Source organism: Vulpes lagopus, chromosome 8 (assembly GCF_018345385.1).
Source record: "Vulpes lagopus strain Blue_001 chromosome 8, ASM1834538v1, whole genome shotgun sequence".
Classification (NCBI taxonomy): domain Eukaryota; kingdom Metazoa; phylum Chordata; class Mammalia; order Carnivora; family Canidae; genus Vulpes; species Vulpes lagopus.
The window spans coordinates 75,283,357-75,427,535 of NC_054831.1; positions in this window are offsets into that span (position 1 = coordinate 75,283,357).

The window sequence follows — 144,179 nt, forward strand, 5'->3', positions numbered from 1 at the left end:
ACCTGCTCTCTATTTGAGTGCTGCTTCAGAAGTCAGCCCAGTGGCTTACGCTTATGTACTTGAGTATCTTTACAGCACAGAGAATTTCCTTTTTTCTTTTATCATACTTCAGATTCCCTCCATGTATAGGTAAACAAGCTTGAAGAAAATAATTGAATGCAAAGACCTGAAGTCAATGTCGGCACGTCTTCTAATGAGCTATACCCATAGCGAGCTGCTATCCCGATGAGACCACCTGCTCCAGGCAGACAGATGGTGGCCCTATGGGGGTCATGGCTCCCCTTGTAAAGAAAGCTGGAGTCACATACGTGCACAATTTTGGCAGGAAGAAAAAGACTGAGACGTTGACACTTCCCAGAAGAGAGTAGTGACTTTGTTAAAGAAATGTCAGCACTCTCAGCTCCCTTGGTTCCCTACCATGTTGCTGGGTTGGGCAGCCTCGTCCCTCCTGAAGCTCACTCCACTAAGAATAGAGTGAGAAATTAGCATTCTCAGAGGCTCGGCAATCATGCAGATGGAATAAAGCTGAATGTGTTGAGTAACAAAAATAAAACACAGGGCAGAGCTTCTATTTGGATTCACACTCTCCTAATCGCAACCATACAGCACTGTTAGATTTTGGATGATTGAAGATGCCATTGAGAGGGGGCACAAACGAGTGATACCGAGAGGGGTTGGATATGGACGAGAGGGGCATATGGGAGAGGAATTCTATTTTTAGAATGGTGTGTGTATGAGCTATACCATGAGGAGATCCTTAGGGAGATGAACTTAAGGAAGAAAATTTGTCATTTTAGTTGATTAAAAGTACGCTCTGTCTTCTAGTAAACAAATTAACAAAATTCACATGAAAATGTGACTACAGAAGGCAAAAAAATTAGATCATCTCTTTGTTCTTTAGAAAATATAGCCTTATTTTTATTTTTTTAATGTTTTAAATTTTATCTTTTGAAACATGGCTTTGTTTTTACGTTGATGTTTGAGTGTTAAAGACTTTAAAATCCCTTTTCGTTTGTTCTGGAAGCCATGTTTTCCATTGTTAGAAAAAACTTTCATTGCATTTATTACGTAAACAATAGATGGATAAATTCATTCATTCACTCATTCAATCAGTCATCTCTCCAGTGTGGAGCACTATCTTGAAGGCCATTAATTCTTGGTTCCCACCAACTAAATGCCTTGAGCATTCCCTAGTCATTGTGACAACCAAAAAAAAAAAAAAAGACCCCCCAAAAAACAAAAACCCCAAAACAAAAACTACTCTACATACTACAGGAGGAAGAATAACCACTGCCACCCCACCACCCCCAGCTTGAGAAGTCTTCAAAAGAGGCTATAGATATAAAACAAAAAACATGGTTCCTAACTCCAAAAAATGAACAGTCTGGTGGGAAAAGAAGTATGCCAAGTGTAATCATTTATTGATGTATCGCCACTCAGTCTTGTCATTTAGAGTGTGATAATCAGCTTAGCGCACAGCTCTTCTCTTTCCTGAGCTCTGCCTGGAGCTGTGCTCCCAGAGCCGTGGTGTGACAAGGGGGGTATGTGGCAGAGAACTGGGTGACAGAGGGCCCCCTACGTAATTGACTATGCTAGTGTGGCGAGTTCTATCTGGGACTGACGGCCTCTGCTGGAGGAACTATCTCCAGGTAGGTGCTATGTGTCTGATTTTGCTGCTCACCCTCAGGGTACACCTCCATTGCTGATGAATCCCTCCTCCGAGAAGCACCATTAACTCCCTTTGGCCCTGCAGCAGCTCATATTCCTGGTCTGCTGTCCAAGTTGGGTTCTCCATCTTTAGACAGAGCAGTCATCTGAGCATCCCCTTAGCTCATGCTCATCTGTGCCTCTGGGCTCCCCTGTGTGGAGCCATAGGAACAAATGAGGACCTCCTGTTCACTCCTAGAGGATCAGAGAGTACTAGAATGGAGTGAGGAGCATTGCCATACCCTTCCCAGATCCAGAATATCACAGTTCCTTCAAGCATGTCATGGAATCTCCTTCATTCAGTAGATCTCCTTCATTCAGAAGTCTGTGGGTCAGGAAGGGGGCACCCTGTACGTACAAGCATACTACCCAACTTCAGGAAACACAGGTCAAGCACTGAAGAGGGACAAAAGGGACTGAACAAGTCAACTGGACATATTTTTGGACTCCTTGGACTCTCTCCAATGAATCCCTGCTCAGGAAACAGTACCAAGGGGAGTCTGATGGTTCTACAGCTCCACAAACATTCATCTGGGGGAAAAGCTCTCCATCTCTATATTGACCTATAATAAGGAGAAAACCCCAGTGATGATGATGCTAACATTCACTGTTTGCTTACCTAACAGGATGTCCAAGGGACTCAATATACCATCCAGCAATATATCATTTTTTTTCTTATAAATTTTACTTGTGTATTTATGACTATTACTTGAATTGCAAGATTCAGGATGAGACCTTGCATTCATACACGATAGTGTCCATTTTAAACAGTCTACAAGAGAAGGGGACCAAAGTATCTTCTTGCATGCAATATTCACTTTTGTAAGGGAGCTCCCTAGTCCCCCAGAGTCACAGAACTAAGTCACATGACCACACCTAGACTAATTACTGGGAAAGGGAAAAGAAATGATAACCCTGCCTAGAATCATTACGATTCATACTCAGGGGATGAGCACATTACCACACAAACTTAAGGAAAGCCAGGAAAGGATACTTTTAGACAAGAAAAAAGGGGGAGTGTGTTGGGAAAGCCCCAGAAGAGAAATCAGCCACATCTTCTTTTAGGTATGCCTGAACACTGTAAGGGATCCCTTGAACTTACCTTTAGGAGGATAAAGGGAATATCCAGAGGGAAAGGAAAGGAAACATATTTATGTGCTCTAATAATTCTAGTTATTTCCCTTCTCTTTGCTGAGTGTTTCTTCTGTTGGCTGGGAAGCTGGGTAGTTTGGTTATGGAGATGTCTTCACAACTTATAGCAACAACTGTAGGAAAATGCCTGATCCTGAGTGATAACAAATCCTAGGAGGTCCTCTGAATTAAAAATGTAGGAACCTTGATCCACTTAGTATCTTAGCAGAAATTTTCTACACAGTGGAAAATTCTGACAATATCCTGTTAGACTTGAAAATGCTGTGAAAATGTTAATTGCTCTGTGGAAACACTTAAAAGTTGAGTGTAGCACAAACAAATACTACACGTGAGTGCTGAGATGGAATGCTACAAATTGGGAGCAAATAGTTCAAGGACTAAACTTCATTTCCCAATAAAAAAAAAACCCGACACTTCTTGGAGAAGAGGATGATTCTAGGGCTAAGGTAGGAAATACACAAGATGAGCCTGGAATATCTTGTCAGACCAGAAAATCCAAAGAATTTTTCTGTCTGTGAAAGGGATAGCTTCGCCAGCCAAAAAGAGCTCCAAATGGCCAAAATGGAACAATTCAAACAACAAAACAAATTACATATTATTAGATTATAACCTAAAGTATGAAACAAATATGTGTGATTTCATACTAATATAAATGAAGAATTCTAAATAGTATTTGTAGATATTTCCGCCTCTAGAAGATAGAGTTTAATAAACTTCCTTTCCAGCCTCTTTGAGGATGGTAGGTTCACTTCCAAAGAGAGTATGGAAAGGAAAAAGTAGTAACTTCCAGGAAGAAAGGTTTCTAACACTACCTTGACTGAGTCACCAAGGTCAATGAAGTCATTTGGATACCACATACTCCCAAAAATGTATGATGTGACGAGAGAGGGACTTCATCTCTGTAATGCTTTCCCCCAAACCTACAACTCCAGTGTAATAATCACCAGGGAAAGATCAGATAAACCCAAGTTAAGGGACATTCTACAAGACACCTGACAAGCACTCAAAAACTATCAAGGTCAAGACAAACAAGTAAAGACTGAGAAACTGTCACAGGCCAGAAATGACTAGAAAGATAGAATGGTGTAGGGTAATGTAGTATCCTGGAGTGAATCTGGTAATAGAAACTGACATTATGTGGTGAAAATCTGGAGTTTAGTTGAGAGTCTGAATAAAATCTGGAGTTTAGTTGAGTCGTGTACCAACATTGGTTTCCTGGTTCTCTTAACTATACCATGGTAACATGAGATGTTTACCTGGAATGAGGTAGGGCAAATTGGGTGAGGGCATCTATGAGAACTTATACCATCATCGCAACTTTTAGTAAAATCTAAAATTATTCCAAAATAAGAGTCTCTTTAAAAACATGAAGGAGAGATTGTAACAAAGTTTTCCTCAACAGCAAAGTAATGGCCTCGTCAGAAAAGATTTTATATGTCATCTATGAGATACTGGAAGAATTTTGATTGGAGAGGAGAAACACAGTCAGGTTTTCATTCTAGAGATTAAATTGGAAGCAGTGGGGAGAAAAGGAGAGACAAAGGATGGAGAGCAAAAGGCAAGAAGGGTGGTGTGATGAGCTGAACTACAGAATTTCAGCCAAAAGGCTGTGCTACAGCCTGTGTGCCTGCGTGAGAGTGTGTGAATGTGTGTATACCTGATGGCAGACAGCCTCAGAAAAAAGATATTTCTTATCAAATGCTGAAAAGGGAAATATATACATTTTATAATAAAAATGAAACATAGATCACTGTCTCTGTTTGGGTGCATTAGCTCTACTAACACTCCTTTCAGTTGTTTTAATGCTATTTAAAGAAATAGACAAAATAAGAGCATTGTCTGATTTGAAAATAACGCTGGGGATTTGATATGAAAAAAAAAAAAACTAGGAACTAGATTCTGGTGCTTTATCAGCTCTTAGCTATGTAATCTTGGTCTAATCACTTCAATAGGACCATTTCTAAGTGGTTTTTCCAATTCTAAAAACAAGAAGATTGAAATAGAATGCCTTTGATTTCCAAGATACCTATCAGAGATGTTGTGATGAAATTACTACTTCTGGAAAATTATTGGATTAGAAGATGATTAATCAGTTTCATCTAGGCCCAAGGAGAGAATTAATATTTGTTGAGTGCTTACTAGTCTAAAAATATTTTTTATTATTAATATATATTTTTTTATCCTGTGCAGGTAACATTGGCCTAACCCCCATAAAATTACTTGATTAACAAGAATTCACTTCAAACTTTGCCATCACATAAAACTTCCATGATTTTCAACATGAAGATCCATGACTTCAGCATTTCCAAGCAACAAAACTTATTTTGTAGCTATGGAAGTGTGTGCAGTTTTAAAATTGTTCATAAAAATAATTTCTATGCTTAAAGACTTCTGAAAAAGAAATCAACCATGAACACGTTAGACAGCCTGTTCCACAGTGGGTGTTCACTGATCAAAAACAGCTAAAATGTTGAAATTTTATAGCCTGCATTAATTTTTTTTTTTTTGGTGAACTATTACTAACACAAGTAAGACATTTATTCTGATAAGGTGGAAGTGAACAATTTAGCACTTTTAAGAAAATTTCCAAGCTGAGAAATTTGACATGATTCCACCGAGACAGGACACCAAGTAAATAAAACTTATTCATCATTTAATTACATGCATTTATTTTTCTCCTGAGGAAGGCTGAAGCAAAAATATTAATCATAGCATTTACACTTCTGTGACACATCTATTTCCTATGGCTTCCAGTTCCTAAGTTATTTCAGATTAGAGTTTCTCTGACATTAAAAAACTCACCTATTTTGGAATTTAAAAATAGACTGAGCCACACAGTTTACCTTTTAAAATATATAGTGTTGTACTGAGGAAGCTCTTATTATTGGCAGTTTCTATCATATTTACATGATAGAATTCTTCCTCACAAAGTATAACATGTAAAACCACATCAGAAAACTTTCTGTGGATCCTTTAAAATAAAGACTCATGACTAGCCTAGGACAGGTAAATATACATGACTGCAACCGAGTTTAATTATATTTTAGGGCCATAAAGGAGGCCTTCAGAAGCAACAGAAAGAAAATCTTTGCAAGATGGTTCTGTAAATAATTTTCACTCTCTGAAGAAACTTTTGGGGAGAAGGAGTGCCTTATATTGGCCTTGCCTTATAAATTAGGGTAGTAAATCTAACTCTGATCTGTCAGAAACCGCTGAAGCTCATTTCCACTCAGCATTTATTTGGCTCTGTTTCAATTTATGCCATTACTGAATAGCTTCCTCACTTTTAATTTCATGAAATTTAGAATGTTGAAAGCCCACATCAGGCATGAAAGAGGAAAAAAAAAAGATGTATGATTACAGATATAACTCAGCAGAACACACTAAAATTTACATGTCCTCTGAAAAGGGAACCTGATACTGGAATGACTTTATTCTGACAGTTTTAGAGAAATAGAGGAGGAAATAGACATCTTAATTGGGGCACACCCTCATGCCCCATTTTAAATGAGCATTACATCAATATCCTCACGGTTTGGATTTTGCAATAACACACTGTTTTTACTCAGCTTTCTGACCCTTCATGCTTAATTGCATCCCATTCCTTCTATTAAACCAATACTCACTTTTCAACTATTTTGAGATTCTTCCAGGTGTTAATCAAACAAGAAGGAAGCGGCTGTCTCTGCAAGATCCATCTCTACATGTTCCTATGGTGTCTCTTAGTCATTGGGACAGCCTTGACTTTTACTTTTGTATCCATGACCCATATGATAAATGCCACCTGAACAGTAACAAGAAAGGAAAGAATAAATGGAACACAATATTAAAGAAGCATTTTAAAGGCATCTAAAAAGCCCAAGCAACACTTTTTCTTTTTCTTTTTTTTCCTAACACCAGAACTCACAGTCCTTGATCTTCCAGCCTGTTATTTCAGACCACTGAGCCATGTTGCCTCTCTGAATAAATGGACAAAGACTTAGAAATGCCTTTGCAGTGTGGAATGACTTTGGAAAATACATTGCATCTAGAACAAAGAAGCAATGGTGCTTTTCTAATTGATCTTGTTACCACTGCTCCTTAAATCTGAGGTCCACTGCTTTCATATCATTGAAAGACTACGTAAAGATCCACTTCTGATACTGGCAGAGCACAGAGCTACAGCCAGTTTCAAAAATAAAACATAAAATTCCTGATCCGATTTATACACATAGACTGAGTGTATAAGAACATTTCATTTCAAAATTAATGCATGAGTGATTCAGAAGATTTTCAAATGATTGAGAATGAATGTCACTTGTAAATATGAAAAAAGAAGAAATCGACATAAAAGCAATAGCACTGGCATATAATTATTTTTAATATATTAAAAGATATTTGGCAAATATGACCAAATGCTCAAGCCTTTCCTCTTTCTGGAAAAACTGTTTTCTTAAATAGAATGGAGAATAAAGAATATTAACAATCAATCATTGCATCTTTCCTGAGTTTGAAATCAGGAATCAGATCCTTGGAGTCTGTGTTTTCCAAAAGGTAAAGCAACTGGCCTTCCATATATATGAATTTTAAGTAAATTAAAGCATCACTCCTTAGTTTCAATTCTCTTACCTGAGGTAGATATAATTTTCTATTACCCTCAAGACATTCCTTATCACACATGTGACACTAAAAAAAGTGTTTACATAAGATTTTGTGGGAAAGGGGGATCATACTCACTCTATAGATGCTTTGATACTTTTCTTTTTTAAAGATTTTATTTATTTATTCATGAGAGACAAAGAGAGAGGCAGAGACATGGGCACAGGGAGGAGCAGGCTCCCTGCGGGGAGCCCACTGCAGGTCTTGATCCCAGGACCTTGGGATCATGCCCTGAGCTGAAGGCAGATGCTCAACTGCTGAGCCACCCAGGCATCCCAAGGCTTTGATACTTCTTATAAACAAACATATGCCTCCATTGACTTGATTTCATATTTATTTTCAAAGTCTATGATGGTATACACTCTAAGGTTAAGCAGTCAGATGAAAGCAGTGTTACTACTTCAAATGTACACATTGTTAAATACAAGCCTGTGATTCACTTTCTTCTGCTTTCTTTATGATAATGATATTTTAAGTAATAAAATGTGTATCCTCCATATAAGAAACATTTACGGTAAAATAGATTTCTGTTCTCTAAAGTTGACCTCTAAAAGTTCTGGCAACATTTTGGAAAGTTTGAGATTTCTGTTTTTCTCTATTACTGCCCTCAAAATAGAATATCCAGAAATCAGAACATGCTTTGGTAGTTATTGATGTTTAATGACAGTGCAGACTGAAAAAAAGATTATGAAGACATTTTCCTATTAGCAGAATGAAGTGAAAATCCAGTATACTTTCTATGTGTTCCATTTCATACATGCTATCTGCTACTTTGACTCAGAATTGAGTAAAAGTAATTCTGTCCAAAAGTCATTGCTAGATGAGGGGGATCCTGGGTGGCTCAGGTGGTTGAGAATCCGACTCTTGATTTCAGCTCAGGTCATGACCTTGAGGTCCTGGGATGGAGTTCCACATCTAGCTCCACACTCAGTGAGGAATCGGCTTGAGAATTTCTCTCCCTCTCCCTCTGTCACACCCCTGCTTTCCCTCTCTAAAATAAATGAATCTTTAAAAAAGCATCACTAGATGCTAGATAAACAAAGCATCACTTCAACTGAAATCATACTTAGAGAATAAAATAAAGTGCTAAATACTACACAGATAACAGGCCTATCTAATCCCACATTTCCTGTTCTACTAGTCTGGGATGACATTGAAGATGCAAGACTGGTCATCATGGTAGTCCTTACTGAGAGTCAGCAATTCTACTGGCTTTTCTCTGTGGGCACTCACAACTGTGATTTCCTAAAACCCTGAAGGTAAGTGACTGTGTAATTTGTTTTCACAATGAGATGTGGGCACTGATGATAATTCTCCATCTTTCTCTACTCCTGGGTCAAACATAGTACATATTCACATGTTAATAGGGAGGAATGAGAAGGAGTCCTTAAGTGATAGGCAGACAGGGAGAGAGACAGAGGCTCTCTGTCCTGGAGACCAGGTATGAGATAGGAGAGCAAGAATAAGAAATAAATTAAAAAAAAAAAAAAAGAAAGAAATTTTTACTGTTTTAAGCCACTGAGATTTTGAGGTTGTTTCTTAATACAACATACCTAGCTATTCTGCTAGATAAATACCCTTTTCCTTAAAAATAGGTTTGGAATTTTTCTATTATGCAGAACAAGCAAATCCCTACGATGCCAACCTATAAAGTTAATTCTCAAGGGGAAATGGCACATCTTTCCCTCTTCTAGAATATTACCCAAAATTATTCATAAGAATCCTGATCACAACCCAAAGAAATAGGTTCTTTTGGGCTACAGAGTCCATAAAACAAAGAATTGTTATATGTAATTTACCTAAGACTTCTCAAAATCATCATTATGATAATTTCTGTATTTTCTCTCTTCCTCTCTCTTCCTTCTTTCCTTCCTTCCTTTTTTTTTTTAAAGATTTTATTTATTTATTCATGAGAGACACAGAGAGAGCAGAGACACAGGCAGAGGGAGAAGCAGGCTCCTCGCAGAGAATCCGATGTGGGCCGCAATTCCCGGACTGGGATCACGCCCTGAGCTGTAAGCAGATGCTCAACCACTGAGCCACCCAGACGTCCCTCTTTTTCTCCCGTTCAATCAATCTTCTTCTCTCCAGAGTTTGACTGGATAAGCCTAAAAACATATTGAGCTATGTCTACGTAACTTTTAAGTAATATATAGATATAATATAGGTATATAGTATATACACTACATATACTATATAATATGGATACGTAGTATATAATATAGTAAATATAATATGGTAATATGTATGATATATAGATATAGATATATAGATATATAACATAATATCTATATACACATATTATACATGTATATAATATATAATATTAATATATACTCACATATTATATGTCATTTAAATACACATATACGTATGCACATATATATTCATATATATATATGTATGTATATGGCTCAAATACCCTCTGGAGAGTCATTTGAAAAAGATAAACACAAGGATAACTTTGGTCTGTGATAATAAAGATCTACATAGATAAATACAATTTTAGAACTAGAGGAAAGGCTTTTCATTGGCAAATAAAAGCTTACAAAAATCCTATAAAATAACATACAGGATATATTTCACTTCTTTTAAAGCACTGCCTCTCTTGTATTTAATAAACCACGGGATCCTATAAATCTTTCTTGCATTTTTGCAGATGATGAGACTATGGAAGAGTTTTTCTAACTCATTCAGACTGATAATAAACAGTGGAGCTGGACTTTAAACTCAAGGCTGGCCCCAAACCTCTAAGTTACATAAATAGAAGTGGTCTTCTTAATCTCTACTCCCTGCCCGCAGAATATGGCTACAGCATGGGGTTAATGGAACCCCTGAGGCTTTCTAAATAACTTTTGAAAATTAATGAGCTTATAGAAACTCATATTTCAATAATTAACATACAATTTTAGAGCTCATTCAACTACGCCTCATGAATGAAATTTTAGGTTAATGAACCTAAATAGACTATTATCCATGGGTCAGACAGTTTCATAAATGGCTCAGTGAGAAAAACTATCAAGTGACTGTCATTTTCCATATTGTTTATAACATTAAAAGTGGAATTCTTATCTATAGTCAGAAAAAAGTCATTTTGTGATGCATCACCATTTAAAATAAGCGGGAGTGTGTTGTAATAGCCAGCTCCACTCCCACAAAGTGCCTTTTTGTGCAGAGAGGGGGCTTGACACTGATTTGTAGATATATCAACTGCTGCACTCTTTGTGCTGGACCCACTAAAATCAGGTAAAGAAACAATAAATACGGCCCCAAGAAGCTCTTGAGAATGTAGATGTAATTTAATCCTTTCATTACTAATTCCAATTTTTTTCTTCCTAACTTCAGTGATGATCTGAACAACCATTCCCATTTCTTCCCAAAATCTAACTCAAAACCAAAATTAATTCCTCCAAAGACTTTCCCTTAACATAGATGAACCAGGCACAGTACTGAATATATTTTCTACCTTTCCGGTGGAACCATAACTGATCTATCTATCTACACACACACACACACACACACACACACACACACACACTACATATACATACTTAATATGTAATGTATAACATATAAACAGATATAAACACATATAATACAATACATATATTTATAAATGAAGGAGGAAGAGAAACAGACAGATACCTATATGCACACATATTTATTATAAGAAATCTGCTTACAGAATAACTGGGAGGGTCTGAAGTCTCTAGGCTAGGCCACCAGGAAAGAGATAAGGGAATATCATGGGCAGACTCAAATTCACATACATGGGTAAGCTACTGTTTACAGACTGAATTTCCTTTTCTTGGGGAAGCTTCAGCTTTTCTTTTAAGGCATTTTAACTGATTGAATCATGCCCATACAGATTATCCAGGATCATCTTACTTACTTAAAGTCAATTGGTTAAATTTTAATTATATTTGCAGTAATACCTCGATTAGTGTTTGATTGAATAACTGGATACTGTAACCTACACAAGTTGACACATCAAAAAAATCATCATAATGGAGCTTTGCCCACTTCAACACTCTGCTTTATTTAGAGTTTCCTTTTTTATCAGTCTGGCCATAATCATTACTTGGCTATGCCAATGTTTAAAATGTAAGGAGATCCAAATGTCAAGGTAATACACACTGCAGCATCCTCTGAACAATCTCACCCGCAACTTTTCTTCCATTTTGGTTAAACATCACCTCTTTACTTTTTGTGATGGCAAACATACCTGAGTTTTTCTCCTTATTGTGTCTATTGCTTCTTAAGAGTTTAAGGACCTATACATATTCATTAACCTTATAATATTAAGTTGCTAACTTTAACTTGCCTTTATATTTTTGTATATATTTTCTCATGTAGGAGAAAGTAAACTACTTGTGTTCAAAATTATACTGCCATCTAACTACAGGTAAAAGACGGACCTGCAAAGTCATCAGGTTGAAATGAAGAAGATGGAAAGGTATGCTGAAGATTTGGAAGGAAATAAGTCAATAATGTAACAAAGATCTACATGGATAGTAGTTATTAACATGACTGATTAATCGAAATATCAAATCAGAATGTACAGGAAAACACTGATTGAGAAGCAATGGTCATGAAAGACAAAACAAGAAGAATCAATATACAAAGATTTTGTATTTGTTAAAAGATATAACAACAAAAATTTGAGAGGATGGAGTAATCAAAAATCCAATCAAAAAAATATTGCCTAACTCAAAGAAATATTTCTGTATGAAGATAGATAGGATTTATCATCTACCAGGAAAAATCAATAAATTGGCATGTAGCCACATATCTTTACAAAAATATTTAAAGAGTCAAAGAAAGAATCCTCTCAATGCTAGGTAGCAAAAACAGGTTATATTCAAGGAAAAAATTAGGCAGGCCTCTCAGACTTTTATACATCATTAAATCTGAAAAGAAAATATGAAGAGAGGGCACCTGGGTGGCTCAGTGGTTGAGTGTCTGCCTTTGGGTCAGGTCATGGTCCCGGGGTCCTGGGATAGAGTCCCATATCAGGGTTGCTGCAGGGAGCCTGCCTTTCCCTCTGCTTATGTCTCTGTCTCTCTGTGTCTCTCATGAGTAAATAAAATCTTAAAAAAAAAAATATGAAGAGAAAATATCTACAGTCTTTTGAATAAAATGAATTGGAAATCAAATTTTATACCCATTGAATTCTATTTTCTACAGATGCATGGAAAATAACACTGTTGTTATCATACTGTCAACCTTTTATAAAAAAGAAATAATCAAAATAATAATTGGAGATTTCTTATGGAATATGGTTAGAGACAAACCAGACTGCAAAATCTGTTTTTTTCAAACTGATAAATTTATAAAAACAAGTAAGCCTGCAAAAATGTGCACCAGCAGTAACAGAGCAAATGAAGATTAAAATCCAATGCACATTTCTGCAACCCAACCTGATAGAATAATTTCTCTTAGTCTGGACAAAATACACAAAGTAACTATTTTCCTGCAAAGCAAGAAAGCAAGACTAATTCTGAGAGGGAGGATAACATATCAGGTATGTTTCATATCTAACCTGGCTTTGTGCCTGGGGTGTCTTCCCAACCATACCAAAGGACAGTGGAGCCCATTCTGGAGAACATGATGATCTCACTAAACCAAGAAGGCAGTGATCAGGGATCCCTGGGTGGCTCAGGGATTTAGCACCACCTTCCGCCCAGGGCATAATCCTGGAGACCCGGGATTGAGTCCCATGTCGGGGTCCCTGCATGGAGCCTGCTTCTCCCTCTGCCTGTCTTTCTGCCTCTCTCTCCCTCTCTCTCATAAATAAATAAATGATCTTAAAAAAAAAAAAGAAGGCAGTGATCAGAGTACAGAATTTAGGCTGTTGAAACAATTAGAATTTTTTGTGGGGCAGGACCCTGGCAGGAGGCACTGCACAAAGGAGGGAATATAGAATTCTTAGTGTTGATTTCCTATTGGTGTTCTGGGGCATATGAATGGTGACTTTTGGAGGCCTAGTAAAAATAAGCTGCAGCAGAACTGGGAGGTGAACAGAGATACAAGAGCCATGTGGTAGGACTAACAACAAAACCAAGATCTGGCTTCAGAGAAATACAAATCAAAACCACAATGAGATACCATCGCACAACAGTCAGAATGGCTAAAATTAACAGGTCAGGAAACAACAGACGTTGGTGAGGATGTGGAGAAAGGGAGGAACCCTCTTTTTATAAGATTATTTATTTATTCATGAGAGACACACACACAGATAGAGAGAGAGAGAGAGAGAGAGAGAGAGGCAGAGACACAGGCAGAGGGAGAAGCAGGCTCCCAACAGGGAGCCTGATGTGGGGCTCCATCCAGGATCACAGCCTGAGCCAAAGGCAGACACTCCACCACTGAGACACCCAGGTGTCCCAGGGAGGAACCTTCTTACACTGTTGGTGGGAATGCAAACTAATGCAGCCACTATGGAAAGCAGTATGGAAGGTTCCTCAAAAAATTGAAAATAGAACTATCCTACCATCCAGCAAATGCACTACTAGGGATTTATCCCAAAGATACAAATGCAGGGATACGAAGGGGCATTTGCAACCCAATGTTTATAGCAGCAATGTCCACAATAGCCAAACTATGGAAAGAGCCCATATGTCCATCAACAAATGAATGGATGATGAAGAAGTGGTGTGTGTGTGTGTGTGTGTGTGTGTGTGTGTGTGTGCGTGTATAATGAATGTTACTCAGCCATCAAAAAAATGAAACCTTGCCATTTGTGATGATATGCATGGAACTAGTACACATTATGCCAAGTGAAATAAGTCAATCAGAGAAAGACAATTATCATATGATCTCACTCATATGTAGAATTTAAGAAATAAAACAGAGAGTCATAGGGGAAGAGAGGAAAAAAATAAAACAAGACAAAATCAGAGAGGGAGACAAGCCAGAAGAGACTCTTAATCATAGGAAACAAACTGAGGGCTCCTAGAGGGGGTGGTATTGGAAGATAGGGTAACTGGGTGATGGGCATTAAGGAGGACACATGATGTAATGAGCTCTGGGTGTTACATAAGACTGGTGAATCACTGAACTCTACCTCTGAAATAATAATACATTATTTATTAATTAACTATATTAATTACTAATTATATAAATTTAAATTTAAAAATATACAAATGAGACAAAACAAAACAAAAAACCAAAATAGATCTTACCTAAAAATACATATATGAAAGACTCACAGGATTAAAAAAATAATTAACTATAAGTGTAAAACTCAGCATCCTTTATGGAAGACAACATAGTTCTGACAAACTCACTTTCTAACTATAATGTTCAAGTTAGATCAAAAGATATTAGAAGACAGTGAAACAGCAAGCATAGAATTGTCCTATTATCAAGAAAGGACAAGAGGAAATATGGAGGGAAGGAAGGAAGGAAGGAAGAAAGGAAGGAAGGAAGGAAGGAAGGAAGAAACCTGGCAAAATAACCCTAATGTAAGATGGAATTAGTAAGTGAGGATTTTAAGAAAGTAATTATAAATATGTTCAATGATGCAGAGAAAAATATGTGGTGAAAAATTAGACTGGGAATTACAGCAGAGAAAGGCAAACAATAAAAAAAAGATGTAATGGAAATCTAGAATTAAAATGTAAATAACTGAAATAAAAAACAAACTAGGGAAACCTAAGAACAGATGAAAACTGTGGAGGAAAGGATCAATAAACTTGAAACAAATAAATAGAAATTACACAATCAGAAATGAGAAAGTTGGGATCCCTGGGTGGCGCAGTGGTTTAGCGCCTGCCTTTGGCCCAGGGCGCGATCCTGGAGACCTGGGATTGAATCCCACATCGGGCTCCCAGTGCATGGAGCCTGCTTCTCCCTCTGCCTGTGTGTCTCTGCCTCTCACTCTCTGTGACTATCATAAATAAATAAAAATTTTAAAAAAAAATTAAAAAAAAAAAGAAATGAGAAAGTTAAAAAGGTGGGGGGAGATACATGAACACAGCCCCAGGAATCTATATCTCAACATTACAGGATCTAGTTGGGGAAAAACAAGAACAGCACAGCAAAAGGATAGGAGAGAGATAATAGGACTAATATATAAAAATACCACTTTACATATTTCAGAATTTCAGCCAATCTCAAGAAGTATCAACAGATAAAAACCAAAAGCATACATTTTACAGGGAAACAGTAAAATGAAACAAATGGTGACTTTTACTATGAAAAAAAGTGGACACTATAGGGTATTGCAATGAGATTACAAAAGCATTTAACAGGAAAAATAAAACCAGTCATTCTAGAATTTTGTATCCAGCAAAATGTCTTTAAATATGAGTGTGAAATAAATAAGTTGTTAGGCAAACAAAAGCTGAAATACTGTCACTTGCAGATGTTCACTATGAGAAGTTCCAAAGGATGTTATTCTGGTTAAAAGAAAGTGATAACAGAGGAAACTCTGATAAACATGATGGAATGAGAAACACCTAAAATGGCAAATAGGTGGGTAAATATTAAAACCTGACTTCTTGACTTTTTAAAAGACAAGGAACTGTTAAACATAGCACACATCACATTATGGGTTTATTACACATCCAGTGGTAAAGTAGGACAAAAATAGCACAAAGGTCTGGGGGTAACTGAAATCATACTGTTGTATATTTTAGGTGAAGTGGTATCATATCAATTCTGAGCATATGCTAATAATTTAAGGATATATTTTCAATCCCTAGAGCACCCAGTAAAAATAAAACCAAATAGCCAATAGAGGAAATAAAGAATACTTCAAAAAATATCAGTTGACAACCAAAAAGGCAGAAAGGAAGAAAGAGGAATACAAAAAAAATCTGTCATAGAACAAATAGAAAACATAAGGTATAATGGTAGGCATGAACTCAACCATGCTGATCATTACATAAACAATTCAATTAAAAAGCAGTATTTCTGGGCAGCCCTGGTGGCTCAGCAGTTTAGCATTGTCTTCAGCCCAGGGTGTGGTCCTGGGGACCAAGAATCGAGTCCCACGTCAGGCTCCCTGCATGGAATGGAGCCTGCTTCTCCCTCTGCCTGTGTCTGTGCTTCTCTCTGTGTCTCTCATGAATTAATAAATAAAATCTTTTTTTTTTTGGGACAGTATTTCTCAGACTGGAACAGCTAGCAAATCCCAACTATATTTCCTTTTTGTGAAGTACCTTTTTTAGAAATTAGTCAGTGAATGTTAGAGCCTCTCAGTTTGTCTGAAAATAACTTTTTTCTTCTGACTGTTGAATAGGGATTCATCTAGTATACAATTCTAGCTAACAAGTTCCCCCTCTCCCCAATATCTGGAGGAAACAATGGAACAGTGTAGTGAAGAGGTAACAGAGAGAAGATTTAAAATCCACTGAATAATTCCAAGTAAATGACACAAAGAGGGACCTAACCAGGAGAGAAGGAAAGAGAAGAACCAAGATAGTGTGATCCTTAGTTTGTGCTACTTGTTAACCTTGGAAAGAGTGGGCAGGTGCTGATGGGCCACAGTGAATTACAGAGTTTTCGGGATACGAAAGAAAGATGAGAGCAAATGTAGAGAGTTTATGTGTGATGTGTAGATGTGAGGCATAAGAAAGGAAAGATAGTAGCTGAACAAAGAATGGGGATTCCAGGAGGGATATTAATTGTAATGCTGTAGGGATTGAAACATGTATAATGATAGGAGGATACAGAGAGGGGGTGTTTGATAATAAATAACAGAAAGGGCTTCACCAGTAATATACATACACCAGATTGTAGAAGGTGAAATCCAAGGAGGCAAACTACATTTCTTACTAAAAATGTGAGAATGTGGCATTTTCTACAGAGGGAAGTAAAAGAACCAGAGTGCCTAATAAACAGAGGATGTGTAAGGGGGGGCAGTAAATAAGATGGTGAAGCCCTTTAATTCTTCCCCATGGGAAGGCAGTGGAGGCATCAATGCACATTATTCTAAGTGTAAATGAGATATATCAAAAGACAGATGATTGTTGGAGAATGGAATGCATCATTTTATAATTTCGGAGATGACAAGGCTCAGAGTTTTGCTTTGGGAAGGAGTCTCTTAAATAAAGTAGGGGAAAGTGTCTTTGGAATTGAGGGAATTGATGGAGATGAGAAGCCACCATGCCGAGGCACTGAAGTCTCCTGCTAGGAGAGCTGGGCTTCAGTGGAGAGGAAGGATGTGATTCAAAGTCTTCAGTGTCTGAAGAGATGCTAGACAGATGATCAAGCTGGAAAGGAAAAGAAGTTTTGAGCCTTAAAGAAGCAAAGAATCATATAAGATGTAAGGGAGTAATTGCTGGGATGCAACATTTCCATTGGAAATTGAGATACTGGACCCTATGGAAGAAGACCAACCTCTCCTAGAGTGGGTTATGGAGGGATGGATGTGGAAAGGAGAACTGAGTTTCAAGCCAGTTAGATAGATAATCCAGTTAGGCTGGAAGACCTAGGAAGTCTGTTTACCAAAAAATTGGTGGAACAATCTGGAAATCATAGAGGCATGGAGATATTGTATAGTATATATCATTTCTGCTTACCTAGTAGAAATGATGGCTTGGGAAAGTATGATTGACCTGCAGGGGCTTGGGTGGGGGGGTCCTCCCTTTTTCATGCTGAGTGGATTCATGATAAAAGTCATGGTCAGAATTAGCTGACCTCATGGTTGTGGGGAAAAAAAAATCCTAGACTAGTGGCTCCCAAATGGTGGTCAGCAGCACCGTACCAACTACTAACTTGTTAGAAATGCACATTGTTGGGTCTTAGCCCAGATCTACTGGAACAGAAACTCTGAGGTTGGGGCCCAGAAATTCACTTTTTAACAAACCCTCCAGGTGATTGTGATACATGCTCATGTCTGAGAACCCCTGACCTCTGCAATTGCAGGATGGTTGTAAAGGACAAACTGAGATCTTTTTATTTTTATTTTTTTATTTTATTTATTTATTTTTTTTTGTGGTTTGGAAAGGGACTCTGAGGAAATGGTAGCTGCAGGCAGCAGGTCAGGAGACAAGGCAGTGGATTTCTTCATGATATTAAAGCAGAACATGTTAAAATGCATTATAAAATATCATCAATGTTAAAAAGCTTTTTGACATCCACAATTTTGTTCATCAGTATATCGACATACTCATCTAATTAAAATATTACTGTCACAGAAAGACAGGCTGATAGCTGTGACATACAAAATACCTAAGGTAAAAAAAAACAAAACAAAACAAAACAAAAAACAAAATACCTAAGGTTGACACAGAATATTCATTCATTTATTCAAAATATATTTGAACACCTAATACTGCTGGATATTATGGGGAGTGAGCTCTGGAAATTTAACAATATGTCAATAATAATAATAATAATAATAATAATAATAAATAGTAAAATTCCTTATGTTCTAGAGGAGAAATAGTGTCCTTCACAAATTATTAAAATGCAAAGCAGGGTGAACTGTTAATTTTTAAAGAAGACTGCATTGTCCGTACTGGAGAGAGAGGAATGTAAGGTGTCTCATGGAGTCATACAAGTTTTTTAATACAATACATTACCACCAAGTTGTATCTTAATTAGCAAAAGATTTGCAAGTAGAATAGCAAAGGAAAATCAGGTACTACTATATATGCAAAACCCAAGTGTTATTATAAGATATGTGGTATGGGTGGGAGAGTAGGATATGTGTGTGTGTGGCAAGGTTTAAAAAAGGAAATTGGGCCATTACCTATGCCTAACACATGCTTCAGTGTTATTAAAACCATCTTTTTTAAATATATACCTCTGAATACTTTAATTGTATTTTCTACAAACAAGGGTATTTTCCTGAAAATACAACCAGAACAATCAGGAAATTAACATTAACACATTGCTACCATCTAATCTTCACTTTCCATCCAAATCTTGTCAATGTCCTTTACAGCAAACAGACCATGTCCAGGATCGTGTACCACATTTTATTGTCATTTCTCTTTAGATTCCTTCAGTTTGGAGTAGGTCTCTGTCTTTTCATCTCATTTCCTTGAATTTAGCACTTTTGAAGAGTATGGGCCAGTTACTGCATAGAATGTTTCTTATCTAGGTCCTCCCTGATGTTTCTTTATGACTACTTTCAGGGTATGCATCTTTGACAGGGATTTTACTTAAGTTATATGGCTCTTCTCATTGTGTTGTATAAAGGGGCATGCATGAGTCTGATCTGTCCCCAGACTGCCAATCTTGTTTGATTATTCCATCTAGATGGTATCTGCTAGGCTTTTCTACCATAAAGTGTCTTCCTTCATTCCTATGTAAATAACTAATATTTTGTAGGAAGGGGTATTTGTAGACATGTGCATTTCCCATTCCTTATCAAGTTTTAATTTCTTCCCCGGATTCCTAGTTTATTCAGTGGGTTACAACTTCTTATTACTTATTTTGATGCTCAGGCTGTCCTCAGTGGGAGCTCCTACCAGCTGGCCTCTGTGTCCTTTTACTTGTGCCTGCCACTCTTTGAGCACACACCTCCTTAGTTTCAGAAACAAGATATTCTGAGATCCTATAATTTCTCTTCCCGAGTGAACCCCGAGGCCCCCAACGATGGAAACAGCTTGTTTATTACTGGGCCTCAAAAAGCATGTGGTACCAAGCACTTGTATTTCTGTTTCTTTTGTTTCGCGGGAAGGAAGCCAAACACAGAGGAAGGCTCCGTGCACATCCCTGAGGTCTCCCACCCAAACCTGAAGCCAGGGAGAAGGCTAACGGGGTTTACCTAGACTCCATAAATTTCCACTATGACTTAAATATTATCTCTCCAGAGCCATATTCTTTCATTCTCGAAATTCCCTCCTTTCCTAGGTGCCTCTAGGCTTCAGTGCTTCTTCCTCCTTGTTTTTTTAAATAAACTTTTGCTTCTGGTAATGAGAGGGAGGAGAGTGAGGAAGCAGTTTGAATTATCCTGTTCTTACACTTAACTACTTCCATAGGGTGCTAAAGTCGAACACATTTCTCCTTTTTGAGTAAAATAGGCCATATATAATTGTGCAGCATACCCCCCCAACATCAACAAGGTACATTTAGGAGAGAAACATCTGAAAGACAGTGAAGTAGTATGGGTTTTTTTTATTCTTGATTTTACTATTAAGATTTAACCAAGGCAGTGTTTCGTGTATGTTACATAATAAAGTTTTGTGTGACTTTTATTAAACCAGTTGGCAAAAAAAAAAAAAAAAAAAAAAAACTGAAATTACCTGAAATTACCTACATTCTTCTCAGGGAAGAATGAGCGTTATTAAATCAGGATCCAAGCACTAGGTTGGGTCATTGCTGTTGAAGTGCGGCTGTTCCCTGATGGTCTCAGTGGGCAGAGCCAGAAGATGTGTGTGGATGTGTCTGTGTACATACAGGCACACCTGCATACACACACTTGCTCACATTTACATCTGTATTCTGGACCTCCTCATTTAGGTTAAGTGCACACCAGCCTCTCTGATGCCAAATTGGCTCCTTCTGTTTGTTTTTCTTCTTTCCTCTTTCTCTATTTGTAGTTCTATTCTCTGAGAGTGATAACCATGACTGTCATCTTTAATTACTTAATTATTCTTACTATATATACACCAATCTCCTTTTGTTATACAATTGATCCAACCCTACCAGTACTCTCTTTTACTCTACTCTGCCTCCAGCACCATGTGCTGTCATCACCCCCCACAGGTGCGAGGTCTCCCTTACCCTGCCCAGGCTCAGAAACAGCTGGCTGGGCCCTGTTAAGGAAACTCTCATCACCCTTTCCGGGTTCCAAATCTCTATGGTGGGCAACCTTCACCAGAATCACCTTCCACACCTTGTTCCAAATTCTGATAAAAGGATCTCCTCTGACTCCCAGCCCAGCCTGGCACAGATTCCCTCCTCACCTTGCCCTGCTTTACACATCTCTAGCCTGGCCAGCCTCCCCACACCTTCCACGAATGCCTTTCTCGTCCTGCTAGGCTCTGACATGGGTAGTGGGATGCCCCATAGCACCAGGAAGACCCTAACAGCTCAGCGCCAACACCCCGTGGGGGGCCTGGGTGCCACAGTTCCAACCACTGCCTTCAGCAACCCTCCTCCCTGGAGCATCCTCTCCTCACTGGGTTCCACCTAATGGCCTTAGGAGTGAATTTCCAAGAAGGGAAACACAAGTAAATGGGAAGGGGAAGAAGAGGAAAAGGGAGAGACAGAATTATCAATATTCAAAAGTGGAAGAAATGATGTGTTGGATTTGAACTTTAGAGAGATGTATTTGGAAACAATTGCCAGGCTGAAGCCATAAGGCTAGTGAGGTCAGTTATGAGAAACTCACATTACGTACGTAGTAGGTCAGATGCTCATACAAGTCTGAAAATTGAACGAGACTGTGGGGTATTTTTAAAAGGAAAAAAAAAAAACACCTCTGAGGCAGAAAGAAATTGACAATAAACTAGGTAATCTGGAGGTAAAGAAGTGAAAGGGTCACACCAACACTGAGCTTTAACTCCAGTGTTAGAATGGGCAGGCGGTGACATTCAATCGTTTTGGAATCCTTTGTCTAAATGATTTTTTCTTTCTCTTTCTTTGATGCTTAGTCTGGCTTCTGACCTTGCTAGGTATTCTTTTAGATCTGTCTCTCTTTTTTTAAGGCTCACACCTATCCCGTGTACCTATAAACTTTTATTATGTCCTTTAAATTTCTAGCTAGAGAACTGTCCGATCAGTAAATATTCCTCAGATAGCTATCTTCTCAAATGATATAATCTTACAAAACTAGCCAAATCTTTCATTTTGTTCTTAGGATCTTATCTTTTGTCATATTTTTTTTCTTCGGTATCATAGCCAGCAATGAAACATATATAGTAACAATCTCGATAAACTACTGTCTACCTGACTTTACACTACTATCAGAAATATGAATCATCAGTAGGTCATAATATCAATTCAAAGCAGGGAAAGTAACATCACTTAAGAGTTATTTAAATTGCAGCAAAGTCAGCAAGCATAAACTTGAAGGTTATTCAATCTCCTAAACTAAGCATTTCTCTACAAGAAAATGGCTTCTATCCAATTTTTTTTTTTTTAAATGGCTGGAGTGAACATCAAAGAATAAAATAGAAAACAAAAAAAAATGGAGCCTGTTTTGTAATCAAAGTTTTAAAACATGCAAGGGAAGACAACTTTGTTCAATTTCTGGAAGTTGAAGTCTATATCGCCAATTTCTTTTTCATTTCTTGTTCCTGCTCCAATATCCATAGGTTATTATCAGCAGAGGCACAGCCAAAACCTCTCAGTCATGGATGACTCCTCCATGCTGGAAGTAATAAGACACAATTCCTTCCCCTGAGATGATGCCTTAAAAAAAATCAGTTAATACATTTTGGGCAGGGGAATCTAGAGAATCTAGAAAAGGTTGGGAGAAAAGAAATTGAGTATTTGAAACTTCCTGGGCTGTATTTGGCCTGCAGTGTCAAAAACATCTTTTCCTATTGTCTCATCTTCCCTTGTTTCATTTTTAATTTTTTTCTGTTTAATTTTTATTTCCTAGGTTGCATTACAGCATCGGACATATATGAACTGCTCCTTAAGTGTTTACTGCTTAAGCAAATTTGGCATCGTTTTAGCTATTTCTATAATTGTCACAATGGCAAAATAAAATTTTGTTAATATCAAGATAGGCAGACCCCTCCTTATGGAGTTATTTATTCATTAAATGACTTATTGAGCACCTGCTATCTTCAAAGCGCTGGACATAAATTTGGACATGAATAAAATGATTGATTGTTAATAGCTGTATCCTAAAAGACTATTTAATATAGCAGTGATGAGACATGGAAATCAGCCTGTATTAGAATTATGTATTAGAACTATGTAAATGCTAGAAATTTCTGTTCAAATGTAGAGAAGGAGGAAGGAAAGCAGTGTAAGTTAAGCTGACATGAAAAGAATCATTAGAGAGTGATAATTGCTTTAAAATACCCATATTTGCTGACTTGAATTTCTGAAAGAAGATATAATAGCCTCACATAATACATACACTCCACATATTATTCTTCCTTAGACATAGTTATGTTATAAAATTTTTTCAGGCAACCTTGCTAACATTAAATAATGATTTTAGTCAATAATGTTATATGGGTAGAATCTATGTGATGCAACAGAAACAGAACTATCACTAAAAATATATATATATTTAAACTTGGCATTCAATGCCTTTAATTATTTCAATCCATTTTCCTTTCTACTTCTATCATCCATTATTCCCTGTGGCATAGATGACACTATGTGTTCAAAATACCCTATGCTTTTATTATTAGATATGCAGGAAGATGTCATTTTCCATATCTCCTGTCACCTAGGAGGTACCACTGGTAAAGTTTTGATCAATGGAGTGTGGTCAGAAATGACACACTGTGCATCCAGACCTGATGTCTAAAACTTTATCAGTATTACTGTTTTTATTTTACTCTCTTTCATTGTGAGATAACAGAATTCTTTGCAGAGATTCTGGAAGAGAGTATCTTATCAAAATGGAGTCATCATGCATACCGCTGCCTTCCAAAACAATTTCTAGAATTGTGAATTTCTAGAAATGAAGTTTAGTGTGTTAGGCCACTGAGATTTGGAATCGCCTGCAAAAATTAACATTAATTACCTTAGTACATTCTCTCCATGCACTGGACTCCAGTCTGTTAATATGGCATCTCTCATGTATGTCTATACACCCACCTACTCCTGTGATGTTTACCTGGGTCACATTCCTCAACATGTCCACTTCCAAAAATACTGTACATACTTCAAGACCAAGTTAAATGTTATCTTCCCATAGATTCTTTTCCCCTCATTTCCAACTAGATGACATCTCATACTCCAGTGAACTTTTATAATGTTTCTTCTAGTACTTATAGTAATATTTGCCATATGCTACTTTTATACACATCACCCCAGCTTCTAAATCTGTTTAATGATGTACATTCAGTGTTATACTATTTATTCTCTATTTTCCTTTTCTATTACTGTGAATAGGTTCTATAAAACAAATATTTGTTGAATTAGCACACAATCATTTTTTACTTCAAAATATGATAAAATGTATAGCTTAGGGTTTTGGCCATAGTAAACAAAGTTATGTAGGATACTGCACAATTGTATTTCTTGTTGTACAAATTATTAGAATCATTTCCTTTTAAAAAAATATTTATTTATTTATTTCAAAGAGAGAGAGCAGGTGCCTGCACCTGTATGCATGCAAGCACAAGTGGGAGGAGGGGAAGGAAGAGAGGGAGAAAATCTCAAGCAGGCTCCCTGCTGAGCACAGAGCCCAATTCACAGCTCCATCTCTTGACCCTGAAATCATGACCTGAGCTGAAACCAAGAGTCAGACACTTAGACAACCAAGCCATCCAGGTGCCCCTAGAATCATTTCTAAAGAATCTCCCTATAGCAATCAGATTGAAAGAAGACTAGATCTAACTGGGTGCTTGAAGGTAAAATGAGGGATATGAAAACTATTATCATAATCAGAGGACTACCATCATAAAGTTTATAAAGAAATCTTAAAACTCAGAGGCATGCAAAATGAGGAAGCAATAGTGAGTAATCAAAGCACTAGCACTATAGGTGGGGAGCAGTAGTCTTTAATACTGGGAAGACAGGATTTTTAAATAATTTTTCTAAAGGAGAGAGACTGTTCTTTTTTTGTGTGTGGGTGGTTTTTTTTTTTTTTGAGATTTTATTTATCTGTTCATGAGAGACAGAGAGAGAGAGAGAGAGAGGCAGAGACACAGGTGGAGGGAGAAGCAGGCTCCATGCAGGGAGCCCGATGGGACTCAATCCCGGGACCCCAGGATCACGCCCTGGGCCAAAGGCATGCACCAAACTGCTGAGCTACCCAAGTGTCCCTGTTCTTTAAAAAAAAAAAAAAAAGTTCTAAGTAATCTCTATGCCCAGTGTGGGGATCAAACTCAAAAACCTTGAAATTTCAAGGGTCACATATGAAAGAGGCTATTCTATTTTCAGATATAAAAAATTGAATATGCCACTTTTAGAAAACACTTTCCTTTAGGTAAATTCTTGGTGCTTCCCTGAGATTTTTACCTTAATGTGCTTTACCTTCCATGCAGATCCTGATTTCTGTTTTATGGCCAAGCTTTAACTAAATCCATATACATTTCTGGCCTATGCCCATAAGAACACTCCTTGTTTAGCATCTAATATTCAATAAATTTTCTTTATAATCTCACTTAGATTTTTTTCTCCTGTATAATTTGTCCATGATTAATCCAATTCTATCTCTGCTAAATTCATCTGATAGAAGAGATGATTTTCTGAGAGATCTCTCAACTGAGAAACAGATACTTAAATAACTTGGATGTATTGGCTTTTTGCAAGAGGAGTTATTCAGTCTCTTATAACTACAGCGATGGGTTGAGGACCCTGCATCCTTCTCTCCTCCCCAACAGATCCAAATATAAGATAAGAAAGCCATGTGGGATTCTGAATACTTGGGATTTATCGCTGCTTCCCACTTGCTATCAGCTACTTATAACTTAGAATACAAATACAATTGAGCAAAGAAGCACATTCCTTTAAATAAACATTTTCCAAAAATAGTAACATGAAAAAAATTAGGCTTTTAAAAAGAATTTCAGATAACAGTGAGAAGAGAAAGAAAATGTATAGACAAAAAAGAGCCCCTCTTGGAACACTTGCTATTAGAAAACAGGAAGTTATCAATATTTCAGACTCTCTAGAACAAAATTAAAAGAACACATTGATAATAATACAATAACACTAGAGTACTTCAACACCCCACTCACAGCAATGGGCAGATCATCTAACCAGAACATCGACAAGGAAATAAGAGCTTTGAATGATACACTGGGCCAGATGGACTTCACAGATACATTCAGAGCTTTCCATCCTAAAGCAATAGAATACACATTCTTCCCCAGTGCACATGGAACAATATCTAGAATAGATCACGTACTGGATCATGAATCAGGTCTCAACTGGTACCAAAAGATTGGGATTATTCCCTGCATATTTTCAGACCACAATGTTTCAATACCAGAAATCTCAATCACAAGAGAAAATTTGGAAGGAACTCAAATACTTGGAGGCTAAAAAGCACCCTCCTAAAGAATGAATGGGTCAACCAGGAAATTAAAGAAGAATTAAAAAAAGAAAACTCATGGAAACAAATGAAAATAACACACTGTTCAAAACCTTTGGGATGAAACAAAGGCCACCCTAAGAGGGAAGTATATAGCAATATAGGCCTTTCTCAAGAAACTAGAAAAGTCTCAAATACATAAGATAATCTTACATGTAAAGGATTTGGAGAAGGAACAGCAAATACAGCCTATGCCAAGAAGAACACGAGAAATAATAAAGATTAGATTAGAAATCAATGAAAGAGAAAACAAAAGAATAGTAGAACATATCAGTGAAACTAGAAATTGGCTATTTGAGGCAGCCCCGGTGGCTTAGCAGTTTAAGTGCTGCCTTCAGCCCAGGGTATGATCCTGGAGATCCGGGATTGAGTCCCACGTCAGGCTCCTTGCATGGAGCGTGCTTCTCCCTCTGCCTGTGTCTTTGCCTCTCTCTCTCTCTGTGCATCTCTCATGAATAAATAAACAAAATCTTAAAAAAAATAAGTTGGCTATTTGAAATAATTAATAAGATCAATGAATCCATATCCAGACTTATAAAAAAGGAAAGAGAAAGGACCCAGATTAATAAAATCATGAAAGAAAGAGGAGAGATTACCATGGACATCAAGGAAATACAAACAAACTTAAGAACATATTATGAACAACTATATGCCAACAGGTTAAACAATCTGAAATAAATGGATGCATCCCTAGAAACTTATAACCTTTCAAAACTGAAACAGGCAGAAATAGAAAACCTGGACAGACCCATCACCAACAAGGAAATTGAAGCAATGATCAAAAATCTCCCAAAACAAGAGTCCAGGGCTGGATGGCTTCCCAAGGGAATTCTATCAAACATTTAAAGGAGAACTAATATCCATTCTTCTGAAGCTGTTTCAGAAAATAGAAATGGAAGAAAAACTTCCAAACTCATTCTATGAGGCCAGCATTACCTTGATCCCCAAACCAGACAAAGACCCCACCAAAAAGGAGAATTACAGACCAATATCCTGATGAACATGGATGCTAAAATTCTCACCAACATACTGGCTAATAAGATCCCATAGTACACTAAAAGGATTATTCACCACAACCAAGGGGGTTTTATTCCTGGGATGTAAGGGTGGCTCAACATTCACAAATCAATCAACATGATGCATCACATTAACCAAAGAAAAGACAAGAACCATATGATTCTTTCAATAGATGCAGAAATAGGTTTTTGAGAAAGTACAGCATCTTTTCTTGATTAAAACTCTTCACATGTAGGGATAGAGAGAACATATTCAATATCATAAGGGCCATATATGAAAAGCCCACAGCAAAAATCATTCTCAATGGGGAAAAAACTGAGAGGTTTTACTCTAAGGTCAGAAACATGACAGGGATGTCCACTCTCACCACTGTTGTTCAACATTGTACTAGAAGTCATAGCCTCAGCAATCAGACAACAAAAAGAAATAAAAGGCACCTGAATTGGCAAAGAATTCAAACTCTCACTCTTCGCATGTGACATGCTACTCTATATGGAAAATCCAAAAGACTCCACCTCAGAGTTGCTAGAACAAATTTAGAAATTCAGCAAAGTGGCAGGATATAAAATCAATGCCCAGAAATCAGTTGCATTTCTATACACTAACAATTAAACAGAAGAAAGAGAAATTAAGGACTCAATCCCATTTACAATTGCACCAGAAACTGTAAGATAACTAGAAATCAAAACAAAGAGGCAAAGGATCTGTACTCTAAGAACTATAGAACACTCATGAAATAAATTGAGAGAGACACAAAGAAATGGAAAAACATTCTATGACCATGGACTGGAAGAATAAATATTGTTAAAATGTCTATGCTACCCAGAGAAATCTACACATTCAATGCAATTCCTATCAAAAGACCATCAAAACATTTTTCACAGAACTGGAACAAATAATCCTAAAATTTGTATGGAACCAGAAAAGACCATGAATAGCCAAAGGAATGCTGAAAAAGAAAACCAAAGCTTGGGGCATTATAGTGCTGGAATTCAAGCTATATTACAAAGCTGTAATCATTAAGACTGTATGGTACTGGCACAAAAAGAGACACAGATAAACAGAACAGAATAGAGAACCCAGAAATAGATCCTCAACTCTATAGTCAGCTGACCTTGACAAAGCAGGAGAGAAGATCCAATGGAAAAAAAGACAATCTCTTCAACAAATGGTGTTGTGGAAATTGGACAATCATATGTAGAAAAATGAAATTGGACCATTTTCTTACATCATACACACAGATAAACTCAAAGTAGATGAAAGTCCTAAATGTGAAACAGGAATCCATCAAAATGATAGAGAAGAACACAGGCAGCAAGTTCTTGCTAGACATGTCTCCAAAGGCAAGGGAAAGAAAAGTAAAAATGAACTTTTGGGACTTCATCAAGATTAAAAGCTTCTGCACAGCAAAGGAAACAGTCAACAAAACTAAAAGGCAACCTATGGAATGGGAGAAGATACTTGCAAATGACATATCAGATAAAGGGCTAGTATCCAAGATCTATAAAGAACTTATCAAACTAAATACCCAAAGAACAAATGATCCAATCAAGAAATGGGCAGAAGACATGAAGAGATGTTTCTCTAAAGAAGACATACAAATAGCCAACAGACACATTAAAAAAATGCTCAACATCACTCGGTATCAGGGAAATACAGGTCAAAACTACAATGAGATACCACCTCACACCAGTCATAATGGCTAAAATTAACAAGTCAGGAAACAACAAATGGAGAAAGAGGAAAACCTCTTACATTTTCAGAATGCAAACTGGTACATCCACTCTGGAAAATAGTATGAAGGTTGCTTGAGAAGTTAAAAATAAGCTACTCTATGACCCAGCAATTGTACCACTAGGGATTTAATCCAAAAATACAAATGTATCTGATATATGATATGAAGGGGTACCTGCACCCTGATGGTTAGAGCAGCAATGTCCACAATAGCCAAACTATGGAAAGAGCCGAGATGTATATCAATTGGTGAATGGATAAAGAAGAGGTGGTATGTATATATTTTGGAATATTACTCGGTCATCAGGATTAATTCCTACCATTTACATCAACGTGGATGGAACTGGAGGCTTCCATGCTGAGCAAAATAAGTCAAACAGTGAAAAACAGTTATCAAATGGTTTCACTCATATATCAAATATAAGAAGCACTGAAGAGGATCATAGAACTGTGGGAAAATTGAACGAGAAGAAATCAGAGGGACACAAACCAAGAGACTTTTAACTATGGGAAACTACCTGAGGGTTGCTGGAGGGGAGGTGGGTGGAGACAGGGTAATTGGCTGATGGGCATTAAGGAGGGTGCGTGATGTAATGAGCAATATGTATTATGCAACTGATGAATTACTGATCTCTAAATCTGAAACTAATAATGTGCTATATGTTGGCTAATTGAAATTAAATAAAAAAATAATAAAATTTCAGACTCTTTATTAATGCATATATTTGTTTCTAAAGTATTACTTAATATGTTTATATATTCTATAAAGGAAGTAGCACTTCATATTAATAGTAAAGGAAATGACAATGTACATGAGCCTTTGAAATAGCATACTTGTATTAATTTTAGGTGTTATATTTTTACTCTGAGTTTGGAAAAAATATTACCTAATCTGTATTCTCACATTCACAAAATAACTTCAGTGGGTTTCACTGCTACCAGAAGAGATACACAAAACCCTTTAAATTATAAAGTCTCTAAATATTTACAATGAAGGTTATAACATAAAATATATTTTTCTTTAAAAAGGCTGAGAATAAGCAGCTTTGGATTGATCTAAGTAACTCCATATGCCTTACAATAGCATTAAATTCTACAAACTTCATCTTAAATAATTCCAAGATGTTAGATTAAAAAGCCCATTTCTATTTGGGATGAAAAGAAGAGTAGAAAATCACATTAATCTCTGATTATGGGGAAATGTTGAAATCAACACAACATTGTTAGTAAAGAACTAACTGTATAATCTTAGCTCAGAGTCATGAAAGATAAACATGACTACAGTACCAAGATGGATTCTTAACATAGATATTTTACTGCCTTCTCTTTCTTGGTGCCAGTACCCCAAAGCCTTGGTTTGGTTACAAGAGACCTACTTTACTCCTACCTAGAATTTTATACCAAGACAAAAATCTTAAGGAAATATAGCTTAGTGATAAAAAATCCAGATTCTGCAGTAAGGGCAGGGCTGAAAGTGAGACTTGTCTGTTTTCTATATAACCTTGATCAAGTTACTGTGTGTCCTTTGGTAAACTGATTTATCTAAGGATATGTTCTCAGCCATAAATGTTAAAAAAAAAAAGAGAGAAGCAGTATTTTTCCTTTTAAATTATAATCAGAATTAAAAGCATAAGAGAACATTTACTTCTGGCCAGGTTGTAGAATTTTGCAGTAGAACAACACTCTCATTAGAAACAACTTGAAAAGTCAGACAAAATACAACAATCTTCGTGTAAAGTTATCACAGAACTGTGGAAATAATGAGGACTAGAGGGACCAACTTCTAGTGAGGGGAGAACTTCTGAAAGTCAAGTTGAGAGGATAGAGCTGATTTTCTCCTAGAAGCATTTCTTGATTCTTCATGTGAACTAGGGTCTGAAAATCTGCATTTCTTTGTACACAATGTTCAATATTTAAAAATCACAAAGAATTCCAAATGTTCCAGTTATTGCTGCTTAAAAAAATATCCTAGGGCCCATTAATCTACAATATGAGCAGAGTGTAACAGAAATGGCTTATCTCTATATTAAACAGCATCACGTTGGCTAGCTGAACGTGGCCTGGAGGATCCACTCCCAAGATGGCTCTCCCATATGTATGACAAATAGCACTGGCTCTAGCTGGGAACTCAGACCACAGTTTGTTAGAAGTCTTGATTCTTTACACATGGACTTTTGGGATTACACATAACATGGCTGTTAGCTTAACACAGTATTAGAAGAGGTCTAAGAAGCTGAAATATTTCTTATGATCTAATCTTTGAAGGTCCTAGAGTATCACTATCATCAACTTCTATTGGCTAAGCAAATCAGTAAAGCCAGTTTAAATTCAGGAAGAAGGGAATTGGATTCCAACTCTCCAAGGAATAAACAGGGTGAAAAAAGTGTGATCATCTTTGATCTACTACATCAAGAAACAAGACTATATGACTGAAAATCAAGAGAAAAAAACAGAATGGGAACAGGCCAATAGATGACAGAGATATTGGTGTAAAGAGACAAAAATATTAAAATAAATATTAATATGTTGAAGACAATAGAGCAAAAGACAGAAGTAGAACAAAGCATTTCATGACTTATCCATAAAAATTTGAATATAAAAAATATCAAATATAAAAAATATCAAACAACAGAAATTAAGAAAATAATGGATAGATTTAACCTAACATCACACATATCAGAACACAAAACTGGTGAACAAGGAAAGAAAAAATAGAAGATACAGAAATTAAGTGCACAATAGCTAGAAAGAATGGGCAACCACACTGAGGTATATTTTAATAAAACTAATGAGAAGCAAAAACCAAGTTAAAATCTTAAAAAATAGCCAGAGAGAGAAGTCACCTCAAAAAGAATTGCTTCTGACTTCCTTAACAGAAATTATGGGAAGCCAGAAGATAATGCATAGCTGTCTTTTAAACAGTAAAAGAAAATAACTGAAAATTCAGACTTCTATACTGAAGAAAACTATTCCTCAGAAATGAAGGTGAAATAAGGATGTTTTCAGGAAAATAAACACTCTGAGACTTCAGTACCAGTACTCATGCACTGAAAAAAAAAAAAAAAAGCCACGAGTGAAAGTTATTTAGACTGAAACATAGAAATGAGAGATAAAAGAGAGCGTTATAGAAAAAGCAAATATACAACAAATATAAGTGAATTTTGATGCCACAAAACAACACTTAAGTCATATGACATTATAATGATGTGAGATTTGTATAACTATAGTACAAATAAACTATAGTACAAGAAACAGGAGAGCGTAAATGGCGTTAATACTTTCTAAAGTTCTACTATTATTAGAAAAATGTAAACATTTTCTTTAGAATATAATATATCAAGGACACACATTATAATCTCGAAATACACACTAAAATAATCATTCAAAAATAATGAATGAAGAGAAAATAAAATAATTTAAACATTTTTTATTAGCTCAATAAAAGTAATGAAAGATAAAATGTAAAGATGATGGGTCAAATTAAAAAAAGTAAACTGATAGATATTAATTCAACTATGTCAGTAATTACATTATATTAAATAGAATAAATTTTTCAAGAAAAACACCAATATTTTCAAACTAGATTTAAAAGCAAAATTGAATTATATGCTGCTCACAATATATCAATATCACATATAATAAAACACAGAAATGTTAAAAATAAAGAAATAGAAATAGAGATGTGGTATAAACACTAACCAAAAGAAAGCTGACATATATTTATAATAACATAAAACATAGTAGATGTTAGGCTTAAAAAATACTGGAAACAAACATCTTTCAAAATGATAAAGAAGTCATTTGACAGGGAATATTTCACAATTGAAAATCATCATTCAACAATAACTGTTTGAAAACATATCAAACAAAAGTTTGTTGAATTAAGTGGAGAAATAGACAAACTCACAAACAAATCTCCAAATCACGGAGATTTGAATATATCTCCTTCAAAAGGCTAACAGAAAAAAAAAAAAAGATGAGAAAAAATAGAAATCTAAAAAATTACATTTCAAAGTGTTTACTTAATTGGCACCTATGGAACCTTACACCCAACAAATAGACAATTTGATTCTTCTTAGCCTATGGAATATTCATTCAAAGTGACTATATGCTAGGTTATGAAGCAAACCTCAACAAATGTTAAAAGACATGAAAAGCTCAGATTACATTCTCTGACTTTAGCGGAACTGAACTAGGAATTATTAACAACAGCAACAAAAAAAGAATGAATGAATGGATTTACACAACTCCCAATTGGTTGGAAATTAAGCAACACACAGATTAAGAGAGAAATGATCTTTCAAATAACACAGATTAAGAGAGAAGTTACCAAGAAAATTTAGAAATACTTTGAATAAATATTTAAATAATGATAAAGAAAAATACAGCAGTTCTCAGAGAGGAATTTATATCCTTATACTCCTAAGTCAGAAACAATGACTGTCTGCAAAACTAATGGTCTAAGTTTCTAACTCATGAAGAGCAGCAAAATCAACACCAAGGAAATATGAGGAGAAATTAATGAAACAGAAAATAAATGTATAATAGAGAAAACCAATGAAGCCAAAAGTTAGCTGTTGGAAAGTGTCGAGAAAAATCAATAACCCCTCAGAAAAACCGACCATGTAGTGGCAGTAGGGCAGGGTAGGGAGGGGGTGACAGATTAGTGATGGCAGATGAGAAAAAGAGAAGGGTGTGAAAAATTAGGCATCACTCCACCAGATATTAAATAGATAATAAAATAACACTATAAACAATTTTATGCCAGTTAACTTAAAATTTTAGATAAAAATTGGGAACTGTCTTAACAAATATAATTTTCCATAGCTGAAACAAGAAGAAATAGAAATTCTATATACTACAGAATTGACTAGAGGAATGGAATCTGTTACTTTCAATCTCTCTGTAATGAGAATCCCTAGCCTAGCTGACTTCTCCTGTCATTTATTCCCCATATTTAAAGTAGAGGTAAGTCCAAGCTTATACCCTAGCTCTTCCAGAGAATAGACTTGTCAGTCTGGGTCCCATAAAAAGCAGTTTGGGGATGATGGCTTGTCCTATGACTGACAGATCTAAGAAGAGTTGTGGTTTTAAGGGGTTATTTTAAGCTTTTTTTCTTGTGAGGAGTGATAACTTCCAAGCTCCTTTGTGTCAGAATAGAAACTATAAGTTGCACTTTTGTTAAAACTGTATAAGCACACACATAATACACGTTACACAAAATGTAAAATGTATATATAATAAAACAAAGACCTCTTTTAAGAATTTTGAACCACTACAATTATACACAGGCATAAGTGAATTTTAGCACCTTTTTAAAAATTTGGGACATATAAACTCAAATTATGCCATTTTTTTAAAAAAGTAGGCTCCTCACCCAGCATGGAGTCCAATATGGGGCTTGAATTCACAACCCTGAGCTCAAGATCTGAGCTGACATCAAGAGTCAGATGATCAACCAACAGAACCACTGAGGTGTCCCAAATTGTACCACTTTTTAGAGTAATGTTTGTGTAATGAGTATTTTCTCTTAACTCACACTAAATATCTCTCCACATTCATAATCAAACTTACAAGGATAATTATACATAAATATGATTTTATGCACTTTGCCCTTCCGAAGCCCATTATTCTCTCCCTGAATCTACTAAGCTTCTTAGTGCATTAGCTTGCTAAGCTTCCTGTCCACAAAATAGCTTGATACCTACCTTGCTGGACCAAGCCCTCTCCAATAAAAGTCAAATAGCTTCCTTCCAAGATATTCTCTACCAATTCTGAAATCCCCGGTGTCTAGTAGAAACTCCAACTCCTCCCATTCATATCAAGACCCTTATAATTTCTAGGAAGTGTCAAAGGGTTGTCACTTCCCTCTGATTATAATCCAAAACTGTAAAGAAGTATACCCTCTCTGGCTCCTTGACCCTAGCAAAATGTTGTTCCTTTAAATGCCTAAATCAATTTTATTTGTTTTGTTGTTTTCATTAAATAAAATACCTTGTGGTGCTATTTGTCATTCTAAATCCATACATATTCAGATATTTTTGTGTTGTGTGGCTGCAGTGGTGGTATGATTTACACTAATTACATTGAGAAGCCTCTGATCAGAAAAATTAGACAGTCGTCTCAACTAACTGATAGGACTGAACCTAAATACACGAATCAGTGTGGAAGCTGACCCAAGTAACCTCATTCCCTCAATATGAGGTGATATCAATGTGTTTTGGTATTAATAAGCCTTAGGAAGAAGTACGTTTTCTATATTTTTCTTGTACCACGGGATGCTCTTAGGTCTGTTCTCTATATTCTCTGAAATATGAGTGTCTTAAACTTTGCAGCTGTAGAAAACACCAAATCTGATATTTAGCTAGCCTATGGGTTATTATGAGAAACTGTTGGTAAATGGAATTCTACTGCTCCAACCAAGGGAAACAGTTGTGTTTGGGAGGTTGATTTTAGCAGATGTGTAGATATTTTGAGCAGATGTATAGTTTTCAGATCTTTTTGCAAGAAAGGTCAGAGATGTGACATGATTCTCATGAGATCTATGTTTCACTGTATGTACTTTATTTACTTCAATCTAGATCCTTCTCACACTGAACAATTTCAATTATCACAACTTTCAAAAAGAAAAACAAAGTTTATTTTTATTTACTGGGAAAAACTAGAACTAGAATAGTTTTTTTCTTATTATCACCTTAATGTTTTTAAATTCAAAATAGAAATAAGGTCAGAATACAGGAAGAATAAAGGGGTGGAAAATACTTTTTTAATTTGTCAAATTTCATATAGACTTTGAGATCTTCAAAGACAGGGTTATGTTTTATTCATCTTTGGAATCCTCACCCAGTCCAGTTAGAGCAGATAAAAGTTTTTCAGTGTATGTTTGTTAACTTAATCACCGCATTTATATGTTTTCTCTGATCTTATTGAGGGCAAACATTGTAGCCCATTTATGTTCTAGTCACACATAGCAGCTAGATGAAATTTTATGTAAAAGTTTAAAGTTTTCATGGCCAGGATTAAACCCATCCTCTTTCCTCTATAGCCTTTCTATATCTGCACTTGCTTCTGGTTGGGGGTCAGTGATGATGGCACTGAAAGTGGAGTTCAGGATAAGATTGACTGGGAACAAGGCCTACCTCTGGTACATCTGGGACAAGCCCTAGCTCATCTCTTGCTAGGATACATTGATTGCTATTTCTGTGATTTTATTTCCTCATGTGTAAAATGGAAATTATAATAATAGTGGTTATTGTAAAAATAATATAAATTTTTGCATGTCAATCACGTAGCACTATTTCTAGCACACAAAAATAATCAATGAGAATTAAGTAGTATAAATTCAAATTATGTTAAAATGATATGTCTCCCAGTTAACCAAGAACCACATATTAACCATTCATTAGCAAATTATCAAAGTGTCAATTATATAACAGAAATTCTGTTATGCACTGAATTAACTAAAAAAGAAACTAAGCAACAAAGTGTGGAGAATTTTATGATAAGGAAAATAATAGGAAGCTCTGAAATCAGAAAGTAGAGGTACCTAACCTTCTATAAGGTTAGTGAACTATGTTCACTATGTTTATCATTAATAAATGCTAAATTTTGTCAAGTTACTTTTCTGTACTTATTAAGGTGATCATATTGTTATTTGGCTTTTGGTATGAATTATATTAATTGATTTTCAATACTGAGCTACTATGAGGCATGAGTTCCCCATTTAGTCATTTCATACTATCCTTCATATATATATATATATGGCTTGATTTGCTAGAATTTTAAGAAAATCATAAAGGAGTTTGGCCTGTTGATTTTTCTTTTTTTAAAAATATTTTATTTCTTTCTTTCTGAGAGAGAGCGAGAGAGAGAACGAGCAATGGGGAAGAGTAGAGGAAGAGGGAGAAGCAGACTCCCCACTGAACAGAGAGCCTGATGTAGGACTCAGTCTCAGGACCCTGGGATCATGACCTGAGCTGAAGGCAGACTCTTAACAGACTGAGCCACCCCAGCACCCTGCTGTTTTCTTTTAATGTTTCCATGTGATTTCAGTATCAAAGTGATACTGGCCTTGCAGGATAAGGTGGGAAGTATTCTTTCCTTTTCAATTTTCATGAAGAGCTGGTGCAGAATTGCTATTAATTTTTCCTTCAGTATTTCGTTGAATCCACAGATGAAGCCATCTATCCACAGAGTCTGTCTTGTGGGAAGATTTTAAACTATAGATTCCATTTACTTAATAGATATATGGTTTTTCAAGTTACATATTACCATTTGCATGAGCTTTGGTAGGTTGGATCTTCTAAAGAATTTCTCTGGGGGCATCTGGCTGGCTCAGTCGATTGAGCATTCAACTCTTGCTTTTGACTCAGGTCATGATCTCAGGGTCATGGGCCTGAGCTCCACACTAGGCTCCACACTACCCGGTATGGAGATTCTCTCTCTCTCTCCTTCACTCTCTGCCCCCTACTCATGCTAGCTCACTCTCTCGCAAAAAATTAAATTAAATTCAAGAATTTCTCCATTGCATCTAAGTTGTTGAATTTATTGACATTAAGTTACCGATTACATTCTCTTACTAATTAAAAGGAAAACCATATTTCCCCTGTTTACAACACTTCTGACATGAATTTTGTGCGATTTTTTTTTCCACACCAGCCAATTCTCTAACTCTCTGGACACCAACTGAATGACCTATAATTCAATTATGACACTAACTGCCCAGAGTTAGCAAAACCCCACCATTTAAGGACTCAGTCTCACGAGGACTCAAACTCCACTTCAAATGTCAGTACCTACCCCACCCCCCAAAAAAAAAACCAAAAACAAAAAAACAAATGTCAGTCCCAAGCACCAGGTTGTCTCATATTTCTGGCAGTATACTGGGGGTTCCAACATCCCATTACTCAGGTTTGGAAATTTGCTATAGTTTCTCAAAACTTAAAAAAATACCAGTTTGTTATAAAGAACAGGATAAAGGATTCAGATAAACAACCAGATGAAGAGATATGTAGGGAGAGACCCAGAAGGGGCCTGAGCACAGGAGTTTCTATTCCTATGGAGTTGGAGTGTGCCACTCACTCAGCATGTAGATGTTTTCACCAACCCAGAAAAAGTCCAAATCCCAATAGTTTAGGGACTTTTTCAGAAACTTTATCACACATGAATGATTATATTATTAATAACCAGCCCCTCTCCCCTCCCTGGATGATGGGGATTGGATTACAAGTTCTAAACTTCTAATCATGGCTTGGTCTTTCTGATGACTAGCTCCCACTGTGAAGCTATCTAGAGGCCCCCACCCACCAGGCATCTCATTAGTATACAAAAAACACTACTATCTCTCCAAAGAGTCAGAGAGTCTTCATGTTCACTCCTAACTCTGGGAAACGAACTAGGGGTGGTGGAAGGGTAGGAGAGTGGTGGGTGGGGGTGAATGGGTGATGGGCACTGAGGGGGGCACTTGACGGGATGAGCACTGGGTGTTATTCTGTATGTTGGCAAATTGAACACAAATAAAAAATAAATTTATTATTAAAAAAAAGAGTCAGAGAGTCTTAAGTGTTTTTATGTCAGGAACCACAATCAAAAAGTCAAATATTAGAACAAAACATGGTCCTAGCACCCCATTACTAAAGAAATTATAAGGGTTGTAGGAGCTCTGTGCCAGGAACTGAGGACAAGAGCTAATATATTTCTTATTACTCTACACTAATATTTATCGAATGAGTTCCTACTCAATGGTATTCCTATACCATTTTTCTCATTCCTGGTACTGGTAATTCGTGTCTTTTTCCTTTGGTCTTGATGAATTTCACTATATATTTGCAATTTTATTGCTCTCAAGGAAAAATAAATTGTTTTATTTACTTCTCTATTAATTTTCTAATTTCTACTCAGTTTATTTTTCCCTATATGTGCTATATCCTTTTATTCCATTTAAATAAATAAGGTTTAATTTGATGTTTTTTTCTAGTTCATAATTTAGAAGTTTAGGTCATTAATTTGCCCTATAGTTTTTACTTTAATGTCTTTATCTGGGTATGGTATTAGGACATTGTTAATCTCATACAATGATTTCAAACACATTTCCTCAGCCTCTATTTTCTGTAACAGATTGTAAATAATTGGTATAATTTCCTCCTTACATGTCTGGTGAATTCATCAGGGAACCCATCTAAGTGCTTTCTGTTTTGGAAGGTTATTAATTATTGATTAACTTCTTTAATAGATAAAGGTCTATTCAGATGGTCTTTTCCTTCCAGTGTGTGGTCATACACTATATGCTTTCAAGGAATGGTCCACTTTATCTAGATTATCAGTTGATCACCACAGAGTTGTTTGTAGTATTATTATCATTTGAATGTCCATAGGGTCAGTAACAATGTCTCCTTTTTTTCATTTCTGATATTAGTAATTTGTATCTTCTTTTCCTATGCCTTAGTTACCACGGCTAGAAGTATATTAATTTTATTGCCCTTCTTTAAAAAAAAAAAAACAACAGCTTTTGAATTTATTGATTTTCCCTGTTGCTTGTTTTCAATTTCAATGTTTTTTTTTTTAAGATTTTTTATTTACTTATTTGACACACACAGGGAGTATGCACACACAAGCAAGGGGGAGCAGCAGGCAGAGGGAGAGGGAGAAGGAGAAGTAGGGAGCCGGATGCGGGGCTCAATCCCAGGATCCCGGGATCGTGACCTGAGCCAAAGGCAGATGCTTAATTGACGAAGCCACCCAGGTACCCAATTTCATTGGGTTTTACTTTAATTTTATTTCATTTCTTCTGTTTATTTTTAGATTTAATGTGCTCTTCTTTTTCTAGTTTCCCAAGAAACAAGTTTAGAAGATCATTGATTTTAAATCTTTCCTCTTTTCTAATATATACATTCACCAGTATAAATTTCCCTCTACGTATCTCTTTTGCAGCATTGCACAAATTTGATTAAGTTTTATTTCATTCCCATTTAGTCCAAAATGTTTTTAAATTTCTCTTAAAACCTCTATGACCCATGTATAAATTAGGAGTGAGTTGTTTAATCTCCAGATAATTTGAAATTTCTAGCTATCTTTCTGCTATTGATTTCTTGCTTAATTCCATTGTGGTATGAGCATATACTTCTATGTTTTCTATTATCTTACACTTTTTAAGATATGTTTTATACCGCAGTTAGTTCGTCTTGATGAATAGTCCATGTGGGCTTGAGAAGAATTTGTTTTCTGTTGTTGGATGTAATATTTAAGAGATGTCTATTATACCCAGTTTATTGATGTTGTTCAACTATATCCTTATTGATTTGCTGTCTGCTGGATTGGTCCATTATTGATAGAGGGGAGCTAAAGTCTCCCAATATAACAGTAGATTCTTGTATTTTTCCTTGCAGTCCTACCAATTTTTGCCTCACAGTTTTTGATGCTCTATTATTAGGCATATACACATTAGGTATTTAAGTTTTTGGAGAATTAGTTTTAATATCACTATATAATACCCCTCTTTTTCCTGATAATTTTCCTTGCTGAAGTTGCCTTTGTCTGCAATTTATAATATAGCTATTCCACCTATTTCTTGATTAGTGTTATCAGTATATCATCCTCTCTCCCTTTATTTTAAATCTGTGTCTTTTTATTTAAAGAGAGTTCTTATAGACAACATATAGTTGGTCTTTTTCAATCCTCTATGATGTCTGATAATATCTTCTTTTGATTGGTATAGTTAGACTACTCATGTTTACAGTGATTATTGATATAATTGGATTTATTTTATCATTATTTGTTACTGTTTCCTGTTACATGCCCTTCTTCCCTTTGTTTGTTTTTACTTAGGGGGAGGGGGATCTTTCTACTCTTTTTCTACCTTTTCTGGTTTTAGTGGATCATTTTATATGCTTCTATTTTATCTCTTCTCTTAGGATATCATTCATACTTCTTTAAAAATTGTTTTTAGTGATTGCTTTAGAGTTTGCAGTACACATTTGTAACTAATCTAACTCCACTTTCAGATAACACAATACCATTTTATTGTTAGTACAAGTAACTTAGAGTATTTTAAATTTCTCTCTTCTATCTGTTAAAACATTGCTGTCATCCATTTCACTTATCCATAAGTTATAATTACTGAGTATACTGTTGTTGTTATTACTTTGAACAAACTTTTATCCGTTAGATCAATAGGTGTAAAAAAAAAGTAAAATTTTATTTTACATTCATTTATTCCTTTTCTAATGCTCTATTTTATTTATATAGATCTGAATTTCTGACATACATCATTTTCTTCTCTCTGAAGAATTTTTTTTACCATTTCTTGCAAAGTAGGTCTACTAGTGACATCTTTCAAATTTTTGTTTGAGAAAGTCTTAATTTCTTTTACATTTTTGAAGGATAATTTCACTGGATATAGAATTCTAGCTTCAACAGTGGTTATCTTCTTCAACACTAAATATTTCACTTCACTTTTGCTTGCATGATCTCTGAAGATAAGTCTAATATGACTTTTTTCCTTTCTTTTCTGTAGATACCAGGTTGCTCCCCATACACCTAACTTCCTTGAAACTTTTCTCTTTATTTTTGAATTTATGAAGTTTAATCATGGTATGCCTAAATGTATTTTTTGTACTTATCCTACTTGATGTTCTGTGGGCATGATGGGTCTGCATTTTGATGTTTGCCATTAATATCAGAAAATTCTTGGGATGCCTGGGTGGCTCAGTGGTTGAGCTTCTGCCTTTGGGTTCAGGCATGATCCCGGGGTCCAGGAATCAAGTCCAATATTGGGCTTCTTGCAGGGAGCCTGCTTCTCCCCCTGCCTATGTCTCTGCCTCTCTCTGTGTCCTCATGAATAAATAAATATAATCTTAAAAAAAAGGAAGATTCTTAGCCATTGTTCTTCAAATATTTCTTCTGTTCCCTTCTTTCCTCTCCTTCTGATATTCTCATTTGACATACATTTCACCATTTGTAATTGCCTCACAGTTCTTGAATATTGTTATATCTATTTAAAAATTAACTTCATTGAGGAATAATTGATATATATATAAAGTATATATGTGATATATATAAAGTATATGTGATGATTTGCTATACAAAGATATTGTAGAACAATTGCCAAAATCAAGATAGTTAACATATCCATCACGTCTCATAGTCAATATTAGCTAACGTGTGTGTGTGTGTGTGTAAATGTTGATAATCTACTCTCAGCAGCTTTCAATAACAATACCATATTGCAAACTATAACCTCCATGCTATATGCTACATCTTCAGAATTCATTCCTTTTCTAACTGAAAAACTATCCTCTTTGAACTATATTACCCCATTTCCCCCTCCTCCCCAGCTCTGGCAACCACCATCCTATTTTATTCTATTCTCTGTTTCTATGAAATTAGATTAATTCCACAAATAAATGATATGATACAATATTTGTGTTTCTCTGTCTTACCTGACCTGTCATAATGCCACCCAGATTAATCTATGTTGTCACTAATGGCAAAATTTTCTTCTTTTTTTACGAATCTATTTAATTTTTGTCTTTGTTTGCATTTCAGTTTTGGAAGTTTCTGTTGACCCCTCTTCAAGTTCACAGATTCCTCAGTTGTAGTTTGTTGCTGTGCCTATCCAAAGCATTCCTGGTTTCCATTACTGTGTTGATTCATTGAGTTTTGATCTCTCTGCTTGCATTGCTCATCTCTTCTTTTATGTTGTCTACTTTTTTTATTAGATGCCTTAGTACATTAATCATAGTTATTTTTCTGAGGCACTTGGGTGGCTCAGTTGATTGAGTGTCTGACTCTTGATTTTAGCTCAGAGTTGTGGGATCAAGCCCTGTGTCAGGCTCCACACTGGGCATGGTGCCTGCTTAAGAGTCTCTCTCTCTCTCTCCCCCTTTGTTCTTTCCCCTCCTTTCCCACTCTAAAAAATAAAATATATAAATAAAATAAAATAAAACATAGTTATTTTAAAATCTTGGTCTGATAATTCCTAGATCTCTGCCATATATTAATCTGGTTTTGATGCTTGCTCTGTTGCTTTAAATGGCATTTTGTCTTTAGTATCTCTTTTAAGTTTTGTAGAAAGCTAAACAGGTTATCCTGGGTAAAAGGAGTCTCTTACTGGCTCGAGTGGTGGGCTTTGGTTTCTGTACTTGTGCTTGAGCAAGCTGTAATTCTTTGTATTCACCTGTCTCTTGAATTTGAAGGCAGATATTTGCCCAATGACTCCTTTCTGTAGTGAATATAATACTTGTTGATTTTTATCTTTTTTAGCTCGTTTTGAGGATTGAAGTGTTCCAAGCTCATTATGTATGGGACCAGAAAAAGTCTAGTTTTGTTTTGATTGATTGATTTTTATGTTCATTATGCATCATATTATTTTGCTTTTCATTGCTTGTTACTTTTTCAATATATGGCAGACATTGTGAATTTTTAATTACTGGCTCCTGGATAATTTTGTATTAAAAATATTATTAGATATTCATAATTACTTGGAAGCAGCTTGATCTTTTTGCTGTTTTCTTTTAAGCTTTATTAGATGAAATCAGAGAAGATATTAGTCCAAGGCTAATTTTGTCCCCTCCTCCACAATGAGTCACTACTTTAGTACACTACCTGTTACCCTGTGTATTATATGTTTTTTTAAGATTTATTTATTTATTTATTCATGATAGACACACGCACACACATACAGAGAAAGAGAGAGAGAGAGGCAGAGACACAGGAGGAGGGAGAAGCAGGCTCCATGCCAGGAGCCCGATGCGGGACTTGATCCAGGACTCCAGGATCATGCCATGGGCCAAAGGCAGGCGCTAAACCACAGAGCCACCCAGGGATCCCCTGTTTTTTAAGTTTTTTATTGCAATCCAGTGTAAAATCCCTTGTGAAACTTACTCCTTTCTGATTCTTATATTACTCTAATACAGCTTCCTTACAAACATACACTAACCACTACTATCTGAACACTTGAGATTGATCCAGTACAGATCTCTGGGGTTCTTTTTCCCTCTCTGTGACAATGCCTTCCAAGCTCTAACTGCCTTGGCCAACCTTAACTCCCATTTTTATGTCTTCAGCTCAGGGAGCATACTGAGATCCGTTTCACTTCCCCTTCCCTGTGCTGATTCCTGGAAACTCTCAAGGCAGTAAACTCATCTCTTTTCTTCCCTTCTCTTAGTAATTATTAAACCCAATAATTTTCCTAGTGTTCCTCTTTAGGGAACTTGATACTTTGCTTCTGCCCTCTTAATCTGTCATCTTTCTAATGATTTTTCTTGTCTTATAGTATTAACTGGATTTTTCTCCAGCACAATGTTGAAAAGCAATGGTGATGGTAGGTATCTTTTTATTATCCAGTTTTTAAAAAGAATGTATCTAATGCTTCACTGTTAAACATGATGTTTGTTGTAAATTTTTCATATTGATTGTTACTAATTTAAGTAATTCCTTTTCCATTCTGTATATGCTAAGAAATCTTAACACAGGGATCCCTGGGTGGCGCAGCGGTTTGGCGCCTGCCTTTGGCCCAGGATGCAATCCTGGAGACCCGGGATCGAATCCCACATCGGGCTCCCGGTGCATGGAGCCTGCTTCTCCCTCTGCCTGTGTCTCTGCCTCTCTCTCTCTCTCTCTATGCGACTATCATAAATAAATAAAAATTAAAAATATATAAATAAAATTAAAAAAAAAAGAAATCTTAACACATATGAGCTTTTATATACATGTTTGCATTACTAGAATTATATAGCTCTATGCTTCAGTCTCTTAATATTACACTCTTCCAATATTCCTTTTGATAGAATCTACCTAGTAATAATATAGTATTATTACTATTTATAATACTGACTGTAGGCAAGGATTTCATCACTGTTATCTCTTCATACCCCATATACCCATGAGAATGCCTTGCAAACAATGGATTCCAAAGGAATTTAGTGAATTAAATCTATTTGAATTCAAGTTATTTTAAATCTCTGAAGTAGTCCATAAAATTAAAAACAATTGTTCAATCTTCTAATTCCTGTTCTCTAACTTACTCAATTACAATCTAGAGTATCTACCATATGTCAAATAGGGAAAAAGAAACTTTTGAATGAAGGAAGCGTACGAAAGGTAAATATGGTTCATAGAATCACTGAAGTGTATACAAGATGGCATCCCAGCTGCTAAGTTTTGGTTCAACAAATGTAATTTTCATGGGTCAGTAGGTTGGGCCTAACTAGAAACTACCGCAACTATGAAGCATTTTATCAGTTTCATTGGCATGCATGTAGGTGACTGCATGATGAGGCTTTTAGCACTTAACTTTTATACAGTAACATGATTGCTTTCACAAGAGTTCAAACAAATATATATAACCAAGGTTTTCAAACACAAGTAAATCACTGTGATGCCTTATCTTTTGCATAAATTTTGAAAGCAACATGTGTGCTTTTTTTGTCTCTTTCTGCCTTATTTTCCTTTGTTGATTTCCATCCTAGATGGATTCTTCTTCAATTGGCACCACATTGTTCCTGAATGATAAAATCTCCCTACATTCTTGACTAATAGAGATATTAGGTGAGGTGGTGTGGGAGATGTGATGGAAAATTGAGGGGGAGAAGGTTTGCAAGAAATGAAACAGATTACTAAAGAAACCAGTCCATTATATTTTTATGAGACCTCGTCTCTAAGCTTGATCTAAATTCAGGAAGTCATAAAGAAAAAACAGTTGGACTGTACCATATTTAATAATTAACATATTGTTTAATATTCAAATAAAACTCTCCTTACAAGTTAGAAGCACTATTTACAAAAAGCCATAATGTACAGAAGTTATTGAAGGCTTGCTTCTGGACAAGTTCTGTGCACTACCCAAGTTACCTCACCAAAATCTTCAAGAATTATGATTGATAGGAAGCACTACTTGTATTTTACCAGCACAGACAATGAAAATAGGGAAGTTTAAGTAACTTGTCTATGATCACAAAGATAGAAAGTGATTGAACAGTGATTGAAATAAAGACCAGTCTTATTCTAATATTAATGTCAACATATAATTGCTAAAACAAATTCTTAAATACACTCATGACAATATAGAAACTGTAAAAATTATATTGGATAGATATGTTCTTTGGTCCTCAGAAGGCTTGAAAAATTTTCTCAGTGGAAATGCCTATAATTTTAGCTTTTTAAATCACTCATAGGATTTTGTTTAGCTAGTGCTACAATTCTCACTTTAAAGCTGTTTTTGCACAATAGTGGCTTAAATCCATGGCTCTTAGAATAACTTCGCCTCCCTTTGTGCTGATTGTGATGCACTGTTGGCATTTCCTATTTGTCCTTCAATCTACAAAGGTCAACATACTGAGATGACTGCTCAAGATCCAAGGCCCACCCTTCATTCTGCAATGAATCATTCTCTATGTGTGATCGTTCACATTTTTTATTAAGGGAACTTTACTTTTTTGTAGCTGAATATGATTTTTTTTCTTTTTTCATTTCTTAAAATGCTTTACTGTAAAATAACACATTTCTCCCACTCAATTCATATAATTTTTCTCTAATTCATGCCACTAGCGCCCACCTGTCACATATAATTCAAGCTTCTTAAGCTTAGCCTTAGCAATTTACTTCACTTATTAATTTATTTCTATAAACTTTTCCCCCCATTATTGCATCCAGCTTGTCATATTAGTGCTTCCTTACTATTTTTTTTTCCCTTTCAGATTTTCCTTCATGCCCCTTTCCTTATGTTTTCTGGTCATTCACACAATATTCTCTAAATTCCCATCATAAAAATCATTAGCTAGTCCTGATTAGCCTAAAACCTAAAATAATACAAAACAAAACAAAAAAACTTTTCTCCCTCTATTTTCCTGCTCAGTGTAAAACATTTAAAAAATGCAAAACTAGTTGCACCAAAATGTCTGTTGTTGTATTTGAACAGGTTCAGTTTAACACAGTTTATGTTTTCATTTTGTTTCTTTTAAAATATGTGTCTATAACCCAAAAGCTAAGTGATATTGTATATAATATAATAAGTCCTGTTTATGTTAAATCAATGGGTTCTTTTTTGATAAATAGGAGGAAGACAGATATAGATACAGTGAATTCTATAGGAATCAAGGAAACAGATAACTAGCTTAGTCTATGTTATAAGATGCTTTTAGTTTAACACAAAATAAAACGGGACTATAAAAAGAATCACAATACTGGGATGTGTGTAAGTGCAATGAGGAGTGCACAAACTGATAAAAGCATTCAAGTGAGGAAAGAATCCCAAACAGTAGTGGGCATTAGGGAAGGCTACATGTTGGTGGTTACATCTGGGTTGTACCTGAAATGATGGTGGGAGAGTCTGACTCTCAGAAAAATCATGGAATATATAGGCATGATAAATGTAGGGGGTCTGCAATGTATGGGTTCATTTGGAGGGCAGCAACTGGAGCCATATTTAACTGACATATATATTGAAGTATAGGAGGTAAGTTTGAAAGGCTAAGACAAAATCATAAGGGGTCCTGAGTGAGAGGCCAAACTTTTCCTTTTAATTGGTAAGTAGCCGATGCAGATTTCTAAATTGTTTGAACATTTGAATGATTTGTTGTATCTTGTTTAATCTTTTCTATTTCTGGCATTTAAATTTTTTAAAAGGAGGACTTTATTTTATTTTTTAGATTTATTTATTTATTTATTTATTTATTTATTTATTTATTTATAGAGCATGAGCAGGAGGAGGGGCAGAGGGAAAGGGAGAAGCAGAATCCCCATTGAGCAGGAAACCTGATGTGGGACTTAATCCCAGGACTCTGGGATCATGATCTGAGCCAAAGGCAGACACTTAACCAACTGAGCCACTCAGGTGCCCCCAGAAGAGAGATTTATTTATTTATTTATTTATTTATTTATTTATTTATTTATTTTTCCAGAAGAGAGTTTTAATAAGAATCCAGGAACTATTCGTAATTTTAAACTGAGAGGAAAAATGGAGGCTAATATTTTGATATATTTGGTTCTCTGTGAGAGCTTTACAAGACAAAATGATACAAAGATGAATTGTGTGCCTCAGGAGGCCAGGAAAGAGAATATACACAAAATTGAGTTTTAAGAATAGAAGAGTCTTGCTTCCAACCTGAGTTTAGGATCCTTGTGTACTTCCAGAATTTAGAACAGAAATTAGCTAGAAAAGAATCTGAAAATTATATGTGTATATGTTTGCGTAATATTGCTACACATTGAAGTATGTTTGTGATTTACCATCTGGAATTGCTAGAACTATGCACCACTGTGACTTTGTCACCACCTGGTGACAGGTTGATAAAATTTTAGATTTGTTTATTGCACATTCATTTAAAAATTGTGTGTAAAACTATAAAACAGCATCACATGCATGACAATGGAATCTAAAATCCATGAACCAGGCATTTCTGCTACCAATGGAAAGGGAAGAGGGAGCATAATTTATCATGACATCCTTTCTGTGTTCTTATTCCATTTTCCATTGTTCAAATCCCTTCTATTGTTAAAAATTTGCAAGGCAAAAATTGGGGTTACAGGGAAGCAGAAGGTATTATTTCTTCTTGTACTTAATTAATCATCAATTGTAAAGATAGAGTCTATACATAACAGATAAAATAATACAGAACAGAGTGATATTAAAAATGATTAAAAATTATTGAAAAGAGGAATCACTACGATTGGCTCACTTAAGAAAAATGACACAGAAACAGTGAATCTTGAGTTGACACTTGAAAGAGTGCAGCTTAGGGAGGTGTAGGCCATGTCAAGGGAACATGGATGAGAAACTCACAAATGTAGAGGTGGACATTTGTCACAGGACTGGCATGAGATAACCTAACAAGTTGAGTAAGCATGGCTGTTTTCCATGATGGAGAGAAAAGAGCTCACATAAATAGCCACCCAATAAATGCCTTCCTAAATCTTGTTTAAATTTTATTTAATCACACCCTGTGTCCTATTTCAGCTACATGCATATGTACTTTCCTCATCATAAGAGTACACATTTTTATAGAACAGATTCTTTTTATGTTTGTTTTTATGTATCTCTAATGTCAAATACAGTGTTTTATATCTATTAGCTAATTGACCAATCTTTGTTAAATTCAAGAAGGAAGGCGGCAAGGAGAAGAATGAAGAAGAATAAATGAGATCAGTCATATTTTGGAGGGTCTGGAACAGCAAAATGAGAAATATTAACTCACCTATCCTCACCTTGTCAAGGATGGAAAATCTTACTTTTGGTAATAAAGAAATGGTGTAAGTGATAGTTATGCCTCTATTCAGATTTTTAGTAGCTATTTCAGCACTGATGAGATAATGTCATTTGGTAGCTAAAATGGCCCTTACAATTCTACACTATTTATATGTTCATTAATATATGTGATTGTGTCAACAACAGTATGCAATAACATCTTACAAATTCCCCACTCATGATCTGCAACTCACATGATTCAAAGCCTACAAGGCAAAAGTCATCTCTAAAGAGGAGAAACTTCAAAAAGCATAGTGGGTTTGGATGGATATTTTGTGATCAAGGGTGAATGAGACCAAGTTTCCACTCAAAAGTCCTCTAAGTCAGAATGAAAGTAGTTTCTCCCTTCCTCTCTTCTTAATCATTCTTGTTGTCATAATGTATGCTGGGTGAGGCTGGGGAAAGCTTAAAAGGACCTTGTGTGCATTATAAACCCTCATTCTAAGGCTACACGTAGTTATGTCTTACTTCCATAGTCTAAATTTTATTAAATAGTACTTATGAAGGAGGGCACTCAAGCATGATTCCTTCATGAGTAGGGTATTGTTTTTTAAATATTTTATTTATTTATTCATGAAAGACACACAGAGAGAGGCAATGACACAGGAAGAGGGAGAAGCAGGCTCCCTAGGGGGAGCCGGGTGCAGGTCTAGATCCTAGGACCCTGGGATCATGCCCTGAGCCAAAGGCAGACATCCAACCACTGAGCCACCCAGGTGCCCCGTGAGTAAGGCATTTTATCAGTTTTGGTTAGGACCAAAGGTTACTACATGTTAGAGCAGTTGGTCTGACCAGTCAGCCTTAAACCCCATCTGAGACAGATCTACCAGAAAGATCTAATTACACTGGATCTTGATGGCCTCTCTACCCTCTCAGGGGAGGAGAAGGTGGAGAGGTAACGCACATGTTTTATATAAACTATATATGGGCATGCAACATTCTTGAGGAGGAAAAATATGCTAGTCAGTCTCCAGGTTTCTAGAACACTAAGCTTCCAACATAATTCAAACCACGAAGAAAAGTCTGTTGTTTCAAAACAAATTTGCCCTTCAAAAGAATGTTTCTGCACACCCATTTCTTGAACATTGAGGATCTGAAAGTCTTTATTAAGCTTAATTCACTGTGACTCAAACCATTCGCTCGAAGCACAGTTGCTTATTTTAAAGCCCAAAGGCAAGTCTAATCCTTATTCTTTTACAAGTTTTCTTCCACAGTGATATAAAGTAGAGGAAGGAGGTCTTTCAACTTGCCAAGTTGGGTTCTTAAAGTTTTTTTTTGTGCATTATGCTTCAAATTGGCACAAATTTCCTTATAAAATATATTTTTCCATAGAAAATAATTAGAAAGAAATACAATTGTCTACAATTATTATCTTAAGAGTAAAACAAATAATAGACACCAAAACTAAGTGGAAAAACCATTTGGGCCATTTTCTTTGGCATTTTTCACACATCTATCATTTCTACTCAATGTGAAAAGCAATCAAGATTTGGTACTATATATTGGGTGTGTCACACTAGAAGTCACATATCATAAATATGTCATTTTTTTAAGTTTAAACTTTCTTTGCATGAGTCACAGAGTCATAGGACAGTAATATTTTGAAAGGACAGCTAAAGGTAGCTGAGAACCTAGCAGATAGTAGTTGTTGGACACCTTAATTGTACAGACCAAGTCAAAAAGATAATTTAGGGATTTCCATTCCCAAGTTTTTCCCATAACATAGATTTGCCTCTCCTATCAAGAAACACTTAATAAATTGAGGCTTTGATTGGGCACCTGGTTGCCTTAGTCAGTTAAGCATTCAATTTTGATTTGGCTTAGGGTATGATCACAGGGTCATGATCTCAGAGTCCTAAGACTCAGCCCCATTTGGGGCTTCACGCTCAGCAAGGAGTCTGCTCTCTCTTCCTCTCCCTCTGCCCTGCACCCCTCACCCCTAATCCATCATTCATTCTTTCTCTCTCTAAAATAAATAAATCTTTTTTAAAAATGAGGCTTTGTCTAATAATATAAATGACAATAATCCTTCCGATTATTATTAATAGAATTCACAGGCTAATTTCAGCTCATAATTAATGGGGAAAGACAAACACTGTAACAGTGGTTTATCCATATAAAAAGACTTCTGTTTCCTATTGAGAACAACACACTGAGTACATGACACAGAGATGAGGTTTTTTGTTTTTTTTTTTTAAAGACTTTATTTATTTGAGAAAGAGAGAGAGCACAAGCAGGGGCAGTGACAAAGGGAGAGTGAGAGGCAGGCTCTCTGTTGAGCAGGGAGCCTGATGTGGGGCTCAATCCCAGGACCCTGGGATCATGACCTGAGCTGAAGACAGACACTTAACCCACTGTGCCACCCAGGTGCCCCTGAAACCATGTTTCTTTTAAAATAAATGTAGAGTTGATGGCTTCATTTGTTTTCAAATTGATTGCTAATTGTTTACTTACATCTGTGGGATAGAAGACTTTCTAGAAGCTTCAGACATAACTTTTCAAATTGAGGTTCCATTATGCAACTTTGGCTGCCTATATACATTTAAAACAATTACAAGAAACAAAGATAATTATAGAAGAATCTTGAAAAGTATAAATTGCTCAATACAATGGAAAGATAGTAGGAGTTTTTATAACATTAATGTATAAAGTATAAAACCAGTGTCTAAAAATAGGCACTAATTAAAAACTTGAGGAATTGTTAATGGAAGTACATTCCATTTATTAAGACTCTATTATCTAATAATCCTAACTATATTTTTCTTTAACATATAAGAGCGAGCTATAGCCATTATCAAAACCATATTTCACCCTATAAACAAATTCATCTACAGCTCTGCTTTGGCACAATTATCATGCTAATAGATTAATAAAAATTTCCTCTTCTAACAGTATGTGAAAGAAACTGAATGAACTGATCATAATATTAAAAGCACATATATTACAGTGTTTATGATTACACAACACAAGCAAGCAAACTCTATTGATTCAGTGTGTTTTCTAATTCCCTGAGTCCTTCCAATGTATTCAACTATATCAATATATACCTGCCTTTGTCCCTCCTTCTTTCCCTATTGATTGACACTCACCTAAAGATTCAGATTTATCTCAGTTTTTGGAAGGAATTTGACCCCCTGACAAAGGGAATATAAAGATTTTTAACCTTACAGTGGAGATCATCCATTACAATTTTTAGATCAGTTCTTGGCCAGATTGACTGCAGTCAATGGTATTTTGGCCTTTACTTAATATTGCTTTGATCCCCTTGCAAGAGATAACCATAACCTAGAAGTGATGGGACTGCTTCTTACCTTTCCTCCAGCATTTTCAAAGTCTGAAAACTGAGTTGGATCTCTACTACATGATGCTAATTCTCTGATTGGCTTTGCTTGAACAATGAGAAGACAGACTATTATTGTCCGTGTTATTAAATCTGAACAGATGTGCCCACTGAGCTTCCACCTGTTATTGCTCACACACCATTCTCTTCCCTCCTCTCTGCTACTAATATAGTGGTTACAGCAGGGTATGTTCTGTGAATCTCCGTGGGCCCTTTCTGTCCCTTAATCTCAGTCATCCTTAATTTGGCACATTTACATCTGATAAAATAGCTTTGCTAATGGTGAGTATGTTCTCAAAATATGGCCAGAAACCAAAAACACTATGATAGTCTCTGAATAGATTCTTTGACCAATTTGGTTTTCACAGCAATTACAAAGAATAGCCCATTCCATAGTACTTAGGCCATCAGGATCTCAATATTCAACATGTTCTTAACTTTTCTTTCAGCAGTAATATACTTAGCATTAATAATTTGGGTGGCATTTCTAAAAAAATGTCAAAAGACATATTGAATCATTACACAGAAGTTGTTATAAATGTACTTTTCTGAATTTCAGATGAAGAAAATAAAAGACTTTAAACCAGACAGCATACAAATTTCCAGTAATCCAAATGTAACATGTTAATGAAGAAACTCGATTTTCATATTTTATTAATGCTGTGCTCCTTTTGTTATGTCTGTGGATGAAGCAATCACATCCACAGATGCCACATTTTTTAATGCACTCGAGTTTTACTACAGATAAAAAGGAAAAAAAAATCTCTACCATTGAATACTAGTGTACATATTTCCTGGAGCCAGAAAGGGTGATATTTTAAAAACTGAGATGACTAATAGAGACATTAAGCTATTAAAAGCTAAATATGTAAAAATAATATTAGAATATTCTTAATAAATGATATATTTTTACTTATGATGACGTGTTATACTGGAAGACTTTAATTACAAAGCAAAGAGAAAATATAAATAAATATAACAAACATTAAGATGCATATTTAAGCTCCCACAAAATTAAGGGAAAACTACTGGGGTAAAAAACTGAAAGAGTAGCAAAATGAGTTGAGAAAGAGATTTCTTGGAAGATTCCAGGTCTTGATAAACAATGAGAGTTTTAAAGGCCATCAGGAACAGAAGAGTACTTGAACCTAGGTAAGATAAGTTGACATTTAGAACTCCCACATAAAACCAGGATTTTGATGGCTTCATCTTCATTGAAAAGACAGACTAGAAAATCTATCCACAAATCCAGCAGATATAGATAAGAGGAAATCTTGATTATATTGGCCCACATTTTTTGGTGGGAGTAATATAGTCTGTCTCGAGAATTCATGGTCTTGGAGCTATCATCGGAAAGTTTGTAGTTCCAATGTGTGCTGCCTGCAACATAAAGACTTTATCCTTACAGCTGGGAATTATCCATCAAAATTAATAGTAAAAAGTGGTCCCAGCATGCAATATCTCTGAATTAATTGGTAAAAACAAATAATTTTTTAAGACTTTATTTATTCATGAGAGACAGAAAGAGGGAGAGGCAGAGACATAGGCAGAGGGAGAAGCAGGAACCATGCAGGAAGCCCGACGTGGGACTCGATCCCGGAACTGTGGAATCACGTTGGAGGGAAAGGCAGATGCTCAACTGCTGAGCTACCCAGGCGTCCCACAAATAATTTTTTATAAGGGAAATACTTTCAATAAAAATCTCATAGTTAGCTAAAATTGATCTCACATAGGAAAGAGCATGATTATACTCTAAGAACCTTACATATGCAACCACTAAATAAAGATTATAAATAAATGTATTAAATGGCAAAGATGTAAACAATATAAAGAATATAAAGAAAAATAAGCCATATAGCAAAAGACCAAAATTATTTAAGAACAGACATTAAGAAATGAAAAATAGATCTGATGAAATTAGAATACATACACTAACAAAATTCTAGTACACAGAGGGAAAAATGTAGTATTTATTGAAGGAATAAGAATTCATCTATTCATTGGGATGCTTGGGTGGCTCAGTAGGTTAAGTGACTGCCTTTGGCTCAGGTCATGATGTCAGGGTCCTGAGATTGAGTCCCGTGTGCAGGTCCCTGCTCAGTGGGGAGTCTACTTGTTCTCCCTCTGCCCCTCCCCCCTGTTCATGTTTTCTCTCTCTCAAATAAATAAATGTTTTTAAAAAAGAATCCTTCTATTCATCAAGATTATTGACTATCTAGTGGCATCATCATACACTTATCTATAAGTTCAGATATTCCCAGATCTAGTGCTATGCAATAAGTTTTTCAGTATAAGATGCCAAACACTAAGAGTATAAAATCTAAAACTATGTGACAATGACATTTATTCCTGAAATGAGGTTTAACCTTGGGAGATACCTACTTAATATAATCATCAATTATCACTCCAATTATACATAACAAATTCTAGACAGGCATAAGAGGTGAGAAAAAAAAATGTACGAGATGGGAAAAACCATTTTTTAGGAACTTGGTGTCATTCTACAATATAAGACATAACTTGCAAGGCCTCTGTGTCTAAATATCTATCCACGAATATACAATTTAGCAAACAGTCCTGTTAGTCTACCTTAATATAAATGCCATTTAACTTTTTTAACCAACAAAAAGAGTAAATATATATGTTCTTATTTATCATAATGGCAGTAATGCTGAAGTAGCAAATCTCACATTGGTGCTTTAATTTCTTTATTTTAAAAGGAAGAAAATGAACCTACAAAAACAAAACCATTATTCTTTACCTCACAACATAAATTACAAATTTCCCAGAGGGAAAGCCTCACAGCCTTACAGGATAAAAGAGGATATAAGTCATTTGTTATGAATCTGTGATAAATATGTTCTCTCCTGGCCCAGTTATTCACTGAGATATATATTGGTATACATTCCTTTAACCTATTCCATTAGAATAGATATTTCCCAAAAATAATGAACAAAGTCTAATCTTTTTCTTGGTACAATCATCTCTTTCATGTCAAAATTTAAAATAAGTCTAGTTTCCAAGGAAGCTTTTAATTTCAAGGAAATACCTTTGACTCTCCTCACCCTCTATGATCTAGCCAAAGAAATGCCATTGTCTCAGATTTACTCAATTAAATTGTAACACATTTAAAGTGTTAGATGTGATGATTTGATGTATGTATACATTGTGAAGAGATTTCCCACATTGAGTTCAATGATCCAACACCTCCTGTTTACCTTTGTGTGCGCACACACACACACGTGTGTGTGTGTGTGTGTGTGTGTGTATGTGAGAGAACATTTGAGTTCTACTCTCCCAGTAGGTTTTAATTACACAATACAGTAGTACAAACTATGGTTACCATGTTATACCTTAGATTCTCAGACCTTATTTATCACATAACTGAAATTCTGTATCATTTTACCAGGCTCTCCCTATCTTCCCAGCTCCCTAGGCCCTAGAAACCACTATTCCATGATCTGTTTATATATATATATATATATGATTATATAACACCACAGAGAATTTTTCTTTCTGCTTGCCTTATTTATCTTAGCATAATATTCTACAGGCTCATCCATGTTGTTGTAAATGACAGAAGTTCTTTCTTTTTAAAGACTGAGTAATATTCAGTGGTACTGCATTTTAATCATATGCAAAGGACTGAAACAGATGCTTTTCTAGAGACTTATAAATGACCAACAAGAACATGAGAAGATGCTCAACATCACTCATCATCAGAGAAATGCAAATCAAAACCACAATGAAATCAAAACCATCTCACACCTGTTAGATCATGTAATATCAAAACGACAAGAGATGACACATGTTGGCGAGGATGTAGAGAAAGGGGAACCCTCATGTAGTGTTGGTGGGAATGCAGACTGGTGCAGCCACTGTTATGGAGGTTCCTCAAGAATTTAGAAAGAGAACTACCTTATGATCCCACAATTCCACTTCTGGACACATATTCAAAGGAAATGAAATCTTAAGCTCAAAGAGATATTTGCACTCTCATGCTCACAGCAACATTTTTCACAATAGCCAAGGTCCAGAAACAACCAAAGTGTCTGTCAAGGAACAAATGAATAAAGAGAACTGTCCACAGTTTTGATAGAGTTACTCTATTTCAGGCATTCAGAGAAATGAATCAGTGATGGTATTATGATGAACTTTGTGAATTATGTATAGTATTCTATAAGTGAAAAGGCTAGTAGGGAAATATTACACGTCCTGCTTCATAAGGCTCCTCCCAATAAATATGATACAGTAAAATTACTAATATATGGTGCTAGAAGCCTAAACTGTGTCCATCAAAACTGAACTCTGATTTCTTGGTTTCTTCTCCTCCCTTACTAGTTATGTTGCTTGGGCTTAAATGCTATAGAATTTTTTTTTTAAGTTTCTTTATATATAATAAAGTGTTTGGGGGGCAGGTAATGACATGTTGGACAGGCCTGGGAAGGGATGATTTCAGGAAGACAGAAGAGTGAGTGGAGTATAGGAAGAGAGACTTTGGGTTGCTTGTTCTAGGTTGCATAGTATCTTCTGAGTGTTTGGAAAACATAATTAAGGTGTTTACAGAATTGCATCAAATCTGAGTGGCCTCTGATTAAAAGATATAATAATATATATCATGAAGAAAAGTAAATACTGCTCTCTAAACTATGACACACTATTAATTGATTTCGAGAGATGCATGAGTGTGAGGAAATGTATGTCTTAGAGTAAATAAAATTCATTAAGTTAACTGGAAATTGTTTTTGCCTGTCATATTGTGTTTCTTTTTTAAGAACATCATTTTAAAAGTTGGTCACTCAGGAAGTGGTTTCATTTTCTATAATCCACAACCTTTGAGAAATATCTCCTCTTCAGAAAATGCAGAATTGTGATGTGGTGGAGTGAGAAGTGAATTAAAGATGTCCAGAAGGAATTCTCAAAAGAAAACCAAAGATGCACAAAGGGGAATACTCCTTATGGAGGAGTCACAGTCAAGACTCTGGAAAAGCATGGTAAGCAGACAGCATTTTTACCTAAAGGCAGATGTAAATTAAGCGGTGTTAAATGGGAAAGACTACTTTGAGGTTTTGGTGAGTCAGAGGTCCATGGAGTGTGGGGGTAAGGCAGGAACAGATCAGAGAAAAAATGCTAAGCGTTAGGACTTGGAACCCCTTAATATTATTCAGGAAAAAACATGAACTGTGGAATCCTTTTAAATTATTTGAATGTGTTTTGAACTGTGCTTTTTAAAATGTAGATGTAAGTTTTCATTTCAAAATCATGTTATCAAAACAAAGAACCTATTGCTTCCACCAACAATATTAATTATTTTAACCACAGAAATGGGTAAAGTCAAAGAAAAACAAATTAAAAAATCTAGAAATTAAGAAGAATTTGCAGAGTAATTTACATTGTTTAGTTCCTTTTCAATTTTAATGCCCTCTTTGTCAACTTGCCTATTCCAAAGTAGGCTTTTGGGGAAATGGCCATGTTTGCAACACAACCCTACTGGTTTCAGGTTCAGTTACACCATCATATTTTGGAGATGCGATGGTTTTGTTGTTGTTTTATCTTCCCACATGTTTTGTTTCTTTTATTTCCTGTGCATGGCTGGAGCTGGGCTCCCCACCCAGGATCAGAAGGGAGCAGATTGGTGGGGAAATCCCTCGCCACCAACACCAGAGAGGAAAGACTGGTTTTACACAAGATCAGGGACTGATTAACTCAAATCTCAGGACTATGAAAGCCTTGTCCTCAAACAGCTCTCCCACACAGTTGGTCCTTCATTTGTTTTTCTTTCCAACCCACCCTCATCCTCCTCCTAACCTTCTTACTCCTTCCCTGCTTCCTCTTCCTTTTCAGATATTGAGATATGATTGACAGAGATATAATTATATTGAGATATAATTGATAGAAAGTAAAATTCACCCTTTTTTAGTGTAAAGTTTACAAACTTTGACATACAATCATATAACCACTACCACTACCACAATCAGAATGTAGAGCACTCCCATCTCCCCAGAAAGTTCCCGTGTCCCTCTGTATTCACTGTCTTCATCAGGCCCAGCCCCAGTAAATTACTAATCTGTTTTCCATTCCTTGAGTTTTTGCTTTTGTCAGATTGTCATATAAACAAAATCATACTGAATTTATACAACCTTTTGAATTTGGCTTCTTTATCCTACCAGTATGCATTTAAGTTTTATCTCTGTGACTGAATGCCATTTTTATTGCTAAGTAGTATTTCATTATATAGATAAACCATTTGCCAGCTCATAAATTTGAGTTGCTCCTAGTTTTGGGCAATTACAAATAAGTCCACTCTCAATGTTTGCATGTGTGTTTTTGTACAGCCATGTTTTTGTCTATTGCCAGGTGATAGGTGGGTATCTGTTTAACTTTATAAGAAATTGTCAAAATGTTTTCCAGAGTGGCTATACCATTTTACATTCCTACCAGCAATCTAGAAGAATTTTCCTCCATCACATCTCCAGCATTTAGTATTCTCAATGTTCTTTTTAGCGATTCTGGTGATTCTATTAGGTATGCAATGTCAACTGGTTTTTGAAGATTATATCTTGAAGAGAATTGCAGGAAAGCAAAATCTTATCAATAAATATGTGCTATGATGAGGCCTCTGCTATTAGTTTCCTTTATTTTATAATCATTGCAAAATATTACAAAGAAGTAGCAATGAGATGTGGCAAATAGGTTCTAATTGGAAGATAGAACCAAAAAATGGATGTTTCCACAAAAAGAAAAGAAAAAAAATGGAGATTGTTTCTATTCCATTAAAGCTAGAAGATATTTTTTTGTTCTATCATGAACTTGGTTGCACTCTTAAATAACACTGACTTTAAAAATAATAAGAAGAGTAGTTAGGGACGCCTGGGTGGCTCAGTGTTTGAGTGTCTGTCTTTGGCTCAGGGCATGATCCTGGGGTTCCAAGATTGAGTCTTGCATCGGGCCTGCTTCTCCCTCTGCCTATGTCTCTACCTCTCTCTGTGTGTGTCTCTCATGAATAAATAAATAAAATCTTTTAAAAAAAAGGAATAGTTAGTTCTCTTGAAACTTTTACTTGAACTCATTTTCTGGATTATTAAGGTGATAATAATAGTAGTAATAACATACCTAAGAGAGTATTTTTCCAGAAAAAGGTACATATTAAAATTGACTAGTACATACTGGCAAAGGTGCCAAATAAAATAATTTACATGCCCCTCTCTGTTTTGCATCTATTAACTAAATTTAGAGCTCCTATACATATACCTTTCTTAGGATGGTATTTATGCCAAAATTCTCAGTTTTTCATAGTATTTATTTCCAACAACTTACTAAAATTATGTTCAGGAACTATAGATACAAATAAGGTGAAATGTTTAATTCCCTATTTGAGCCTGAATCCTATAATAGAATAAAATTCCACTTACGTACCACAAAACCTTTAGTGAATGGTCACAGAATATACTCTTAATTCCAGCTAGTCATCTTACAAATTTGCAAATATTGTGCCATCTGGGGATAAAAAAAGAACCAAAAAGTCACCTTGGATTAATTAGCATTGGGGTCAGATTCATCACAGTTAAGAATTAAAATATAATAATACTTTTTAAAAGATTTATGTATTCATTTATAGAGAAAAAGAAAGAGAACATGAGCAGAGGGGAGGGTCAGAGGCGGAGAATCTCAAGCAGACTCCCTGCTGAGTGGGGCCTGTCATGGCCTTATCCAATGGCCCTGAGATCATGACCTGAGCCAAAATCAAGAGTTGGTCACTCAATTGACTAAGCCACCCAGGCACCTCCTAGAAATGATAATATTTAAAGGCAAATATGGGGATGGATTTGGGAACAGAAACATTAGACAAAGTGAGATAAGAAATATGGATTGCCAGGAAAAAAAAAGAATATAGATTGCCAGAATTATGTTTTTAAGCCCCTGTCAAAATGGCAGAGCAAAGAAGTACAAGAATGATAAGCCTCATGGACACATAGGCTCCACAGTCAGAAAGGCAAAGTGCGAGGAAAATAACACTTGAGGATACAAGTCTGACTATGATGCACCTGGGAATCCAGACAAGAACATGGAGTTTGAAAGAGGATGGATCCAAGTTCTAATTCTGGCTTTATCACTTATCAGCTCTGTGACATTAAGCAAGGTATGAAAATATTCCTTGCCTCAATGTCCCATTTCAGTAATAGGATAATGCTGGTGGCAAAGAATGGGTTAGAAGTATTCCCTTTGGGACTCCTGGGTGGCTCAGTGGTTTAGTGCCTGCCTTTAGCCCAAGGTGTGTTCCTGGAGTCCCCGGATCGAGTCCGAGGATCGAGTCCCACATTGGGCTCCCTGCATAAAGTCTGCTTGTCTCTCTGCCTGTGTCTCTGCCTTACTTTCTGTGTCTCTCGTGAACAAATAAAATGTTTAAAAAACAAAACAAAACAAGTATTCCCTTTGATTCTATCTTTTAGAACAGATTATAGAGAATTAATATAACTGCTTCCCTACATGTTTGAGAGAATTCACCAGGGAACCCATCTGGGCCTAGTGTTTTCTGTTCTAGGAGGTTATTATCAACTCAATTTCTCTAATAGTTATGAGCCTATTCAGATTGTCTCTTTCTTCTTGTGTGATTTTTAGTAGATTGTTTCTTTCAAGGAATCAGTTCATTTCATCTAGTGTTTCCAAATTTGTGGGCACAGAGTTGTTTTACAATACTGTCTTTTATCCTTTCTATGTCCATGGGATATGTAATGATGTCTTTTCCTTCCTTTCTGATGTAAGTAATTTGTGTCTTTTCACCTTTTTCTTAGTTTGCCAAGCTTACTGATTTTATCTTTTCATAGAACCAGCTTTTGGTGTTCATGATTTTCTCTACTGATTTCATTGGTTTTGACTCCAATTTTTATTGTTTCTTTCTTCTGTTTCCTTTTTCTAGTGTCCTAAGATGGAGGCTCAGATGATTAATTTTAGATCTTTCCTCTTTTTTATCTTATTCATTCAGGGCTATCTATTTCCCTCTAAGTACTGCTTTTTCTGCATCACATACATGGTGATGTTTTATTTTCAATTTCATTTAGTTCAAACTATTTCTTAAATTTCTCATTGACTGATGTGTTATTCAGAACTGTGCTGATTAATCCATAAGTATTTGGGGATTTTCCAACTATCTTGCTGTGACTGATTTCTACTTTAATTCCACTTGCTCTGAGAGCAAACACAGTATAATTTCCATCCTTCTAAATTTGTGAAGGTGTGTTTTATGGTCCAAAACATGGCCTTTCTTGGTGAATGTTCCATATGAGCATGAGAAAAATGTATATTCTGCTGTTGTTGGATGAAATGTTGACATAAGCCCATTACATCAGTTGATTTATGGCACTTCAAGTTCTACTTTCTTCTGCCTGCTATATCTGTCCACATCTTATATAAGGGTATTGAAATCTCCAATTATAAGAGTGGATTCAGGGCAGCCCAAGTGGCTCAGCAGTTTAGCACTGCCTTCAGCCCAGGGCCTGATTCTGCAGATTTAGGATGGAGTCCCACATCGGGCTCCCTGCATGGAGCCTGCGTCTCCCTCTGCCTGTGTCTCTGCCTCTCTCTCTCTCTCTCTCTGTGTCACAAATGAATGAATACAATATATATATATATATATATATATATATATATATATATGAGGGGATTCACCTATTTCTCTTTCTGACACTGTTTTTAGATAGGTAACACATAAAGGATAATTGTGTCTTCTTGGAGATTTGACCCCTTAATCATTATATAATTCCCCTTTGGACTTTCCTTACTATGAAGCCTAAAGCAGATTCTCCTGCTTTCTTTCTTTTTTTTTTCTCCTGCTTCCTTTTAATTAGCAGTAGCATGGGATATCTTTTTCCATCTCTTCACTTTTGAATTATACGTATCTTTATATTTAAAGTGGGTCTCGGAGGAGGGGCAAGTTGGCGGAAGAGTAGGGTCCCCAAATCACCTGCCCTCAACAAATTACCTAGATAACCTTCAAATCATCCTGAAAATCTACGAATTCGGCCTGAGATTTAAAGAGAGACCAGCTGGAAGGCTACAGCGAGAAGAGTTCGCGCTTCTATCAAGGTAGGAAGACGGAGAAAAAGAAATAAAGACACAAAAGGCCTCCAAGGGGGAGGAGCCCCGGGAGGACCCGGGCTGAGGCCGGGACGAGTGTGCCCAGGACAGGAGAGCCCCGTCCCGGAGGAGCAGGAGCTGCACCGACCTTCCCGGGTGGAAAGGGGCTCCCCGGGAATTGGAGCAGGATCCCCAGAAGGGCGGGGACGCCCTCGAGCTCCCTGGGACAGTAACAGAGGAACTGCGCCCCGGGAGATGCGCTGAGCGCCCTAAGGGCTGCAGCGCTCGGCGGGACCCGGAGCAGCTCGGAGGGGCTCGGGGGCGGCTCCGCGGAGGGGGCTGCGGGGCAGGAGCACGAATCCAACAGCGCAGGCCCCGGAGCACAGGGCGCCGGGACACAGCCCAGGATCCGGCCTCCCCCGGGACAGGCAGAGGCCGGGAGGGCCCAGGACAGCGAGGACGCTCCTGCCTGGAACTGAGCAGATCAGCGGCCCCGCCCCGGAGCCCCCAGGCCCTGCAGACGGAGAGCCCCGGAGCTACTGCGGGGCTGACTCCAGGGTCCCAGAGCTGCCCCCGCCACTGTGGCTTCCTCCCGGGGCCTCACGGGGTGAAGAACCCCCACTGAGCCCTGCACCAGGCAGGGGCAGAGCAGCTCCCCCAAGTGCTAACACCTGAAAATCAGCACAGCAGGCCCCTCCCCCAGAAGACCAGCAAGATGGACCAGGTCCAGGGGAAGTCAAGGGACTTAAAGTATACAGAATCGGAAGATACTCCCCGTGTTTTTTTTTTTTTTTTAATTTCTGATTGCTTCCCCCACCCTTTTTTTTCACCTTTCTTTCTTCTTCTTTCTCTTTTTCTTCTTTTTTTCCTTTTTTCTTCCTTTTTTCTTTTTTCTATTTTTCTTTTCTTTCCTTCTCTCTCTCTTTTTCTCCTTTTCCCAATACAACTTGTTTTGGCCACTCTGCACTGAGCAAAATGACTAGAAGGAAAACCTCACCTCAAAAGAAAGAATCAGAAACAGTCCTCTCTCCCACAGAGTTACAAAATCTGGATTACAATTCAATGTCAGAAAGCCAATTCAGAAGCACTATTATACAGCTACTGGTGGCTCTAGAAAAAAGCATAAAGGACTCAAGAGACACCATGACTGCAGAATTTAGATCCAATCAGGCAGAAATTAAAAATCAATTGAATGAGATGCAATCCAAGCTAGAAGTCCTAACGACGAGGCTTAACGAGGTGGAAGAACGAGTGACTGACACAGAAGACAAGTTGATGGCAAAGAGGGAAACTGAGGAAAAAAGAGACAGACAATTAAAAGACCATGAAAACAGATAAAGGGAAATAAACGACAGCCTGAGGAAGAAAAACCTACATTTAATTGGGGTTCCCAAGGGCGCCAAAAGGGACAGAGGGCCAGAATATGTATTTGAACAAATCCTAGCTGAAAACTTTCCTAATCTGGAAAGGGAAACAGGCATTCAGATCCAGGAAATAGAGAGATCCCCCTAAAATCAATAAAAACCGTTCAACACCTCGACATTTAATTGTGAAGCTTGCAAATTCCAAAGAAAAAGAGAAGATCCTTAAAGCAGCAAGAGACAAGAAATCCCTGACTTTTATGGGGAAGAATACTAGGGTAACAGCAGACCTCTCCACAGAGACCTGGCAGGCCAGAAAGGGCTGGCAGGATATATTCAGGGTCCTAAATGAGAAGAACATGCAACCAAGAATACTCTATCCAGCAAGGCTCTCATTCAAAATGGAAGGAGAGATAAAGAGCTTCCAAGAAAGGCAGGAACTGAAAGAATTTGTGACCTCCAAACCAGCTCTGCAAGAAATTTTAAGGGGGACTCTTAAAATTCCCCTTTAAGAAGAAGTTCAGTGGAACAATCCACAAAAACAAGGACTGAATAGATATCATGATGACACTAAACTCATATCTGTCAATAGTAACTCTGAACGTGAACGGGCTTAATGACCCCATCAAAAGGTGCAGGGTTTCAGACTGGATAAAAAAGCAGGACCCATCTATTTGCTGTCTACAAGAGACTCATTTTAGGCAGAAGGACACCTACAACCTGAAAATAAAAGGTTGGAGAACCATTTACCATTCAATGGTCCTCAAAAGAAAGCACGGGGTTGCCATCCTTATATCAGATAAACTAAAATTTACCCCGAAGACTGTAGTGAGAGATGAAGAGGGACACTATCTCATACTTAAAGGATCTATCCAACAAGAGGAATTAACAATCCTCAATATATATGCCCCGAATGTGGGAGCTGCCAAATATTTAAACCAATTAATAACCAAAGTGAAGAAATACTTAGATAATAATACACTTATACTTCATGACTTCAATCTAGCTCTTTCTACCCTCGATAGGTCTTCTAAGCACAACATCTCCAAAGAAACAAGAGCTTTAAATGTAACAATGGACCAGATGGATTTCACAGATATCTACAGAACTTTACATCCAAATTCAACTGAATACACATTCTTCTCAAGTGGACATGGAACTTTCTCTAGACTAGACCACATACTGGGTCACAAATCGGGTCTGAACCGATACCAAAAGATTGGGATTGTCCCCTGCATATTCTCAGACCACAATGCCTTGAAATTAGAACTAAATCACAACAAGAAGTTTGGAAGGACCTCAAACACGTGGAGGTTAAGGACCATCCTGCTAAAAGATGAAAGGGTTAAGCAGGAAATTAAGGAAGAATTAAAAAGATTCATGGAAACTAATGAGAATGAAGATACAACCGTTCAAAATCTTTGGGATGCAGCAAAAGCAGTCCTGAGGGGGAAATACATTGCAATACAAGCATCCATTCAAAACCTGGAAATAACTCAAATACAAAAGCTAACCTTACACATAAAGGAGCTAGAGAAAAAACAGCAGATGGACCCTACGCCCAGCAGAAGAGAGTTAATTAAAATTCGAGCAGAACTCAACAAAATCGAGACCAGAAGAACTGTGGAACAGATCAACAGAACCAGGAGTTGGTTCTTTGAAAGAATTAATAAGATAGATAAACCATTAGCCAACCTTATTAAAAAGAAGAGAGAGAAGACTCAAATTAATAAAATCATGAATGAGAAAGGAGAGATCACTACCAACACCAAGGAAATACAAATGATTTTTAAAACATATTATGAACAGCTATACGCCAATAAATTAGGCAATCTAGAAGAAATGGACGCATTCCTGGAAAGCCACAAACTACCAAAACTGGAACAGGAAGAAATAGAAAACCTGAACAGGCCAATAACTAGGGAGGAAATTGAAGCAGTCATCAAAAACCTCCCAAGACACAAGAGTCCAGGGCCAGATGGCTTCCCAGGGGAATTCTATCAAATGGTTAAAGAAGAAATCATACCTATTCTACTAAAGCTGTTTGGAAAGATAGAAAGAGATGGAGTACTTCCAAATTTGTTCTATGAGGCCAGCATCACCTTAATTCCAAAACCAGACAAAGATCCCACCAAAAAGGAGAATTACAGACCAATATCCCTGATGAACATGGATGCAAAAATTCTCAACAAGATACTAGCCAATAGGATCCAACAACACATTAAGAAAATTATTCACCATGACCAAGTAGGATTTATCTCCGGGACACAAGGCTGGTTCAACACTCGTAAAACCATCAATGTGATTCATCATATCAGCAAGAGAAAAACCAAGAACCATATGATCCTCTCATTAGATGCAGAGAAAGCATTTGACAAAATACAGCATCCATTCCTGATCAAAACCCTTCCGAGTGTTGGGATAGAGGGAACTTTCCTCGACATCTTAAAAGCCATTTAGGAAAAGCCCACAGCAAATATCATTCTCAATGGGGAAGCACTGGGAGCCTTTTCCCTAAGATCAGGAACAAGACAGGGATGTCCACTCTCACCACTGCTGTTCAACATAGTTCTGGAAGTCCTCGCCTCAGCAAACAGACAACAAAAAGACATTAAAGGCATTCAAATTGGCAAAGAAGAAGTCAAACTCTCCCTCTTCGCCGATGACATGATACTCTACATAGAAAACCCAAAAGCCTCCACCCCAAGATTGCTAGAACACATAGCAATTTGGTAGCGTGGCAGGATACAAAATCAATGCCCAGAAATCAATGGCATTTCTATACACTAACAATGAGACTGAAGAAAGAGAAATTAAGGAGTCAATCCCATTTACAATTGCACCCAAAAGCATAAGATACCTAGGAATAAACCTAACCAAAGAGGTGAAGGATCTATACCCTAAAAACTATAGAACACTTCTGAAAGAAATTGAGGAAGACACAAAGAGATGGAAAAATATTCCATGCTCATGGATTGGCAGAATTAATATTGTGAAAATGTCAATGTTACCCAGGGCAACTTACACGTTTAATGCAATCCCTATCAAAATACCATGGACTTTCTTCAGAGAGTTAGAACAAATTATTTTAAGATTTGTGTGGAATCAGAAAAGACCCCAAATAGCCAGGGGAATTTTAAAAAAGAAAATCATATCTGGGGGCATCACAATGCCAGATTTCAGGTTGTACTACAAAGCTGTGGTCATCAAGACAGTGTGGTACTGGCACAAAAACAGACACATAGATCAATGGAACAGAATAGAGAACCCAGAAGTGGACCCTGAACTTTATGGTGAACTAATATTCGATAAAGGAAGAAAGACTATCCATTGGAAGAAAGACAGTCTCTTCAATAAATGGTGCTGGGAAAATTGGACATCCACATGCCGAAGAATGAAACTAGACCACTGTCTTGCACCATACACAAAGATAAACTCAAAATGGATGAAAGATCCAAATGTGAGACAAGAGTCCATCAAAATCCTAGAGGAGAACACAGGCAACACCCTTTTTGAACTTGGCCACAGTAACTTCTTGCAAGATACATCCACAAAGGCAAAAGAAACAAAAGCAAAAATGAACTATTGGGACTTCATCAAGATAAGAAGCTTTTGCACAGCAAAGGATACAGTCAACAAAACTAAAAGACAACCTACAGAATGGGAGAAGATATTTGCAAATGACATATCAGATAAAGGGCTAGTTTCCAAAATCTATAAAGAACTTATTAAACTCAACACCAAAGAAACAAACAATCCAATCATGAAATGGGCAAAAGACATGAAGAGAAATCTCACAGAGGAAGACATGGACATGGCCAACACGCACATGAGAAAATGCTCTGCATCACTTGCCATCAGGGAAATACAAATCAAAACCACAATGAGATACCACCTCACACCAGTGAGAATGGGGAAAATTAACAAGGCAGGAAACAACAAATGTTGGAGAGGATGCGGAGAAAAGGGAACCCTCTTACACTGTTGGTGGGAATGTGAACTGGTGCAGCCACTCTGGAAAACTGTGTGGAGGTTCCTCAAAGAGTTAAAAATAGACCTGCCCTACGACCCAGCAGTTGCACTGTTGGGGATTTACCCCAAAGATTCAGATGCAATGAAACGCCGGGACACCTGCACCCCGATGTTTCTAGCAGCAATGTCCACAATAGCCAAACTGTGGAAGGAGCCTCGGTGTCCATCGAAAGATGATGGATAAAGAAGATGTGGTCTATGTATACAATGGAATATTCCTCAGCCATTAGAAATGACAAATACACACCATTTGCTTCAACGTGGATGGAACTGGAGGGTATTATGCTGAGTGAAGTAAGTCAATCAGAGAATGACAAACAGTGTATGTTCTCATTCATTTGGGGAATATAAATAATAGTGAAAGGGAATATAAAGGAAGGGAGAAGAAATGTGTGGGAAATATCAGAAAGGGAGACAGAACATAAAGACTCCTAACTCTGGGAAACAAACTAGGGGTGGTGGAAGGGGAGGAGGGCAGGGGGTGGGGGTGAGTGGGTGACAGGCACTGAGGGGGACACTTGACGGGATGAGCACTGGGTGTTATTCTGTATGTTGGTAAATTGAACACCAATAAAAAATCGATTTATTTAAAAAAATAAAAATAAATAAAAAATAAAATAAAGTGGGTCTCTTGTAGACGTATGTTGTTGGGTCTTCTTTTTTGGGCCACTCTGATAATCTCTGTCTTTTAATTGATAAATTCAGGCCACTGACATTCAAAGTAATTACTGATACAGTTGAATCAATATCTACCATATTTATTACTGTTTTCTATTTTTGGTCCTTGTTCTTTTTATTTTTGTCTTTCACATGTTTTCTGCACTGGTGATCTTTTTTTTAAAAATTTTATTTATTTATTCATGAGAGACACAGGCAGAGGGGGAAACAGGCTCCCCATAGGGAGCACGATGTGGGACTCAATCTCAGGACCCTGGAATCACGACCTGAGCGAAACGCAGATGCTCAACCACTGAGCCACCCAGGCATCCTGGCATTTGTGGTCTTAAGTAAACATTTTGTATGATTCTATTTTCTGTCTCTCTCTCTCTCTTTTTTTTTTTTTTTGACTTTTTAGAGGTTGTGCTAGAATTTGAAATATACACTTACAACTAATTTAAGTCTATTTTCAAATAATACTATACTGCCTCACAGACAGTACAAATACCTTATAATAATATTTCTAATTCTTCATTCATATCCCTCATAACACTGCTGTCATTCATTCCACTTATACATAGGTATTCATAACCATATGTGTATGCTTTACACACACACAAGCATACATAATTGAATATGTTATTGCTATTATTTTAAACAAATTGTTTCCTGTTAGATCAATTAAAAATATGAAAACATAGTAAGTTTCCTTGCACCCTCACTTATTCCTTCTCCAATGCTTTATACAGATCTGAGTTTCAGATCTACATCACCTTCCTTCTCTATTAGCAATATAGTTTCCCAGTTTTTGTTTGTTTAAGAAAGTCTTTATTTCTTCACTTTTGAAGGATAATTTTGGAGGATACAACATTTAGGTTGGTGGCTTTTTCCTCCCAACATTTCAAATATTTCATGCCAGTCTCTTCTTGCTTGCATGCTTTCTGAGGAACAGTCAGATGAAACTCATATCTTTGCTCCTCATAGGTGAAGTGATTTTGTTCTTCTGGCTTCTTTCAGGATTTTTTTCTTTATCTTTGATTTTCTCCAGTTTGAATGCTATATGCTGAGGTATAGTTTTTATCAGAAGTTATACTGGTTGGTTTTCTCTGAGCATCTTAGATCTGTGATACGGTGTCTGATTTAAGGGAGATTCGCAATCATTATTGCTTCAAATCCTTTTTTTTTCCCATTCCCTTTTTTGTTCTCTTCTGGTATTCCCATGACACATATGTTATACCTTTTGAAGCTGCCTCACAGTTCTTGGATATTCTGCTTCTTTTTTTTTTTCTTTCTTTCAGTGTTTTTTTTCCTTTTTGTCTTTCCATTTTGGAAGTTTGTGTTCACATATCTTTAAGTTTAGATATTTTTTCCCCTTAGCCATTCTCAGTCTACTAATTAATCTATCAGAGACATTTTTCATTTCTGTTACAGTTTTTGATCTCTAGTATTTCCTTTTGATAATTTCTCAGAATTGTCATCTCTTTGTTTACACTGTTTATCTGTTTTTATATGCTGTGTACCTTATTGAATAGAGTTCTGAAGATATTAATCATAGTTGTTTTAAATTCCTGGTCTGTTGGTTCCATATTCCTGTTATTTCTGAATCTGGTTCTGTTATTTGCTGTCTTTTCAAAGTGTGTGTGTGTGTGTGTGTGTGTATGTGTGTGTGTGCATGTTTTGCCTCCAGTCTGCTTTGTGATTTTTTTTTTTTCTTGACAGCCAGACTTGATGCACTGGTTGAAGGGAATTGCTGTAAACAGGCCTTTGGTAAAGTGAAGTGAAGGAAGGGGAAGCAGAAGCATTTCAATGTCCTGAGATCAGCTCTCTGACTTCAAGTGAGTCTGTGCATTGAAGACACATCACAAGTGTTTCTCAGTCCCTAGCCCCCTTCATGTAGGACTGGATGGCTAGAAGGGGCTAGAGTTAGGTATTTACCTCCTCCACATCATTTAAGCTCTGATAAAACCTCAATGGCTTAGGTTCTGCTAAGAAAGTTTTTCTTGAGGGCAGGCCTTGTTAAGAACAGAATATTCTTATGTATTACAAAATTGTTCTTTTTCCCCATCCTTTGCTATAAGCAGATGTTTTTCTCATATATATTATGAGAAGCTAGTCAAGCTGCTGGAGGTAAAACTCACAATAGTGTGGGGGCCCGCAGTGACTGAGCTCCCCTGGAGTCTTTAACCTTCAGACTTGCCCACTGTGTCTCCAGAAATTTGTCAAATATACCTCTGGTTTTCCTACCTTAAGAATGGTTCCCTTGGAGGTTTCTGCTCCAGTAAACTGATTCTCTGAATTCACCTGTCTCCGAATTGAGGGTGGTGGCTTGTCATGACTCATTTCCTTGATGGGGTTAAGAAGAGTTCTTGATTTTTCAATTTGTTCAGATTTTTACTTTTTTCTAGGAGGCAGTGGCAACTTCTATGCTTCTTTCATGCTGAACCAGAAACTGGAAGTTTCCAGTATCTTTATCCATGAAGTAGGCATAGTTTTTATATCACTAGAGTGTATAAATATTGTTCAACAGAAAAACTAGTGAAGTACATAGATATGAGAAACAATGTCTGTGCAACACTTCATTTTCTAGGCTCTCAACTGCTGTTGATGAATGGAGAATATTTGTGATGAATAAAATCTCAACATTTTATGCAATATTCACTTAAAATCTGTGTTGAGGGGCCCCTTGGAGGCTCAGTCAGTTTAAGCATCTACCTTTGGCTCAGGTAATGATCCCACGACCCAGAACCATGATCAAGCCCCACATTGAGCTGCCTTCTGGGCAGGAAGTCTGCTCCTCCCTCTCCCTCTCACCCCGCTCAAGCTCTCTTTTTATTTCTCTCAAATAAATAAAAAAAAACAAAAAATAAAATAATAAAATAAAATAATAAAATAAAATGTCTGTGTTGAGAAGCACTCTGTTTAAGGCACTGAAGTGGACACCCACAATTACTTACTTTTCCTCATAAAATACCATTAAGATGGCAGAAACACGGGAGAAAGAGTTTACGTCAATCCTAGAATGGGAAGGAAAATTAACTGTTAGAATTTGTGAAGGAAAAATGACAGTGAATTTTATGGGAAAATGAAGTTGAAGGATAAATTAAGGCAAAAGGTATAACAGCCAAGAAAGGGGAGGGGAGAAACCTACAACCCATTGTTCCTTCAGGAAGAGTTTCAGAGTCTCCAGGCTCAGAATCAATAGGTTTGGAAAGCAGGCTGAGTAAATAATTCAATCAATGAACCACCTTAACAACTGGTATAAACTTACTATGCTATGTCCTATCTTCACGTGTACAGTCACTGGAAGAGATGTGACCATGTTTGGCCCACTGAAAGCTGAAAAGATGATCTACTCATCAGAGAACACTATCTTTAAGAGATTTAAATACCCCTTATTTCGGCAGTGAGTAGGGGGATGTGCCCATGTATCATATCCTGACATTCCTTCCCACATTCACAAAGCTCAAGTTATCTCTCCTGGTGAAAGAAGATATTAGTTTCTGTTGAATTAAGGGATTATTATCAACATAAAAAATCTGAAATATTAGCAAATAAAATTCAGTAGAACATTTTAAAGAGAAATAGTCCAAAATGGGGTGGGCTTCAGGTGAAAATGCAAGGAGAGATTGATACTGGGAAATACAGTAAGATCCTATTAACAGGCCATAAGAGAAAAACATATCAATCTATCTACTTTCAGTTCTTAAAAGAAAAAAAAAATCTCCTGAGAGAAATAAACACAATGTTAATATGATAAATGTATATATAAAAGTGAAAATCAGTATTATGCTTAAAAACATTCTGACTGAACCCAACAGTGGGAAGGACATTCACTGATATCACTACTATTAGCATTATTCTCTAAGTATAATCTGTGCAATGATATAAAAAATAATAAGGTGTAACAGATATAATAAGATAATAGATAAATGGGGCATTGAAAATAAAATACTTTCTCTATTAATTGGTTGCAGGACTATATAAATATATATATTTTTTGCCATATCAAGTTCATTAATTTTCCAGTTCAGATTTTTGATGCCTCTAAAATTTTTTGTGTGTGCTTGATTTTTCAATTTCTGATAGAGGAGTATTTAAAAATCTTCTAAAAATCCTGTTGTAGGTCTGGCCACTTCATGGTACATTTCTATCGGTTTTGCTTTAAAAATTCCCTTTATGTTAAGTTTATACAAGTATATAGTTCTCCTGGAAGTGACTTCAGGTTACGCAGTTTCTTTAGCATTAAGAATGTGTGTTTCAACTTAAATTTTTTTTTTACTGATAGTTATATGCCCCTCTCCCACCAGCCATCTTTCTTTTAATATTTTTCTACCTTTTCTATTTAATGCTTGATTTTGGTTTTGTGTTAGGAATATATTATGAGCATTTATATTTTTGTAATTATGATTTTACCTAGATTCATTTTCAACTTACTACTTTTACTTCTCAGCTTATTTTCTTCTCTCATATTTTGTAGGATTGATAAAGTTTCTTTCATACTTCAAACTTTTTTCTCTGCTAAGTAGCTGTTTATTTCATTTATCTTCTCTTAAGTTATAATCAATTTCCAAATACATAGATAACTGATATTTTAAAATAAATCTAAGATTTTTTTTAAAGATTTTATTTATTTATTCATAAGACACACAGAGAGAGAGAGAGAGGCAGAGACACAGGCAGAGGGAGAAGCAGGCTCCATGCAGGGAGCCCGATGTGGGACTCGACCCCAGGTCTCCAGGATCACACCCTGGGCTGAAGGTGACACTAAACCGTTGAGCCACCTGGGCTGCCCAAATCTAAGATTTATTTAAGATTCCTGTCTGTTTTCGAATATAAAAAAACCTTTTTGAGATGTAAATGGTCCTTGGCTCATGCTGATAATGTTGTCTAGAGTATTTGTCTCTAATAGTTTTTAAGCACACATAAAATTTGTCGTCTTTAATATTTACACCTAATATTTAAATTAACCTCCATTTTGGGGGGGTGCTTGGGTGCCTCATGGGTTAAGTACCCAAATCGTGCTTTCAGCTCAGGTCATGATCCAGAGTCAGGAGACCGAGCCCCCTGTCAGGCTCCATGCTCAGAGGGGTGTCTGCTTAAGGATTATGATTCTCCCTTTTCTTCTCCCTCTGCCCCTCCCCACACTTGTGCGCATGCAGCGCACATTTATGCTCTCTCTCTAAGATAAATGAAAAGATTTTAAATAATAATAAATAAAATAACCTACATTTTTAACTAACTTCCTTATCATTGATTCTTAAGACCCATGCCTTCTAATTTGTTAACTCTTTCTCAGATAATTGTTTAATAATGCTTTTAGGGAGGGATTGCTGTTTGATAAACTCTCTTACAAATTTTTAAAAATATCTTTGTCTAGTTAGGCTGAGTTTAAAAATTCTTTGTTTCAGGTATTTTCCTCACTGGACTTTATATCTATCGCTCCATTGTTTTCTGGCCTCTGTTATTGCTGATAATTAAATCTCCTGCTGGTTCTCCAATTGCTATTTTTATGAGGTGACCTCAATTCTCACCTTGATTGCTTGCTTGCTTTCTTCCCTCCCTCCCTTCCTTCCAATCTCTTTTTCTTCTTTTTTTCTCACGATTACTATTTTGTAGTTTCAATAAATATGCTTGGATTTTTTGTATGTATCCTACTCCGTTTTGGAATCCACTTTTCTTTAATCTGAGGACTCTGTTCAGTCCTGAAAAAATGCTATATGTAGGCTTTTTAAATATTAGTTTCACTCCATTTTCTCCATTCTGCTTCCAGAGAAGCACACCAATAGCATATATCCAGAGAGAGAGGGATATTTGTTTTAGGGAATTGGCTCATGTAATTGAGGGGGCTGGCAAGTGAGAAATTTATAGGCCAGGGATGGCAAGATGGGAATTCAGTTAAGAGTTGACATTGTAATCCTGAGTCTGAAATCCATAGAGTAGGCCAGCAGTCTGGAAACTCAGGTAGAATTTCCTTATCTGGGCAGCCCAGGTGGCTCAGTGGTTTAGCACCACCTTCAGCCCAGAGTGTGATCCTGGGGACCCAGGACTGAGTCCCGTGTCAGGCTCCCTGCATGGAGCCTGCTCCTCCCTCTGCCTGTGTCTCTGCCGTTCTCTCTTTCTCTCTCTCCTCCCCTCCATGTCTCTCATGGATAAATAAATAAAACCTAAAAAAAAAAAAAAAAAAAAAAGAATTTTCTTATCTTGAAGAATTCCTTCTTTCCTGGAAAACTGCTCTTAACCGTCTTTAACTGATTGGATGAGGCCCACCTATGTTATGGAGGTAATTTGCTTTACTTAAATTCAGATGATTATGATCATTAATCACATCTACAAAATACTTTCACAGCAGCATTTAAACTGGTGTTTGACCAAACACTAGGCACTACAGCCTAGATAGTTGATGCAAAGAATTAACCATCATATCCTTTCTGCAAATCCAATAAAAAAATATGCTAGAATATGTCAGTCTATTCTTGAAATTGATTACTCTTTTATTTTTTTACTCTTTGATATTTCTAATGTCATTTTATTTCTGCTAGATTTTGGGTGAATCTTCTAATTCATGAATCCTTGGCAGATTATTTTTTTTTATTTTCCAATATATATATAGATTTAATTTCAAAGACTATGCTCTTCATTTCTAACACATGCAATAGGTTTTTAAAATATATCTTTCTGTTTTTATGTCATTTCTGCTTTTGCTTCATAATCTTTATTTTTAAGAAAGAAAAACATTATTTGATGCATAATTATGTCTTTTAAGGAATTATCATTTTGAGCATTAATATCTGATTTAATTTAAAGGTTCTTTTTCAAATTCTGTAAATAAATACTGTATCTGAAATTAAATCTGTATCTATGTTTCTTTTGTAGTGTTCTATTCTTTTCATACTTTTGAAATTTTGGCTTAACTCATTTTAAGCAGAAAAATTTATGTTTTTAATTTTGTTTGTCTTTTTTTTTCCCCACTCTCCCTTTGTTATCTAAAAATCTGGATATTGCCTCCATCTGATTGTTTATAGCTCCCAGGCAAAAACTAGGTTTGCGATTCTTCTCTGCAATGATATTAGGATATTTACTCATTTATTCACAAAATAGATGCGGTTTTTTTCACTTTCTTGTCATCAGAATTCATCTGCCTTCTGGCCTACCTGGACCCAGATTTCCCTATGCAGTCATTAACCCAGGCAGTGGCAGTAATCCCAGGCTCTCCTGCATATCGTTAAAGACCACCCTAAATCCCTGGTTTTAAGTGTGGGTCTCTATCTTGTTAGGTTACCTTGTACGAAATACTCAGACTTCATTTCCTGGCAGGAACCAAGTTTCTGGCTGCCACTGCCTGCCATTTTTAAAGCTCTCAGCTTTCTGTACTCTTTGCATATGCAGAAATGTCTATCCGTGTTTATGAGCCCAGAGATAGCCTACTGATCATCTCATTTAGATTGTGTTTTTTATTGTTTTACATTTGTGTCATTTGGGAGAGAGAGTATGCCAAAGCATTAATTTATTGTGCCATATTTTTAAGAAATATTTCTTGATGATTCATTAGTCTCACAATACTATCTAACCTCTCAAAATTTCGTAAGCTGATAAATTGATTTTAAATTCGGTTGCCACAAATTCACACATTTTCCTCTTTATGGTTACCTAACACCCATGAGTCTTTCAGAAAGTATATATTATCAATAATAAAATTATAATTGAAAATAAAATGAAATAAAATAAAATTATAATTGCTAGACTAGATGGCAACAACTTTTCCCTCCCCTTGCGAAAATATTATTTAGGGGAAAGGAAAAAGAAAGAAAATGAAAAAAGAAAAGGAAAAGAAGAAAAAGCCCCAATTCTTAAAAGTAGCAATTTTGAAAAACCATCCAGCTTGTTAAAATGGAATCATAGCAATGATATTCATTTTCCAGACTTGTAGCTTTTATTGTCATCATCCTCATTAAATAGCATATAATTGAGTGTTCCTTTGGTATTTGGCACTGTTCTAGGTGTTTTAGTATTTAGCTAAGGAATTAATGAACAGTGGAAGCAAATCAGTACATGAGGTTTTTATCTCTCCAACAAATAGCCAAAATACACCCAGGGCAGCTTTTTGGAATGCAGACAGCCTAATACAATATAAAATGTTGTTAACTCTATCACCTCTGTGGTGATTGTTGCAGCCCTACAACAGTGCATGTTCCAATGTTCATGATCATTTATTGAATAATTAATTCAACAAATGCTTAGTGAGCACCTACTTCGGGATAAGCACTCCACCAGATGGAGAGGCAAATAATTCCATGTCAGTATCTCTGGCATGTGTCTCTTTACAATCTCTCTCATTATAATGCCTAGCTTATATTAAGCACTCAGTGAATAATTGTGGAAATTAATGAGTGAATGGATCAATCAATAAACACTTAGAGAAGAAAAAAGCAATATAATTGTAATACGTAGCTTTGTTCTTCTGATACAGAATATCAACCTTCTAAATTTTTAGCACAAAGTCAACACATAGAATAAATTAATTTATCCATTAATTGTCCCATAGGCTCTAGCCTATTTACTGATCACCAAACTCACTTTCTAATTTTCTAGGACTCAGAAGGCAACCACAACCCCAGACCTCCCTTACCCTTAGGGAGTTCCAACCCAAGCAATATGAGCAGAAATGATTCAGTGTGTAGAAGTGCAAGTTTGCTTACATTCTTTTTTTCTCCAACTAGCTAGAATAGTGAAAAAGTACCTGGGAGCCATATGATGAAAAAGATGAAGGTACAGGATAGACAGAGGGATCACCAAATCCATACTTAGAGGAGAACTACTGAAGTGGAAAGGCTCATGCATCCTGTTAAGTCCACTAGAAACAGTCTTTCATTGTGCTAAGCAACTGAGGTTTTAGACTCGATCTGTTACAGCTGTTAGTGACACCTTAATAAATCAACTCTTCTCCCAAGGACAAGTTTCCATGACAGTATAAAAACTGAACCATATGATTTCTTCATTATTATATGCAGATATTGTATCATTGCATAGGTTAGCAAATAAGGATTAATTTTTTATATATATTTTCTTATCTTCTTATAACATACACCCACTAGAGGTTAAATTCCACAAAGAATTAAGAAGAAAAATGCAAAAAAAAAAAAAAAAAAAAAAAGAGAGAGACTGACCATTTTGTCAGGTTATATGAGGGGATCATTTTGTGTTTTATCTTTCTTTAAAAAAAAAACTAACTAAAATGAAGCATTACTAGTAGCCCTGTCATAGGGAAGATGGCAGTATTATAAAAAATGTTTACCACCAAATCAAATCTGAGGGCATATTAGTCTATCAAATTGCCATTCATCTCTATAAAGTCTGGTCATTGGCTAAAAGGAGTTCGGCAGTAGCAAACTGCTTGTAGGTATTAAACCTAGCAGAGTGTTCCTTGTCTCCCTGCTTTCACTGTACCATTTCTTCTTTCTGAATTGACCTTGCCTGTTTCTTCACTGAGTTACCTACTCATCATTTTGCCTCAGGCGTTGCCTTCTCAAAGGCTGCCCACCTCCAAGGTTGGACTGTGTTCTTTATACACCAGAATTATCTTTTCCTGTCTGTTTCACACATCAGTAAGCCCATCGATGGCATGGACTATGTCCTACTCATCATTCAATTCCTGATACCCAGCACAGCACTTGTTACATATACCCAGGCTTTAGTGAAATTTGTGCATGGCCAAAAGAGCTACAGGATAGGAAGGCTCACTTTTGGCTCTAGAAGGATAAGAGAGAGAGAGAGAGAGAAAAAAAAAAAGAAGGATAAGAGAATATGAGTATGGACATACAGCACATCATTTGCTTTTAAGAAAAACAGGTTGTCTTTCCACAGTGCTGTGGAGAAGCAAAGTACCCCAGAAGAAGCAGTGCTACACTTAAAGGTATTAAGGAGTTATATAAATATTTAGGAGATTCCCAAGAAATACTATGTGAACTAGATAAAATGCATATGTATAATATTGGGCACAGTGAAGTCTGGGAAAGTAGATTGTGAACAGATTATGAAGGACCTTGAATTATTTGCCATGTTATATCACTTGATCTTCAATGATTAGAAATAAAAGATAATGTTTTAAAGATTTATTTATTTAATTTATTGAGAGCACAAGTAGGGGGAGGGGCTGGGAGAGAGAGAGAGAGAGAGAGAGAGGCAGACTCTCTGCTGAGTGCAGGGCCTGGATGCCACAACCCTGAGGTCATGACCTGAGGGGAAATCAAGCATCAGGGACTGAACCTACTGAGCCACCCAAGCGCCCTAGAAATAAAAGATCATTTAAAAAAGTTTGAAGAGGAAAGTGCCATCTATCATATCTTCTAGGAATTACATAATGAGGGATTGCATTATGATGCAAGAATGACATTGAAAAGATAGGAGTGCACAGAACAGATAACAAAGTAGATTAAGTCGCAGGGTCCAGTAATGAATTTTACTTTTTGGTAAAAAGGAAGCAGTCAACGATGGCACCAAGTCTCCAAATTTGGACACCCAGGGAATAACTGCTTCAATTTATCAATTGATCACATTCAGCTGCACCTAGCAGCAATCCTAATTTACAGCAGCCAACACAGCTAGCAGATTACTTTTGCATGTTACAAGAGGTCTGAAGCTGAATGACAGTTGACATGGTTTCAGTAGCTCAACAAAGAGACAGACACATTTATGTGATTCTCTTGGCCTGTCCTTCCTAGGCACAAGCTGAAGCCTGAAGTATTAGCAACACATCTTCATTGGAGAGAAAAATAAGTGGGGGAGGGGAAGTTTCAGTCCTTTTTTGCTAGAAAAATAAAAATTTGTATAAAACTTATATCTCGGCAGGCTTCAGCTCTTTTTCCTTGGCTCAAGCTGTATTATTTGGGCATATCAAGCTACGTGAGGAGACTTAAGAAAGCTTTTAAAATCTGTAGCCTTCAAAGTGGCAAGCTTCAAAGAAGAAGAGAGTCGAGAACGATAGTCTGTAGTGTCTACCACAGTTAGCAATGGCAGTAAGGTGATTCAACTTTGAGTTATTTTCATGAGATGGAAATAATTTAAGCAGAATTGACCAAGAGATTTTCAAGGACTCTTACAGATTAGTTAGAAATGCTGGCAGGATCTCCAGGTTTACACTAAAATAACACTAGATATTTTTCCGTAAACTATCCTAGGTGTTCCAATCAATCAGCTAGGAAGAGTATTAGTGGACAGAGCAGAATACTGCTGCATTTTCAGGCTCCCTAAAACCTTCCTGTCCAATATAAATATAATGTGAGCCACATAGGCAATTTTTATATTTTTGTGGAGCTTTACTTTTTAAAAAAGCTAAAATAGGGGGGCACCTGGGTGGCTCAGTGGTTGAGCATCTGCCTTCAGCTCAGGCCATGATCCCGGGGTCCTGGGATCAAGTCCTGCATCTGGCTCCCTGCAGAGAGCCTGCTTCTCCTTCTGCCTGTGTCTCTGCCTCTCTCTTTCTGTGTCTCTCATGAATAAATAAATAAATAAATAAGTAATATAAAAAATAAGAAGAAAAACTAAAAAAGCTAAAGTAGGAAAATTAATTTTAATAATACATTTTATCATATAAACATATACCAAATATAGTAATTTCAACATGTAATCAATATAAAACAATATATTTTCATTAGTTTTTTTTTAAAGATTTTATTTATTTATTCATGAGAGTCACACAGAGAGAGGCAGAGACACAGGTAGAGGGAGAAACAGGCTTGCAGGGGAGCCCCATATGGGACTCAATCCTGGAACCCTTGGATCATGACCTGAGCCAAAGGCAGATGTTCAACCATTGAACCACCCAGGCATCCCTCATTACTTTTTGTATTTAGTCTTCAACATCTTGTGTGTATTTTACACTTATAACAAATCTCAATTTGGACCAGCTATATTTCAAGGGCTCATTAGCCACTTGTGGCTAGTGGCTACTGTATTAGACCGTGCAGTTTTAATCATTGCAAAAGATCACTAGAAATCTTAGAACCCCTGGGTGGCTCAGTCAGTTAAGCATCCAACCCTTGATTTTGGCTCAGGTCATGATTTCTGGGCTGTGAGACTGAGCCCCGTGTTGGGCTCCATACTCAGCACTAAGTCTGCTCGAGACTCTCTCTCTCTCTCTCTCTCTCTCCTTCTACCTCTTCCCTGCTTGTGTATTTGTGCTCTAAATAAATAAATAAACAAATGAAATCTTTTACAACATCACTAGAAAAAAAATCACTAGAAATCTCAATCAAAATACCAGAAAATTATTTTATGGATATCAACAAACTAATTCTGTTTGAGACTCAACAGACAGAATTGCCAACACATTACTGAAGAGAAAATTTGGAAGACTGACACTACCTGACTTCGAGATGTACAATAAAGCCACAATAATCAAGATATTGTAGTGTTGGTGAAAGAACAGACAAATACATCAATGGACCAGAATTCAGAGTCTAGAAATAGGCCCCCATAAATTTAGGCAACTGATCTTTGACAAAGAACAAAGGCAATACAATAGAGCCAAGATGCTCTCTTTAACAAATGGCTCTGGAACACCTGGACATCCATGTGCCAAAAAAATGAATCTAGTTACAGACCTTATCCTTCATGAAAATTAACTCAAAGTGGATCACAGACATAAATGTAAAACACAAAACTGTAAAACTCTTAGAAGATAGCATTGGAGAGAATCCGCATGATCTTGGATATGGTGATGCCTTTTTAGACACAACACCAAAGACATGATCCATGAAAGTAATAATAGATAATCTGGACTTCATTAAAATAAAAAAAAAGCTCCTGTTTTGCAAAAGACAACATCAAGAGGATGAGAATAGGACAGCCTGGGTGGCTCAGCAGTTTAGCACCGCCTTCAGCCTAGAGCCTGATCCTGGAGACCGGGATCAAGCCCCACATTGGGCTCCCTGCATGGAGCCTGCTTCTCCCTCTGCCTGTGTCTCTGCTTCTCTCTCTCTCTTTCTCTCTCTCTGTGTCTCTCATGAATAAATAAAATCTTAAAAAAAAAAGAGGATGAGAATAAAAGCCACCGATTGAGAAAATATTTCAAAAAAAAAGAAGAAAGAAAAAAAAAAAAAACCCTGAATCCCAAAAATATAAAATAAAGGCCTGTTATCTAAAATATATGAAGAACTCTTAAAAATCAACAATAAGAAAACAAACAACTCTTGGGGTGCCTACGCGGCTCAGTCAGTTAAGTGTCTGCCTGCTGCTCAGGTCATGATCTCAGGGTCCTGGGATGGAGCCATGTATGGGGCTCTGTGCTGGTTATGGAGCCTGCTTAAGATTCTCTCTCTTTCTCCTTCTTCCAGACTCTCCCTGCTTGTACTCTTTCTTTCTCTCTTTTTGCCTTTCTGTTGCCTTTACAGTTTTCATGATTAGTCTCCAGTTTAATTAGACAACCACTAAGTACAAATGTAAAGTTGGTGACAAACAAAATTCAAAACATAAATTTTTCTGCTTGAAATGAGTTGTTAATTAGGGCACGTGGGTGGCTCAGCCATTTGGGTCTCTGACTCTTGATTTTGGCTCAGTCTTGATCTCAGGGCTCTGGGATCCATGAGCCCCATATCCAGCTCCCTGTACAGTGGGGAGTCTGCTTGTCCTTCTCCTTCCTCCTCTGTACTTCCCCTTTCTCATACCATCTCTCTCTCAATCAATAAATAAAATAAAGCAAATAACCCAATTAAAAATTGGGCTAAAGATCTTAACAGATACCTCATCAAAGAGGATACAGATAGCATATAAGATAGCAAATAAGCATACTAAAAGATGCTCCACATCCTATGTCATCAAGGAAATGCAAATTAGAACATTAGATATCACCATATATCAATTATGATGGTCAAAATTCAGAATACTGACAAAACAAAATTCTGATAAGAATGTGGATCAACAGGAACTCTCATTCACTGCTGGTGTGAATGCAGAATGGTGCAGCCACTTTGGAAGATTAGTTTTGTGGTTGCTTAGAAAACTAAATATATGTTTGCCATCCAAAACAGCAATAATGTTCCTTAGTATTTACCCAAATGAGTTGAAAAAATGTCTACACAAATACCTGTACGTGGTTGCTTACAGCAACTTTATTCATAATTGCCAAAACCTGGAAATGGCCAAGATGCCCTTTACTAAGAGGATGGATAAAAATTGTGTACATCTAGACCCTGGAATATTTTTCACCACTAAAAAGAAGTGATCTATCTGGGGTGAAAAGACATGGAGCATAAGTGCACATTAGTAAGTGAAAGAAACCAATCTGAAAAGGCTACACACTGTGTGAATCCAACTATGTGACATTATACAAAAGGCATAACTATAGAGATGGTAAAATGATCGGTGGTTGCCAAGTGTTGTGGGGGAGTAGAAGATGAACAGGTAAAGCAAAGAGGATTTTTAGGGCAGTGAAACTATTCTGTGATTATATAATGATGAGTAGAAGTCGTTATCCATTTATCCAAACCCAGAGAACACCAAGTGCGAGCCCTAAGGTAAACTATGGACGTTGAGTGATTTTGATGGGTCAATTTAGGTTTGTCTCTGGTAGAAAATGTGCCACTCCCATGAGGGATGTTGATAACGGGGGAAGCTACACATGTGTGGGGGCAGGGGCTATGTGAGAAATCTCTGTGCATTCCCCTCAATTGTGTTGTAAACATACAACTATTCTAAAATAATAACTTCCCAAAAAAAGTCACAGAAGAATAAGAGAAAAGATAGAGTTAGATGCTCTCCTTGTTGAAGCATTTCCATATGAACAACACAGTCAGAGAGTGGATTAAATGAATCTGTTATAAAGAAATCCGAGCTTAGACTGTCTTATGCAATGACATCTCATAAAAACAGAAAGTGGGGAGGGTAACAACTTTGTTGATGTTTTAAAAAACAGTTCCAAAATGATCTTACTTTGTTCCTGCCTGTTGGAGAAGGCAGAGTGGAATGCAGCTTTGGGAAACACAAAGGGCCGGACATCACAGGTGATGTAGGAACAAATTAGGGGCAGACGGGGCTAGGCAGGGAAAGATAAGGGAAAGGCCCCAGACTCAGGCTCCTACTCATCCCAAGAAAACAGAGATATGGGATCCCTGGGTGGCGCAGCGGTTTGGCGCCTGCCTTTGGCCCAGGGTGCGATCCTGGAGACCTGGGATCGAATCCCACGTCGGGCTCCCGGTGCATGGAGCCTGCTTCTCCCTCTGCTTGTGTCTCTGCCTCTCTCTCTCTCTCTCTCTCTCTCTGTGTGTGTGTGTGTGTGTGTGTGACTATCATAAATAAATTAAAAAATTTTAAAAAAAGGAAACAGAAATATGACAGTAAAAACAGAAAACATTAAACCTGGCTCCCTAGTTCCAAAATGCTAGGGAGTATCCCCCTTTAATGGCTACCAAGTAAGCACAGAAGTATGTCATTAAGGCGTTATCGATAGTCTCTGCTCAAACCAAGGAGGTACAAGAATCTCAAGGCCATGGGCTACCTGACTAGGCTCACAGAAATCCCAGATGTCAAGAAATATTATGGAGGAGCTATTAACCAGAGAGAAGGGAGCACCTTGTTTGGGCTCATGATATTTACAAAAACATCTTGTTTGTTATCATGATAGCTCCAAGTCCACCAGGTTTGTTCTAAATATCCACCCTGATGTTGACAAGAAATTTACCAAGTTCCCTGGTCAGTTTCCTATAAAAGACAAACCATAAAAGCCCTCAGTGGCAACCCTGTCAGGACCCCTCTCACCTTTGAGAGCTTTCTCTGTATCTCTACTTAATAAGATTCTATCGCTTTGCTCACTCTCTGTTGTCCATGAGATTCATTCTTCAAGCCCATGAGACAAGACCCAAGCTCTCCCATATCACAGGGACACATATTGCTTAACTTTACCAGGCATCAGGGCTGACTGCCAACAGTATTCTCTTGCATGATTCGGTGAATTCACATACTTTAGGCTGATGATAAATACCAAAGGGCTCTCACTGACACTAAGTGGATGATGAAACCAAATACTTGGTACAAAGCATGAGATGGGGCTACTGTAATGAACGTGGCTGCTGCCGTCAGTGACAGGGCTCTGCCCAGTGCATTCGTGGAGGCTTCAGAACACCATGACTAGGGCAGTTGGAGAGCAGGATTGAGGGGGGGCGGGGGGAGGGAGACTTTGTCTGGGACACAATTCCAACATTCCCAGACGGAACAGTCATTATTCTGAAGAGAATCAACTAGTCATGGGAGGAAATATAGCTAGAAGTCACCAAACATGTCCTCCCAGAATTCCTAGATTCTTCTAGAGAAATTCACCTTTGTTTTCAAAGGCTGCCCCAAAATACTGCCTCCTCTGTGAAGCCATCCCTGATTTCTCCAAGAAAAACCCTTTACTCTCTTCTCTCTCTCCTACACCACCACGGCTACAGAAAATAACTGTTATATCACATGGATTTTAATAAGATATCCACTTATATTCTATATACCTAACTAGATAGACAAAATTCCTAAGAACATAAACTTAAGAATAGGCTCTTCAGCTACTGTCTTTCGACTGGTGACTACGTCTGACCAGTTGTAGGCACTCAATAAATATGAACACAGGTAAAATTTTCTTTTTTTTAAATTTTTATTTATTTATTTATATATATTTTTGGGGGGTAGAATTTTCTTACTTGTATCTAACTTCAGAGCTTACAGTTAGGAATATCAAGCTTTTCATTGGCAACACGGGGCAAAATGATCTTTCCTACAACCTTGTGGTACAAATGGAGCGAAATGTGATACAAATGTCGTGAAATGTGCACTCATGACAGACATTATATAAAATATTAATCCAAAAGTCACTCCGTCTTTAAGAATCACTAACTTATGCAAAGAGTTGCTCTATGACATAACAGTGACAGCCAACACTTCTGCAGTGCTTACCCCGTGCCAGGCTCTGTTCTCAGCACTTTCCTGTTTTGACCCACTTGATCCAAACCGCAGCTTGGAGATAGTTTCGATCATTATCACATCCATTGTGGACTTTAGAAAATTGCATCACAAAGAGTTCAAGTCACCTGCCTAAACTGGTGGAATTAGGCAGCACAGTTAGTCTCAAACCAGGCCTCCAGGGTTGGAGGCTTACCTGCCACAACGTGCCATCTTTCCATGAGCCTAACAGGATGGCAGGCAGGTGGCCTTGCTTCCCAGCAGTAACGCTAACAAAGCTGCCAGCCCTTCATCTCATCACCACAAAACGGGGGTCCTGAGGGACCATCCAAATCCAATGGACCTACACTGCCCTCCCCAGAGAAGCATGCTTTCTAACAGCACCTGAAGGACCATTCAGAGAAATACCAGAACACACAGGTGAGAAAGGAGACCGTCACAGGCTTGCAGGGCCGGGGTGGCCTCAACTGAACACGGTGAGCCACAGGGAGTAAAAACTCAAAGCAGAGTCACTTGAGTCAGTGTCTCCTCGAAGAATCTATTGTGCCTGTGGGTGACACCCAGAAGGCTGAGCTCTGTTTGTGTTTCCGCAACAAGTTGAATAGATTTTTTTCAATTGCGGTTTGTTTTGTGGAAAAGATGCATAATCACAGAATACTAATGCTGGCAATGACCTTAGCTTTGAGTTGAACAGCTTCATCATAGAGTCCATGCCTGGAAGGACAATGTATCTTTTTATGTTTGTTTAGGTTTTTGTTTTTACAATAACAGCATGTGGTAGAAATGTAAGCTATCTCTGGGATTCACCATTTTGAAAACTTGGAGGCATGGAAATGAACTGCAGCGATACTTTATATGCGCCCCCTCTCCCCCACCCCCCTGCCTGCTAAAATGCTCCTGTGCTTTATGTTCAGGGAATTTGACAGTTTTAATTAAATAATTAGAAATGCTGGGAGCAGATACAGGGGATCACAGGTTACAGATCCCAGTGAAGTGAATAGTGAATAGGGGTTAAGGTAGGAAGAGATACAAGGGAGATTTGGCTTCAGAGGGACTAATTTTTACTCTGGATATATTGCTGTGTTTCTATCTTGATGGTTTCCCTTTGAGATAATGTGGGATTTAGGGATAAAAATACCCTATGCCATATGTGAGAGACATGCTGTACTTTAGAAATCTCAAATGATATAGGTTTGCCTGTCAGATGAATGATATAAGGACTTCTAATTGGCACAAGAAAGCAGTCTTTCCCTTAAATCTTCTCCTCTGGCTTGAGCACATATGCTCAGAACTAGTCACATGTGTCTTATGCCTTTCTCTGCCTTAGCAATTTTTGAGACTCTGAGTTTTCTGCTTGGATGGTGCACAGTTCTCTGTTCCTTATCAACTTGGCAGCTGAGCTCAGCTGCCTTCCCCTTAAAGCAAAACCAGAGCTGCTCTCCCTCATCCCTCTCCTTGTGGAAGCTAATCAACTAAAGCTGATCAGGAGCTTCTTACAGTGACATCAGGGGCTTACGTCGTAATCACTGATAAAGCAAAGTAATAAAAATGGAGATGATTTTCTGCAGAGCTAACAAAAAGAGAAGGAATTTCTAAAGATGATGGCAAGTCTCCCCTGTGTCGAAGCTAAATGAGACAGTGATCAGAAGGGGATTTCAAAAGTCATTGCTTGAGTTCATAATGTTGGCTACCTATACATGGACGAAGACAGTCATAGAATGGAAATCTAAAATATTTACCTGGTTGTAGCTAATAGACAATACTTCTTTGAAGGGGAAGCCTCTAGAAAGAGATTGCCTTTATAATCCACAGGAAAGGAAATTGATGTTTTAAAAAGAGCTTTTGGACATGATGTGTTCAAAAATCAAACCAAGTTTCATTTCAGAATCATGAAGAAGTTCCCACCAACGTCACCACACATGCAGCGTAGAGGTCATTTCTTGGTGTTCATAGAGCAGAATTATTAGTACCATGTGACCTTAGAGATTATTTTATTCAATATTCTATAGTTCATTATGGTAAAGTAACTTGCCCACAGTCATAATTTAGGTAATGACAAAATAAGAAGAGTCCCGTTTCATGACTGCAGTCCTGAGTGTTTGACCAATATACTTCTGCCTCTTGATCAAACTGAGAATCCAAAGTCAAGATATAATTTTTTCAAAGAAATTATGATTTACTCAGTGAATGTGTATAAACTATATTTTGTGCCATTTTAGAAGCAGGATGTGAGAAGTGTCCTCTCCAGATACCCGTGGGTATTTTATCTAGTGTCCTAGAATCACTGGGACTTACCCTTTGGATGTTTTCATGTTTTCTGACCCTTTCAGAGACACCAGGACATGAATTTAATTCCCCAAGGTGAATGGTAAAAAACCCAGACATCGACATTTATAGCATTGCCCAGTGCATGTCAAAAGCACATACCATAGAGGCATGCAGAGTTCATCATTTCAACAGAAAAAATTGCCATAAATCAGTATAACTTAAATGGCGATTTACTCGGTAGGACCTCTACATCACACAGAATGTGTACTTTGATTGGCCAGAAAGTGGAGCCTGCAGAACAATTCACATGCATTGAGAATAAGACCTAGAATTGATGTGGTCTTTTATATTTTCAAAGTCTCTCACAATCATTCATTATTTAGATTCAGGCTGAGCTTGGGAGCTGACACCCCATGCTGAGCACTCTTGGGGAAGAATGAAAGCCAATAATAATACACACCAGAGTTATGGGAGGTCCTGGCATCCCAGCTTCATCCAGACCTCAGATTGCACAGGAGTTTTTGCCTACTCCAGACTGGGATCTTGATTAATTAATTTATTTCCCGAATACCATTTGAACTCTGCTGTGTGGCAACGACTATTCTTGATGTTGGAGATTCAGTGATGGAAGCAGAACAAATAAGGTCACAGACAAGGTCTTTGACTTCATGATGCTTATGTTCTAGATGAGAAGGGCAGGTAATAAGCACTTAAACACCTACGTGAGATCACTTCAGAGAGTGAGAAGGGATGCAAACAAGAAATCTGAGTAAATGGGTAGAATGAGATTGATGGAAATAGGTGAGAACAGCCACTTTCTTCTAGACAGGGTAGCCAAGGAAAGCCAGTTTGGGATGACATTTAATGTAGAACCTGTGTGATGAGAACCTGTGTGATGTGAACCTTCCAGCCAGAGGAAGGATTAGGAAAGAGAGTCCCCAGTGGATCTCTTAGGAAGAGAAGCGGCTTGGAATGTTCCTGGATAGGAAGAAGGTGACCACTGTGACTGGTGCAGGGAATGAGGGTACAATAAACATTTGCTGGTTTCCGCAGTCCTTTTCCCAATGATTAGACAATTTCTTACCGAAGACATTCCACTGGGAAGCAGAATTTCCTTCCTGTATGGAAACCAAGTACCTGATTTTCTTTCTTCTGCAGCGTTTCTATGCCAATACTAAAGAAGGCAGTAAAGGCCGCAAGCATGTGTCTCAGGTCAGACCAATTGGCCATACCTTATACTTGGAGCTAGAAATGTATGATAGAAATGTATGATGAGATCTAGTAGTGACAAAGGTACCAGCAGAGGCCTCTAACATCTAAGATGGCGCCCACAGAGCAAGTTCCGATATCTGTGCTCACGGAAGGCAACAGCTATGTCCCATGAGAATGGATCTGGATGTTACTGTCTTAAGAGTCACTCTGCTCTTCCCAGTTTTCACTGCTTGGTTCTCTAGAGTTCCCAGTAAATCTATGAACATCCTAGTAGCCTTCCACAAGTTTTATTTTATGCTTGAATCACTGAGTTGGTTTGGTTACTAGTAACTAAAACCCTTTTCAGATTGACACAAAAATTGGCTCCAGGAGCCAGGAGTGGCTGCATATAATATCCTGGAGGAGAGTGGGAATTTCTGCCTTGGTTAGAGTGGAAGGCAATAAAAATCAGCTAGTATTAGGGAATCTGACCTTAGCACTTCAGGGCAAGCAGTGGTGAATAAATTAATCTAATTATCACCTGTAGCCATGTGAAATGAAGTGACATCAAAAGCAGAACTTTGGGGAACTGAGTGGACTCTTCCAAGAAGGGGTGGCTGACTTGAAAGATTAATATGAGTGGTTGTTTCCCCTCCTCCTCCTCATTTCTTTTTTGAGAGAGATAAGGGCACATGCATGGTGAGAGGAACAGAGGGAGATGGAGAGAAAGAATTTTAAGCAGGCTCCACATCCAGCACCTAGCTCAATGCAGAGCTCCATCTTATGACCCTGAGGTCATGACCTGAATGGAAATCAAGAGTTGGATGCTTCACTGACTGACCCAATGAAGTGCTCCATGAGGGGTTGTTTCTAACAATGCTGGGAAGCTAAAGAAAAAGGACCAAGAATCTGAAGCTCCTACATCTTTCAAACAAGTGATAGACTGATTCTCTGTGTCTATGCTAAAAGGGATTTTTATGACTGCATTAAGGAGACTCTCTCATTTCTTGCCACGTCAAGGCTGAAATATCTTTTTTCATATTGCACCAGAAACCTGATCTAATAGGCTCCACGATTATAAGCTCCTTTAAATTTACCGTCTCACAAGGCCTCCTATGAGAATTTTAGGACATTTACTAGGAAAGTATATATGACCTTGAGTATTGGAAAAATATCTTAAGGAAAGCTTAAGAAGATTTAGAGTTCTCTGCACTATTCCTTTCCCCACCTTTGGCAGCATCCAAACCCTCATTAGTGCTCTTTGTGAAATGAGCAGCCTTTCTCTTATCGGGAGTGATTTACCTATCCTTCCAAAGACATTATGCAAAGTGACCTGCAAAGGGAAGCCAACTGTCCTCATGTCCTAGTGGCAACCAATTCTCATTGTTTCAAGACTACTGATTAGATCCAAATCCCAGTGTGCCCCAGGAATGGTGCAAATGCAAACTTCACCTGGGGAGGACAAAGCTCACAATTCCCCCAAACTATTAAAACTTTTATTTATTTATTTTTCATTTTAAAAATACCTGTGCAATATGCATGAAATAGACACCCAGGGCAAAGAGGGTAGATTATTTTGGATGAGGGTGAATTTACCAGTAGAGATTCATTGATCAAGGATTTTTGGCTGAGGGTGCTAACTGGGATAGACAAAGCTGATTCTACATTTTCACAGGGTTAGTTAATTGAATCCTAGATGTAATAGTGACTGTATTTCTGAAGGGCCCCGAATACACAGTACCAGGTTCCTTGTCTAACTGAAGAATGATCTTAGAAAGGAAGCAAAGGGTAAAGATGGAGGCAAATTATCACCTACTTAGATAGGTGGCCTACTTACTGATAGAGACCCCTGGGAAGCCAGGTATGCTTACTAACAGCAACCCCCAGACTTGACAAACTACTTCATGGAATCACAAGAGTGCTGAATCAGGAAAAACCTCCACAAATTTCCTTCCATCCACACTCCTCCATAGGCCAGTAATTAACCATTTAAAACTATGTGTCTACTCATTTTCGTATGGTGTGCACAATCTAGCAACATAAACTAATGTAAGTATAGCAAATATTTTTTCTCATTCCTAATGCTTAAAAGGCTTATAAAGGTTTACGAAATTTCCCTATAGTGTGGGGCTCATGCCTAACCACTGACATACCAAGAGCAGGCTAATGGGGTCTGTCCGCTTGGTTTCAAACAATAAGAAGACGCTTTAAGACAATTAAGAACTATAACAATACTTACTAAAAGTTGGTCTGATTTTTATTACCATTCATCAGTAATTCTAAAATGTCAGTGATAAAATACTCCTTTCTGATAAAATATTTTGTTGGTTTAAGTTTGAAACAATTGCTACCATTAAATTTTAACAATGTATGAGTTTTACATTTACACACTTTTATCTATCCTTTATTTTTACCTAGAAAGTGATTTTGAGCACCCCTACAGAAAGGCAGGCCTGACACAGGAAGATTCCTCTATATACATTTGTTTCAAAAGCCACTGTATAAGTGTTTAGAATTGTTCAAGTTTGTTTCAAGGGCAACTTGTATCCCCAAGCTCTGCTGTACTACATATCCCTGCATTTAAACCATAGATTCAAATAAACAGGATGGCACAAGTGATTGAAAAGGCAAAGAAACTAACTTTAGTCTCTTTGATTCTACATGTGCAAACACTGAAGTTTTCATTTGTGTTTAATGTTTGCAAGAAGGAAACAGAATACCAACTGCGAGATGTAGTACTTTTGTGTAGTTGATCTAAATTTCAGTTCAGACTTAAAGCATTTGGTGGACTTCAATAATATCTTTAAAATACAATTTTTTTCTTCCTTTTGGCTTACTTATTTTATGCAAAAATAATTATTATACTGATTATTATTACATAGTTATTATGAGAAATAATTTTATCATACAGAGGAGGGGTTATTAGTAAAAAATTCACTCTTGGGGCACATGGATGGCTTAGGCAGTTAAGCATCTGACCCTTGATTTTGGCTCAGGTCATGATCTCAGAGTTATTAGATGAGTCCTGTGTCAGGCTCTGCATTCAGCAAAAAGTCAGCTGGAGAGTCTCTCTCCTTCTCCCTCTGCCCCTACCCCTTCTGACATACTCTCCATTTCTCTGTTTAAAATAAATAAAGAAGTCTAAAAATTCTCTTTGGGTACCAAATACCTATTAGCCATAATCATATCTCCTTAAAAAAAACTAAGGTAGAAACCTGAGGCAGACTTCCAATTTTAAGTCCCAACACTGAAAAAAAGGGTACAAATCTGCTAACAATGCATGTGGCTTGCCTTTCTTGCTAGCCGGCATATTTTAACTAAAGCCTTGCAAGACCACCTTGTGCTTTATTCCCTTTTTGACTTATGACACCAGCCTTTTGGCTCTAATCTATGACCTGTGCTTTGTAGAGGCCCAAGAGCCTTTGCTTGATTCTTTCCTTGTGCAGGAATAAGCACTGGGGTGCCTATGGCTTGGTTGGTTATGCATCTGCCTTCAACTCAGGTCATGATCTCAGAGTCCTAGGATTGACCCCTGTTTCAGGCTCTCCACTCAGCAGGGAGTCTGCTTCTTCATCTTGCTCTGATCCTCCCCTCTGCTCATGCTCTCTCTCTCTCTCTCTCTCTCTCTCTCTCTCTCTTTCTCAAATGAATAAATAAAAAATCTTTAAAAAAAAAAGAAAGAAAGAAAAGAAAAGAAAAGAAAAGAAAAGAAAAGAAAAGAAAAGAAAAGAAAAGAAAGAAGCACTTACTTGTAAAGTGTGTAAAGTGCAGTCAGACCCTGAGGTCAAAATATCCATGGGTGATTTAAAGCCTCTTACTCAAACTACAACAATATATTTTTTTTAACATTTTATTTATTTGACAGGGAGAGTCAGAGAACACAGCAGGCAGAAGAAGAGGGACAAGTAGACTGCACACTGAGCAAAAGCCCTATAAGGGGCAGGGTCCTGAGATTATGACCTGAGTGAAAAGCAGACACTGAACTGACCGTGCCACCCAGGGGCCCCCAAACTATAAGAATTTAAAGCCAATTGTACAACTATAAGAAGTTGTCCAGATCAATCAACACAACCTCATTAAAGTATCCTGCTTACACTCAAAGCAAAGGAAGGCCCAACGTCACACAACCTGCCTCCATCAAAACTAGCCCATCTGTATTTTGTGAACCCAAATTCCATTCTCTTAAAAAATGTCTCAGTCAGGACACCTGGGTGGATCAGCAGTTGAGTGTCTGCCTTTGCTCAGGGCATGATCCTGGGTTCTGGGATCAAGTCCCACATTGGGCTTCCTGCAAGGAGCCTGCTTCTCCCTCTGCCTATGTCTCTGCCTCTGTGTGTCTCTTGTGAATAAATAAATCTTAAAAAAAAAAAAAAGTCTCGGTGAAGGCACTGTGCCAGAAATCTTTTGTAGTATGATATAATAAATAATCAAAAAAAAAAAAAAAACCACAAAGAGAAGAGTGCTAGAATGGATTTATGGTAGCCTATTCAACACACCCCTGAAACCAATCTATGGCCCTGAAAGAACCCCAGAAGACAGAATCCTCCCAAGTCTTGAGAAATACTTGTGGGAATTGAAGGTAGAGAGCCAGGTCTTTGGGAAAAATTTAAGGACTGTTTTGGTAGCTCAGAGCTGCTGCTGAGATGGGCCCCCTGACTTTCAGAAGAGACTAGAGGATCCTGGGGTGGTAGAGGCTGAAAAAAGGCACTATCCTGGCAGAAGCAAGGGGGTGGCGGTGACCATGAGAGGCAGAAGCCCAGCATTCCCCACCTATGAATGCCTGCTCATGGAATCACGGATCAGATAGATGTAGAACTTTCCATAGAAAGTTTCACCACAACACTTGTCCTAATGGGAAAATTAGAGGCTGGCCAAAGAATAGCCTGGTTTAAGAGACCTCACATTGGAGTTACAACTCTTCACTTAATTCTCTGAAGTGGTGAGTCACTTTATAAACCCAGAATCAAAAATAAATAAATAAATAAATAAATAAATAAATAAATAAATAAATAAAAATAATAAACCCAGAATCAAGAGGGTGTGGCAACTTTGAGTAAGGGCTGCATAACATCTGATTGACGTCCAGGATAAGGGAAAGATCTGGGCAGAGCTTTCAGTGTGCCTTGGGGCCCTGACTGCTATTACCATCTATAGACCAGAGTGAGACTCAAAGGAGGAATTTGATCAATAGTTTGCAGTTGAGTCAACCTCACAAGAGGTTTCAGGGTACCTCAAAAACTTCCCATATTTCCTGAGTTCCTAAATGTGATTGCAAGGATTATCATTGCCAATAGCTTTTTGATCTCTTCAGCAAGGAGTTCTGATAGGAAGAGACAGATAAATACAAAACAATCCCTGTTGATGAGGGTTCTGTCCTCATCAAGGTCTTGATAGAGGTGGGAGAGCTAACACGATCCCAGCTGCATTTTTTTGGTATGTGAGAGGCAGAGGGAGAGAGAGACTCTTAAGCAGGCTCCATGCCCAGCACGGAGCCCAACACAGGGCTTGACCTGAGCTCATAATCCTGAGCTCATAACCTGAGCTGAAATCAAGAGTTGGGCACTTGAACCAACTGAGCTACCCAGGTGTCCCTCAACTGCATTTGACTCTGGTCTGATTAGTACATATAATAAAATGACATAGAATTATGGCTCATTTATCTGGGTCATTATTCTAATCCTAGGTGCTTTTCCAGGTATGTCTCTTTGTTATAATAAATCAAAAAGAACCTTGGAATTTAGTATGCAGTCCTCCTGTCAGTTCAGGTCAGTCTTTGCTGCCAAATTGGCTACTAAAACTTACTTTTCAATTTTTTTTTTTAATTTCGTGATTCCAGACAAAAACTCCCTTCTATTATACTCAGTTAACAGGTTATGTTTTCTCATCCTGTTCAAAGGCATTACCCCTCCTGCCTATGTCCTAAGTGCTGTCATTTTCCAGCACTGAATTCTAAATCTACTTCTCTTCTAACTCAATGAACTCCCTTTGGGTATCTTTATCTATTACTCTGGACTTAATTTCTATCCAACTTTCATAATCCCAAGTCTGTAACTCCTGTCCAAGTATCTCCCGTGAACACTAGTTTCCATATACCTGATGGAATGCCATTTAACTCCACTACAGACAGACCAACCCCATCATATTCAAAATGAAACCTGTAATCTTCTATTTAAATTTCTTTATCTCACCAAACAGTAGCCATATTCACACCAGAACAATCCCTTAGGCCAGAATACCAAAACTGATGGCTTGACCCTATAAATTTCAGCATAAGATTTTGTGCAAATCATTAACATTCTTGAGCCTAAACTCTATCACTTATAAAATGGGATATATTTAATTGGAAGACCTGGGTTTCAGACCTGGTATTACCACTTACTAAATGTGAGACTTTGATCAGGAAGGCTTTGATTGTGATTGACAACTCAGAGCTGGTGGCCACTCAGGCTGGAAGGACAGCATCCTTGGGTCTCAACTTGCTCAGCCCCACAGAGAAGCTTTGTTTGGACCAGGTTTAATTCAGCACCAGTGCCCTGGAAAATGATCAGAGGCATTTTTGAAAGTTAAATGTGCAAGGGGAGAGCTTCCTGAGCAGGGTAACCCCTTCATCTACTTCCTTCCTTTTAAAGGCTTTCAAAGAGTGTGGCGTTTTAGAAATTCCTTTTTTTTTTTTTTTTAACTTAAAGTCTTTTCAGTTCCAGCACGTCTAACTCTTGTCTCATTATAATTTCACATATTTCTATGAAAGAAACCTGACAGTGACAGAACATTTGAGGGAAGAATGGAAGGAGGGTGGGCATGTGGGGGAGTGAAGAAGCAGAAAAAGGAGAGGAAAAGAGATGTGCCTATGGCTAAGAGTCTTCAGTGGGCTCCTCTGGGTGCTGCTTTCAGAGAGGCCAGCATCTCTGCCATATGGCAACACAGTCTCTTGGCATTATCTTCAGAAGACATCCAGAACATTAATAGAAAATGGGATGAAATCATCTCAGCTTAAATAGCAGAGAAGTAGCCCAATTTCACCCTAAATCGACAAAATACTTAGCTCCTTTACAGGGAGTTTTAACTGATGCTGAACATATGTATCTCCACCTATGTTCATCACTGCAATCCATGATGTATTTTCTTTATAGAGGCACCAAGTTCTTACTAATTCATTCATTCATTTATTTCTGACTTCATTCCAAAGAGTAAATTGAAAGGTGCTATAAATAGACTGTGTGTCTGTGTCTCCCTCCAACCCCAATCATATGTTGAAACCTAACCCCCAGAATGATGGCATTTGGAGGTCTGGCCTCTGCAAGGTGATTAGGTTATGGGTGGAGCCCTCACTAATGGGACTAGTGTCTTTATAAGAGCTGGCCAGAGAGCTAGTGCTTTCTCTTTTCATAGTGTGAGGATACAATAAGACATCAGCAGTCTATAAGGGGAAGAGGGCTCTCACCAGATCCTCACTGTGCTGGTATCTTGATCACAGACTTCCAGCCTCCAGAACTGTGAGAAAGTTCTGTTGTTCATAAGCCATCTGGACTATGGTACTTTGTTATAGCAGGCACATGAGAAAATGCTCTGCATTACTTGCCATCAGGGAAATACAAATCAAAACCACAATGAGATACCACCTCACACCAGTGAGAATGGGGAAAATTAACCAGGCAGGAAACCACAAATGTTGGAGAGGATGCGGAGAAAAGGGAACCCTCTTACACTGTTGGTGGGAATGTGAACTGGTGCAGCCACTCTGGAAAACTGTGTGGAGGTTCCTCAAAGAGTTAAAAATAGACCTGCCCTACGACCCAGCAATTGCACTGTTGGGGATTTACCCCAAAGATTCAGATGCAATGAAACGACGGGACACCTGCACCCCGATGTTTCTAGCAGCAATGTCCACAACAGCCAAACTGTGGAAGGAGCCTCGGTGTCCATAGAAAGATGAATGGATAAAGAAGATGTGGTCTATGTATACAATGGGATATTACTCAGCCATTAGGAAGGACGAATACCCACCATTTGCTTCAACATGGATGGAACTAGAGGGTATTATGCTGAGTGAAATAAGTCAATCGGAGAAGGACAAACATTATATGTTCTCATTCATTTGGGGAATATAAATAATAGTGAAAGGGAATATAAGGGAAGGGAGGAGAAGTGTGTGGGAAATATCAGAAAGGGAGACAGAACATGAGAGACTCCTAACTCTGGGAAACGAACTAGGGGTGGTGGAAGGGGAGGAGGGCGGGGGGGGGGGGTGAATGGGTGACAGGCACTGAGAGGGGCACTTGACGGGATGAGCACTGGGTGTTATTCTGTATGTTGGCAAATTGAACACCAATAAAAAATAAATTTATTATTTAAAAAGTAAAAATAAATAAATAAAATCTTGAAAGAAAAAATAGGAAACTTGTTAAATAAAATATTCTACATTCAATTAAAAAAAAAATAGCAGCCTGAATGGACTAAGACGAAGGGATATGCATTTCACTGCTTTCAACATAACCTATTCTCCCTAATGAAGAGTTTTTAGCATGGCAGTTTCATCAAACCATCTGAATAAAATTAGCTGTTTTTTCTATGGAAATAAAGAGTTTAGGACAAAAAGAATAATTCAGTCCTGATAATATATTCCATTGTTTTCCACAAGCATCCAATCTTCATATTCTCTGTAATTCTATCTACCATTTAGAGTATAATATTGATTAATGAATCTTTTTGCAGGCTTAGCATATTTAAATTAAACCCAACCCCATTTTGATCATTGGAACCAACCTAAAATATGAAGTACAATTTTGAAATAAAAAGTGTTATGTACTGATTTATCAAATTTGGGGAGATTAAAAGTATAATCTAGATGTTTTTCCTTCTGTTATTATTACTAATGTAGACAAGTTTCCTGTGTTTAAATATTAAGGAAGGGAGAAGAAGTGTGTGGGAAATATCAGAAAGGGAGACAGAACATAAAGACTCCTAACTCTGGGAAATGACCTAGGGGTGGTGGAAGGGGAGGAGGTGGGGGGTGGGGGTGAATGGGTGACAGGCACTGAGGGGGGCACTTGACGGGATGAGCACTGGGTGTTATTCTGTAAGTTGGCAAATTGAACACCAATAAAAAAATACATTTATTATAAAAAAAAAAGTTCCCCGTGTTTAAAGTAAAACAGAAAGAAACATGTTTTTGTGCCTTTGTGGATAAAAGCATTTACCCATGCCTCATAATTTCTCTGTAACTTTTACTAGCTTCCATAAAGTTATGTAAAGATAAACTCTCTTGAAGGAACAATATATTTCCTTCTATAACTTTCATTTCCTTAGAGTTGCTGCTGACTTTTTTTGGATACATTATGGAGTGGGAAGAAGATAGGGTTTGACAGCTAGCTACAAACAAGAAGCTGGCAGTGGTCCTCAGGAGTGGGAATATGGTATGAAGATGCAACCAATGGCTCTCCCACATCTGATAGATTTAAAAGGGGTAATTTGATTCTTTCATACTTTTTTAATTGTTATTCCTTCCAAAAGGAAAAGTCTACACAGGTTCAGGTTTCTAATATTTGAAATCACTCTTTTTTTTTTTTTTCCCGATCTTGTCTTTGTGAGTCTTATCTGTACTCTTGTCTCAGTTCTTAAAGAATCATAATTGGTGTGATTATCGCTGCTATGAGAATAATTAGCCATAGCTTTTTGACACTCTAAATTGGGAATACAGAATCTTCAAACAGCAGGGACTGAACAGCTAAACCTTTCCACTTTGAAACTGAAATGGGTACTGCCAATTGGATTCAGGTGCAATGATTCTGAGTCTTTTGCAGTTTTTACTTAATAAGGTAGAGGGAAGAAATAAAGCAGTTCACATTTCCACATGAAAAACTGAACAGAAATCTCCTTAATGGGCTAATTGCCTGTTATGACCAATAAATAAAAAGAAGTGAGAGATCAGTATATTGAGAACCGGATTTTTCCTCATTGACTTATTCCATTGCCTCAGAAAATGACTGCAATGCTTTAAAAATTCAGACAAGAAGGCTATAATCATGATAGCAGACGTAAACATTCACATTACCCATTCTCCCTTCTACCATTAGAATCTTCTAATATTTGAATGAAATGGGATTTTTGTTCTGAGTATAGATAAGTTGAGGAAGCTCTAAAATACCTAGAGGGTTTAGCACATTCATTTACATAATCACAGGGTTATATTTTATGTTTATTTTGATAATCTAGTGTAGTCAATTTTACTTTTCCTAACATTTATATAGCTCTTTTATCTAAATCCAAAAATGATTCAGGAACATTGCAAAAATAATCAAACAATGAAGAAAATATAAAGAGGAAAATAGAATTTATCTGAAATCCTTCCTTTCAGAGATTACTGAAATTTGCACTATGGTTAATATTCTTCCCTGTAAATGAGGTCATGCTATACATGATTTATGAACCATTTTGCTTTCAATAATGAATGGCAGTTAATACATACTGTATAGTCACTAAAAATAGCATGCTTATTCCATCATAATAACATACTATAATTTATTTAGCCAATTTTCTATCGATAGATACTTAATGTTTGGCCTTATAAGCAATTCCTTGAGAGAACACATTCAGAACACACTGAATTCTTTGGGAAATTTTGTGATTACCCTCCTCCGGTGTGATCATAGACTTATAGGGCTACATGCTAGCTTATAGAAGATCTAATGCAACAAGAGTATAAAATGTCTGCTTAAGGCTATGAACTTAATTAGTGACAAAACCAAAAGGATCTATTTACTGAATGCATAAGGTGAGCATAGTAAGATGACAAATCACGTGCTGAACAAAAATGTACATTTCAAGGCAAGAGCACCAAAGGTGCCATTTGGAACCCATCAAGGCTGTAGCATATAAACTGTGGGCCATGTAGAAGGTGTTTCATAATTATGCAATTATTATACTAAAAAAATCTCACTCAATACCAGAACTTCTACAACAGCATCCTAACTCCTGCTCAGTCTCTGATGGTGTCCATCCAACTGCATCTTGCTAATTAATGAGTTTAAGAATCGAAGCTCTTTATGGCACACCTCATACAATCCTTTATCTTTGCAACTACCACTGAACCTAAAATGATGCCAGACACAAAGTTGCCATACCTTGCTGGTTGAACAATGAATGAGTAAAGAGTTTAGATACCATTCCATAGAGAATTGGAAGGTGTTAATTTTATTGAACGGATTAGTAACAAATTAGAACTCGTATTCCTTCAGCAGTTATAAGTATGATGATTTACATGGCAAACCTGGAAGCAATTTTGGATGTGGTAATGGCTACAGGATTGGTGAAAAAGGGCCTGCTCAGAAAGACAGTGTGAAGAACAACTGGAAGGACCAGAGCTTCAGGTCCAGATGCCAGGACTCACCAGGGAGTGAAGGAAAAGGAAGAGCATGGAACAATTCTATAGTGATGATTCTGGGGACTGAAAAGAATGACCTTTTTATTTTTCTCATTTACAAATTTTGAAAGCTGAACGTGGAAAGTTCTTAGGTAAAAATAATTTCATTTTAGATTTGTGGAATATTATTCCATTCCTGCTTAGTAACTCTAATTCAACCCATTAATTGGGCAAAGGATGCCGTTCCTTAGGCTGATGAACACAGGATGCCCCATGAGTCTTTTACAAGTATATGGACAAAATCATATTTTCTGCAATTCTAAGATTTTAGAGACCATCAAAAATAAGCAAAAGCACTTAACAATACATATTTAGACTACTGGCTGTTTAATAAATATTATCCATCTATGTGTTTAATGATTTATATTATCTTAATGATGACAGGTTGTTGCTCGCCAATCTATACTTTATTTTTTGGATTTATATGTGTTATTATATTAAATATGTTTAGATTTGTACCTAGCATATTAAATGTTCAATAAATTATAACTGTATAGATTCATTCAATAAATATTTATTGAACACCTATAAGTGAGCATACGATAAATGCCGAGTATATTGTAGCTATTTATGAATTAAGTATTCTCCTTTTAAAAACTCTTGTCTTTCCTATTTCCTTCTTCCCTGCTTTGACTTGGATGTGACTTTGATTTGAACTGCTCACCTTCTGGGGTTTGCATCTTCTTCCTTAACTGGCTGCACTGCTCTTCCCCAGACATCTCTGGGGGATGACCCCTCCCTCCCATTCTTCACATCTCTGCTTAACTGTCTCTGTCATGGAGAGAGCCTCTCGAACCACCTATAAAAACCACAGTGTGTCTCTTCCATCACCACTTAACACTCTGATTCCCTTATTTTGTCTTGATTTTACTGTCATAACATTTTCACCACCTTACTTATTGCATATATTCTTATTTATTTTGTTTATGGCCCCCACCCCCTTCCCACCTATAGAGTACGGATTCTGTCTACTGTAGTTGATGCTGTTTGCCTGGCACTTACCATCTGAACACTCAATAATTATCTGTTGAATGAATGAATAAAGGAAAGAAAAAGAATGACAACCATCTATTAACTGTTGTGGTGTGTCAGGCAGATGCTAAACACTGTATACCTGTTTCACTAATACTCAGGATAACCCTATGATAAAGACTTTATTATGGCCACTTTAAAATATGGAGAAATGACAGTTATCGCTCCATAAAACATGGGGAGAGTTCCTCTTTGTTTCTGGTGAGGAGTCAGGAATAAATCCCCATAGAGAATGAGTTCTCAGTAAAATTCAAACAATAAGAACTCTACAATTTGTATGGGTTTGATTTCAATGCAAAGAGATCTGTGCCACAGTCCCTTGGGATGCTTTTATACTAGAGCCCACACAGGCTCCCCTAATGTAATTTGGCTTGAATTATGTACTTGTTAGTCACTTGGAACTTTTACATTTCATCTGGTGCTTTGCCATATAAATTACCCTGTCTTTGCTGGACACAAGATTATGTACTAGCCTGACTGCCTTTTTAAATTAAACGTTACAAAACCAATGAGGTATCATTAGGATATACTCCCTGAATTAAAATAAAAAAAGAAAAAATCCTAAACAAAAGCCTTTTATGGTTCTTTCTGGATTGGGGATTGGGATGGGAACTAAATCTTTGGAGCTACCAGATTCCATAGGCTCTGTTTTTATTTCTCCCTACACTGTTTGACATAATGATGAATCACCCCAGAATGGCAAATAGTGGGTCTAATATGAATATCTCAGCTTCCCCTATCACTACAAAAATATCCATTAAAATATGTCAAAAACAATCAGGGATAGGGAAGTTAAGCAAGGGTGGAAGGTTAGAAGAAGGGAAAAAAATAGAAAACCCAGATCTGTTTTACAACTGAAATCAAGATAAATTATAGACTTAGTATGCTGCTTTTGTAAATTATATGAATACTGGACTGGAGTCTCTCTGACCATGTGGAAGTCATAGAGGGTACTCTTCCTCTATAGGGTTTGGATATTTGACTTTACAATGCTGGAAGAAAGATCTCTGGTTAAAGCACTGATCTATACAATTTCATTCTAATGAAAAGACCCTCATGGGGCATACTGTGTCACCCAACAGTTATGACCAATCAGCTCCGTGGAATTCTTTGTATGGTTGAAGTATTCAATTAGGAGCCAGTGGTAGAATTGAGACTGTGATCTAATAATCTTACAGTGTGTCCTTCATATCATACATACCTACATATGTATATACATATTTTATGTATAAATGTTTATATATACATACATATATACATGTGCAAATACATGCATATATACATGTACATACTTATGTATGCATGTACTGTGAATGGGTAGCTATATGCTGCTATTTCCAAGTCTAAAATATTGTATACTAAAATACATTTATTTCTCTTGATTTTGAAATTAAAAATTAATTCCCCTAATTCTTAATTTACACATCATGTGATTACTCCCAAGTATTGTGGACCAGGTGGGTGAGGGAAGAGATTATGACATGAAAGAAATAAATGAGGCAAATAAATCAACATGTTTTTTTTTTTCAATATGAGTTTTTGTAATAGGAAAGCCTTGTAAATGGCCAGAAAGCAAATAATTCTGATTTTGTTTTGATATAGTTTACAAGTAATTATAAACACCAACAAAGAAATTACAACCAATTCTGGCCAAAACACATCATGAATGAATGATAAACAGAAGTTGTACAGTAAGAGGCACAAAGTTATGCAAAGTTTGGAAAAGATTATATCTGTAGTGGAAAGGTGAACCAGACACCAGCGAGGTGGAGATTCCAGGGCCAAAGTCTCAGAATTAGTGGACATGTAGCCACATGCTGGAAGTTTCATGTGTTTTTATGTTCTATAATTATCACAGTATTATTGTGAGTTTTTCTTTGTTGCTTAAATGAAACTATTCATTTCATACATACGGCTAAAATATGAATCTTTCCTCTAAAAAAACCTAAAAACCCTGAATTTTTCCTCTTGAAATTCTGCCTACAACTGGGGCACACTATATAATTTCTGGATTCACTCTCTTTGACTCTAAAATGAAGGTAATCTCTAAAGACCCTTCCAGCTTTCACATTCTTTGATCCAATAATTCTGTTTCTGTGCACTTGGATGAGATGAGAGGCAAAGCATAAGAAACATTATATGGAAAATGATGTGGAAGAAAGAAAGTGCAGACATCCCAGGAAGAATAACTTGCAGAAGATGGGTTTAAGAATGAGTAACCATATTAAATATTTCCTAGATCCAACCATACCCATCTTTGCTCCACTCATCTTATGTCCCCAGAACAGATTAATAACAGGTACACTTCCTAGAAAGAGTGTTGGAATTTGTGGAGACTTTTTTAAAGTCCCAATGTTTGCGGTGGAAGCTAATTACATTGAATAGGCCATGTGGTAATGCATAATTCCTCAAAGACATGGTTTCCCACATCACACAAAACCTTCTCAGGTTCTAGAAATTTATCTAGATGCAAAGCCCATTTGTGCTGCAATTTCCAAGTCTAAAATATTGTATACTAATATTGTATACTAATACTAAAATATTGTATCTCAATCTATAATTGAGAACCTAACTCTATTTACATGTAAATACTTTATCATCATATGCTTTTCATGAACAGTAAATTTTACAACACAACTAACATGTGAATTAAGAGAAAATGCATTTATTTCCTTTGGAATTTGATCAAGGATTGTTCCCCATTTTCAGAAAAGTGTGCCAGTTATAACAATTACATTCATGGCACTTAAGTAAACAAAATAATGCACCTGTATTTACTTGCATGAACCTACCACATTCCTGGTTATTCTACACATAGAAGCAAGAAACACATGTTATTCTGTTATAATTTTATTATTTTATTAATATTTTATATTTTATAAATATATTTATATATTTATATTTAAAATATATAAATTTTAATATATAATATATACTTTATATTTTTGTTATATTAATTTTAAGGTAAGCATAAGTAGGTTCTATAGTCTATGAATTTCACTTCAGGATGGTTAATAGGCATTACAGAACAGTTTGTATAAAGAAGGGAGCATTGGGAAAAACAGGGTTGAGAATCACCATTCTGGAATATTCTCTCTCCATGTGCCTATCACAATATTTCCCTTCTATTATTTCTTCCAACTTACAGAACAAACATAAATGATTATACTTAGGAATCCTGCTATCATCTAAAATCTCCAAAACAACGTGTAAATCTAAAGGCAGGACCTCATCATTCAACCAATGGTCGCTGTAACTTGCCTATTTCTTTCATTCTTACCTAGACTGGACTTGTAGGTAAATCTTTGCTATGTGCCTTTTCCCCCTTTGATTTCTATCCCTGAGTACCGAATAGGGGTGAGGCTGAGAGCCTCGGTGTGTCCTATCTTCTGTGCTAGTAAACATAGTACTGATAATGATGGAGCTCTGGGTGGGAATCCTTAAGGAAGGAAGGAACAGTTCACTAGGGAGTGTAGAGCTCTTCATGCTAAAAGGACATCACAGAACCCGGTCATATAGCCATTATGGCAACAATGAACCAATGTTGCAATAACTCTCAGATACCAGGTCCCAAAGTCATATAGATTTCTTGGATGTACATCGAACACTTAGACTAGGACAAATGTCTCTATTTTTTTTTTTTTTCTTTTTGCCCACCTCCCCACTGCACATTTTCTTCTATGTCACAGCATCCCTGGAGCTCGGGGTGCCTGACCCATCCTAGATGGTTATGCTTCCCTCTTGACTTTGAAATTTAACCCCTTTAAAATGAAACCAGAAACTGCAGTGTAGCTGACATCAGTGCCAGCTGAGAGGCTAAACCAGTTTTCTCAAAATACGCTCTTATCATGCCATCAACTCTGAATGATAATCCTCAACTTTCATTTCTTATAAAAATATTTTTGGCCTAGTTTCTAAAGCCATCAGTAATCTCGTGCTTGTATATCTAACTGACCTATCATTCACTTCTCATTCCATCTTATTCTTACTGCTTCTAACTTGCTACAATTATTTCTAGTTCCAAAGATCTGATCTCATATATTTTTTCCTCAGTGCATGCCCTTCCTTCTACTCAGCCCCAAAGTTCTTTTATTAAGGGCCCAGCTTGAGTCACACGTGCCCTCTGCAGTTTCCCCTGGCTGTGTAGCGAGCACACTGATTTCCCTTTTCTCCACAAATCCCCTTAGCACTTATTGAAATTGTTACTTGAACTACTATATTCACTATTTATTCTATTTGAGGCTTAATTAATGCATTCAGTGCTGGAAGGCTTTATACCTTTTTTTTTTTTCATGCTCTCTTAGTTGGCATAGAGCTGGTATTCAGCTGGTTAACTGAATAAATTGAGTTGAATAAATCAGTTGAATAAATAAGTCATTGCTAAAATGAATAATTTTTAAAAGGTTGAGAACCAGAAAAATGAACTCAATCTCTGATGAAATTAGGAATTATTTCTAAAAACAAAGCATAATACATGAAATAGATAGAGTTGAAAAACTGAGAAACGACTTAACAAACAAAATAGTTTATATTTTTGATGCTGGGAGATATTTAATAGAAAGAATGTAGAGTTCAAAATTTTTCAAAGTCTGGGGAAATGAAGGTCAGGGAAATCCATTACTAGCTTTATGGAAATCAGAGAATTTCAACAATTAAGGAAAATCAGTAATCAACTGCCTTCAGCACTGAAGTGTGTGATTGTAATAGAATGCCAGGAAACTACTGGCTAACCTTCCAATCTTTCATATGTAAAACACAGGTATCTGCTGTGATGACTTGTTTCTCTTCCAGTTTAAACAAGTGGTTCTTATTGGTGGAATCTAAATTAGAATATGGCTACAAAAAATTCTGGAACATGCATGCAGCTTCCAGCTAGCTTCCAGCCTCTGGTAGCAGAAGAGAATATTCAAAGAGAATGGATGTGAATATTGGTTTCTATTGTGTATGTGTGTCTCTGTGTGTCTGTGCACACATCACTGCAGTCAACCATGAAGTAGAGGATTCGGAAGAAGAGAAAACAAAACCACTTGCCCTGAAACCAGCCAGAGATGTTCAGAAAATTGAAAAATTGAAATGTAATGGAGTGAGTTTGGAAGATGAAGGGAATAAAAGTTTGTATAAGTAGAAATAAAAAAATGAGATAATAACTTAAATACAGTAAAAAAATTAAATATGAGGCTCCTGGGAGGTTCAGTCAGTTAAGTGTGACTTCTGGGGTCATGATCTCAGGGTCCTGGAATTGAGCTCCCTATCAGGCTCCATCCTCAGCTGGGAATCTGCTTCTCCCTCTGCCCCTCCCAACACTCTTGCTCTCTCACTCATGTCCTCTCAGAATAAATAAAATCTGTAAAAATAAATTAAAATATATAAGTAGTATGATATAGGGAGAAACCAGGGATGTATGACAAAATATTCATCCATAAAAAGAGAAAGTAAGTTGATATTTACTAACTAGTGAATATGCCGTATCAATGTACCTATTACTTAGAAATTTGGCAGATTTTTTCCACAAAAGTAACTGGGTTTTTTTTGTTTGTGTTTTTATTTTGCTCTGTTTTTACAAAAGTAACTGTTAAAGAGTTAAAAGATTTTGTATTTAGGGACTGGAAAGACAGGATAGGAAGGTGAAAACAGACTAATTTTTTTCAATATAATCTTTTGTTGCTAAATGGCATTCTAGCTTTTATTTAATGTTACATTTGCAGGTAATGCTTTGACAAAATAAAAGTCAATTTGAAATAAGAAAAATCAGTGAAATGAGAAGCCAAAATCATATCAAAATATAGAAAAAAATAATCCTGATTTAAGTTTCAGAAGCTTAAGAGACAAAGGAGCACGAAAAATATTATTTGAAGACATACCAATAAATAGAAAATACCTTGTCAGGAAGGACTATGGACAAGCTCATGTCTGCAAGTGGCAGACTCTCAAGACTTAACCTTTCTGAATCTAATTACCCATCAGAACTTCACTGAGAGTCAGATAACAGGAAGTAGGGTCAATTACTTATCTGCAATAGAATTTAGTTTAGAAAGCTCATGTTCTACAACCATCATGGAGCAATTCTGTAGTAACATTTTCCAAGCCATTCCACACTCTAACAAACAATGAATGCTGTCTTTTTTGCTCTTTTTTTTTTTTTTTTTGGTCCTAAGTATGTATGTATTTATTTATTTATTTATTTATTTATTTATTTATTTATTTATAGGAAGATAGCATTTTACTCCAAGATGGGATATATACTCTTCCATGTTCAATATTGAAAAGTTATAGCCAAAGGGAGTATTTCTTCTAGCTTATGAGGTAATTCACCTTATAAGAAAAAAAAAAGGCTAAATATTTATTCAGTGTCAGTGAGATATAATCCTTCAATGGTTTTCCCTTTCTCTTGGGGTAGAGGCTCTAACACCCAAAATGACCTCAAACTCTTAGCTAGTTTGGTCTCTACCATTCTTGGCTACTTCAATGCTCTTTTTCAATGTTCTTTTTCATTTCAGAGGCTTTTGCTTATACTGTTTCTTATTTTAAATTACTGTTTCTTTTCCTTGCCTAATTAATTTTTTCATATATATATATATATATTTTTAAAGATTTATTTGAGAGAGAGAGAGAGCAAGCAAGCACACATGAGCAGGGTGAGGGACAGAGGGAGAGGGAGAAAATCCTCAAGTTGATTCCCTGCTGAGCATGGATCTGAGGTGAGGCTTGATCACAGGACCCTGAGATCATTACCTAAGCTGAAATCAAGAGTCAAATGCTAAACTGACTGAGCCACCCAGGTTCCCCTACATATCCTTTAAAAAATAAATCAGTTTTAACATTGTTTTCAGGGAAGATTTTCCCAGCCAAATTCCCTATCCCACACCAGATGAGACCAGGCCTCCTGCTGTTTCTAGAACACTCTTTTTTCTTCACAGCACCTAACATAACGTATCATAATACATTTCTATCAGTATTTGATTAATATCTTCCAGGCCAACCCACTACAACATACTGCTAAGACTGTATCTGCTTTGCTCTACCATTGTATCCATAGAATCTAGCACCAGAGGTGGCATATAGGAGGTATTCAATAATATTTTTTAAATGAATAAATGAAAATCTAGTTTAAAGGTTGAAAATCATTGAACAAGATATGCTTGAGCAAATAAGTCTAATAATTATTTCATTATTTGAAAGGTATTATTATTTCTAAGATATGTATTTGATTTAAAAAGAAAAGATTCAAAGAATTGTAGGATTAAAAAATTACTGCTTTTTTCTTTTCTTATGAGGTTAATATCTGATCTTCATACTCAAGACACAGAAATAAGCATTTGAAATACAGATGGACGTTTAAAATAGTCAAAGTACTTGTTAGTAACATAGTTAACTTCCTTTATTTAGACCAATTTTCAAGAAAGTAATGATGGAATTTCAATTAAGGGGGAACCCTGGGTGGCGCAGCGGTTTGGCACCTGCCTTTGGCCCAGGGCGTTGATCCTGGAGACCCGGGATCGAATCCCACGTCAGGCTCCCGGTGCATGGAGCCTGCTTCTCCCTCTGCCTGTGTCTCTGCCTCTCTCTCTCTCTCTCTCTCTCTCTCTCTCTCTGTGACTATCATAAATAAATAAAAATTAATAAAAAAAAGGAATTTCAATTAAGGCACTCTGAGAAATATAGAATAGAAAAAAAGCAAATTATTTTGCTAAAATCTCAGTGCAAAGTTGCAATTGATGGTGGATACTTAAATTACACTTCTCATAAAAATAATCCAAAAAGTCTCTTAGTTGTTGATTCTGAAAATGCAGGGCAATTTGTCAAACACTGTGGCTTGAAAATGACTCTGAAATAGAATGGGTTCATGACATTGGTGCAAAGGGTGCTTTATGATCATTATTATGAACTTTTACATTAGTTTTTTTTCTTACAATAATACACTATTAAATCCAGCAAGAAAGGAAAGGGGAGGAAGATAATAGAAAAACTTTATGAAGAAATGTATCTTGATGTTTCTTGGTCTATCTCGATGTTTAATTTATTCAACCACGATTTTTTTAAAATACTGAATATGTGCCAGGGAATATCTGAATCCCTAGTTGTTGTAGTTTTTTGTTTTGTTTTGTTCTTTTACAGCCTACCAAATTAAAATACTCATTGTATCATTATCCTCTGCTACTTAACTGAAAGCGTATTGTGTAATTAATAAGAAACAACTTTTTTAATAGAAAAGCCTTAGTTCAAATGTCAATTGTAAACATTTGGTCAATATACTGATTCCACCAAAATGTAGTTTTCTCATTACTACAACAATGCTAAGATTATCTACCCCAAGGGTTGTTTTTTTTTTTGTGGAGATTAATACATTAAAAGTGCCAGACTCATAGTAAAAGGAAAAGTTTGGAAAAACTTTGAGATTACAGTGATGCTTTGAATGTGAAAGGTTGAAAATAAGGATCACCTAACCTCCTCTAATTCTGAGTGGTATAATTTTATAACATCTTCTTTTGAAGTTTAAATTTAAAGATTCTTCAGAGGGTCAGATATAATAACTATGACATTTCCTAATTAATTGCCATTTAAATCTGATAATAAAGTTGGGAACATGTGCATTTTTGTTCTATAAACAGCAATTTACTTTAATGAATAATACACATTGTACCCAACTTTTCTGATTTTCTTGAATGCTGTTTTGAAAGCTGTTTTAAAGCTGTGGTCAATAACTGAAGAAATGGTTTGTCACCAGCTGTGTTTAATACCTACGAGCCATTAAAATTCTCCTGACAAAATTCTCCTTTGGTATATAAGGTAATACATTTGTCAGACTGACGGATATAGATATAATTTATAGATTTCTAAGGAAGGAAAGCGGGAACATGCATAAATATAGATCTCTGCAGAAAGAAGACAATACAAGAACCAATAGACTCCTGTAATATTCTGATGTCTTCTTGACCACATTTAATTTGACAAAAGCTTTTAGCTTTTAGAGTTAATGTTTCCCATGGACTGCTAAAGTTAACAACTTAGGGAAGACAAAGATATAATAAATAGCATCTGTTTCATAAAGCTGCTTAGTTGACAAAAACTTGAAAAAAGTACAAAATGAGATGAAATAAATGTAATCACACACACTTATACGCACAGACACACACACACCAATTTTAGGGCTAGCTAAAGCCACAAGTCTGTGTCCGCTCAGCCACGATCCAGAAGGGAAAAGTTTTATATTTGTCATTTGTCAAAGTTTATTTTAGAACCTGATAATTGTCTGGGTATAAATGTGTAAATACAATTGTGAGATAACCACTCAAATCAATTAAAAAACTTGAAACCTGACTGGAGTGAAAGAGGACTCTGAGAAATAATCAGGATATATTTGCATGCAAAGAGCAAAGTGCAGATGAGGCATTAATCTAGATAATTTAAGTAAAAACAATTTTTAATTGTTTTTCCTTATCTTGAAACATCAGATGTAGTGGGAATTTTAAGGACTCAGTTACTAAATTATTGCTTTGAATTTTTTTCATTGTGAATGTATTTGTGAGACATACACATGCAAGAATCTAAAACTATTCCTTGCACTATCAATTAAGAAAAGAAAAGGACAGGGACACACCTAGAGTCATCCTTTCCACTTTTATTTGCGGTAGGATGAAAATCTACTAAGTATGGATTTACCATCATCACTTAACATTATATCTCAGCACCACTGTCCCAATATCCCCCTAAACACTATCATGAAAGAAAGACAAAGGAAAAGGAAGGAAGGAAGGAAGGAAGGAAGGAAGGAAGGAAGGAAGGAAAGAAGGAAGGAGAAAAAATGGATCAGTAAAGCTGACTTGGTTGGAAGTAGAGCTGCTTGGTAATCAAATTACTCTGAAGAGTTAATTGTCATTCTGTATTTAATATCTATTAAGTGGAAAGTGTTTTTTGAATATTTTAATTATTGGGAGATACTTCTGGATATTGACTTTCAGATTGCTGAATTCTCCATCTTTACTATATTTACAAGTCCAATGATAATGTGAATATTGACCAAAAAGTTTAACAATTTAAAGTTTGGGAATTGTTTCATATAGACTTAAGCAAAACTTAAATATATACTACACTTGTTATGGCAAAGAAAATTATATGTGAGGTTATAAAAAGTCACAATGAAGGCAAATTTTAGGATTACAATGTGTGAAAGATCCAGCAAAGGGTCTCAAAAATCATTACTTGGTTTTGAGAGAGAAATTCACCAAAATTATCCCATCCAAAGAAAGAGAAACTAACATATCCTTCAGTTTAACCTCTATCACTTCACAATCCTACTGGAAAATTATTTTTCAATGCTTTATGTAATAAGAAAAAATCGAGTGCTTGGATTTTTTTTTTTTTTTTTTTGCTTTAAATAATTGTTTTAATGCACATATAAGGGCTCATTTTAAAAAGAGTAGGTGACTGGATTGTGACTGTTACATTTAAAAGTAAAGTATGTTCAGATATGGTATTTTTTTAGAATATCAGAGTTTTTTTCTTTATAACAATATTCAAACTCAACAAAACCTTATTCAAAACAATTAGCATGGAATATTAGAAACACAACATGAATTGGCCTTAAAATCAGAGAGACATTTTGTTTCCAACCCAGATGGAGTCACAGGTCAGAATTTACCTTTGTACCAGAGACTAAGGAAAAAAAGAATATATATATCTAAGAAAAATGATTTTATAGAAACTGGGACATCAGGCAAGAGAAGACAATGATTTCGGAAAGACAAGAAACAAATGAGATGAGCTGTTTTATTTCTTACTTTATTTCCAAGTGAGAATTTCCAGGCCATGGCATTAGAGTGAAACTATGGCAGTACTCAGAGGTCTCTTTGAGATGAGATAAAGCTAAGATTCTGATTAGGAAAGAACCTAAAATTATAGAACAGAGTAAGAGAGTTGCACACAGAGAGAAAACTGAGGGTTGCAGAGAATCCATCTACTCGATTCTTCAGCTGAATCTGATCAGTGAATGGATGTGAGAACATGGGATAAGTACCACTAAAAGAGTGAGAAGGAATAATTTCTAGGGTTCAAACATGGCTAAGAATGATTCCTTTTCTATTAGCTAGAGGGAGAAACCTCATAATCCACAGAGTCATATGGAACACTCAGAAAAACTTTGCCTCAATAGTGGAACAAAGTTAGCCCTAGGTGAGGACTGCTCTGGTCTCCCATAATGAACACAAAAAAGCAAGAGCTGAAAGGATCAATTTACTAGCAACTTACCTGAATCCCATCTTGATCCCACAAATCAAGAACATGTTTAGGAATGAAAAAGTACCCAGCACGTAATGAGTAAAATCTAAAAAAAACAAAACAAAACAAAATGAAAAACTAGATATGTAAAGAAGCTGAAAACTATTTTTCATAATTTGTAGAAATGGTAGATCATCAAAACCAACTCAGAAATGACACATAAACAGAATAAGTAGATAAGAATATAAAAATAGTTATTATAACTGTATTTAATATGGTCAAACACCAAGGAGAATGATTGAGAATGTTACATAGGGGCATGAATGATAATGGGGAAAAGATTCAAATTTGACATCTAGAGATGAAAATTACAATGTCAGAAATGAAAAATATGCAGGAATTAACAGTACATTATATATTATGATAGATAAGATTAAATATATAGTAATAAAACTAAAAATTAAGAAACAGAAAAGAGACCCCAAAAACCCCACAAAAGAACTCCAGAATACCATGATTTGTGAAACAACCTCAAGCGGTTTAAATAGCATCCTTGAAGGAAAATGGGCCCCAAGAAAAGTATTTTAAGAAATAATGCCCCATGGGTGCCTAGGTGGCTGAGGTTGTTCAGGGCTTACTCTTGATTTTGGCTCAGATCATGATCTCAAGGTTGTGAGATAGGGCCCCAGATGAATCTCCACATTCAGCAGCATCTGCTTGAGCTTTTCTCTCTCCTTTTCCCTCTTCTCCTCCTTGCCTTCCCTTCTGCAATCCCTTTCTCTAAAAAATAAATAAATCTTTTAAAAAAAGAAATAATGCCCCCAATTTAATAAAAATTCCACAGATCCTCAAAACTCAATGATTCAATAAATATCAAAATAACAGCAGATTTCTCATCAGAAATGATGCACATCCTGTTGGGGATTTACCCCAAAAATTCAGATGCAATGAAACGTCGGGACACCTGCACCCCGATATTTCTATCAGCAATGGCCACAATAGCCAAACTGTGGAAGGAGCTTCGGTGTCCATCGAAAGATGAATGGATAAAGAAGATGTGGTTTATGTATACAATGGAATATTACTCAGCCATTAGAAACGACAAATACCCACCATTTGCTTCAACGTGGATGGAACTGGAGGGTATTATGCTGAGTGAAATAAGTCAATCGGAGAAGGACAAACAGTGTATGTTCTCATTCATTTGGGGAATATAAATAATAGTGAAAGGGAATATAAAGGAAGGGAAAAGAAATGTGTGGGAAATATCAGGAAGGGAGACAGAACATAAAGACTCCTAACTCGGGGAAACGAACTAGGGGTGGTGGAAGGGGAGGAGGGCGGGTGTTGGAGGGGAATGGGTGACAGGCACTGAGGTGGACACTTGACGGGATGAGCACTGGGTGTTTTCTGTATGTTGGTAAATTGAACACCAATAAAAATTAATTAAAAAAAAATAAATTAATTAAAATTAAAAAAAAAAAGAAATGATGCACATCAATTGACAGTAGAACAACAAATTCAAAGAACTGACATGATTAAAAGAACAACAAAATAGGGACGGCTGGGTGGCTCAGTGGTTGAGCATCTGCCTTTGGCTCAGGGCATGATCCCAGAGTCCCGGGATTGAGTCCCACATCAGGCTCCATGCATGGAGCCTGCTTCTCCCTCTGTCTGTGTCTCTGCCTCTTTCTCTGTGTGTCTCTCATGAATAAATAAAATCTTATAAAAAAGAAAAAAAAGGAACAACAAAATAGCTTAGATTTCTAAATCCAATGAAAATATCTTTCAGATATAAAAGAAAAATAAATGCCTTTGAGGCACAGAAGAGTTGAAATAATTCAACACCAACAGAAGTACACTATATGAAAGGTTAAAGGTAGAGGGAAGGTGATAAAATGAAAACATAGATCTATACAAAGGAATGAAGAGCAAAATTACATTGGTAAATATACCAGGCAATATTTATGACTATTTAAGCTCTTTAAAAGAGAACGGACCAAGAAAATGAGAAGGCAAGTCACAGACTGAAAAACTTAAAAAAAATTTTTTTTTCAAATGGGAAGATCTAAAGAGAGCCTTCACTAAAGACAAAGAGATGATGAATAACAAGATGGAAAGATGATCCATATTATATATCATAGGGAATTTAAAGTTAAAACAATGAGATACTGTTATACATGTATTAGAATAGCTAAAATCTAGAACACTGACAACATCAAATTGTGGCAAGGATATAGAGCAACAGGAACTTTTAGAGCAAAGCTCCAAAAAATTGATCTGCATTCATTGCAGTTTGAAGTGCAAAATTATATAACCAATTTGGAAGACAGGCAATTTCATACAAAATTAAACATACTCACCAGATGATCTAGCAATCATTTTCCTTAGTATTTACCCAAATGAGTTGAAAATGTATGTCCACACAAAAACCTGCATATGGATGTTTATAGCCGCTTTATTTATAATTGCCAAAATTTGGAAACAATCAAAATGTCCCTTAGTACCCTCAATGAAGTAAATGGGTATATAAACTGCATAATATTCAGACAATTGAATATTACTCATTATTAAAAAGAAATGAGCTACCAAACCATGAAAATTCATGAGGGAAATGTAAATGAATATTTCTAGGTAAAAGAAGCCAGTATGAAAAAGCTGCATACTGTAAGATGTCAACTATATGACATTCTGAATTAGACAGAAGTATGGAGATTGTAAAAAGATCAATGATGTCCTGGGGGGAAATGGAGAGGGAAGGATAAATAGGTAGGACACAAAAAATTTGTAGAACAGTGGAAATATTCTGTATGATACTGCAGTGGTGGATACCTGCCATCATATATTTATCAAAACCCATAGAATGTACAAAACCCATAGAATGTACAATTCTAGGGTAAACTATAAACTATGGATGATTATGAATGTGTCATTATAGGTTCATTGATTTTAACAACTGTACACTCTGGTACAGGATATTGATAGTGGGGGAAGATATATATAGAGAGAGAAAAAGGTATTTGGGAACTCTCTCAACTCTCTAATTTTACTATGCACTTAAAACTTCTCTAAAAAATAAAGTCTATTCACAATGAAAGAATAGATTAAGACAAAAAATAATTGTTATAGAACATGTGTATAAGTAATTATATGGCAAGACTAGTTCAAGGAGGGAGGACAAAAATAGAAGTATACTGTCATAGGATTATTATATGTGAAGTAATTATTCACTTAAATATGGAATTTGATAAGTAAATGACATATAATACAAATTCACTTGAGTAACCACTTAAGTATCATAATAGTTATTGTCAATGTGGCAATAGATTAAGTAAAATGCAATTACAGGAAATAATTAAAAACAAGGCCAAAAAAAACCAAAAACAGGGTGTAGGAGTTCTGACAATATTTACTCCACCTTTAGCCCTCCATCCTGTCTGTGCCCATGCAATGACCTCCCTCAGGGCTATGCATTCCAGGCCCCATGGAGGATAAAGTATGCCCAGACTGAAATGAGGGAAGATTTGTTCTGATTTTCTCTAAAGTGCTTCTTTAGGTAACTAGTAGAGATGAGTGGTGCATAGATGGTGCCACTTTAGATAACTACCCTGTCACCTCACCACCATGCCCCTCACTCCATAAAAGCTGGGGATTAAGGTCAGGACTGGGCAGAGAATGTCTGTGTACTGCCTGGATCATATGTCCACGTAATCCCCATTCCCTGACCCTGTTAGTAAGTTACTCTGAATAAAACTCTGTGGAAGTAGTATGGAATGGCTTGCTTCATTCTTTGGTCTTAAACTACCTTCTCAGTTTGAGGGATACTTTACAGACCTTCTTCCATTCTTCTAACAGAGGAAAAATGAGGGAATTTTTTTTAAGCTGACTTTATCAATAATCATAATATGTGATATTGTCTGTATATCTTAAATTAAAATGCAGAAATGATCATTTGCCTAAAATAGCAAGGCTCTAAAAAATTGACCTAAATATAAAGACACAAATAGGTTAAAATTTAGAGTAAGAAAAATATATCAGTAGGAAAACACTAATGAAAAGAAAACTCTATTAATATCAGACAAAGTAGATTTCAGAGTAAATAATATTACTGAGGATAAATATGGCCATTTCAATGTGATCAAGGAGTCCATACATCTAGAGGATACAACAATTCTAAATAATTATGAATCTGATCACAGAGCTTCACAAGTCATAAAGTGAAAGTGGAGAAATAGAACTGCAAGGAGAAAAAGACAAATCTATAACTATACTGAGGAATTTTAATAACTGACTTTCAATTATTGATAAAATAAATATTCAAGACATAAGTAAGACGATAAAAGGCCTGAACAATACTCAACTAAGTTGATGTAATTGAGGTTTACAGAATATTCCATCCCAAAACAACAGAATCAATGAATACAAGAATCCATGTACTTTTTCAAATGCATGTGGAACATTTACTGAAAACAAAATAGTCTTGTCCATAAGACAAGTCTCAGTAAACATAAATGTAGCCAAATCATATAAAATATGTTATCTGTCCACAGTGAATTTAAATTAGAAAAAACAGAAAAAAAGACTTAGAAATTTGAAATGTTTGGAAGCTAAATAACACTCTTCTAAACAATTCTGAAGTCAAAAAATAAAAATAGAAATTAGAAAATATTTAGAAGCCCATAAAGATAAAAACAAAACAGCTTTAATAAAAAAGATTCAAAGCAATATCCTCAGCTCCTACCTGAAAAGAAATTTTAGAATCAATGAAATACCAAATAAGGAGAAGAAGGAAATAGTACATAGCAGGGGAGAGGTCACTTAAATAAAAACAGAAAAACAGAGAAAGTGAATGAAGCTAAAAGCTAGTACTTTGAAAAAAAATCAATAAAAATAACCTACTTCTTTGTAGGAAACACAGAAAGAATAGACACATGATCTGTATTAGCAGTAATATTGGCGGCAACATTAAAGACTATAGAAACAAAAAAGATATTTATAAAATATTATGAACAACTCCATGGTAATAACTTTGACAACATAAGTGAAATGGAAACATTCCTTGAAAGCCTGCAACTACCAAAGCTCAATCAAGAATAGCTCCATAAATATTAAAGGAGTTGAATTTATAGCTTCACACTTGCTTCTTCACCTTGCATTTTTATGTTATGGCAATGGCTTCTTTCCTTAAAGCTTATGAGCCAATCTCTGCTCATTTCAAACTTTTCTTCTGCAGCTTCCTTACCTCTCTTAGCTTTCATAGAATTGAACAGAGTTAGACTGCGTTCTGGATGAGTCTTTGGCTTATGGGAATGTTGTGGCTTGTTTGATCTTCTATCTAGACCCCTAGAACTTTCTCCGTATCAGCAAGATGGCAGTTTTGCTATTCGTGTGTTTACTAAAATAGCACTTTTAATTACCTTCAAGAACTTTTCCTTTGAATTCACAACTTAACTAACTGGTACGGGATGCCTCAATCTTGGCCTATCTTGGCTTTCAATGTGCCTTCCTCACTAACCTTAATTGTTTCTAGCTTTTGATTTAAAGTGAGAGGCCTGCAACTCTTCCTTTAACTCGAACACTTAGAAGCCATTGTAGAGTTATTAATTGGCCTAATTTGATATTGTTGTGTCTCAGGGAATAGGGAAATCCAAGGGGAGGGAGAGGGAGGGAGGGAGACAGAGAGGGAGAGGAAGAGGGAGAGGGAGAGGGAGAAGAGATGGAAAGAACAGTCAAAATGCACACGTTGTTTATTGTTAAATTCATTCTTCCCTGGGCATGGTTCAGGGTGCCCCAAAACAATTATAATAGTATTATCAAAGATTACTAACTAGCGTAAAAAATGTAATACTGAAAAAAAAAGAAATATTGCACAAACTATCAAAATGTGACACAGATAAATGAAAGGAGCAAATACTATTGAAAAAATGATGCTGATGGACTTGCTCCATGCAGGGTTGTCACATACCTTCAATTTGTAAAACACGCAATATCTGTGATGCACAATACTATGAAGCACAATAAAACAAGGTATGCCTGTACCTAGTTCTGCATCATTCATGGGTTTGCTAATATTAATTTGCACAACAAAGTAGGTAAGGCCACATTGCTAGAGCTAGAGGTCAATTGGGAGCTATGTTCTGTGTAGCAGGTACCAAGTTAGACTAAGATGGAAGGAACTGGAAGATACTGAAAATCCAAGTAGGCACAAATCAGGAAGTTGACTGTTCATACAACTATGCATTTAGTATTTCCAAGTACTTTGTTAGTTTGCCATAGAACTTTGAAAAGCAATAAAAAACCTAATTCATGCCTCCAACTGTTAGAGAACGCAGTTAGTTAGGCTTTACCAGGATGGCTGGAGACCAAAAATGGAGAGTCAGAGTCCCTTTATCAGGAGAGTTAGCAATCTGCCCTGGCACCGTTCCACAAACAGGACCACGAGAAGCCAGATCAAACCAGACAGGCCCAAGACAAAGAAAGTCAGAGACCCTGACCAAGTAAGGAAGAAAAAGCATCAAATCCTGCTCCCAAAGAAATCCCTCCCCAAATAATAAATATCCCATCCCTTAGTTCACAGCTGCCAATAAAAGATAAAGACCCAAACTCCAGGCAAATGCCCACCACTTATGGCCAAATGCTCACTGGTCTTCAATGGTACTAACTGCAGATTCCCCCAAAAGACCATCAACATAACCTGCTGCTAAAGCAAAGCTAAATTTATTACTGCCTCTTGCATAAGGGATCATTCCCTCCATAAGATTCTTAGTCACTTTTTGGAGGAGTGAGGAAACAGGCAGTATATTAATGAGGTTTTATCTAGAAAAGGGAGCGGGTCTATTAGTGATTTGGGAAGCTGCTGATAAGGCTTGAGTATAGTTTATGACCTACTAGCGTGGCATTGATGAACAAAGCTAGTTGAGGATTTTAAAGCAGTCTGTGGTTATCTTAGGAGAAATATCTATTGGTCTGAGGGCTTTTGCCAGTCCTCTATTGTTTGAATAAATGGATTTGGGGGAGATTTCTGAAACAAAGTTATTTGTAACCCTTCACCTACCTGTTTCCTGAAGTTTTTTTTTTTTTTTATCATTATGTCTTTATTGGATATATTAACACATACAGTTGGATAGTATATTATGTTAACGTTGACAGTAAATGACATAAGCACAGATAGTAGTGACAGTCGTTGAGTAAGGGGTAGGGCTAAGAAGCAATAAGTTTTAGTGGCCAATTATATACAGACACGATGTAAAGGACAAATGAGGATGGTCTGAGGGTTGATATTTCGAAAACATTGATCTAATTGTGATATTAGAATTATATTTAAAAGTAAAAAGAATTTAATAAGCACTTAGAACAGAAACTATTGACTTAAATATTATTAAATTTAGGTAATTATTACTATTATTTTTAAAGATTTTATTTATTCATGAAAGACACACACAGAGAGAGGCAGAGACACAGGCAGAGGGAGAAGCAGGCTCCCTGCGGAGAGCTCAATGCAGGACTTGTTCCCAGGACCCCAGGATCACAACCTGGGCCAAAGGCAGATGCATAACCACTGAGCCACCCAGGTGCCCTAAATTTAGGTATTTAACCATTTAGAATTCAATGTGTATTCACTTATATAATTACAATGTATTATAGCCACTTCAAATCATTTTGGAATCATAAAAGGTATATATGATGAAATAAAAACGAGTGAATTGTGATGCACTACAATTTAGGTTAATAATAGAGGTTATATGTTCATTTACTTGTTTGTATATGTAATTACAAAGCAAAATCTCTTTTAGGAATGTCTGGTGACTTCTCCTATACTAATTTATAAGACTCTGTTTCTGTATTAAATGAACTATACACATGACTTTTACTTCCCTACATTTTGTGTTCCTTGTGGGTATTAAAGAAATACTGTATCAGACAGAATTAAACAGGAGGGAAAATCTTATTCAAGAATATTACAATAAGGAATTGAGATTGAATGCAACCCAGGTAAAACAAAAAGCAGGATGATTTTTAAGCACTGGGAAAAGTGCAAAGGGTATACTAGAGAATGTTACAGAGGACGTTAGTCAACAGGAATAGGCTGTCTATGTTTGTCCATTGTCATGTATTTGTTTGAAGTTTAGGCAACCTCTTAGTCAATGGTTTCAACATTTATATCCACTGTGCACTTCCCCCCTTTCAAACACCAATGCCTTGTGCCTAATTAAACATTTCCTAGAACCCCAGAATGTTCAAAGTAGAAAGGATCTTAAAACACATCCAATTCGATCTCTTTATATATATATATTTACGAATTACAAATTGCTATAAAAATTACTACACGTATACTACAAACATCCATATGACAATTTCTAAACAAGGTCTACGTGTTAAAGAAAGTCTGTTTTAGTTATTTAAGAGTTTTTTTAAAAAATGAGAACGTAAGCTTTGATCTTACTGGATTTTCCTTAGATCTTGAAAGGCTTAGTACTTGCTAAAAGTTTAAATCAGCTTGAAAGATAAACATCTTCAAGGATCTGGCTCATCCCACTGCTATTCCCAAGCTTACCCTACTTTGTAACACAAAAGTTTATTCTCCTTTCTTAAATTCTGTCTTCTTTCAGAAATGATATTTTCAGTTTGCTTACATCTAAGACAAATCAAACTATCCCTTTTAAGAATGGAAACATTGCAACACGTTCTTTGTAAAAAAAAAAAAAAAAGGAATATATAATCTCCCTAGTTTCTTTTTCCCAATTGAGTTACCTCTTCCCATCAGTGAATTCTAACCATTAAAAATCTTGCCATATGAACCTAACAATTTTATGTTTAAAATTGCTTCCAACCTATACAAACCCTCCTTAACTCTCTCCTTTATCAAGTATTTTTTTAATGTGAGAAGATTAAGTCAATATTACTTTAAAGCCAATTTTATTAAAGCCTTAAAAAAACCTCCACCCTTAAGATTTACATAAAAAATGAATCATGCAAAGGAACTCAAGTTTGCAATATTTGTAACACAAAGATTTCTGTCAAAAAAACAGTTGGAAATAACATGCTGTTTGCAATGTAATTGTTACCATTCACTATAGCAGAAAAGGCAAATGCAAAGAACTAAAAGGCTGACAGCCTAGTCATTTAAAACTACAGGTTGTCTCAGGAATGACAATGGTTTTGAAATTCAGCTCAACCCATGCCGAGAAGTTGCTAGCTCTAGATACCAGAGAATATTTAACACTTTAGTTGAATCAGTGTTTCTCTTTATTTTTTTCTCAGAACATCTCAACTAACCAAGGAAATCTTAGCCTTAAAAAAAAAACTAAACTAAATGAAATATTAAAATAGGCACTGGTTTTCTCTGCTGTGAGCTTCTGGAATCTGAATTTTTAATGAGGACATTTGTTTAAATGTGTATGATAAGCAGAGCTGTAAAACCCGCAAACAATTTGTTTTTTCTTCTAGGAGGAAAAAAAAATACAACAAACCAAGCCAAAACATTAATACACTGTGTATAATTGTTAATAGACTCACATATTTGCTTAACTTTTTTTTCTTCTTCTTTCCTTCTTAAAGCAATTCCCAATTCTACTCTGAAGCTGGAATTGCCCTCATCTGGATGTCTCACCTGAATGATTCTTGAACTTCGATGTGTCCTTCTGGGTGCACCACTTGTCATTGATAAACCACTTGTCAGGCTCTGGGGAGCCCCGTTCTCAAGGATGCCTGCACCTTTACCCTTCCTTCCTCTCTACTCCCCGAAGCCTTGCTGGGCCTAGTAACATGAATACCGGTAGGTAATTTTAGGGAGACTCACCACCATTGATAGCTGATCACCTTCCACAACTGATTGAATATGCCCCAGGTGATGTTTTATCTTGGCCTGCCCTCACAAGAATCCCATTAGGTCAGCTTGGTGAGAATCCCGCCCCCACCCCCCAACCCTTGATCTCTCTCCTTAGTAATTTCCCATCAACTGTACCTCTCACTTTATTCCTTCAGGATAAATCCCCACTGGAGCCCAAGCTCTATACTGGCATCTCCTTTCCTCTATGTAATAGTTTCTGACTGAAATTCGATTTTACTACTCTAACTACTGCATCTGTTTTTTTGTAAGGCCCCCACTGGCAGCATTACCTTGAGTGAATTCAGCTTCCTTGGAGGCCCTCAGTGGTGTTGCCCCTGCTGCAAGGGTCTTCACAGACAAGAAGGTCCAAGGGGTTGGCCAGCCCATCTCCAGCTCCTGTCTTTATGACTGTGCAGTCTTCTTATCCACACAAGATAAGACCGAGGACTGAGGTGTCCTAGTCTACTCTTTGTTGAACTCCTCCTTCTGTGGCCCTTTTTCTTTCCCAGCCTTTGGTCTCACAGCTACTCAATGATCAGAAGATTAAGCCCACTGACTACTTGCCCACTCCCACCCTCATAATTTATAGCAGCCTAAATTTAAAGGTATCTTAGATATTATCCAATCATTCACCTGATGGAAACCGAAGCTCAAGATTTTGTATTTTTTACTAAATGGCAGATTTAGGATTAGAAACCAACACCTTTTAGCTTTAATTTAGGGTTCCTTCTACTAGAATATATTGCCTCATAAAATTCACATTTTCTAGTGTTTGTAGTCTGTTTTGTTGGTTTAGCCATTGGCAATAGATTGAATTACCTTCAACAACATAACATTGCTCATGCTTGGTATCCCTTTTTCAGAGATGCTAAAATAGGACCTGTGATGTCAGACACATGTGTGTTCAAGACCTGTATCCCACTTACATGTGGCTTCTCACTCACTTAATTTTAAATATGTTAAAGAGAGGGACGCCTGAGTGGCTCAGTGGTTGAGCATCTGTCTGCCTTTGGCTCAGGGCATGATCCCAGTTCTGAGATGGAGTCCCACATCAGGCTCCCTGCAGAGAGCCTGCTTCTCTCTCTCTCTCTGTGTCTCTGTGTCTCTCATGAATAAATAAATAAAATATTTAAAAAATAAAAATAAATAAATATGTTAAAGAGAGATCAGATATATTAATAAATAATATTTAATTATCAACCCAGGTTATAAATGTGATATTATAATATCCTTGGATAAGTTGTTAAACAAATGTTTCAGTTGATTGCTTTGTATTTTAAATTTCAGACCTCATCAAAATGCTTATAAAACAAAATTATAAAGAAAATCACCAATATATACTTTGAAGATGAAAGAGCCTGACTAGCACAATCTATGTTGGTTGATTGCTCCTCAGAAAATCTTCCACAACTGTGATTGGATTTGCAAATGTCAGAGTTCAAAGTTAATGGTACTTACAATTTCTGTTACACACAAAAAATTCCTGTTACACAAAAAGCTCTGCATCCTAGCTATCAAATCAAAGACAATGAAAGATGGACTTTATCCTTGTTTTTTCTATATACACAGCAATTTATTCGGTACTGGATTTTGGTCATTACTAAGATGGGGTATTTTGGGATTTTGTGGTGACAGACTGTGTTGTATGATGAAATTCTTGTTACATTCTTCTTTTTTCTTTTTTGTTTCCAGGAAAAAACTCATCTTTAAATAACACTCAAAATGATTGGCATTGTCTTACAGATTACAAATGAGTACCTCCTATTGTAAGGAAATTTATTTGAAAAGTAAAATTTGGTCTTATTGCAAGCACTGTTATTTCTTCTCCTTCTTCCTCTTTTTTTTTTTTTTTTTTTTGTATACATCTTCTTGTCTCAGCTAGTAATCCTCCTTTGAAATACCATGGAAACAAGCAAATATGCCTCATTAAACTTTCCTTGCAGGAGAAAAATTGAAAGAATTTTTAAATTGTAGAGTAGATAAAAATAAAACACATTTCTTTTAAGGGTGATTAGATTGTCCTTTTAAGTTCTTTAAAGAAAGTTACCAGAGCTAGCAGGGGAAAAAAACAGACCATGTGTATTCAAATTTGCAAAATTGTGACAATTTTAAAGAATGGACGATTTATTCTATTGCTTGAAGAAAATAACCACTTTCAATTATATTTCATATTTGGTATTAAATTATATTTCGGGTACATCATGGAAAGTAAAGTGACCATTTCTGATGATGCACACATGTAATTATGAATGACATTAAAGAGATTCTTTTTTTTTAAAGAGATTTTTTTATTAACAAGCTGTGTTCATGTAATACCTTTTGTTAAGAAAACTAGCCTTATTTACTCTTGTCTTACAGTCTCCTATGAATTGGGCAATGGATGTTTCTTTGACAGACGAGACCAGAAACAGCTGGGTGATGAGTTGTTTCACAAAGTGAGTGAAACTCCCAAGGAGGGAGGGGCTATCGGATTCTCGAGTCTTCCAATGGTCAAATAATAAAAAAGTCTTTTGTCTAAGGGACATTTTTTACCTCTCTTCCAAAACTGAAACTAAAATTGTCAAATTCATTTCATATTAAGGGTTGACACTCTCACATAGCTTAGAACTTGGGAATGAAAGAAAATATTAGCTTTCAGTAGTCTTATTATTTCCCCACTATCAGAATAAGCCTAATGAATGGATTTGAGAATGCAGAGACATCACAGTTCCTTAGAATCTCCCACTCTTTATTCTGTCAACTTGTATTGTGTACTCTTAACTAAGGCAGCAACTATTAGGAACGTGTCTTGAATTAAACATCCAATCTTTGAAAAACTGAATGATGTTTTTTAATGGCACACTGTGAAGTAAAAGGAATTATTGATTTTTGTTGAGTTAGTATTTTGTACGTTGAAATCCACTTTAACAACATGAATCAATATATAACTCTTTTACTGTTTTGAGTTTTTGTTTTGTTTTGTTTTGTTTTGTTTTGTTCTTTTGTTTGTTTGTTGTTTTGCTAAACCATGGATGTAATTCATTTAGCAACATGTTAATTTCCTATCTGTCTGAATTGAAAGGTTTCTATGTTAGTGATGTATTAATTTAGACACCTTAAAGTTATACAGAAACCTCCAACAGATTAAGCAAACACAAGTGCTTTGAGCTATTACATGACAGATTCAAAATGTGATCTATATACAGCAATTCATCCTTTAAATCTAAACAATGTCGTTATGCTTCAGCGATTGGCAGCTATTTGGGAGTTGCAGATCTGATTCTGATTCTTATTAAAAGAGCATGAGGGAAGTCAGGAGTCATTATATTTGCGGAGTTCAGGTATCAGATCTATCCAGTTAATCCTTAACTGATGATTATGGTCCCAGTCTTCATAGTTGGTATGTGTATCCCAATATCCTAAGTCTCAGTCTAGATTAAATTGAATAAGGTAGAGGGCACCTGGGTGGCTCACTCAGTTAAGCATCTGAGTCTCGGTTTTGGCTCAGATCATGATCTCACGGTCATGAGATTGAGCCCTGAGTCAGACTTGTGCTCATCATGGCATCTGCTTGAGATTCTCTCTCCCTCTCCTTCTGCCCCTCCCGTCATGCTCTCTCTCTCTCAAATAAGTAAATAAATATTTTTAAAAATTAATTGAATAAGGTAATTGAAAGTTATTGGTAATGCCTGAATAAATAAGCCATTTCAATATTATCAAATTTTCTTTTTCTTTCTTTTTTATCTTTTTCTAGTTTGCCTTCTCATCCATAGTCTCAATTCACTTGTCCTCTGAAATCATTTCCCTTGGTTATGACGTTCCTATAGGAACCAAGGGCAGGCTGCTCCAAGATGGACCACTGTGGCCTGAAGATTATTTTGAGTTATAAAACAATCAAAACTCAGCAGATTGATGAAAAGCTCTTTCCCTCCCCACAACTGCCTGAAAAGAACTTAGATAGAGGCCTGGTCCAGGAAGAGGGCTATCACCATAGAGAACCACATCATGATATGAACCACGTCCGGTGGACAGGAAAGAACCTAGCAAGGGCCACTTTGATCAAAGTCCTCTCTTTGTGTCATGGTTTCTGTGTGGCCCAGCAAACTTTCATTGACTCTTTTTCATCTTCCGGTGAACTGCATTCCTTCCCTTTGAAATCCCAGACCCCTACCCCTATCTCCTTAGATCAGGATGACATATTTACTTCATTTTGCCTGACTTTGAAATTTCCACATCTGTGTAGATTCCCTCTATGTACCCTATTAAACTTGACTTTCTCCTGTTAATCTGTCATATGTCCATTTGATTCTTAGTCCAGCTAGAAGGACCTAGAAGGTGATAGAGAATTCTTGCTCACCAGCACTCCTTATTATATGACAATACAGTATTATAATAATTATATTATATATAGTACATGCATTATTATACACAAATAATATTTTTTCTTCACTGATGATCAGAGTGATGTTGATTTTCTTTCTTTTTTATATACTCAGAAATAGATTTCATTTCTTTTCAAGTATCGATAATATGAGAAAAAAAATGTACTGACTCTGCTTGTCACTTAATTTAATCTTTCAGGGCATTTTCACCCCCAATTTTATAATCTAATGCCCAGGGGAACACATCAGTATTTTTTAAATTCTTGTGCTTAACACTGAAAATCTACAAATTTTACTTTATAAATTAACTTGCTTTCTTTTGTTTTGACATTTGTAAAATGTAATAATAAAAAGAGACATTAGCAGCCTACTAAGATTTCCGGAAGAGGGGGAAAAATCTTTATACCTATGTGTATAAAGGTATATTCAAGTGGGAAGTTAGACGGTAGATAATGTCCTATACTAATTTTGACATGGCATCATTTGCATACTAAGTTTTATAGAATTGTTCAAGTTCTTTCATTGGTACTTCACTTTCTGTAATTTATTCATCAGAACACACACCCATGCACATACTGCATGGTGAGTTCAGTGCCTTTTTATTATCAATATTTTACTGATGGTAAAAGAGAACTGATTTCTTTAATCCATTTTGATTCTGAATCTCAAACTTTTGAGCAAATGCTATGGTTAGAGTAGCATGAGGAACTAGGATAGCCCAGAGAGAGATGATCGAGATCAGGAAGGGCTTTATGAAGAAAGTGGTAGCCTAGCTAAGTGTAGAAGCAATTAGCCAGGCAAATTGAAAGAGATGGATGGAGGAAAGAGGCATATACTTAGTGGAGTAAACTATATAGATGGGTATAAGGCAGGAAGGTATAAAAGCACCTAAGCTGGGAGAGGATGCTGGTTGGGAGCTGATTCCAGATGAATTGGCAGGACTTAACAGGAAAGACTGGGGAAGCAATTTTAAGGAGCCTGGATTCAGAGTATGGCCTCTTCCAAGAAGTCCCATTTACCATATTTCTATCTGACAAATATACACTCATATTTTAGCAATTGGCTATGGGATCCTATCTTCTGCAGTTTTCTAAAGTCTCTCCTCTGAGTTCCTGCTTTTTTTTGGGTAATACTTCCAGTTCAACATAGTGAAAAAAATCATCCAGAAAATATTGAATCTGACCTGTTATGGTTTAAACTATTTGCCCTTGAGATCTTTTCATGTCTGTATGTGTGGAACTATTTCACTCTTTAAAACTGCTTCAGGGATGCCTGGGTGGCTCAGTGATTAAATGTCTGCCTTTGGCTCAGGTGGTGATCCTGGAGTCCTGGGATCAAGTCTCGGGATCAAGTCCCACATCAGGCTCTGTGCATGGAGCCTGCTTCTCCCTCTGCCTGTGTCTCTGCCTCTCTCTCTCTCTGTGTCTCTCATGAATAAATAAAATCTTTAAAAAAATAAATAAAACTGCTTCATAGCATTCCATAGTGTGGATTCATTTCCACAAAATTTCATTTAGTCTCCATTTTTTGCAAATGTTTATTTGTGAGTTGATGCTATTTCTTATTCTTACATTTCCTTAGTAATCAGTGAGGTTAAAAATTATTTTTGACATTTTTATTATATCTTCTGTTATTTGCCTTCATATGTATATTCTATTCTCTACTGTGTTGTTTACATATTTATTAGCTTATATGCCTTTTATATATAGTTAACTAATATACATTTCTTAATTTATATATCCACAGTATTTTACCTTTGTTTTATTTTTAAATTTTTTAAAAAATATTTTATGTATTTATTTGAGACAGAGAGAGGAGAGTGAGCACAAGCAGGCAGGAGGAGCAGGGAGAGAGAGGGAGAAGCAGGCTCCCCACTAAGCAGGGAGCCCCACATGCAGAGCTTGATCCCAGGGCCCTGGGATCCTGACCTGAGCCAAGGGCAGGCACTCAACCTACTGAGCCATCCAGGTACACCTTTACTTCTGTTTTATATGTATATTTTCTCCCAGATTGCTCCTTGTATTTTCACTTTATTTATGGCATATTTTGTTACAAAAGATGTTCATATTTTGATGCCATCAAATGTATCAGATTGATTAGGGATAATTAGGAATGAAAAATTATCAATCTTTTCCTTATGAATCCATGTTGTGGATATCCTATATTTTCTTCATAATAATTTCATAGTTTTACATTTATTTGTTTTAGTTTCCTTATTTTACATTTAGATCTAATGAGAATTCATTTTTGTCTTTGTTAAAACAAACAAACAAACAAACAAACATTAAGTTAGATCTTTATCTCACATCAAATAGTCAATTGTCCTGGTAGCCTTTACCAATTAGGCCATTCTTCCTCAGTAATTTGTAATGCCATTATTTTCATATTTCAAATTCCCAGACATACTGCATCTACTTGTCGACCATCTGCTTTGATCCAATAATATATTTGTCTATTTATGCACAAATATTATACAGTTCTATTACATCTAGCTTTGTGATACATTTTCAAATCTGATAGGGTAAGCATTCCCCTTACTGTTTTGTTTTTGTTTTCAATATCTTCTGGGCTGGTTTTCACATTAAGTATCCCATACAAATTTTTGAGTTAGCTTTTCAAATTCCTTTTGAAATTTTTGAGTTGAATTGCACTAGATTCCCAGATTAACTTGAAAAGATTAAAATGTTTTAAATATCAAGTCTACTAATCCATGAGCATTCTCTCTTTTCACATATATCTTTCATACCCTCTACTCATGTGGTGCTTTTTATAAAGGTCTTACACATTTCTTGATATGCTTATCTTTATGTGTTTCATAATTTTGTTACTGTTATGAACGATGTGCTTTTTACTATTATATTTCTAATTGATTTACTGAAATATAGATAGGTATTTGGTTATTTTATATTAATCTTGCTATCTAGTCTAAACCTATGAAATTCTCTTTGCAAGTAGTTTATACAATAGAGAATTTGTATATGTATATAATCATAGAAATGCCATTTAAAATCTAAAATTGCCATTTAAAATCTCACTTCCATGCTTTTGATTTTTGGAAATTATAATATGTAATAACTATCGACATAATAGACATCCTGTTTTTGTTCCCTAATGTTTGGTGAAAGTTATGGTGTCTATGTTTAGAATGCTATTTCTGTACATTCTGGGTAAGGCCATTTTGCTGTTGACTGTTTATGCTTCTCACTCTGTGGCACAGTTGAGGAAAAATGTTTGCAACCTTTCATCATCTTCCCTAAATGGATGGGTGCTTCCTGGATGCTAGGATAATAAAGCCAGTCTCAGAAATGGAGGCTGGTGTCTTCCATGGCTATTGAAGAAGGTTTGGGATGGTTTATAGGTACATTAAATGAAGGAACCTTTTCTGACTATTTTCAGCATCTAATACCTCTGCTATCTCCTTCTTTATGATCTTAAAAGTCCCTGTAAGAGAGATAAGGATTAATGGTTTAAAAGATAGTGAATAGCCAGCACATTTTTAAACACTGTAACAGAAACTATGCTTAATGGGTTTTATTATGTAATGTAAAAAAGAAATAGGAAGACTTCTGTAACTGAAGAAAGGACTGCTGAAGCATTTTTACTTCCAAATTCAACCTCGATACACATTTATGTAGCTCACTAACTGTAACATGACAATAAATTTGAATCTGTTCATACCATTGAAACTATCATTTAAGTTTTTTTTATAAGGTTTTATTTATTTATTTGAGAGAGAGCATAAGAGAGAGAGAGAGCATGCATGAGCAGGGGGAGTGGGTGGAAGCAGACTCCCCATTGAGCAGGGAGCCCAATGCAGGGCTCCATCCCAGGACTCTGACATCATGACCTCAGCCAAAAGTAGATACTTAGATGACTGAGCCACTCAGATGCCCCATCATTTAAGTTTTAATTACTTTTGCCACTAAGATGTCATCTGCTTTTCACAGGTTGTATTAACTTTTGATAAATAATAAGAAAAATACTTATGCATCTACATCTAGGGTTAGAATGAAAAATCAAATGAATAAGGACCATTCTAACACATGGAGAGATTCAGCTCTGTAAGAAACTCTTTCTTCAGTTCCTGTGATGGTAAGGAAAGAGCCTGAAAGAATGTAATGCTAGAAGAGTGACAAAACTAACAAGAGTAAAGGAAGGGCCTATGTAGGAAAAAAGAAGAAAAAAAGTCAGAATTTCATTTAATGGCTTGAGTTGTGGGAAATAAAACATCCATTTTTGTGACACCTGGTACAATAACGATTTGGACTCCAGAGAGACTGGAGACCAGGAATTTGAGTAAAGTAACTGCTGTTGGTCAGGGGGCAGCAATATGTCAAGAGAACATGCTCTGAGTCAAGTTGCTTAAGAACTTCTTTTTCAGAACCAACCGGTAAGTTAGTAATCTTTTAGATGGAATTTGACTTCAGAATTCTCCCAGGAAAATGAACTGCTTGACCAGAAACAAAAGAGGAGTACCTGGTTTCTTAACTCCAAGGAACTATAAGTATTGTGTTTGTTACTCAAAGCATAAGTCTGACTGCTAAGCAAATAATTTGCAAAGGGATCTTATTTTTTTTGGCCTCAGACCAATGGAAAATTAACAGGACAAAGTACTCTAGTGGAAAGGGCATGAATTTTTACCTCATTCCCATACACACTGGCATAATGACTTGGATATTTTGAAACTCCCTTTCCTTCTGTGTCCCTTACTTTCCTTAACTACAAAATGAATTAATGGACTAGATATAAAACACACAGGAGAGATGCCTGGGTGGCTCAGTGGTTGAGCATCTGCCTTTGGCTCAGGTCATGATCCCATGGCCCAGGGGTTGAGTCCCACATCGGGCTCCCTGTGAGGAGCCTGATTCTCCCTCTGCCTCTCTGTGTCTCTCATGAATAAATAAATAAAATCTTTAAAGAAAAATAAAAAATAAATAAAACACACAAGAATTTTGTAGTGCAAGCCAGGCATCAAGAAATCAAATGCCCGATGTATATAAACTCCTAGGTGGCCTTGGTGATAGAGGGATGAAGAATCTACCCGCTAGGCCTCTTGGCCTTCCCCTACCTTTGAGGCATTTGTAAATCCCTGTAGTTCTCACCTTCTAAGCTTTTATGTGTCCTGTTGAGAGTCGTCTTTCTCTAGCGTTCTCTTAAATGGCTGCGCTCTAAAAGTAGGAGTTCAGGACCAAACTTTTCAAGGACGCTGCCATGTTAGTCCAGGTGATGCTGGGATTACCCTTCCCACCAGCACTGCAATCCAGGCTGCTTCAGGCTTCGTGATGCTGCATACTGGCCAGAAATTTTTCAGTGGAGACTTGACACTTAGCTCATTTTTAGATTCCTTTAGGGTAAAACAAAACAAAAATTATTCAAGTTAATATTGAACCAGAAATATTTCAGGATGGTTTTGATACCTCACTACCCTCTGGAGGAATCCTTGCCCCTAATATTAGTAAGGGAGACAAAGTTATCTAAATTTAAAGCTGAGGGAGGGTGAGATATGTATGTCCTTTATCATTTTAAAAATTATTAAAAAATCATTTTATTGAGGTATAATTCACATACAAAAAGCTGTACATATTTACAGTAAGCAACTTAATGAGTTTGGAGATTAAGTGTACATCCATGAAACCATCACCATGATCTATGGCATGAAATAGACATCACCTCCAAAAACTTCCTCCCACCTTCTTCCCCTCTTCCTTCTATTTCTTCTTGCTATTATTCCTGTTATTTTGTGATAGGGACACATAAGATATACCTTCTTTGTAAATTTTAAAGAATATAATGCAGTATACTATAGGAATTGTGCTGTATCTTATGTCTCTAGGACTTACTCATCTTGCCACCTAAAACTTTGTGCTCTTTGACTAATGCATCCTGATTCTTCCTTCCTCTCATCTCCTGGCAACCACTATTCTACTCTCTATTTTTATGAGTTTGACTATTTCATATTCCTCAAATAAACAGTATCATGCAATATTTGTCTTTCTATGTCTGGTTATTTACTTAACAAGATTCATCCATGTTATTGTAAACAGAGTTTATGTCAAAACTGTTGTAAGAGATAAAGAAGGTTGGCATGCCTGGGTGGCTCAGTTGGTTAAGCTTCTGCCTTTGGCTCAGGTCATGATCCTAGGGTCCTGCCGTTGATCCCCATGTTAGCAGCCCCTAGTTGGGAGCCCTGTGTCCTTGAGCAAGAAGCCTGTTTCTGCTTCTACATCTGTCCCCCCTCCCTCCTTGTGCTCTCTCTCTGGCTCTGTGCTTTCTCAAATAAATAAATAAAATATTTTAAAATAGAGAGATAAGGAGAGTCATTACTTAATAATAAAAGAGTCAATTCACTAGGATGACATCATAATCATAAATATATTTGCACCCAACATATCAGAGCACTTAAGTATATAAAGCAAATAATTGATAAATCTGAAGGGAGAAATAGACAGCTGTATAATAATAGTAGGAGACTTCACTATCCCGTTTTCAATAATGGATAGATCATCCGACAGAAAATCAATTAAGAAACAGCAGACCTGAGCAATATAGACCAAATGAACCTAACAGACATCTACATTACATTCCACCCAAGAGAAGAAGAATACACATTTTTCTCAGGTGCACATGGACCATTCTTCAGGATAAATCCTACGCTACACCACAAAGCAAGTTAAAGAAGACTGAAATAATTCCAAGTATCTTTTCCAACCACAACAAAACAAAACTAGAAATAATAACAAAAAGACTATGGGAAATTAAACAACACACTGTTGAACAACCACTGGATCAAAGAAGAAATTGAGAGAGAAATTAGAAAGTATCTTGAGACAAATAGAAACAAAGCACAATATACCAAACTTATGGGATACAGCAAAAGCAGTACTAGTAGAGAAGTTCCTAGTGAGAAAGACCTACATTAAAAAAAGATGGGCACCTGGATGCTCCATCCGTTAAGTGTCTGACTCTTGGTCTCAGGGTGGTGAGATGGAGCCCCTGTGGGACTCTACACTCAGTGTGGAAACTGCTTGTCTCTCTTCCTCTGCTCCTCCTCCTATTCCTTCTCTCCCTCATAAATAATAAATATCTTTAAGACATTGTAAAATAAAATAAAGAAAGATCTCTAAAATTTCATAGATATGACACAAATAGCACATGGACGGGTGGTAAGACAGTACTTTTAGACACAAGCTAGTCTTGCATATTATATTTGAGGGCAAATCTCGATGACATATGTGACTCTGCCATTGACATATCTGGGAATTAGCAAATTAATGGGCCAAATCTTAGAAAAGTATAGTGTTGGTCTTGATGGGGTCATGTTAAATAAGTGTAGGAGTTAAGTTAGTGGTAAAGAAGTAGTAAAAAATAAAATAGGGGCTATCTGAACAGTGATTGAGGACGTGAATGGTGTACGTGAAATGACATAACCAATTTCTGTACTCACTAGGCCATAGGTAGCCTCCCAACCTATCACCAAATGATATGTTCTGCTCTCTGATTTCATCTACTTCTCAAAATGTTACTGACATCAAAGTAAGCCCCTAGCTTTTCATGAGACACCTCTGCAAAAGCTATTCACTCTTATTCACATATGAGCAAATACTCTATTCTTCAGGAAAAGACAAGTCATTTAAAAATCTTAAATAGATTCTGCTGTAAAAACCAGAATTGCTGCTTCAGGATATATTAGAGTCTTTGATATTACTTGTGTAGAGAATGCATTTTTCATAAAATATAGAATGGAGCTAGTTTTCATCTATCCCTGGAATAACACAGAGCATATGAGTATGATACATATATTAATGTATCAGTGTATGGTACATTCTAATATGCTTGATCAAAATTTAGTCATTCTTTAAGAATCTGATCAAAGCAAATGGGAAATAGGGATAAGTTAGAGAAAAAGAATAAAAAAGACAAAAATTTACCAAGAACATTGTTTCTGGATGATTCTAACAGTTGCTAAATTAAAAAACAAAAACAAAAACAAAAACAATAGTGATATTATTTCTCTTTATCTGTTTCATCTTTTCTTTATTCTCCATATGATTCCTATAGATTGTATATCCTGTTACTACTACACTCAGAGAGAGCATACTTGAATAATCTGGGTTTGAGGAATAAAGAAATATATTCCTATTGGTAAATATATTCCTATTGGTAAATTGGTAAATATTCACCAATAGGTGAATGGACAGAGCACATAGGATGAATGGAAGGGGTATGGTAGGAGTGAGGAGAAGAAGGAAGGAAAGAGGAGGGAAGGAAGGACAAAAAGAGAGAAAGAAAGGGAAAGAAGGAGAAAGAGAGAAGAGAATATATAATTGGTAATAATTTATCTTGTCACCCAGTCCCCAGTGTGAGCCTCTGAATTGCGAAGAATCTTAATTACCAGAAACAGAGATGTATAGAGAAGGTTGAATGTTCTTCTCCAGGGACACTGACATTATTTTAAATTATTTACTTTGGGACCACTTTTAATTTAAATACTAGCTATTTGAATTTATAAGCTGAACAAAGATTCAAATTCAAGTGAGGGATACTAATGTGTAGCAATGAGCTTACAAGTCATTTTGTACCAGAAAAAAAAGAAAAGAAATAAAAAACCACTCATCATTTCTGTGACTTCAGGAGAGAAAGCACTTCTATATGCTTTTGAGAAATGCCAAAAATATAAAAAACATATATTTGTGTTTCATGTTTGTGCAATATCTTTTGAAGATGTAGTAAAATATTTTGCAATACAAAATCTGAGCATTTAAGTGTTGAGTGTCAATCTAAAATTCTTCTTGTTGAAACAGAGGTGTATTTCCCCGTCATTTTAGCTTCAACTCCATGATTTTTAATAGTCATGAATTCATTTTTTCGACAAATGTGTATTTGCCTATCATTTGTCTACAATTTACTGTGTATTTTTCTTAGTGCTGGCATAGAGTAGAATTTTATATAGACACGGTCCTTACTCTCATGGAGTTTACAGTGTTGGAAGATGCAGGTCGTCTGAGCACCTACTGTATATGATAGGTCCTACATAGTGTAAGAATTAAACAAACAATCTTAAAATCATACAGTCTTTAACAGCTATTTTTTTTTGAGCCTCCCACTGGAAAGAGAAAGAGAACTAGTTGTACATTATCCTTTGCAAATGTTTATCATGTTTCTGCTTAATTGTATTAATAATAAGTAGCTCAACTAATTTGCAGTTGACATATTGTTTCTTATTAAGCTCTATTTAGAAGATGTTCACTATAATTTATGGTAGACTGTTGGTTGCCCCAATAAACATTCTCCTCTGATTTTACAGAAATAGAGACTTAACTGATGTATGGTCATATAGCAGAATACTTTATTTCCTAGTCTCTGTTTCAGCAAGGTATGTTCATGTGACTAAGTTCTAGGCAAGTGAATGAAGAAAAAATGATACATGCTATGTCCATGTCTTGCCATTAAAACAATTAGATGTGCGTTGTCCTGTACCCTTTACTCTTTGTAGACAAAGTAAATGTAGAAATTTTACTCTTTGTCTATGTGCTCTGTCTCAAGGACTGAAGGGGTTATTTTGACTCTGGAATTCAAGCCATGTATTCAAGATGGCAGGACTGTCCTCTTCAGTCCTGGACCCTTTACTATAACTGACAGAAAAATAAACTTCTTTCTTATTCAATCTACTATGTTTTATGATGTCTCCATTACAGCAGTTTAGAGTATACCCCAACAAATACAACAATCACCTTATAAGAGTATAGTACAGAGAGACTGATTTCCCATCGTTGGCTCGCCTTTTAAATATTTTACAACAGTTATAAAATCCACTCTTCATTTAAAGCATTTAACGAGTTTTCATTAAGTGTTTACTACTGTAGGGAATCATGTTAAGAACTGAGAAGAGTGGTGGGATGGAGGTACAGGGAAGAAGAGGGAGGATTAGGTAATAAGAGCCTCTGATTGTAGCTCTGAGAAAGTCCCAGCTGGGTCAAATAGAGCCCCAGAGCAAAGATGGCCCATTAGAGGAGTCCTATGTTGGGTCAGAATGGCCATCCTCTAGTACTCCTGACATGGTCACTCCTTTCCCTTACCTCAATGGGAACAGCCTGACCTGATTGTGAATGTTGTGGTGGATTTCAAAGCTGTCAGCTAACTAGTTCCTCATAGCAGTTTATTTTTCCCCCTCAGAAAGAGATCTAAAGAGCACATTCCTATAGCTTCCACATGTGGATTACATTAATAATGTATGTAGCACTGTAAGATATTCTCTGACACTCAAAAAGTTTGAATACTTTTTTCCCTAGAATTTTTATTTTATTACAACCAAATAATAAATATTAATTAGCTACTATAAGAAAAGAGAGAGCTATGGAAGTATGAGATATAGTCTCTTTAAGCTTACATTTTAGACAGTAAAAAACTGACATATAATTTTAAAACTTGTAAGATGTGTATCTACTTATTGGCAGAAATACCCTATTTTGGGTAAGGTAATGAAAAAAACATTCACACATGAAAAGGAGGTTAAGAAATGACAAGAATACAGTGAGCTTAAGTATGGAAATAAAAATTGCAAGAAAAGCTGTGGAACAATAAATAGACCAGAAATTATGGCAATAGTGGAATGATTCCTTCCCCAATGTAAACACAGATAAATGATGGATGAATGATCGCCACAGCAATTTTAAATATAGCCAAGAAATAAGAAAAGGCAAAGACAAGAACAAAGAGTGAACTCACATAGAATATAATGAGCTTGAATCGAAGCCTTGGCAGTCTAGTGGTTTAGATTTAGATACAGGTTGAAGGAGATGGGTGGCTGGGGCGTTGCCACAAAGTCCTTAAGGTTTTATAGGAGATAAGAGTTATAACTTCATGAAGTTAGGATCAGCTTGGCCCTGAAAAGCATGCTAGAAAATCTCTCTCATCACCCCAGAGAAGTAGTAGTAATACCTGCTACCTGCCTTTGGATTTGCATAAAAAATAAAGATGAATGGATAGTTTTACAAATTGATTTCATGTGAACTAAAAAACCCCAGCCTCTGGGGGCTAAGATTATGATACTTTCATGATATTTACATTGGCATGGGACTCCCAAGGTAATAATCAACATACCATCAAGTTTGAAGTTCTATCAGAAATAGGCCAAAATTATTCTGAGGAGTCACATTAATACCCTAGAGCATGTGGAACTCCCAAGGAGAAATGTGAATCCTTATTGAATATCAACTTACAATTAAATTATAAACCACATAAGGAAAAACATCTACCAGGAAGGATAATGGGCAGACATAATAAACAAGAACTTTTAAACCCAAAGATCTAGAAACAATAAAATATCTGAAAGAGAATTTTAGAAGCTTAGATTTGTTTGTTCCAAAAGGGATAGAAATTATAATAAAAGAATGAAAGATGAAGGGTCATACATATATTTAAAAAAACAAATAGAGTATCAAGAAATGAAAAATAGTCATTCAAGTTTTCAAATAAGTGGATTATTAAAAATAAATAAAATTAAATGGATTATTCAAAAATCACAATAGACATAGCTGAAGATGTCTGTGAACTTGGAGACAGATATAAGCAAAACAATGAGGATAACCATAGAAATAAAATGGAAAACATAAAAATGTGGTTAAGAAATAGGCAGGATGAACTCAGAAGGCCAGATGTTTGTTTATATAAGAGCTCTGATGGCATAAACAGAAAATATAATATTCAAAGGGATGAGATTTTTCTAGTAGTGAACCAGCAAAAAGTTTTTTCTTTAATTCAACATGAAAATGTAGAGTTGTTATGGAAGTACATTCAAATGTTATAAAACTATATAATGGAATTCACTACATTAACAGGTCATATGGGAAATATTTGATCATGTGAACAGATACAGAAAGATCATTTGATAATATTAATAATCCATTCGTGAGAATCAGACTCTTAGTTCACTAGAATAAAAGAGAACGTTCTTACCCTGATAGAGTAGATCTACCAAAAATCAATGTTAATTATGAAACATTAGAAGTCATCTGATCAGATGAATACAAAAATAAGCCGAAGATGGTTCCTATCACTCCATTTATTCAACATTGTACTGAAAGTCTCAGGTAATATAATTAGACAGAAAAGTAAAGGAAATAAGAGGCTGAAGAATTTAAAAGAAAAAATCTAAACTTAATAGAGTACCATCTAGATAGAAAGTCCAAAAGAATATATGTAAAATACAGAATAAGAGTTTAGTAACCTTGCTGGGTAAAGATCAGCCTACACAGGTCAATACTGTTTTAATATATATGCACAATCAATTTAAAAATGGAATTTAAGAAATCCTTTTCCCAATAAGAACAAAAATGCATAAAGCATAAATCTAATCTAAATTTTCCAGATGTTTATGAAAAAGACCCAAATACTATGTTCAATGATGGAAAGATTCTGTATCATAAAGATGAAGCTTTATTTATAATTTATAAATGTGATGTAATACCAATCACTATTAGTTATTCTTTTATGGAACCTGGCAAACTGATTAAAATGTATGTGAAAGATTGGCCCATAAAAATGTAAGGTCTATCATAAGTTACCTGACATACAATTTATTGTAAAGTGATGGTATTTAAAACAGTCTGATGTTGCTCTAGGGACAGATAAATAGACTAGTGGAGTAGAAATGTAGGCTCAGGAACAGACTCAAACCTATACGGTACCTTGAAATATTACCACATTAGACATAAATCTTGTTTGCCTTCTCAGAATTCCTTGACCTTTCTCTCTTCTCTCTCTTGATTGGCTGATGGGCACCCTCTCCCCACCAGCTGGTCACTGTTTTTTTTTTTTGTTGTTTTGTTTTGTTTTTAAGATTTTATTTTATTCATGAGAGACACACAGAGAGAGGCAGGGATATAGGCAGAGGGAGAAGCAGGCTCCCTGTGGGGGAGTCCGATGCAGGACTTGATCCCAGGATCCTGGGATCACGCCCTGGGCCAAAAGCCGATGCTCAACCACTGAGCCACCTAGGCGTCCCCGGTTGGTCAATTTTGAACTGGAGTAATACACCCAGCAAGTGGAATATGGCTTTCTGAGAAATGGCGGGAAGCTGGAGATTTGGCCCAGGTGTGCAGGAGAGCTAGTTCCCTGCACTGTGCACACTGACCAATGGAACCACAGAAAAGGGAAACAGACAAGCAGGTACTTTCCTCCTGTCCTCCCTCCTGTGCACAACTCTAAAGTAATCCACATTGAAACCTTGCCAAAGGAGCCTGGAGAGAGCTGTGTGTCTGAGCAGGGAGCTCCCATGGAAGCCACAAAGTTGAAATATCAATGCAGAGTATGGTCTTGTTTCATATCTTACCCTAACTCACTTTTGTTTTATCCTCACCCTCATTACCTCAGCTTGCATTTTACAAATGCAGTGTTAGCCCTTAATCCAGGTCCAGGATTTGCTTCTGGGAAAACCTGGGCTAAAAAGGTGCAGGTGGTATTACAATACAGCATTTTAAGAATCAAACAATTCAGTAAATGTGTTTCAGGGGAAAGCAGATTCTTATTTCACACCAAACAAGCAAACAAACAAAAAAGTTCTATGTAGTATAGAGGCACAATTATGAAGAAGAAACATTTAAAATCTGAAAAATAAAACACAGGAAATTATTTTTTATTAAATCAGAGTAAGGAATATTTCCTGAATAAGCCATAACAGGGAAAGCTTATGTAGACTCATTTGAATCCATTACAATTATAAATGTCAATATAGATACAATACTTGGTTTCTAAAAAAAGATTATGCAAATAATTATTATTATATAGGATACATAGGGAAGTTCTCTAAATCAAAGCAAATAAGCGCCCATCTATTATGTCAGCATTGGAAATATTGAGAAGAGGCCAGATTCTGAAGGCAGTGTTAAAAGGATGTCCTAAACGACCAAATGTGGTATAAAATAAATAAATCAAAGATGGCTGTGAGATTTTTGGCCTGAGTAACTGAAAATATGGTTGCCATTAATTGATTCAGAAGACTCCCAATGGAGCAAATATATGGGAAATCAACATTAACAGGTTTAGACATACTCTTAAATACCTAAGAGGGGAAGAAGTCAACTACATACTTGGATACTTGAGTTGGAATTACAATGAAGTGTGAGCTATACCTATCCACCTGAAGTTAAATGATCGGTATTTAAAAACATGTGATGGGATGAGCTCACCGAAGGTATGAATGTTTGCAGAGAAGAGAAGAGGGACACATGTAGGGACTGAGCATTATGATACTCCAACACTAAGAGGCTGGAAATAAGAGGAAAAATGTCAAAGGAAACTAAGAAGAAATGAACAGTTTGGTGAGGAGAAAAGTAAGAGTACAGCATCTTGGAAGCTAAGATACAAAAGTGTATCTGGAAGGAAGTGATGAGCTATGTCAACTGCTATTGATTTAATAAGAAAACATGAGGAGTGACTCCTGGATCTAGTGGAGGAGAAATCACTGATGATTTGACAAAAAACACTTCCAGTGCTGTGACTGGGTGAAAGCCTAACTGCAGCTGATTGAAAAGAGAATTAGAGAAGAGGAACTGAGACAGGAAGAGGAATTAAGACAGGAAGGAAGAGAGGAGACAGGGAGAATGGACAACTCTTTCAGGAATTTTGCTTTTGAATGGTAGCAAGGAAAGTGAGGAAGTAGATGAGGCTAAAAGTGGACTCAGGAGAAGTGTGTTTCAATGTTAAGGAAATAACGGTGTGCTTACATTACATATACGTACACACATGGAAAGAGAGGAAGAGAGAAAAATTTCTATGTGGTTTATTTTTCATGTGCTGTGCGGTATAGATGAATAATTTAAAAATATACGGATATCCGATTTTTCCAGTATTATTGGTTGAAAACATTATACTCTCTACGCTAAATTGTGTATCCCTTTGTAAAAAATAAATTGAATCCATATGTAAGTATATTTGTGTTTCATTGATCTACTTATCAATCTTTAGGTAAAGTGTACATAGTAACTCTTTCTAAAGTAATTTGGGCTATTTTAGGTCCTTTGCATTTTCATATGAATTTTAGATTAAGTTTGTCAATTTGAATTTTTATTGGGATTGGACTGAATTAATAGATCGATTTGGGAAACTGACATCTAAATAATATTGAGTCTTTTCAATCAATAAACATGATATATTGCTCAATTTATTTATAACTTCTTTAATTTCCTTCAGCAATGCTTTGTAAATTTGTGTATAGGTCTTGCATGCCTTTGAAAATTTTTTTCTCAAAGAACTTCTTTTTTTTGGTCCTATCATAAGTCGGTTTTCTTATGCAATATAAATTTTATTTTAAAAATGAAATCCTACCTCTTAAAAATTAAGCCATAGATTTTTTTTCTTACAAAAAGGGGATCATATTCATTTAAAATAAATTCTAAGTACACTAGTCATTGTTTAAAAATGTGGTAAGAATATTAACATGAGATTTACCCTTATAAGTGGTAATGTTTTTCAATTCAATTTCTAGTTGTTCATTACTGCCATATAGTAATACAGTTGGGTTTTGTATACTGATCTTGAATTCTCCAATCTTCCTAAGCCTACTAATTAGTTCTGGTACTGTTTTTCTAAAGTACACTTTCCACATAGACAGTCATTTGTCTCCGAAAAAAAAACAAACACTTTTTTTTTTTGTTTCTTTCTAGTTCGAATGCCCTTTGTTTCTTCTTGCCTTACTGCACATACTAGAAATTTACTATAAGTGAACAGAAATAGTGAGAGTAGGCATCTTTTCCTTATTTCTCATCCCAGTAGGCAAGCATTCAAAGTTTTGGCTATTGAGTGTATTGTTGGCTATAGGTTTCTTGCAGATGTCTTCTTAGATTAAGAAAGTTCTTATCTATTCCTAGTTTGCTGAGGATTTTATTAGAAATTAGTGGTGGATTTTATCAATTTTTTTTTTGCTGCCCCTTTAAGGATATGGGATGCCTGGGTGGCTCAGTGCTTAAGTATCTGCCTTTTGCTCAGGGCCTGATTCCAGGGCCAAGGGATGGAGTCCCATATCAGGCTCCCTGCTGGGGTGGGGGGGCTGCTTCTCCCTCTGCCTATGTCTCTGCCTCTCTGTGTCTCTCATGAATAAATGAATAGAATCTTTAAAAATGGGATCCCTGGGTGGCGCAGCAGTTTGGCACCTGCCTTTGGCCCAGGGCGCGATCCTGGAGACCCGGGATGGAATCCCACATCGGGCTCCGGGTGCATGGAGCCTGCTTCTCCCTCTGCCTATGTCTCTGCCTCTCTCTCTCTCTCTCTCTCTCAATCTCTCTCTGTGTGTGACTATCATAAATAAATAAAATAAATTAAAAAAAAAGAATTAAAAGAAAAGAATCTTTAAAAATCTTTTAATACGGTTAATTACAGTGATTTTTTAATAAGTTAAATTTTGTACTGAGAAAAATCACATTCATGATGTAATTTTTTATATATTCTTGGATTTCATTTGCTAAAGTTTTGGTAGGAATTTTTCTATTTGCACAAGGGATATTGGCCTATAGTTCTCTTTCTTGTAACATCTTTGTTTCAGTTTGGTCTCAGAATAACACGAACCTCACAGAATGAATGGACAAGAGTGCCTTCTTCAATTTTCTGTAAGAGTTTGTATCATTTCTTCCTTGTAAGTTTGCTAGAATTTACCACTGTTGCCCTCTGGGACTGGAGTTTTAGTTGTGGGAAGGTTTTTAAAAATATATTCAATTTGTTCCATAAAAGAAGGGTGAATCAGGTTAGCTATTTTTCCTTCAATGACTAGTTCACATCTTTTAAGGAATTTGTTCATGTCATCTAATTTGTGGAATTTATTGGCAAACTAATTCATAATAAATGTTCATAATTTTCCT